We start from the raw sequence: 144,179 nt of genomic DNA on the forward strand, positions 1-144,179 counted from the left end.
TCCTAAACACGAACCCGTACCTGAACCTCTGGCAGCAAATGTGAAACTTGTGAGAATTTTGCAGAACAACATGAAGGAACAAAATAGCAGGGTTCCCATGCGTCCTGGAAAACCTGGAAGTTTTTCAGTCATGGAATATGAGGAAAAATGCCAAAATGTCCTGGAAAATATATCAATATAACAAACCTGCTTGAAGAACTATTTATTATTTAAGAAGGTTTTTGTTATATGTACAAAACATGGTAATGATCCAGACTCAGAATAGGTGTCAAATTCCCATCGTTTTGTCACTGCCAGCATCTTCACACTGTTAAACAACATCAATGCTTAATGTCATGAATGAAGCTTCTGCTCATTTGCTGTCATCTCTGCTTTACTCCGATGAAATAGTTTAACATCACTACAAATCTGAACCTTTTTGCCCACAGTAATTACAATAATGGGATGATGCAGCGCAAAATATAACATTTTTCATTCCAACATTGCTGTAATGTTTACTACAAACACATGAGTTGTTGGCCTACAGTACATTTTAAACAATGACAATGGTAGAATTATTTTTTTTTAAATAATTCAAAGATCAGAGTCTGTTACCCCGCCATTACCACCTGAAGTGCCTTTGATGAGATTTCCTTGATACTGAAAATATTGACAATTACTGATTCTAGTATAAATGTCAGCGCGTAACATCATGGAATATAACTTATTTGCGACGAAAAAGATTGATGTTTGAATGTACAATAAATTATATTAAAATCGCGATGTCCTATGATGATTATAAAACATCAAAAGGCTGTGATTGAAATCAGTAAATATACAATCTTCATGTGCTGCACGCTTCAACGTGAATATGTGAAGCTGAACGCTCATTCATCATGGGGAGTAACGGAATACATGTAACGGGATTACGTATTTAAAATGCAAAATATAAGTAACTGTATTCCACTACAGTTACAATTGAAATAATTGGTAATTAGAATATTGTTACATTCAAAAAGTATTTTGATTACTGAAGAGATTACTTTTAATTTGATTGTCATTTGTTTCATTTAATATTTAGTCCTTTCAGATGGAAAACATTTATACATATAAATGATGTGATCCAAAGTGCATTTGAACAGCGGTGAAACACTTTCTTATGATGTGTTACATTCATACGAGCAGACAGAGAAGTACGTAATCTAATGGAATACATTAAAATGACATTTTACAGCATGTATTCTGTAATCTGTAGTGGAATACATTTCAGAAGTAACCCTCTCAACCCTGAACCTGACTGTGTGTGTGTGTAGCTTTTGGAGTTGAATAATCACACTTGGCATGTAGCGAAATGCTTATCCGGAGGTGAAATACTACTGCCAAAAACACAGAAATGGCTAAATAAAAGCTTGATTTAAATGGACACGTGAAATGAGGAGAAGACAACAATATATTACGGTCACACAGTGTTCATGCTACTGTGTATTTAATAATTACAGAGTAATAATAATTAACTATATGTATTTACTGTGTATTTAATAATTACAGAGTAATAATAATTAACTATATGTATTTACTGTGTATTTATTAATTACAGAGTAATAATAATTAACTATATGTATTTACTGTGTATTTAATAATTACAGAGTAATAATAATTAACTATATGTATTTACTGTGTATTTAATAATTACAGAGTAATAATAATTAACTATATGTATTTACTGTGTATTTAATAATTACAGAGTAATAATAATTAACTATATGTATTTACTGTGTATTTAATAATTACAGAGTAATAATAATTAACTATATGTATTTACTGTGTATTTAATAATTACAGAGTAATAATAATTAACTATATGTATTTACTGTGTATTTAATAATTACAGAGTAATAATAATTAACTATATGTATTTACTGTGTATTTAATAATTACAGAGTAATAATAATTAACTATATGTATTTACTGTGTATTTAATAATTACAGAGTAATAATAATTAACTATATGTATTTACTGTGTATTTAATAATTACAGAGTAATAATAATTAACTATATGTATTTACTGTGTATTTAATAATTACAGAGTAATAATAATTAACTATATGTATTTACTGTGTATTTAATAATTACAGAGTAATAATAATTAACTATATGTATTTACTGTGTATTTAATAATTACAGAGTAATAATAATTAACTATATGTATTTACTGTGTATTTAATAATTACAGAGTAATAATAATTAACTATATGTATTTACTGTGTATTTAATAATTACAGAGTAATAATAATTAACTATATGTATTTACTGTGTATTTAATAATTACAGAGTAATAATAATTAACTATATGTATTTACTGTGTATTTAATAATTACAGAGTAATAATAATTAACTATATGTATTTACTGTGTATTTAATAATTACAGAGTAATAATAATTAACTATATGTATTTACTGTGTATTTAATAATTACAGAGTAATAATAATTAACTATATGTATTTACTGTGTATTTATTAATTACAGAGTAATAATAATTAACTATATGTATTTACTGTGTATTTAATAATTACAGAGTAATAATAATTAACTATATGTATTTACTGTGTATTTAATAATTACAGAGTAATAATAATTAACTATATGTATTTACTGTGTATTTAATAATTACAGAGTAATAATAATTAACTATATGTATTTACTGTGTATTTATTAATTACAGAGTAATAATAATTAACTATATGTATTTACTGTGTATTTAATAATTACAGAGTAATAATAATTAACTATATGTATTTACTGTGTATTTATTAATTACAGAGTAATAATAATTAACTATATGTATTTACTGTGTATTTAATAATTACAGAGTAATAATAATTAACTATATGTATTTACTGTGTATTTAATAATTACAGAGTAATAATAATTAACTATATGTATTTACTGTGTATTTAATAATTACAGAGTAATAATAATTAACTATATGTATTTACTGTGTATTTATTAATTACCGAGTAATAATTAACTATATGTATTTACTGTAAGCTAATTATTTTATATAGCTGCTTTTACTTACATATTGTTATTGTTATTACTATAGTAATTAATTTTAGTGACATGTAATATGAGTAACACAGACACTGTAAAATAAAGTTACGTACTGTATATTACTCCTGTATAGTATTATTAGTGTTTCAGATTGTGCTGTGAGGATTTAGTAAAAATAAATACACTTTATATAATAATGCAAAGTTATTTTGAAAATGTTTATTAACTGTATATAAATTATCAATATTCATTTGATTTAAGTTTTATTGAATTAAATTAATTAGACACCATTTTGATAATTACATTTGATTAAGCTCTCAAATACAAAATCCAGAAAAAATAACCATCCAATAACCAGAATGTACATCAGGACCATTTGTGTGATTTGGCTTAAATATTACACCCGTTGGGCACATAAAACGTCCTGGAAAATTGTGCCTTGAAAAGAGTGGGAATCCTGAATAAATACATTGTAATGTTTTGTATGTCATTTATTGTTTGTATATAGTAGTTGATACACCTAATATAAAAGTTGATACTCTACACAAAGAGTGAAATACACATAAAACATTTCAATATACAGAATGTGTGAAAACAATTTCTATTATTTATTTATTTAAAAGAAAATATGAATTATATGAGTAATTTCCACCACACAAAATGTTTTTACTCCTGATAAAAAGTATTTTGTATTTTTGTCAAAATTCGCAATTAATGAAAATATTATTTCATGATGTGTATTTAGAATACATAAAATGTTAGTTATAAAATTAGCCTTATCAAGACAAAGGAGTTGGACATTTTTTTTTGTTTTGTTTATTTTTCACCCAGGGCCTGGTATTTCAGCAAGTATTGACGCTGACTACCACACCTGGAGTCACAAGTTTGAATCCAGGGTGTGCTGAGTGACTCCAGATAGGTCTCCTAAGCAACCAAATTGGCTGGTTGCTAGGGAAGGTAGAGTCACATGGGGTAACCTCCTCGTGGTCGCTATAATGTGGTTCGCTCTTGGTGGGGTGTGTGGTGAGATGTGCGTGGATGCTGCAGAGAATAGCGTGAAGCCTCCACCCGCACTACGTCTCCGTGCTCAACAAGCCACGTGATGAGATGCGTGGATTGACGGTCTCTGATGCGGAGGCAACTGAGATTCGTCCTCCACCACCCAGATTGAGTCACTACACCACCACGAGGACTTAGAGCGCATTGGGAATTGGGCATTCCAAATTGAGGAGAAAAGGGGAGAGGAAAAAAGTCCTCCATTTCCACCAGCATCATTTCCAGAACAGAATTCTACTACACACAATACAGAATTTGAGATGTGCTGGAAATGACACTGTGCTGAGAATTTCATGGCCCACCATCTCTTAGCCTACACCGTCTCTGGTATGTACCTCTGAGGTTTGAAGGAACATTCATTTTATTGTTTGGACAACTGGCAGGAAAAAGGTCATTATCCAGAGCTCTCTGGATCATCTCAATAATGTTCTGTATTACTTGTGCAACAGTTATGGGATGCTGTTTTAAATCGTAGCAATGAACGGGCTAAACATTAAGCGATATAATCTTTATCTGCCTTGATTTAAACCAGATATATTTATATTTTGTGGTCTGTTTGTACTTGGAATGGATGTGCAGACTGACTCTCAAATCTCAACCACAATTGTGCATGTTCAAACCTGGTGCCTCACCCATTTCACATCACATTTGACATAAAGAGTATATGCTTCTCGTATGTCTTGTTGTAGGCTATACACAACTTTTATTGTGGTTATTTTGTCTTCGTAGCTTGACAGCCACTGTTCTCTGTCTACTAATGTTTTATGGAAAAGAGCAGTTTGAACATTCTGCAAAATATTTCCATCTATGTTCCACGGAAGACAGAAAATCATGTGTTTGAAATGGCATAAATAGGTGAATAAATGATGACAGAATACTATTTTTTTGGGGTGAAATGGTTGTCTACATACAGTATGATATACTGATTTATATATATAAAAAATGACTGAGACCATGAGATGACGCTATAAACGCAATACTGTTTATAAGCCGATAGATGGTGATGTGGATCTAATGTTGACTTTATAGTGAGCGAGCAACACGTGAGAACATTACAAGGATTTCCCCCTTAAAATTCAATTGCACATGCATCAGTACAAGAATGTTGAATCTAAATCAATCTAAAAAAAAGAGAACGTTCCCATAACGTTAGGAATTGGTTCCTAAAACAAATTAAAATAACCACCTCGAGAACCTTGTGCTTACGTCAGGGGAACGTTCTGTGTTTGCTGGTAATATAAGGAGGTACACAATGCTAAAATATGATAAAGTATCATTGAAGTAAAATACATGTATTTTTTTAAGCGACATAATTTTTACATGCTTTCCTAAAATAGTTATTTGATACTATAATAACACAGTATAATTAGGTTTCGTGTGATATTCATTTGAAAAGTGTAACAGTATTTTTATACACTTTACATTTTTTATTTATTTATTATTATTTTTTTAAACACAATATACTTACAAACTGAGGCAAATTTTCAGTGATGTGTAATTGATAATATATCTGTTTATCTTTCAATAGCAAATGACACGCGATTAAAACATCACTATAAAACTAAAAGATTGATCATTTCATAAAAGAAACCCTGCATTATCTTCCTCCCCCTCCACACACACACACACACACACACACACACACACACACACACACACACACACACTCGCCCTGTCCGCGCATCTGCAGCGTCGCGCTCGCTCTCTCTCTATCTCACCCGCGGCTGACGCGGGCCGCTCCTGGATATGTGCGCGTTATAGTCGCAAAGTCGCCACCGTATCGTCGCTGAAAGGCCGGGAGGAATGCCGGCGTGAAGGGGTATCGGATAATCGTATCTTCCGCGTTATCTCGCCTGAGCCCGGGCCCGCTGCTCTGCCGTACCGAGCGCCGGTGCTGCAGCGAGGGGCCTGTAAACACAAGATGTCGACCAGAACGCCATTGCCCACCGTGAACGAGCGCGACGCCGAGAATGTGAGTGAATGATTCAGTGTATCATTCCGCATGAATATTCATGATTACGATGCCTTTGAATCGCCGCGTATCTTGGCTTTACAGAAGCTGTTACTGATTTAATGTGTCCGATTGGTTATTTATAATCTTGTATTTTCTGTTTATAGGTTTGACAATCGTGTCTAGTGTTAATTTAAATCTATAAATCGAGTTTCTATGCTTGAATGTTGTAAATATTTATGAGGCTGTATGATATACATTGGTTCAGGTGCATATTTGCATCTCTGTCCTACATTATCCTATTCAACACACTGATCATCATCGTGTCAGACTGTTATCCCATCATCAGACTCACTGCAAGCTGTCCCACCACATGCTTCAATGGCCCGGCACTGGTCAATTTTAATACTGTTTACATGTAATTGCATTGTAATTGCTGTGTAATAAGCTCAACCTTTAGAGTTGAAATAGTGTAAAATAGTGGCCGAATGTTATGAGGTGTTCAATAACAAATACAGATATCTAGAGAAAGATTTAACTTGCCAAAATAATTCTGAATTACATAATGACATTTTTAGGACACTTTTTACCTCCCAATTCTCATACAGTAATGTGTCTGGATGTGTACTTTTATGATTTCCATTGTTTTCATTGATGATTTTCATTACCACTACACAGTTATGTTTTTACTGGATTATAGTAAAAATAATATGCTGTTGAACTATGATTTATCATAATGACCATCTTTTTTCACATTGTGGTAATGAGAATATCATAACAACCATCCTTTCTCACATTGCGGTAATGAAAATATCATACCTACCATCTTTTTTCACATTGCGGTAATGAGAATTTCATAATGACCATCTTTTTCACATTGTGGTAATAAGAATGTCATAATGATCATCTATTTCACATTATGGTAATAAGAATATTATATTGACCATCTTTTTCACACTATGGTAATGAGAATATCATAGTGATGACTTTTTTCACATTGCGGTAATAAGAATATCACAATGACCATCTTTTTGCATTGCTGTGATGAGAATATCATAATGACCATATATTTCACATTGTAGTTATGAGAATATCATAATGGCCATCTTTTTTGCATTGCGGTAATGAGAATATCATAATGACCATCTTTTTCACATTGCGGTAATGAGAATATCATGATGACCATAGTTTTTGCATTGCGGTAATGAGAATATCATAATGACCATCTTTTTCACATTGCGGTAATGAGAATATCATAATGATAACTTTTTTTCACATTGCGGTAATAAGAATATCACAATTACCATCTTTTTGCATTGCAGTTATGAGAATATCATAATGACCATATTTTTCACATTGCGGTAATGAGAATATCATAATGACCATCGTTTTTGCATTGCGGTAATGAGAATATCTTAATGACCACCTTTTTTGCATTGTGGTAATGAGAATATCATAATGGCCATCTTTTTTGCATTGCGGTAATGAGAATATCATAATGACCATCGTTTTTGCATTGCGGTAATGAGAATACCTTAATGACCACCTTTTTTGCATTGTGGTAATGAGAATATCATAATGACCATCTTTTTCACATTGCGGTAATGAGAATATCATAATGATTACTTTTTTCACATTGCGGTAATAAGAATATCACAATGACCATCTTTTTGCATTGCAGTTATGAGAATATCATAATGACCATATTTTTCACATTGTAGTAATGAGAATATCATAATGGCCATCTTTTTTGCATTGCGGTAATGAGAATATCATAATATACACAATACAGGATTTGAGATGTGCTGGAAATGACACTGTGCTGGGAATTTCATGGCCCACCATCTCTTAGCCTACACCGTCTCTGGTATGTACCTCTGAGGTTTGAAGGAACATTAATTTTATTGTTTGGACAACTGGCAGGAAAAAGGTCATTATCCAGAGCTCTCTGGTTCATCTCAATATCGTCGCTGAAAGGCCGGGAGGAATGCCGGCGTGAAGGGGTATCGGATAATCGTATCTTCCGCGTTATCTCGCCTGAGCCCGGGCCCGCTGCTCTGCCGTACCGAGCGCCGGTGCTGCAGCGAGGGGCCTGTAAACACAAGATGTCGACCAGAACGCCATTGCCCACCGTGAACGAGCGCGACGCCGAGAATGTGAGTGAATGATTCAGTGTATCATTCCGCATGAATATTCATGATTACAATGCCTTTGAATCGCCGCGATGGTCACCAAAAAAGGTGACCATCTTTTTCACATTGCGGGAATGAGAATATCATAATGACCATCGTTTTTGCATTGCAGCATACTGTACATTTCAGCTGACCTGTTGTCTAGATATCGGTATCGACCACAGAACAACTGAACAAACAGGCTGTACAAAAGTCAGTTACGTGTCTTCTGTTCGTTTGGGGTTAATGCCATCTCAGGTTATAGGCCTGAACAGCTCTGATATGAGATTATGTAAAGGATCCCTTCACTCGTATTGTGTTCAAATCCTGCAGTGATGCAGCGAGACTTATCAGTCAGTCTGAGGTCTGCGGCCTGTGTGAGAATCTTTATGACTGTCTGATAATGGTCACAGCGGGGCTGTTACCCCACGGGGATGATACAATCATATAATTACAGCTGTGATTAATAAAAAGCACAGAAATGCTCTGAGGCTCATTAATTTGCGCTTCAATGACAGCCATTTATTCTTAATCAGTGGAGGAAACATCTAGCGATTACTGTCATTTATTCTGTTTTTAACAGCTTCAACACATATTTCTGTTCATCTTATGTTGTTGACGCTGTAATGGATCAAAATGTAATAAAATATGTTAAAGATAAAAAACGTAAATGTGTCCACAGTACAGGAAGTAATAGTATTTACTTGCGTGGTAATTGATTGATTGGACAGTTTTAATGGCCGTTATTGTTGATTGACCAATACAGGATGTTCAGTTGCTGATGCTGATATATATGTATAGAGAGCAGGATGTCCAATGGCCGATATACATAATTCAGTTTAACAAAAGTGAATTAGATGCACACAAAATTTCTGAAGTGAAACAAACACTTTTTTTTATACAAATTAATAAAAAAAAATAACGAATATGTGAACAAAATGGATGAATTGAAACAAATGTCTATTTTAAACAAAATAATTTTAATTTACTCAAAAATATTTGAAAACAGAAATGATGCATTAGCTTAAAGGAACATTTCGGGGTTAAAAGATGTTAAGGGGAGTTAACAGCATTTGTGACGTTGATTTCCACAAAAAAAGAATTTCGATGCATCTCTCCTTTATTTAACAAAAAGCAAAAAATCACAGTTACAGTGAAGCACTTTCAATGGAAGTGAATGGGGCCAGTTTTTAAAAGCTAAAATTGCCAGTTTCAAACGTAGCGCCACAAGACCAGTGTAGACATTTTAGCATGAGCTCGCTGCCGCAGCAGCATCTGCTCTGACCATACTACAGCTCACTACGGCTGTATACAGCTTCTGTCCGAACAGACCCGAACTGAATTTGGCGCTGCAAGTGAACTCGTTCATAAATCATTCCGCAAACACCTTGCCACGCAGCTCTGATAACCATGAAGCAAGCGCTTCTACAAACATCTATTCAAATGTATAACTCTATATACTATTACATACTTTCTCTCCTCCCGCCCAGGACAAACCTTGAGCGAACATTCACGCACCGACAAAGCAAATCTTTTTTTATGGTGGGTGTGTACATTTTTTTTCTTCACCCAGCAATGAAATGCCCTAACCAATAAAATATGAGCTCTGGATCACGTGTCAGGAGCCGTTACAGTTACCAAAATCAATCCAACAGGTGACGACGCTAAAGCAGTGCTGGTCCTATACTTTTGGGGGCCCTAAACAAAACTTTTTGTGGGGGCCCCCGTCAGTGTGTCTGTAACCCCCAAAATTATCCCCCCAAGCCCATCTCAAAGAGCAGTTTCATGGTAAACAAACAACAAATGATTGACAGCTAAATGCTCACCAAAAATAACAATCTAGCACCATCTATCTTTCTGAAAATGATCAGTTGAATGCTTTACCGATCGCAAAATTTTCAATGCTTTCCAAGTCCTCGTGGTGGTGTAGTGACTCACCTCAATCCGGGTGCCGTAGGATGATTCTCAGTTGCCACCACGTCTGAGACAGGCAATCCGCTCATCTTATCACGTGGCTTGTTGAGCGTGTTACCACGGAGACCTAGTGCACATGGAGGCCCACACTATTCTCCGCGGCATCCACGCACAACTCACCAACTTCACATATAGAAACCAAAACTGTCAATTGTTGAACTCTGAATTTTTATGTCACACTAATAATTTTGCATATTGTTGGGCTGGTGACGTTCATGGTAACATTAAATGGATAGTTCATGCAAAAATGTATATCAATATCGATTTCCCAATTTGATTTGATTTTGATTCACAAGCTCTCAGTTTGATTCTGACATGTTTTTGATTGGATTATTTTTCATTTGTGTATATTTCATTTATGCAATTGAAGTTATCATACATATGAAAAAAATAAAACATCTCCCTGCTAATGCTGTAAATTATACAGGGAACCTAACTTGGTACATTAACAAGTCTATTTAAAAAAAATTACAACATGCACGGTCCAAAATATACAGTTCAGTTGCTTTTTATTTAAAATATATAATAATCTACACACCCAGAACTGAAGTAAAATTTATAGGAAAAGTAAAAGATCTGTTTTACGATGTTAAGAATCGATATCGGGATCAGGATTGATCAGAAAATGTACATTTTATCCCAGCTCTAGTAGCAGCCATTAAAATTAAACATTTTAAAAACTGCTATTTAAAACTGGAGTAAGTATTTAAGTAAAAGAACAATCAGAGATGAATTGGAAAATCTATATTTTTTTTTACATAGCCCTATTGTTTGATTTGAAAGGCTGTCGATTTAACAAGTTCATTCAGTGTGATTCATTTTGTAAAAATATAATGTGTTAAAAAAGAAGTAGCAATTGTTTTCAGCAGGGGGCAGTAAGTGAAACTCCAGCTATATAGGCAATATAGATGTGTTTTCTAAGTTTCAAAATATCTTTAACTAGACACAGCAACCTTAAGATTCTGTGTTTATGACTCAATGCAACCAAAGAGAGATGCTCCAAAAGTGTCCGTATGACGCATGTGTATATTGATGCATCCTTGGAAAATCCCTTGTAATAAATCTGCCTCGGAAGAATTCAATTTCAGAATGGATTGCTGTGAACTGTAGTCAATGATAGGCTGTTCAATAATATGAAAATAAATAATGTATTTTTGTCTTATCAGTGCTTTACTTGTCTGCCACAAGAATGTAATGCATTTGAATTATCTGAATTATTATATTTATGATATCATAATTAAAATGATTTAAATATAACTATTTATAATGTTTAATAATTATATGTTGAATTATTGTTATTTGAGGGTCTTTCTCAGCAAATGTTTATATATGTGATTAATTGCGATTAATTCGGTACATTTATTTGCATATCACGTAGTCAAATTCATTTGATTCATTTTTATCTTTTTATTGACTAACTTATTGACTAATTTACTTTTATACGAAAGACAATTTTGGTTCTGAGTTTGGTCACCACTTGATATCCAGTGTAAAATGTCAGTCCTGACGCAAAAGCAGTTGAGAACTATAGGTGTAGAGTATTTTTCAGGATTTAGATGTCCACACAGAGAGAGTGATTTAGAGAGCTCACAGATGCTCATTGGAAGACTTTAACTTTTACAACAGTTACATAACAGTGGAAAGGCTGCGAGGGAAGGAGTGTTTTTTAAGAGATCAGCGTGTGTGTGTGTGTGTGTGTGTGTGTGTGTGAGGAGAGGGGGATGTGTGTAAGGAGATTGTACTTTCTCGGAATGTCGTGTCCAGGCAGTGTGTTCATTGTCATGCTAACACTGAAATGCCAGCACTGTATCATGAAAGCCTGTTAAACTGCCGCTGGTGTGTTTCATCTATCTTGCTTTCAGTATTCACTCTTTCTGTGACTCTTGTTCAGACTTCAGTTCTGTTTCCAAACCTAGTGTACTGCCTTGCTTTCTATTGCCTATATAGGTAGCTGCCTTCTAAAGCCATATCGACAATAAGTTTTTGTTTGGACTTTGAAAATGCATTGATTTCCCTATATTTCCAGCTCTTAATCCACACTAGAACAGAGTTTTCCTCCAACGAAAATGGTGTTTCGACAACGCTCTCCATTACTGCATATTTTTGGAAATGATGCTGATAGGAATATGAAAATTGAGCTTCCAAATATGCATTAATTTCACTACATTTAGGAATCTCATTTACACTTGAATGTCATTTGTCTCCGAAAATAGAGCATTTAGAAAATGTTCTCTCTGTTCCCGCTTACTTTGGAAAACGATGACATTAACAAACTGAAAAGCTGAGATTTCAAACAAAAATGTATTAGTGTGGATGTGGCCTAATATATTTTCTGTTTGAAAACGCATTAATTTTGCTATATTTAGGCCATAGCTGGTTTCTCTCCATCACTGCAGACTTTGAAAAAACAGTTGCATTAGTAAACTGAAAACTAATTTTTCAACAAAAATGGATTAGTGTGGATGTGTGCGATTGGGAACACCTTACATGTGCAGCCATTCAGTTTATTGCATGTTTTATACAAAGCTAATAATGAAATAGTTTAAAAATAAAAATGCAGAGCAAACAAAAATAGTAAGTAAAATAAACAATTTGAATTAGATTAAGTTCATTTATATTTTTTGGTTTTAAATGGACATTTATAATCAACATTACTCCCAACTGGATTTTGTCACTGAACTTGTCACAATCTGTGCAACATGATGATCACATGGAAAATCGGCACGTTGCTTCCGAATGTAGCTTGGAATCAACCTCGTTGAGACTAATTATTGACAAGCGCCATCCCCCACTCACTCGATGTTGTGTCGATGTAGTGACACGAGGGGTCGCGCTTGGGAGCCCCAAACACCTCAGATCTTTGAGAAAAGGCCAATGAGATTTGGCGAGTGGAATTTGCATGCCACTCCCCCAGACATACGGGTATAAAAGGAGCTGGAATGCATCCACTCATTCAGACTGTTTCTTCGGAGGTGAGCGGTTGTGTGTCAGCGAGCTGAATTCCACTACCGGTCAATTCACCTCTTAACAAGAAGGGTATGCTGTTGGATATACGGCGCATTCCAGTGGCTTTCTCTCCTTCTGTAGGATCAGTGCAGAGTACACCCTGGGCGCTTCGACAGCACTGAAAGTGTAAATATTCTGAGCAAAAGAGTATATTTTCCTCTATTAGAGCAAAACACATTGACGTGAACGTCTATTTAAAGATGCCCTTCTGTCTTCTTGTTGTTTCTGGGTGCGGCCGTTACCTCTCCACCTCTGACGGTCACGATCGCTGCCTCGAATGCCTGGGCCATAAACACATTGAGGAAGTGTTTTGTATGTTTCAAATTGTCATTGTGAGAACATCACCATGGCAACGTTGGGTTCGCAACTTTCTTTCTTCCGGAGGAAAGCCACTTCAGCCTTCCCCTGAAGTTGACGCTGGAGGACATTTTGGGGCACCAATGGTTTCGGTTCCGCTGGGTAATCCCCCACGGACCGCTCATTCTCCAGCACGCTCGTTCGATTGGAAGTCCAGTTCTGGGATGAGACAGACAAATAGCCTCAGCCTAATGTCTCTTTCAGAGATTGCGAGATGGATGAGATTTCGATTACTGTATCGGTGAGCGCCTTGGTGATGTCGGACTCTATTGGGCTAGCTCCTTCGTGTGTGCTGGCCCAGTCTGAGGCCGACGCGGAGCTGACTGCCATGCTTGCCCGGGCCGCCGCGAGTGTCGGGCTGGAGTGGAACCCTCCACCCACCCCAGAGCACTTACGGCTTGACGATTGGTCCTGGGAGTTGGGGAATCACTTGATCATCAGGTTCCTGATAGGCGTGAGGAGGTTGAATCCTCCCAGATCTCATCTCATCCCCTCGTGAGACATCTCCGTGGTCCTTTGGGGCCTACGGGGAGCTCCATTTGAGCCCCTAGAGTCAGTTGAGCTAATGACACTCTCTTTGAAAACTGCCCTTTTGACTGCGCTCACTTCCATCAACAGGGTAGGGCGTTCTCTGTCAGCAAACCATGTCTGGAGTTCGGTCCACGTTACTCTGACGTGTTCCTGAGACCCCGACCAGGCTATGTGCCCAATGCGCTCACTTCCACGACCCACTTTGGGGACACAACATCTTGTTTCCTCCATCAGGGAATGACAGTAACCGAGACATTTTTTGCATTAATTAGTGCATTAAGTTTTAAAATGTTTTACTCTAGCACTACTAATAGTGTATTGTTTGAGTAACCTCCCAGACGTGGTCTCTGGTCACATGGAAACAATTAAAATAATTGTGTTCACTTGCATTTGGAGGTTGCATTTTCACTCAAAATTAAATTTTAGGGTTTTAGGTTAGGGGTGAAGGGTTAATAAAATAGGCATTCCTTACATTCCTAACATTACATAATTTACAACAAAAAATACAACTTTCGTTTGGTGCCACTCTGTGGACATTTCACCAGAAACCGGAGCTCACACATGCCCATACGGTCAGCAACACTTCCAGCTGTGGCCACTCGGGCAATGATTCGAATTTTAGCAAGCAAAGACTGAATTCAGCAGCAAAACTTTCAACCTGCTGATGCTTGCCTTAGCAAACACCACTGATAATTTAAGTGCAGTATTTTACAGTACTCAGTTAGGCCTGTATATTAGCTCTCTGAAAGTGCTGAATCTGCTCCTGGGCAGCATTTGGTATCATGTGTTTGAATCATTCGATACTTTGCTGAGTCACCAGTTACTCTAAATGCAGATGGTCAAAGCCTGGATTGGGTTTTTTGCCATTGTGCCCAAAACACAATATAATGTGGATACCAGTTTCATTTCTTGGGGCATGAGGAGTGACTTATTGAGGATACCTAACGGTCCAAATACTGGTGTGGTGATGAGGTGGAGAAATCCAGCCAAGTTTGCCTGAAATGCTGATTTTCAGTTCAGTTCAATGTTTATTGTCATATGTACAAGTACCATGTACAAGGTACAATGAAATTCTTGCTTGAATGCTTCTCCACAGACTATAGACAAGACAGGATACAATAAATAGTACTACTACAAAATATACATATATACAAATAAATAACAATAAACAACCAAAATAATTGTCAAAGAATATGGTGACAGTGCAAGTGATGATTTTGGAGAGATCAGTGCAAAATCAAGTTTTAAAAGTGACAGTGTAGAGTCCAGTATCATTATTGATAGTGCACGTCTGCGAACAGTGGACATGTCCCAAGATGAGGAATTTAACAACACGACTCTCTGCTGTGTTATTTTGGTTAATGAAAACTAAAATGAAATTAAACTATTATCGTTAACATAATAAATTAAATAAGTCATGAAAATGTATTGTAGTTTACTTTCAGTTTTTATTTTTATTTAAATGATTATTTTATTTAATATTTTATTTTTGATATACAGTAAATTGTCAAATATATTATCAAACTTATCAACCTACATGAAAATACCACTAGATTTCAGATGCTGCCAAAAAATGTAACTGTGTTAAATCTTTTTCAGTCATACGTGTTTGCCACGCATTAACTTTGTCTGCCCTAAAATAACAAAACTAAAATATGTCTGCCCTAAAATAACAAAACTAAAATATAAAATTACGTAAAACTAAACTGAAACTGAAAAACACTGAAAACAATAAACCTAAAGGAAAACTAACAAATACAGATTGAAAACTAATGAAAACCAAACTAAATTGGAAGGACAAATTGAAAATGAAATAGAAATAAAACCTAATGTAAATATTTTAGGGATGCACCGAAATTTCGGCCGCCGAAAATTTTCGGCCGAAAATGGCACTTTCGGTTTTCGGCCGAAAGAGAAAAAAGGCCGAAAATATGAGCCGAAAATACCTCATCGCCCCGCCCCTCAGTGCTCAGATTTCAATCTGGATCGATCTAGCCCTTATCACGGCGCTACCCAACAAAGGCCGATCATGTCAGCGGTGTGGAAATTCTTCAAAGTTTCTGATAAGGACATCACATTTGAGATCTGCAGTGTTTGTTCAGCAGAACTTTCAAGATATATGTATACAGAGTACAGCAAGAGATTCTACAGGAAAGCACCCCGATCCAGAGCACTGCCACAACTAGTGCAGCTACACCACAACTTGAGACGTATCTAGCTGAACTACGCCAGAAGCGACAATCCCCTTGACTACGGTCGCATAAACAAAGACCGCTTTCCTTTGCTTGCGCGGATTGCGCACAGGTATTTATCTGCCCAAGCACCAGAGAGAGACTGTTCAGTGCAGCATCTCATGTTCTTGATGAGCTAAGTTTAGCAACTTTTGTTCTTGAAGAGAAACCTGTCACTTGTAGTTAAATAGAAAGCGGTCCAATATGATGTGTATAGCAATTACATTACACTTGTTCTTCACTTGAGGATACATCAGTCGTTTACAGTTGAGGTTGGATTTAGTTCAATTACTGCTGTTTTGCACAATAATGTTCACTTAAAGTGTACATATGTTTACATAAACAGAATAGAGCACTGATCTATATATATAATTATATATTATAGTTATATATAGATCAGTGGAATAGAGGCCCTCTGCCATTCTGTGTTCTGCCTTTTTGTTTTAATTAAAATTACTGTTGCATATTTAAACTTTTTCAAAGATGCTAGCTAAGTTCATTACTTGACTGTTGTTGTGCATATAATAGTTTTCTAAAACTTTACATTATTTGGATAATTGTTAATAAAATCTGTAAAATTAGATTTTTACAGAACTGAATGAAGAATAATATTTAATAATGTTTTAATATATTTTTTGTCCAATATTGGTGTGTTACTTTCAATAAAAGTGTGATTTATTTTATTGGTTTGTAGTATTTCAATTCAGATTCATTAAATTCATGAAATTAATGAAAAAGTATAATGTTAATACAATTATACACAAAAAAATTTTTTTTTCTTGAATAGGTAAAAAAAAAAAAAAAAGTAAATTTCGGTTTCGGTTTTCAGCCAAGTGCATCCTGGATTTTCGGTTTCGGCCCAGAATTTTAATTTCGGTGCATCCCTAAAATATTTATTAACTTTGGCTTAAATCAGTCTAAGGTGGCATGCTGGTCTGGTTTAAGCTGGTCTCATAACTTGTCCAAGCTGGCATTTAATTAGTTTAGCTGGTCAACCATGTTGTCTTCCAGCCAGACCAGTTCAATCTTGCCCAAAACCCCTCTAAATCCATGAAAACAGACCAGCCTGACCAGGGTGGGAGACCAACTAACCACCTTAGGCTAGCGCAAGGTGTTTTTCCAGCATGGTGCTTTCTGTGAGTTCTGAGAAGTCATCATTGCAGACATTTTGGTTCGAGTGAAGCTGCCAAATTTGTCCCTGGTGTGGGCTTGTGTTTCTTCAAAGCTCTGCAAGCTCGTTCTAATAGGTTTCTTGCTCTGACTGAATGCCAGTATTTTGCTTGTGAGATTCTGTGTGCATTGATATCAAAATTAGTTAGCCTTCACTGGTCAGAACTTGCCAATTGTCCTTGTTTAAGTGATGCGTGACCTTAATTTATTAAACAAGATAATGAGCCAAATTATTCAACTAGACTTTATAGACTTACCTCTATAAAACAACATTGAATCTCACTGTGATAGAGTCTTATTTGTAACTAAGGTTTTTCTTAACTTAAGGGGTTTCTTAAGGAGTTCTGGCCCTCTCTGGCCTTGTAGATGTTCATTTTTTTTTCCGATGTTTCAATACAATGCAATGCAAATACTCTTAATGACTACTGAGTTGATGTCAATAACCTCAACTCGAGTGTCTTATGACTAAAGTGACGTCAGAGCTGCACCGTAGTCACCATATTTGATTTGAGAGATTTGATTAGATCCAATGCTTCTTTTTTCCTCCCTGCACTGTGAATGTTTGCATACTGGGTTTAATAAAGACATGAAAGTGTCATTGTTTGTGTGATGTTTGTTAAGGCAGACTGTGTTTATCTATTGCTGTTATTTAATTGAAGATCAGATACAATTTTATGACAAATTTATGCTGAAATGCAGTTAAATCCAAAGGGTTGGTGCATAATGAAGGTTGTCCGTAACATATAGTCTTTCACCTAGAAAAGTAGTCCCACCTCAAGGGCTATTTAGACAACTCAACATGAGACATCTAACGAGAACTACTGTTGCATAATCGTAAGATATCACAGGACTTGGCTCATATGAAAGGGTATGACCAACCAATAAACAAACAGAATTTTAAATTGATACAATACAGGCATATCATTTTATCTAGCCTCCTATCCAACTCTTTATTTTAAGAAAGGAAGTGTCTGTGAATTCTTGGTTACTCATTATTTCGTCATTATTTCTGCAATACAAATGTCAGATTATTTATTTATGAATGAATGAACATTACACTTACTGTATATAGCTCTTTTCTGACAATAAACTCATACGAAATTCATACGTGCATTGAAATTAGGCTGTTTTGCTATCAACATTTTGCCTCAAATTCTGTCAATAGCTTAACTTGTATTGAAACCAGAACACTTGGTCTAAACCGAACCTTTATTGTTATGCAGTAACGCCAGCATATTGACTGGGGTTGATGGATGAGATGTTTATTGGGTTACCTTAATCATGTGCCAGTAGAACAGTAGAGGAGCTGCAGTGAAAGCAAAGGCGGTGGAGCAGCTCTTTTCTCTAGTGTTACGTAGATTGGCATGACATATCAATGACAGAGACATTGTTCTAGTTGAGCTTTATTGTATTATAGTGCAGGTCATTCTCAGTTCAGGAAAATCGCAGCATGTTACTGTACAAGTGACTCAGCAGTGATTGACAATAATAAACTGTTCTATTCAATGAATTCTGGCTACAGCTTCTTTTATGTCTGTCCTTTGTTTAGTTTTGAATAGTTTTAAGATTGTGCTTTTTGTGAGGCATTAAAGACCCCATGAAATCACACGACACGCACAGTTTTCTTAAGTGATCGATGGATGTGGTTGTTAATTCACGATGTCGTACGTGGCCGGTATATTGCTGTATGAGGCCACACAATTTTATAGTTTAATAAAGGACTTGCACATAAAACTGCAAAAAATTACATTTACATTTATTTACTATTATATTTTCTCACACACAAAAAATTTACTTTCTAAAAAATAGAAAATGAATCTTAAAAAAGATGAACATTTTGAAAACGATGCACACCGTAGTAAAAATAGCGATATTGTGATTAACAGTTATCTTCATTTGAACAATCCGAATTTGATATCTGATATTTTATATTTTATTTAAAAAAAATGTCTCCCCAATTTGGAATGCCCAATTCCCAAGTCCTCGTGGTGGCATAGTGATTCGCCTCAATCTGGGTGGCGGAGGACGAATCTCAGATGCCTCCGCGTCTGAGACAGTCAATCCGCACATCTTATCATGTGGCTTGTTGAGCGGGTTACCTCGGAGACCTAGCCTGCATGGAGGCTTCATATGGGCTGAAATATGTGCCACCAGAAACTGAATTTGAACCATTTATATTTGAATTTGAATGGCTAAACTTGAATAATTGCATTGAAAAACTGAATTTGAATCACATCATTTGAAATTGTATTGTTTAATTAAAATTGAATTTATTCAAAAACTGAATCTGAATTGTATCATTTGAAATTGAATTTATTCGTTTGGAACTGAAGTCCAATAAAATTTGATCCTCACTGAAAATTAAACTCTCTATATATCTTCACATTCACTTCTCACAATTCAGATTCAGTTCTCAAATTCAATTTCAAGTTACTGAGACAGACATCCGGGTAGTTGGAGGATGAAGGAAGATCAATCGAGCGCAGATCGATAGATAGCGTTCATTGGCGCATAGGACTCCTCTTGGGCCAATCAGCACCAATGTTTTGGAGCACAGTACGTTACCTGCCATGAAACTATGGAATTACGATTGTGTCAATAATAATGAATGTAACTTTATAAAACTGAACGTAACTTTTTCAGAAACTATGAAAAATATTCCATTACAAAAGAAGAAAACACAATTAAAATGAAAAAATGAACTCAGTCGCACTAATTTAACAGGCTCTTCAAATATGCTTCATTTTTTGTTAATGTTTTTCAAAGATTCGTTTTCGTAAATCGTGGATTCTGAATACATTGCCACAGATTTCGCTTACGCTTCGCAGTTTTTCGTTTGCTGTTTTGAGACAAACCTCTCGTGGGGGTGGGCTTAACAGTGATCTACTCTGATTGGATAGTGAGCTTTTGATGGACAGGTGCTCTCTGACCCGGATGTACAGACGTCACTCAGTGGCGCGATATTAGAAAGCTCTCGCGGTGATTTGTAGTTATGCAATACGTCGTGCTTTGTTGTATTACTTACTAACAATATGTAAATAATATTTGACCTATAATTATATAATTTAATATTATATGAGACCTTCGATCGTCTAATAATCGTCTTCGATCAGTCTGTAAAGATGAGCTGTCAGGAGAGACACGGAGCGGCATCCAACTACCCGGATGTCTGTCTCAGTAACTTGAAATTGAATTTGAGAACTGAATCTGAATTGTGAGAAGTGAATGTGAAGATATATAGAGAGGATCAAATTTTATTGGACTTCAGTTCCAAACGAATAAATTCAATTTCAAATGATACAATTCAGATTCAGTTTTTGAATAAATTCAATTTTAATTAAACAATACAATTTCAAATGATGTGATTCAAATTCAGTTTTTCAATGCAATTATTCAAGTTTAGCCATTCAAATTCAAATATAATGGTTCAAATTCAGTTTCTGGTGGCACATATTTCAGCCCATAGCTTCATGCCATGCACCGCGGCATCCACGCACAACTCGCCACGTGCCCCACCGAGAGCAAGAACCACATTATAGCGATCACGAGGAGGTTACCCCATGTGACTCTAACCTCCCTAGCAACCGGGCCAGTTTGGTTGCTTAGGAGACCTGGCTGGAGTTACTCAGCACACCCTGGGATTCGAACTTGCGAACCATATAGATACCATAGATACCCAGACCCCCTGAATGTGATACTTAAAATATAATTTTTCAATGGATGTACAAAGAACTGTTAACATTATTGGTACTTGTACATTATTTGTGCATCTCCCAACCTTTTTTTCTTTTCGAATTCAGTGCACAATTTTTTTAAATCATATTTCAATGTACAAGGACATAACCCCCTACAGGATTGTCAAGGCTAAAACCTGTGCTATTTTAAGAGACACATTCGCAGCTTTCTGTACCATTTCATTGGAGTGAATTTTTAGTTACAATTTCTAAAAATAATTTTTTTTGAGAGGCTTGGGTTGTTTGCGTGTTTACACCCATAATTTAACCCCTGGCCATTAAATCAGCCATCTGTCACTACTCACTTAATATTGTGTTAAAAACAGCCAGGTCTAATTTTCTTCTAAATCCTTATTCATATTTTTCATTTTTTCATTTTTTTTTGTCTTGCTGAAAACCTTCATATTATTTTATGATGTTATGTCCAGAGGGATCTCTGTTTCAAAAAGAGCTTTTTGTGATGGCCGAAACATCTCAAATATCCACAGGCTCAGGGAAATGAAGCCTCAGTCTAGTGGTCCCAGCGCTCTGCTGTAATGCATTCTGCTGTAAGTGCTCTCTGTGGTTTAGACTGAAGGTCTCTCGGCTCTCTCACTCTCTCCTGTAGCTTCTGTACACCGACCACTGCAATAGCACTGCGGATGAGCCGAGGTTACTGGTGCCTGTGTTTATTACGCCACATTCATTTGATTGTCTGATTGAGCAAGAGTCGTAACGCAGGTTAGGGATGAGCAAAATCTTGTATATTCTTTCTTCCAGAAAAGGAAACGTTTAAAAAAATCTTCACACAGACTTTTGCCTTATAATGAAATTCAATAGTGACTCTGGGAAGTCAAGCTCCAAAAAAGACCATAAAACCGCAGTAAAAGTAGTCAATCGGACTCGTGCACAATTGTACAAATCTTCTGAAGCAAAACAATGACTTTGTATGATTAATAAAATTAAATTGATGTCGTTATTTTCTCTCAAATCAAATCATTGTTCAACTCCTATAAAGAGAGCACAAATCAAATATGGCGACAGGACAATAATGTCAAACCTCATCGGTTCTGATTCTGTTAATTTATGTTGTGCTTTATTTTGTATTTATTTGGGAATCAATAAAACATGTTAATCACAACAACAACAACAAAAAAACATTGTCTCTTGTATGTCTCATGACCAAACTTCATGACACAGTTAGTACTTTGACTGTGGTTATATGGAGGTTTTTGTCCTTTAGGGACCTTGACTACGGAGGGTTTTTTTTTTCTGCCAATATTTAATAAATGAATACAAAGATGCCTATTCATTTTAATATTTACAATTTAGCCTTGAGATTGCAGAGCAAATGGATTGTCAAATCATCAATTGCATGTTAGTTTTTAAAAGGGACAATGCAATGTTACTGTAGAAATCAAAATCAAAATGTAATCATCAGTTTTATCAATTTAATTAGCATTTTGGTACATATTTGACAGCCCAGAGTCATTATTCAATTTCATTTTATGTCAAAAAGACTTGTTGGAAGATAGAAAGTAAAACAGACTTGGTACGACAAGGAGATGAGTAAATATTGACAGAATAAAAATTTTTGGGTGGACTATCCCTTTAAGAAGGCCTTTTAATGCTGGTTTAGGTTCACGCCCACCAGACACCAGCCAACGATGTCCTTAAGGAGCGATGTTTTGCATCCATAAATAGGTGGATGAAGTGAAACATAATGGATCAGAATGCAGGGGTTCTTCAAGATGCGTTTGAAAAAGTTATAACTATATTTTACTAGGCATATCATTTTAAAAACTTAACACTCATGACGCGAGATGCTGACAAAACAGTAAGATGTGACGTAATGCAGACTAATCACACTGAATTCGGCAAAAGTTTTGCTGCTAAAATCGGCCTTTGCTTGCTGAAATTCAAATCACTGTCCCCAGTGGCCGAAGCTGGAAGTGTTGTTACACGTATGATCATGTGTGAGCTCAAGTCTTGGGGTGAAATGTTAACAGAGTGGCGCCAAAATTGACTGAATGAGGTCGATTTCATCATATTTTATTTGTTGTGATGAAGTGAAACTAATAATTTACAATATTGGTTGACGTAATTTCCATATACATTTGGAATACCCGCTCCCAAGTTCTCTGATTGTATGCAAAACTTCATTTTTAAAACCCTTTACTTTTGTTTTTCAGCACACATCTGTCGATGGCTACACGGACACACCAGCACCACCCACAAAATCAGCGAGTCGCCAGAGTCTCCCGCGCAGTCGAAACTCCGTGGCGTCCATCACAGAGGAACAGCCTCACATCGGCAACTACAGACTGCTCAAAACCATCGGCAAAGGCAACTTTGCAAAAGTCAAACTCGCTCGCCATGTCTTAACAGGACGAGAGGTGAAGGACCCTACTTAAAATATCTGACAAACTGTCTGTTTTGCTGGTCTGCTGATGTCAATAGTTTGCTTGTCCTGCACTTTACCGGAAATGTGCTTTTCCGGGATGTGGCTGTATCATTAAAAACTGGTGCAGTTAATTATGTCACATGTTGATGATCAGTAGAGTACAGTGGTTTCTTTCTTTCTAGCACAGTCAGTAGTCATATTTCAAGTTTAGGGTCAAAATAATGTCTGGCATAGTGAACCATGTTATATTTTAGTTTTATGTTGTTTTATGTATTTATGTATTCATGACTAATCTTTAGTTTTATACATCAGCTATTCATCCACATGTATGATCAATATTTTTAGGCCTGGATAAGTTTGCTTTCACATAAAACAACTCTTACTTGCAATGTAGAAAATAGCTCTTGACCTAAAAAAAGAGTGACTTTAAATAACTTCTTATCACTTTACTCTAGTACTTTCAGTATGAAAGGCTCCAAAGTAATCCATTGTTTCTGTTCAAATGTATCATTGCGCATCAAATTCGAGTTTAGTTGGAAAAGTTTTAAATGAGTAAAAAATCCACTGAGGTAACAAACTAGTTTTGAAAGTGAAATTTGTTATTTGTACCGTATACTCGATTGATTTTTCCCATCCAAACTCCTTGATTCACCTTGGATATCGAAAGATATTGCTTTGCCTCCAGATGTGTGTTTAGTATCCTGGTAATGTTTTCCTGTCAGATGAAGAAGGTTCATCCGGTTAACCCGATACAAACCTGAAAGCTTCGAGGATGTGTGAAAGCAGGCACTTACCTCGCACTTGAAACAGCCTGCATAATTTACGGCCTGAATGTCAGAACTCCCTCTCAGAACCACCAGAGATTCCACATTACATAAGATACAGAGCCGTTCTGCTGTGACGCTTGAGAGATGATGACATAGACACCCTGGAGCCTTGAGATAATCATAACATCTACAGGCCACAGGGATATTATATGAATCTATAAATATACACATTTAATAGTAACACTGTGTTTATGTTGCAGGTAGCAGTGAAGATCATTGATAAAACACAACTGAACCCCACAAGTCTACAGAAGGTGAGAAAAAAACACATCAGCTTTAAATTAAAAATAATATTGATAATCGCATAAGATGCTGTTTCAATAGAGGACTCAGGATACTCGATTGGAAAAAAACACCATACATTTGCATACAATTTAATCTCACCTCTACAAATTGAACTAATGTAAACATCACTTGATGTCTTTTTAGATTTTCTAGATTTCTAGATTAACCCTTGTGCATCCTTGTGGACATTTTTGGCTTTTTCAGTTTTGTTTTTTTGATAACTTTGTCTGTGTTAATGCTAACTGCATAAAATTTTCCACAGGTGTGAATTTTTATTGGAATTTTAATATTTCACCCTATTTTCTTTAAAAAAATATTTTTTGCACTAGTTACACAAAATACTCCCTCTTAGCGTCGTTTTGGACAAAAATGGCACATTGAAACCCATTAAAACTGCGATTTTTAATCCCAGTGCCATTTAACTATAAAATTATGCAATCTTGTTTAACATGCTTTCATTATGTTGGCAAGGCTTCAAAATTTACATTTTAAATATTTTTTACCAGATCGTGCCATTTTTTCAGGTTTGGCATATCATCGCTTTTGTTGTTGTTTTCTGCTGTTTTTGGCTTATGCATATTATAGAGCCAATTAGATACATTATGAATATATAATTATGTGAGTGTGTTGGTATGGATTTCAGAGTGTGGTTTGTATGTGTCTGAGGCTCTAATAATAAAAATTAAAAAAATTCTGTTTAGCATTTATTAAATTGAAAATAATTATAATTATTATATTTTTTATAAAAAACAACAGTGGCATTATGTAAACAAACCGGCGTTTAAAGTGTTACAATTCTGAAAATAAATGAATGTTTGGTAATTATGATTAGAGCTGATGCTGGTTAAAATATAAGTCAGTGAAAGTAGAAAAAATATTATTCTATAATATTTTTATGACACTTTTTTGACATGGCCATTTTTGTCCATTATGGACCTGAGTGGTAGCTTTTTTTTAAATCTGATGCTGCATAAAAAATATGAAAGCATCAAAATGAATGTCGTTGTTAATCATTGACATATCCGAGGCTCTAATAATCAAAGAAAAAAAATTCTGCTTAGCATCTATTAAATTGAAAATAATTACTATTTTTCATTTTTTCCTAAAAAAACAACAGTGGCATTATGTAAACAAACCAGCGTTTAAAGGGTTAAAATTCTAAAAATGAATGAATGTTTGGTCATTATGATTAGAGCTGATGCTGGTTAAAAAAACTATGTCAGTGAAAGTGGAAAAAAATATAAATCTATAATATTTTTATGACAGTTTTTGGACATGGACATTTTTGTCCATAATGAACCTATGTGTAACTTTTTTTAATTGATGCACAAGGGTTAAAAAGCCTGTTTTATTTCCTTGTATTGTGGTTAAATGTGTCAAATATTAATCATTCATAATTTCAGGTAGAATAAAACATAAGACAAAGCTGCACATCCCAGTGGCAGCACCGACTTACTATGGACTGAAATTACATGATAATAATGGTGAAAAAAGGGCTTCGCTTTTTGTCTTTGAGCAGAAAATGTCATCTCCACCATTTCATATCTTTTGTATGCAGAGATGACCTTAAAGAGCATGATGCAGCACTTCTGATGGTACAAACATTAGAACTCATGCAAATCAATCAGTTTGCAGAAGAGAAAACCTCAGCATCAGAGTCCTTTGAACATTTACATGCTATATTAATGTTCTTTTGTTTCTTATACTGCATATCAAAATGGGAATCGTAATGAATGTAAATATTCTGGTTCCGATTTTTTATTTCTATCAGGAAGACTCGCAGATTTAAGTAAAGTTTTAGATTACATTTATTTGATGAATATAACACAGGACTGTAATGTCTCTCTTTGGTGTAAGCCCCATCTGACAGTCCGAAGAAGTTGTACTCAGAACCATCAGATCCTGCCAGAGATAGGAGGCAGGCGAGGAGCTTAACCCTGTGCAGGACGGGACTCAACTGGTGGTGGTGGGATGGTGGAGGTTGCCATATTAGCACACTGAAACAGCAATGTGATAGATTGTGAGCAGAGCAAAGCAATGGCTTACATGTGATTGGCTAGGATTTACCTAGCTAATGGTTAGATGATGTACAGCTGCTAATTTTCCTGCTAGATCTACGCTGCGCTTACATTGAACGAAACGCTGTAAGATATTAGGCTTCCCGCTAGATCTACGCTGCGCTTACATTGAACGAAACGCTGTAAGATATTAGGCTTCAGATTTGCAAGCTATACGACATTGTTTGGGGATTTTCTTTTTTTGTTCCCCCATTGTATTGTGTTCTCAACTCTTGACACTGCCTCCTCACAGCAAGAAGGTCCCGGGTTCGAGTCAATAGTCCTTTCTATTTGGAGTTAACATGTTCTCCCTGTGTTCGTGTGGATTTCCTCCGGGTGCTCCGGTTTCCCCCACAGTCCAAAAACATGCAGGTTAAGTTAATTGGAGACCCTAAATTGCCCGTAGGTGTGAGTGAGTATGAATATGTATGACCGTGTGTGTTGCACTGTGATGGACTGGCCACTTTTCCAGGATGTTTCCCTGGCTTCGGTCTGAGACAGCTGGAATAGGCTCCAACACTACCTGCAACCCTACATAGGACAAGCGGCTATAGGAGATGGATGGATGGATGGATGAACAAAGGAACTGCAAACCATTTGTGCTATCAAGAGTAACTTAATTTTCTCATATAAAGATAAGATGCATGGGCTCAAACTCATTCTTTCCTTATGCATTAATTAATGTTAACAAATACAACATTATTATAAAGTTTTATGGAAATGTAAAACTTTAAACACTTCATTTGGAAAAAATTATCCAATTGATCTTGATCCAAACAAAATATCTATCTGATTGAAAGAGGTGGTGCTTGCATGCTGCTACTGCATAAGATGATCTAGAGATGTGATGCTGGGGAGGAGGTGGGTTTCAGTGCAAAGAAACTCTTGTAACATGCTGCAGTGAAACCAGCTTACCTGCAAACAATTGAAGCAATTTAAATGATACTCAAACATAGAGTTTGCTTGCTGATTGGCTAAGAGATTACATGTCAACTGACCTACCAGCTCCGTGAGTGAATTGGCTGAACATATTCCATGTTCAAAGAACTGATACGCTTTAGCCATGTACAGTTTAATGGCTGAACGTCATGGTTACTGTTGTAACCTCCATTCCCCGAGGGAAGGAACGAGACGTTGTGTTGAATGAAGTGACACAAGGGGTCTTCCTGGGACGCCAAACGTACCTCTGAACCTGAGAAAAGGCCAATGTCAAGTTGGCAGACAGAATTTGCATGCCCCGCCCCGGACATACGGGTATAAAGGGAAGTGGGGCAGCGAGTGCCAGTCAGGATTTTGCACTGAGGAGCCAAAAATAAGGTACGGTCGTTTACAGTGGTAGGTCTAGTGCTCTGGCAGGAGGGACACAACATCTCGTTCTGTCCCTCGGGGAACGGAGGTTACATCAGTAACCATGACGTTCTCCTTCTGTCACTCACTCGACTAAAAACCATCTAAACCATCTTAAAACACCACGCACCGACCGTGTTACGTGAACTGTCGAGACAGGTGCAAGCAGGCTACTGCGTGCTAGAGTACGTAGCCCTCCCCAACGCCCCCAAAGAGATGTCACATACAGACCTTAGGTTCCCCGCACACCTGAGGGGGGGAACAGGTGCTACATGACTGTCATTGGAGCAAGCCCGGCAGCCGCTGCCTTTTCTCTCACTATGTCTCTCACATAGGACGTGAAGCGGCTGGGGCCATCTTAACATTATGAAACGCATCGGGGAAGGTGGTCTTTCCCAGTCCTATTCTTTCAGGGGGAAAAGACCCTGCGGAAGCCACATCCTATCCAGTCTAGTGGGGGATAAAATGTGGCAAATACACAACGAGGGTTTTGAAGCTGTACGTGGAAAATAGCGTGGTGGTAGGTCCAGCCTAATGAGGGGGGACTCTACAGCATGGCGACCGGGGCAGCGGGGCTGCCCAAGGGAAACGTGGGTCCGCCGACAGGGGGACCATACCGCGGGAAATACATCACAGGGAGTTTGCCTGAGAAGGGAACTAAGCCCGTGGTGCCCGACCCCATTACAGAGCACCTGTGACTCGTATTGGTTCTGGCCGCCAATTGCTCCGCTGAATTCGCCGGCCAGAAGGCTAGGGAGGAGAACATCCAGGGACCGACGCTTAGTGACTAACCTGGGATAGAAGGCGCACAGGATGATCTTGGTGAAGGGCACTGTGTGCAAGCGGAATACCCGGTCGTTTGTGCTGCGTTACAGAGTTCTACCGGCTCGGACTTGATAAAACACGGGACGAGACCGACTCAACCCTGAGATTGTAAAATCTGGCAAAGGTATTGGGTGTTGAAGATGTCTGCTAATGAGGTGCCATGGGCCAGTGCCCACGAGGATGCCACACTTCTCGTAGAGTGTGCTCGAACCCGCAAGGGTGCGGGCATGGCCTGGGTGTGATCAGCTAAGGAAATAGCATCAACGACCCAGTGATCTAACCTCTGTTTGAAGATGGCGTTCCCTTTCCGCTGTCCGCCGAAGCAGACAAAGAGCTGCTCAGAACATCTAGAGCTCTGCGGTCCAAATAGATATGCAAAGCACATACCGGACACAGCAACGAGAAGGCTGGGTCTGCCTCCTCCCGGGCCAGCTTGCTTGCAGTTTCACAACCTGGTCTCTGAAGGGGGTTGTAGGAACCTTGGGCACGTAGCCCTGTCGCGGCCTCAGGATAACGTGAGTATGTGCCGGACCGAATTCCAGGCAGGTGTCGCTGACAGAGAACGCATGCAGGTCCCCAAAACTCTTGATGGAGGCTAACGCGATCAGGAGGGCCGTCGTCAGGTAGAGGGCCTTGAGCTCAACTGAATCAAGCGGTTCTAAGGGGGATCTCTGAAGGCCAGAGAGGACCACAGAGAGATCTCAGGAGGGGAACGGGCTAGGCCGGGGAGGTTTCAGTCTCCTGATAATCAAGTCATGCTTACCTAAGGACTTGCCATCTACTGCGTTGTGGTGGGCTACAATAGCAGCTATAAATACACCTTCAAGGTGGAGGGGGACAGCCTCCCCTCCAGCCTCTCCTGCAGGAATGAAAGCACTGACCGAACTGTGCACCTCTGTGATTCTGTGGCTCGAGAAGAACACCAATTTGCAAACAAGCGCCACTATAGTGCGTAAAGTTGCCTGGTGGATGGAGCTCTGGCTTGGTTGATCGTGTCTACGACTGCAGGTGGTAGATCCACTAGATCTTCCGCATCCCGTCCAGGGGCCAGACGTGGAGGTTCCAGAGGGTGCCCCGTCCCTGAGAAAGAAGGTCCTTCCTCAGGGGAATTTTCTAGGGAGGTCGCGAGGAGCGTAAGATCCGAGAACCAGGCCCTGGTGGGCCAGTAAGGGGCCACCAGGATGACCGCGGCAAGATATGCCATCTTGTTTCTTCACTGCCGAAAACTGCTGAGCGAAGGGAGACGGGGCATTGATGAAGCGTGCCTTGTCAACGTCGCACATCTCGACAATGTTCAGCCAGATGTGACACTCCTGGACCACAAGGGTTGACATCGCCCGCCCGAGTGCCTGCGCTGTGATCTTCGTGGCTCTGAGGGCGAGGTCGGTGGCAGAGCGCAGTTCCTGTAGCATGTCAGGGTTGGAACTACCTAAGTGCAGATCTTTGAATACCTTGGCTTGGTGAACTTGCAGGAGAGCCATGGCATGCTGGGCAGAGGCGGCCTGTCCGGTGGCGCTGTAGACTTTCGAGGTCAGTGATGACGTCATTCTACAGGCCATGGGGGTCCCGCCAGGTGGCGGCGTTCTCGGGACACAAGTGGATCACAACCGCTCTGTCCACCTGGGGTAACTCCGTGTACCCGTGGGCCGCCCCGCCATCCAGGGTAGTGAGAGCGGACAAGCGGAGGGGTCAGTTCCGGGCAGTGAAAGGTGCCCTCCACGACCGCGTCAGCTCGTCATACACTTCCGGGAAGAAAGGAACTGGGGGTGGCAAAGAGTGGCGCCCTGACCCGAGGAACCGATCGAGTAGCCGTGAGGGGGGGACGGAGGTTTCCAGTCCAGCCTCGCGCTCGTGGAAGCCCGGGAAAGCATAGTGGACATCTGCGCGTCAGCCTCAGACTGGGCGAGCAGACCCGAAGGTGGCAGCCCAGACGAGTCATCAGCATCAGACGCTGATGTGACGCTCTCATCATTAAATTCCGGGGGCTCAAGGGAGAATGCCGGCTGGCAGCGAGGTGAGCTGCACTCATCTCGAGCTCAGATGGAAGCAAGCAAGCGTGCCGGGGGGCTGGTAGTTAGTGGGGATTTACCCGGAGAAACAGAGCCCGTCGTCATCCCCAAACTGCCTTCATCGCCAGCCGGGTCGTCCTCAATCCTGTGGGAAGAAGGAACGACACAGGGTCGGCTGAAGTGGCTTTCTCCCGTGAGATGTTGCCATGGCTATGTTCTCGCACTGAGAACCTGAGCCATTCATAAAACGCTGCCTGCGTGTGATCGCAGCCCAGGCACGTGAGGCAGCTTTTATGACTGTCAGAAGTGGAGAGAAATCAACCGAATCCAGGAACTACACAGAGACGGAAAAACATCTTTAAAAAGACGCGTCCTGAAAAGGACGTTCAACGCCTGCTGTGTATTGCTCTTTTATGAGTGGGAACTCGAACTCTTTTAGAGGAAATAAACTCTTTGTAGGAGGAGAAACACTCTTTCAGGCAATGAAAGAGCTGTTGAAGCGCCCAGGGGCGTGGACTACACAGTGTGTAGAGAGAGAAAATGCCAGCTGGAAACGCGCTGTAGATCCAACAGCAGTGCTTCTTGCCAACAGCTTTGCTGTTGCACAACCGTTCGGCTCTGAAGAAAAATTCTGACTGGGACTCGCTGTCCCGCTTCCCTTTTCCCTTCCCGTATGTCTGGGGCGGGGCATGCAAATTCTGTCTGCCAACTTGACATTGGCCTTTTCTCAGGTTCACAGGTACGTTTGGCGTCCCAGGAAGACCCCGTCTGTCCCCTTAGTGAGTGAGTGACAGAAGGGGAACTTAGAACCATTTAGCAACATAAGAAGAACATTTCCGTGCCATAGTTTTAGGTATGTTTAAAAAGACAAACTGACAGGAGCACTGATAGGAGCATTTGTCAGCATTCTCAAGCTGGTTAATCAGTGCTATGCTAACATTTAAACTAAAAGCTGCTCTTTCCATAAGCAGAAGAGTTTAGGGTTCATATAAACAAACAATCAGAATCTGCCATTGTGTTGAATTGAAAATCTGTGAATGTAAACACTGTCAAGACCTAATAATAGACCAGTGTCATTAATGCACAACACATAATTTTTAAATCTTTTGAAGGCCAAAATGTTAAATTATTGTTTTATTAAAAAACAAAAACCCTCAAGGTAGTGCAAATAAAATATTATTCAAGTCAACTAAACTAAATAAACGAAATTCTTGAAAATATGCTTACAATGTTTACCCTCAACAACAGTCATTCAAAGCTAGCATTGATTGTGTATGTTGCCTAGTTAACAAATCTTAATATCACAATACAGAACATAAGACAGTGGTTGGATAAAATAGACCGATATGACTTTATAAAAGTGAAAAGCAATAAGAGCCTCTTTGCGAATGCATCATTGTTGAATGGTAGCAACGGCAAGGCCATGGGTTTGATTCCAATGGAGTGCACGATCTGATAAAATGTATGACTTTAATGTAATTATTGTATTCCCATACTGTCACCCTGATATATATGTATGTTTTATTGATGTGCATTTGCAGTGTTTGAACAGACAATGAGGTTGCTAGTGAAATCCACACTGATCTCTCCTACCTAACGTTTGACAGCAAGATTAATGACAGTGAAGTGCGCGCGCACACACACACACACACACATACACACACACAAGACACCAGTGTTTTCTGGAAATATGGTTGGTCAGTCCCCTCCCCCAACAGTTATCATCCAGTTACTTTTTCATATTCTTAAATGCCTTAGGTCATGAATGAATTCATATCCTCTCCCTATATTCAAGCAGAATCAATATTCAGCTATGAAAATTACAGCTATGATCGGCATGCTGGTTTAGCTGGAATGTTACTCAACACAGAGCGATCAGGGGTTTTACTTAGTTGTGGTAACCTCTGGAAGCAATTAATTCTTGCTGGTTAACCTCAGTGCATCTGAGAGCATTCCACCATATGTACATCATTCTGCATTTATGAGGCTGTGGGCCTGTACTCTCTCCACCAATGTTTTTGGTTTGTCTCAAATGGATGCTCATTTAATCTGCATTTTGACAGTTAAAAACCCAGACAGACTCTGCTCAGTGTCAGTGGACATAAACGCAAATATTATATTATTATTAATAATATTAATACATCAGTACTATAATATTACATAAAGAGTGCATCTTTAAACCTAATAGGAAATGTTCCTTATATACAGTATTTACATACTTTCATATTTGTCTTTACCAAGCAGCAAACAATGGAACTCATTCATAAAAACTTTGTAAATACACGTAAAAATTGGGAGTAATTTACACATAAAATGGAGCTTCCTGAAAACGTGCTGCCGTATTCCCCAGATTTGTTGGTAAAAAGTGTATATGTTAGTGAATTCCAAACATTTGTAAATAGAGCACTTGTGCATGTTCATTCACAATTATCATAATCCATGCCCATGAAAACGCCATGTAAGGAAGGCTTCAGACTTGCTAGTACATGAGAATAGGAAGCTTTTAATATCTATGTGAACTGTATATATATACAATTTTAATGGTGTGCATTTACTTCATAAAATATTGATTTAGTAAACACTTGCATGTTCGTTCTAAAAGTAAGAGAGGAACTTACATCTATCGCATGCTTTTGCTGTCACCAGAGGTTCTTTTATGAATTAAACAGTCCAAAAGGTACAAAACAAATGGTTTGACATGTAGCTTTAGTGTAAAAATTGTTCAGTTTAGATGTCAACCACCATTAACCTGGTTCAGTTGAGGGCATTGTTCTTAATTATATCCTCATTACCGTAATGTGGAAAAGATGGTCATTACAATATTCTCATTACTTCCCAGTGAAAAAGATGGTTTTGATATTCTCAATACAGCAATGTGAAAAAGATGGTCATTAGGATATTCTCGTTTGTTATGAAATTCTCATTACCGGAATGTGAAAAAAGATGGTCGGTACGATATTCTTATTACCACAATTTGAAAAAAGTCGGTTTTTGTGATATTCTCATTAATGCAATGAATGAAAGATGCTCATTATGATATTCTCTTTACCGCAATGTGAAAAATATGGTTATTATGTTATTCTTATTACCGCAATGCAGAAAAAAGATGTTTGTTATAATAGTCTGATTACCGCATTGTGAATAAAATGGTTCATTATAATATTCTCATTACCACTAAGTTAAAAAAGTCAGTTTTGTCTAACATAAAATTAACCTTCACATTCTTAAAATAAATCACATTGAGTAAAATAAGAACAAGAGATAAATAAATTAGTTAAAAACAACACAATATTTTACATACTTTTGCACAAAAACAAACAATAAATATTGAAAAATGGTGAGTAAACCAAGAGAAAAGTCCTTTAGACACATTAAAATCCCATGATGGAAACCGACTTATAGGCTCTCTATCACAACAGTAATGAGAATCATTATTGAAAACAATAGAAAAATAGAATAAAGAATAGTAAAAGTAAAACATCTGCATGCATTACAATTTGGAGTAAAATGTGCTTGAATATGCGGAAATAATGTCAAACTTTATTTTATGGCCCATTAATATTTTGCATTAATTTAAGGTTAAAAATAACCAGGATATTTTCTTGACAGGTTTCGTAAGAATCACCCATTGATTGCTCACTTAGCAATGACCTTCACTTCATGAGACAGCATTAGCAAAAGGAAAACACATATGTATGAATCAGGGGTACACACACACACACACTGCATTGTACAACCCACTACTGGAAGTGACATGCTCGTCAGAGTGGAATTTCGCTGTGGCTAATTTTAGAAATATTTCTCTGGAAATAGAAATCTTGGTTCCTCTGCTGATTATTTCACAAAACACACAAAAAACATTGTATTTCTTTGTTCCCCTGTGCTTGCATTCTCCACATGGAAATAGGACAGAGCTGTATAATGGCACTTAGCATGAAACAAGGGGATCTTCTGCCATAGCCAGTAAGATATTTCTGTTTGATCAGTTGCGATGAAGCATTCTTTCATGTGATGTCAATGATCGGAAAGAGCATGTTTCATATTAACTTTACACTTTGAAACTTCATCGATGTAAGGTTTTGTCATCCAGACCACAAGTTAAGCAAATGTGTTTAAGTGCATGGTCATGTTAACATGTCACTTTTCTCAGCATGTTCATCGATGTATGGATGGACCAATCATAGTTGATTGTGATTTAAGGATAGGTTATTTTACTCAATGTTATAGAGATTGCGGCAGTAGATGTCCATGTGTTTCTTAGGTACCAATCATCATGTTTGTGTACAAATGTCTCCAGTAAGACTAAAAATGCTGAATGCGACCCAGTGGAGGGTTCGGCTTGTCAGGTTGGTAAATGCTCCCTTGAGGAAGACACCTTTATTTCATTTGCCCTAATGTCACTAATGTTTCTCGCCCATCACTTTTTTCACTTATCTTCTCATTGGACAGGAAGGAAAGATTTCACAGTATATCTAGAGTTCTATCAGGAATACTTGAGTGAGATTTAAGATGGCATTTATTTGATGAATATAAAACAGATAAGTAATGTCTCTCTTTGGCGTAAGCCCCGTCTGGCGGTCTGAAGATGTTGTACTCGGAACCGTCATATCCTGCCAGAGATGGGAGGCAGGGGCGAGGAGCCTACCCCCGTGCTGGTCGGGACTCAACTGTTGGTGGTGGGGTGGTGGAGGTTGCCATGTTAGCACACTGAAACAGCAATGTGATATATTGTGAGCAGACTTATAAAGCAATGGCTTACATGTGATTGGCTAGGAGTTCCTAGCTAATTGTGCAATGATGTACAGCTGCTAGTCTTCCTGCTAGAAATGTAAGCGCAGCGTAGTTCTAGCGGGAAGACTAAGCTTTTTTTTTATTAAACATTTATTTGATATGAGGTTGGATATTGTTGCAATCCTGTTACCAATATTTAGGGCATGTCTGAATGCAGTTTAGAACCCTGATATGTGTGATTTCTTTTTATTTTTTAGCAATACATATTAAATAAGCATACGTTTTTTATAACATTTCATTATAAACTGGTAAAACAAAAAACTATAAAACAAAACGCCTTAATGGATTAACTTGGTTGCAGGTAACAGGGTCGAAAAGTTACCCTAAAATAAAATATCACTCTGTAGTTTGGGACCAAATGTTGGTTGTAGCTTTTGATAGACCTACGTATATTTGCCATAAATAAAAAATTATTTTATATTTTTTACAACAACTTTGGGAACCGGGTTAAATGGTTGCGCTTCATGAATGTAGTAAATACAATAATTTGTAAAAAAAAAAATAAAAATGGAATGGAATGGAATTATTTACTTGTCATCCCACCGTGCTGTAGAAAGGGATACAGACATTTGATTTGTTTAAAATTAACTACCTTTCATGATATGCTGATTGTAATGAATAATAGTGTATCCAATACTGTACAGTATGCAATTCTCACTAGAAAAAAAGAGAAGAAAAAATCTTGGATTTGTGCCTCTAATGCTTTTTAGAAAATTATGGGATTACAAAGTATACCCTATTCATGGAAGTGACAAATACTGATATTAAAATGCCGTCTTATCAAAAAAAAGAAAAGAAACTCTCGTTAATTTGATGAAAGCTATGTTTTATATCCCGCAGCTGTAAGAGTTTTAACTTGTGCAAATATTTGGCTACCAGAGATTTAAAAATGTTTGCTTGTTTTTTAAAAGTCAAGTGTTTATATTGAAGTTTTTTCAGTAATATTGAGTTGTTGCATTCGTGATGTAGTTCAAGAAAACATTGTCTGGAGTGACATTCCCACATAGATCTGTTTGTGATCCCAAAAAACTCCTCATTTCTGCAGAGGTGCAGCGTGGAACAAAGGCATTGTTGGACGTCTTTGTTGTGAGATAAATGGATCTGTCAGTGTGTATTGTTTGATCTTTCTGGGCCGTCGTTGATGCAGTTGACGAATCACTCCCCCTTTTTTCAGTTTTTCCTTGCTCTGCACTGTTGATTTGTGGAGGTTATCAGACAGCTGCTCATCACTTTCTCTCCCAATGTAACATTTTGACTGTTTACGACACAAGTTGTTTACAAACTTCAGTCTAATGCCGAGAAGATGTCAAATTTGTGTTGTTTTTTAATTATTGAATTGACATTTGACACTTTCTGTTAATACGGTCCAAAGGAAGTATCGCATTACTTTACTAATCTAGTATGAAAAGTAGCTAGTTTTCTAATTAAATCGAATTAAAATCATATAGCACAAGTCATAATTGTGGCATAGTCTTTTTAACTGATGTTAAATGAATTGTATAAAATTACAATTTAATCATTAACTTATTTACATTTTCTAAAAAGTTATATCGACTGTCCCACATTTTGTGTGCAACCCTGTTATCTAGTGCTACAACAAAAATAATCACTAATAATTGAAAATGAAAATAATGGACAAGGGATTTCATTATCAGTCAGATACTGTATATGTGACGTCTGTGGTGAAGTTCTGTCAGTGATGTCATTTTAAAGCAGTGCAACATGTGTTTGCATGATCAAAATAATTTGAAAAATAGTTTTGATGAGTTTTATCAGGGGAAAATAGGCACGACCCCAGTTGTCTAACACATGGGAACATTTATGTTTCAATTAACACTTCAAAGAAGATCATAAACATGAAGTTTCATTTGGGCCTGTTACTGCGTCAGTTATGTCCTTGTATATTTTATTGATATTTTCTCTGTTTTATCATGTAAAAATGTTATGAATGTAAAGTCATGCACGTATTTCCCTTAATAAATGGTAACATATTTGTTGTTGAAGAGCACATGTAGGTTCAAATAACTATAATTTGTTGATATACAGTGCAAGAAATGATGGTCTATTTTACAAGACCAGTAACTGTAATGAGATAAGCCTATAACAAAAAGTGTGTTACTATGTTCTGGAAGGAATGTTTTGTGTTCCTGCACAGCATAAACATAAAATGAATCGAATTGATTAATCGAAGAAATAATCGTAAATTAATCGACGATTAAAATAATCGCTAGTTACAGCACAACTGTTATCGCAGGTTTTAAAATCAAATTTGTTACAAAATTTATTGTAAGAAAAAATTATCAAACAATAATTTTCTTTAATTTATGGGAAATATGTTTATCAATAACTGTAAACAAGCATTTGGTCCCAAACCAGCTATGTTCATTTAGGTTACATCTGTAACCGTTATTACTTGCATACGTATGTTACCCATTCTGGTGCAGTTATTATTTTAAATGATTTTATTATTTAAATATTTGCGTTTATTAATGTTTTACTAGAAAATACTGAAATAATACAAACCAGGGTTTTAAAATGTATTCAGCCATATCTACATTTTGGGAACAGGCTTTTAACATTTCAAACTTTATGTAAAAAAATAATTAAAAACAGCACAAATAATATATAGTGTCCACCTGAGATCCTCTCCTTTCACTTGCCCTTTTAACAAGAGTTTAATCCAAATTAAACAAGCCCCGTTTTGTTCCCTCTCCTTGGAAATTGTATGGTGACATTTTATATTGTTACATTTTTTATCTAATTGTTGTTGTTTTCTCATTTGTATGTGTTAAGTGTATTTCAATAAATTCTTACTCAGACAGATAAGCGTTTGTGAGATCACTTATGCTGCCCATACTGAGCCAATCACGTGTCAGGGTTCTCAGCTCATCTGACGACGCGCTGCAGGGCTATACGCGCTCGTTCATTCATGCAGCACTCATTCACAAAAACGCTGCCTCCTGTTGTTTTGCCTTTAGAAAGAGAATCTGTGAATCTGTATGGCGGCTTTAGAGAGCAAGCAGAGAAGGATAAATAGACATTGGGGGAGGAACAGGAGATAGAATTTACCATTCAACCTCTTTTTTACCCTTCAGTCTGCTGTGACACAAAAAACAAAAACAAAACTTTAAAAATACATTTCATACAGACAACGCTTTGAGCATGCTTCTTAACATGTTTTCAATTTCTGAATTAAAATTCAATGATTATTTGAGCTTTTAATGACATGACAAGGTTTGACCAGGTTGATGAATAGTAAAATAGCTAGAAAATGTCAGTGAAGTCAGTGATTCAAGAAGTTGTTTATACTTCTAGTAGCAGAGAACACACACATAATAATATCTGATGTTCTCATTTCCTCTAACACAGATTTTTGACTCTTTTCTCTCTCAGCTCTTCCGTGAAGTGAGGATTATGAAGGTTTTAAATCATCCTAATATAGGTAAGTCATCTCCATCACTGAATATATGAACACACAGCCATTGCCATACATTTTTTCAAGAGTTCACTGATTCATATAGTCCTGGAGCGAATGAAGGAAAAACAGATTTGCTGTGTTGTCGATAATCAAGGGGCACAGGATTGGGCTTGATCTCTAAAACCACCAACTCTTTTTTTTTTTTTTTACACTTTTAGGTAATGTAATCAGATTATTTAGGATTAGTTTTGGTTTATTTATTGCATGTTTTGATAAATCTAAATGTAAGTGCATTAAGTACCAATTTGCACGTCTTTCGTATGCACTTAAATTAAGACTGACTTTATTTGATAATGTTATCCACATGTAATCCATAAAAAAGTAACTTTTTACACATTATTATTTTTCTCCCAAAACCAATGTAGAAAACATCTTGGTTAACCCTGGATCCCTGAGTGGGAACAAGATGCTACGTATTTGTTATGGGACACCATCCGAATGTCAGGTGGTCTTAAGCCCTTATACAATCACGACAGTTTATTGGCTGATGGCGCTCGGGGAACCAGGCTTACGTTCTACGTAACCAAGACGTTCCTTTTCGTAGGAACTTGAGCTGCATATTTGCTATGGGAACAATATACATTCATGCCACGCAAAGAGTAGTTGCCAACTATCTAAGCCTGTGTGGCAAGCATATAGCGGCGCACAAGCGAGCTAAAGTGTCTGGATAAAAAGAATTATGAATTTATTCCTGTTCCAACAGAGAAAATCTGGGAAGCAGGAGTCAAACCCTCGTCCAGATTATAAAATATAACAAATGTATGCGAAAAGGACCACCCTGCCGCCATTCAAATGTCCTACAAGGATACACCTCTAGCCAAAGACCATGAAGGTGCCATGCTCCTCGTAGAATGGGCTCGAATACCCAAAGGCGAAGGTAAACCGAGCGTTTCGTCAGCACTTGAAATTACATCAATAAGCCAATGAGACCGTCTTTACTTGGACACCGAAACAACACTGTTGTGGCCACCAAAGCACACAAACAACTCAGCATGGCATGAGAGCACACTCCTCCCTGGCGATTGATGTAGGACGCCACCTTCCTGTTGTCCAACTGGATGAGGACATGGCTGTCCTGAATCTCCGGAAAGAAAAACTTTAAATCAGCAGAATTAACAGAGTTTGGTAGCACCCAAGCGTGACGTTGAAGAGACTTTGCAGAGTTCATCCAGCAATGAAAATGTCTCGCATGCAACATGACTAAGGGACTGACAGCGGAAGCCACGATCATGAGCCCCAAAAGCCTGTGAAATGTTCTCTCAGGGAGAATGTGTCCCACTCTGAACATCACTAGGCACTGGTGTAATGACAAAAACGAGCTGGAGAAAGGCACACCTGCATTTCCTGTGAGTCCAGCTCCACACCTAGAAACAGAGTCTGTTGCCCTGGCAACAGAACACTCTTGTCTAGGTTTACATGCTGCCCTAAATTGCTCAAGTGGCTGAGAACGACATCTCAATGTTGGGCAGCCAATGGGGGTTCATCCTTCATTACACAGAAAGCCCGTCAGGCTCATGTGTAGACCTATTTTTATTGTATATTGAGTTATATCATGCATGCCCTGAAACCCATGGCCATGGAGGCTTAAATCAAAAATATCTTGCATCTCCTGATAGAATCCCGAAAGAATAATGGAACCAACGAAGCATTTCACACATTGGTTCACCATTACTCAATTTGGGAATATTCTCTTATTCCAGCTCCCTCGTTTTGTGGCCGGGCTCACCGGTCCATGCGTGATCCCCTCTGCCACAAGCAATTCAATGAACAGGGAGAGAGAAAGGCTGAGGCCGCTCCTCCATTACCCTATTCATGAGCATTCTCCCTGTACGACACACAAAAGACAATAGGGAAAAAGTGACTAATTTGTTTCCTTACATTCCTTCGACAAATTCTCTCATACAGTGTATTTTAATAGCGACAGTTCAAGGCATGCATGGTAACTGTTTCGGACACTTTGTTCTTTGGAAAATGGTCGGCGAGCAAGGACTGAGAACATGTCTGACGAGATTCGTGCATTCGCTTAAGGGCAGAGCGATAAACACGAGGCTCACACTCCAATCTTCTCAGACACATAGCCGAAATCTCAAATGGCTTCCGCACATGGAGCTCCAAATCTGGAGGCTGTGAAACAAGTGGGGATAACGCCTTGTGTTGAGACATTGCGAGCCTCGAACAGCGCCATTGCGCCCGTTGGACCCTTGTAATGGGGCTGTAACACAAGGGAACTGTCCAACTCTCTGTGCTTGCGCATGAGTTCATGTTGGTTTTGAGTGATTCACTCAGCCTGATCTCATGAAAATTAGGTGATTGTATCTGCATTTTCGCAAAAGGATATTGCATGGCTCATTACACATTTCAGGGCAATTCTGAATTGAAATGTCCACTGTGTGGTGCCAAAAGGGAGTTAAATGTTCTAAAGTTCTAATGTAAAAGGTTTTAAAGTTAATGCTATATCAAGTTTAAATCAACAAAACCAACCTCCACAACACTCTAGGCACACTTGTCGACTTGTGTTCTCTTCAGGACTCGTATTCCGGTCTTTTCCATCACAAGTGCAATGCTTTATTAGTTGAGCTGTCGCGCAGTTTGATCACACTCAATCGTGTTCTAGTGTTCATTTCACCTGGAAACTCTGATATACATACAACATGCCACTTAAAAATCAGTTTGCAAAAATATAGGTAGGCTATTGTAATATTTCTATGAGACCAGATTGGTTTTCATTTGTCATTTGCTGATGATTCAACTAAACTGGTGCTACTTATGCGAGTAGTCAGCTAAATTAATGTAATAGAAAGACATGTTTTCTTTTATTGTCTTCGTTCTATTGTGCAGAACCCTGACTTCAATTTTATCACTTTTAATTCAGACTGCAAATTCACACCTAGGATAAAACATTGTTTCTTCTGTCGTGGTGCATCATGTCGCTGCAGCTCTCTGTTTGGCCCCAAAATGACCCTCACAAACTATGATGAAGATCTGCCTGTTACCTCTGGGGCTATAAAGACCATGATCTGGAAATGCTGTCACGCTAACATCTCTCTATGCCTCTCTCTTTACTTACAGCTCAATTTCATCCATGACATGGCACTTTCTCTCTCTCTCTCTCTCTCTCTCTCTCTCTCTCTCTCTCTCTCACACACACACACACACACACTCACAGACACACACACACACTGCTAAAAACATTTTCTTACCAAGTATTTTTATTTTATTTAAACATAAATTTAATTGAGAAGCAAAATAAGATAATAAGTCTTGTTTTAATAATCTTTAATAAATATTTTTAATAATCTTGTTTTCTTGTGTAAAAATATTACTGAGGTTTATGGCTTCATATGAAAAAGTGTTTTCTAGGGCTGGGTATTTATACAGTATTGATACAGATTTCCCGATTCGATTCTGATTCAGAATCAGAAAGAGCATTGTTGCCAATTATGCTTACACACACAAGGAATTTGTATTAGTGACAAAAGCTTCCAGTGCATAGAGAATACAACAACAATACACAGATAATAACAATAATAAAATAAGTGAATAAAAATATATAGAGAAATACACAAAAAGACAAAAACACATATGCAATAATATTCTATATACAGCTTTACTGTTACTGTTATGTGGCTATTTTACTTCACATGGGTATATTTCAGATATAGGGCTTTATTTTTCCTATAACTTAAATATACCCATGTGAAGTGTAACATTGCACTAATTCTATGCGCAATTTTCGCGCCAGAGCAAGTGTGCGTGGGTGGAAGTGTTTGCGCTATCTGTGTATTCATATTATTTCACCTGTCGTAGAGTGATTTATGAGTAACTGCAAAATGGGCCAGCGGAAGAAATTGGAAAGGGTAAATTGTTTGGATTTGGTATGATTTTTTGACCCCTTCGTTATTTTGATTATATTTTTGTTAAATTTGAAGTTTTATTTGAATTAAGAAATATTTGTTGTTTATTTTATTAAAATTTTTACTCTCATTTCAATAAATGAATTACATTTTTCAAAATCGACCAGTAGAAGTCCGTGCCGATACAATCACTATTAATCCTGACCATGATGTGTCAGTTTATGAAAATTATTAATAATACTTACATTCTTTTTAATTTAATGGACCATACAAATCCTGAACCACATTTTCCATGCTTATAAAGGAGTGTGCCAGATATTCAACAAGGATGCAGTTAGTGCACAAAAGAACGTAAGTCCTTATTTCTATTCTTCTAATTCATTTGCATACAGTCCATTTATACTACCAACTTCTTATGCATGTGCTGTATTTATTTATTTAGATGGTGTTTGACAGGGAATAGACTATATAATAGGGTGCATAAGAACCTCTGAATTAATTTGCACTTGATCCAGCCCATTAGCGCTTTGCGCTTGCAATTTCGCCAAACCCACTTGCGCCTAGACTTTGCAAATTCTTGCATGAAAATACCAAAACTTCATGGCCATGCCCTTCAACTCTGCGCTAATGACTAATGTTGTCACGATACCAAAATTTCAGTAGTCGGTATCGATACCAGTGAAATTTCGATTGGTTCTCATTACCAATTTCGATACCACAGCAAAAATATGCTGAATAACACACTCCTTTAGTCTATTTAAAGTTACATTTCAATGTAGATAATAAATCAAATGAAATGCATGTTTTCTTCAAGCGTTTCTCAATTAAATATGCAATATTAAAAAGTTTTTTTTTAAGTAGGGCCCTACTGAAATCTGTTTTCAATATTTTTCCCCAGAATTCCATGTTTTAAAGTTTAATTTAATTTCATAATCAAAATGGTGCCTAATCAAATTAATTCCTAATTATTTTTAACAAGTGAGAATAGAACAATTACTTTTCAAAACTTTTAACAAGTTAAAAAAAAAATACTTTTCAACATACCATTGCTTTTTTAAACAAACTTTTATTCAGTACAACAGCACTCTTGCTTGTGATATAGCACTCAATAATAATTATTATTTATTAATCATTATTCATTATTATTAATATTAATACAGTGAATATTCTATTTAACCATACAGTTGTAATTTATTTCTGTTGCAATTTCTTCAATTTCAGGCATCTAGCTGAATGATTTGGAATCATGCTTTTATTTTGTTGAGTGTTTTTGGCAGAGGTCTCACGTCTCCGGATAAACAGTTCTCTATATGGACGAGTGTGATCAAGTCAAGCCATTTTTATTTATGTAGCACTTTTCACAACAGACATTGGTTCAAAGCAGCTTTACAGGAAGTTATGCTATAACAGAAAATAAAGCTGTAATGTCTTAGTCATCATTGCGCCATTGTGTGTAATAATTAAAGCGCTCACGCTGTGATTATAATTATACAAATATAAATGTAATTATATAAATATAAATGTAATTATATAAATATATAGTTTACATGGTCTGAGCGCTTCACAGTGGTTGTCATCTCATAAAATGCAAATGATTCTCAGTGTTTGGATTTTCCAGTGTATAAGCACATTCATGTAATGCACGCAGCTATGACAGACTTAGATTGCAGTCTTTCACAATTTGAATGTTATTAATTGTGCATTTCAGTGTAAAGGGAGTAACCGAGCATTTGAAAGCGGTTGTGTGTCAGACAGTGTCTGGATTGAGTTGGTGCTCGGTACTACCTGTACTACCGAGACACTGGTATCGTTACACCTTTTTTATTTCGTTTTCGACTTGGTACCAAAGTACCGGTACTTTTGACAACACTACTTATGACTTAAAGCATAGTGCTGCGCAAGCGCTCTTAAAATAGGGCCCTCCATGTCCATTTTGCTAACATGTGAAAAACATTCTCTCCCAGCGAATGCTGTTAATTCTTCAGTGGACCTTCTAGCTTGGAACAATACGAAAGTATTCATTTTATTAATTTTATTTTATCATTAGATGTCCTTCATTTTGATCACATTTTAGCTTTTTTTACCCGCGTTGTAGATAATTGAGCATAGAGTAAAACTATTTGGATTTAAGAATCAATATTGAGATTGTTCCAATGAAGATCGCAATTAATCTGAAAATCGATATTTTTACCCAGCCTTAATTTTTCTAATCTCATTGGTAAATAGTCTTGTTTGAAGCATAAACCTCACCTTTTTTTTCTCAATAATCCAATATTATATCATTTTGCTTCACAGGTAAATTTATAAGTAACACTTTATAATAAGATTACATTTGTTAACATTAATTAATGCGCTAGGTATCATGAACTAACAGCAATAGTTTTTATTACAACATTAATCAATGCTGATTAATGTAAATGTATACAAATACAATTGTTAATTGTTCATATGTTAGTTCATAATGCATTAACTCAAACAAAGTCAAAATTTACATTAAAAACGATTAATAACTGGGTGATTATCACAAAATCTGCCAAGGAATTGTCTTAGGAAAAAGGTCCTGTTTTACTCAAAAGACACAAATAAGTAAATATGCTATATTTATCATTTCATTCTAAATTAAAGAAGGCTTAAATAAGGCCAGGATTTTTTTCTCTCCCCATTTTGGTCCTCATGGTGAAGTCGTAGTGGCGGATGACAAATCTCAGTTGCCTCCACGTCTGAGACCATCAATCCGCGCATCTTATCATGTGGCTTGTTGAGCGCACTACCGCGGAGACCTAGTGCGTGTGGAGGCTTCACGCTATTCTCTGATGCACGACTCACCACACACTCCACTGAGAGCGAGAACCACATCATAGCAACCACAAGGAGGTTACCTCATGTGACTCTACCCTCCCTAGCAACCGGACCAATTTGGTTGCTTAGTAGACCTGGCTGGAGTCACTCAGCACACCCTGGATTCAATACTCGTCAATACTCGCTGAGATACACAGACCCCCACAGGCCAGAATATTTTCTTAACATGTTTCGTTAAAATCATCCAAGTGCTGTAAAATTACCATTTACCGAGTTCATGTTAACTAATATTAACCAATGTTAACAAGTACAAACTTACTGTAAAGAGTTAACAAATTATCTTTCAAAAGGAAAACAAGGCAAAAGTACGGAGTAAGAGAAAATGTTTTCTCTCTCTCTCTCTCTCTCTCTCTCTCTCTCTATAATTCTTCTCTCTCTCTCTCTCTCTCTCTCTCTCTCTCTCTCTCTCTCTCTCTCTCTCTCAGTTTTTATGGTATTGTAACAGGGTTATTTATATTGCTAATGGAAGGGAATCACAGGAGAGTCATTCAGACGGGCTGTTTTGCACAATTAGCTGTATAGACGTCTGCCCAGCTCAGCTCTTTCCTGCATCTCACTTACCTACAAAATACTCCCTTTTCACTTCTGTATCGATTAGCATGACAGGCTGTTTCTGACTGGCATACGGGTTCGCATGTTTGTCAGCGCTAGGTGCTGATTGGCCAAGGCTGAGATGGATTTTAAATGAATCAGACCAAAAACTACTATTACCCACCCATCCTGTCAACTTACTCTCTGCCTGCAGATTCCCTTTGTACAACACACATATACATGCCAAAGTTGCTGTGGAGTTGCTGCCTATGTAGTGTTTCAGATCTGTATCTCATGAGGTTCCATGTCAGTTAGCATGCATGCTTAGAAGGATGCTGACTATGTAGACAGTAGACAGCTAGACAGCTCACTAGGGTTTGACATGAGAAGAGCCTCTGTTAGCAGCTTATATCAAGATCATTTATTAGTTAAACATACTATTCATTTAAAAATATATATTTAGAGAAAAGCAAAATGTAAAATTGTTCCACGTGAAACTTTTGTGTAAAAAAATAGAAATCGAAATTCAGTTCATTGTCAAACTTGTACATGTTTGTAGATACACTGTGATCTGTGAAAAAACTAAATGTGTACTGCAAATGTGTTGTCAATACAAAAGCTATCACTAATGTCTCTCTCTCTTGCTCTCTCTCTCCTTCAGTTAAGTTATTTGAAGTCATAGAAACAGAAAAGACACTTTATTTAATAATGGAGTATGCAAGTGGAGGTGAGTTTGATAGATGCTCTCAGGGTGAAATGCATATTTAATATCAATATTAGTGCATGTCATGTTCTGTTACAGATCTCTGAATGTCTGTGTGTTTGTGTGTGTCAGGTGAGGTGTTTGACTACTTAGTTGCACATGGGAGAATGAAGGAGAAAGAAGCTAGGGCCAAGTTTCGCCAGGTGAGATACACTCCTCATACCAGGAACCAGAATTAATGACAATTTTAGTAAATCTTTTTTTATATAGTTACATTTTATAAATGATGCACTTTAACTAGTAGAAATAGTGAGTAAAAGCAATTGTAACTGTCTAATACATAGGCACTTCTGTCTAATAATTACAAATGAAAATGAAATAGATACTTACAAACTATTGGATGAGTAACTACAGTAGTAGCTACAAAGTAAGTACTAGTAACTAACAAATAGTCATTAATATAACTGGAATAAGTACTACAAACTATTGGAATACATAGTCTGAATTAAATTGTTGAACAACAAGATACCAATAGATTTAAATAGCAAACATTGTAGTAAAACAAGTCTCTAGTGAAATAGTTGGGACAATATTTTTATAGTACTGATAAAACTGTTTATAGTAACTATTGGAATAGTCATTAAAAATAAGTAAATCTAATTACTACTATTACTTGTGGAATAGTAACTAGTTGCCAAACAGTACTACTGTGTAATATATGTAAGTACTAGTAACTGATTGAACAGATACTAGTTACCTATGAATATGTGCACCTAATTAATAGTTAGTAAAAGCTGGAATACTTACTGTACTAAGTCAGAATTAAATATCTGTACTCTGGATCCTAATGGAATTCAGAAGCAAACAATGTGCAATTTATTACCAGTAAAAATGTAATAATTACTAGTCACTTTTGGAATAGTGACAAGTTGCAAAGACAATACTAATTAGTTCTGTGGATGGGAACTGAGAACTGATTCTTGTTCAGATCTGGTTCCAGTCTTTAAAAAAATACCGGGATCGTTTGATCTTTGTAACTTTCGGTTCTGTTAACGGTTCTGCGTGCAATTTTCTGTCGATGCGACGGAAACACCGTCCTGATAAATTCTTAACAGTGTTTACATCAGCACATCTCTGCCGCAGTGCTGCCCGCTACTGACTCTACAGCGTAAAACACACAGCTCTACCAGTGTATTTGATTCCCAATTGAACAAGTCTCGAGCTGGCTCTTTTGAATCTACAGCGGGAAACATATGTGCTTATAGTTCCAGTCCCGAAATAATTATTCGAAGGAGCCGGTTCTTTTGAATCTACAGCGCCAAACAAACATCGCTTTCAGTATAGTCCGGTATACATGTGATCATATACTGATGTGCAAGTTACGAATGCCCAACTCGAAATTAAATAAGAACTGTTGAAATCTCACAAGCCTGAAGTATAACATTAGGCTACAAAACACAGTCTAAACGGTTTCTGTTTATTTAACGATAACCTGTGTCTCTTATTTAGCAGCGTATATCTAGCAAACTTTTCAAACCCAGAGTGTGAAAAAGGTCTATTGCCTTTTCTGTGTCGAAATAAAAGCTCTTTGTGAAGTTGAAGTAAATACAACAGCACTTTCAGTGTCAAAATAAAAGCCCTATAATAAAAGATACTTGTCACTATTGGAATAGTACCTACAAGTAAGTGCACCTAATTAATAGTTAGTAAAACTGCAATGGGTACTAGTAAAAATCTGAATACATACTAGTCAGAAGTAAATGTCCATATCCTGGATCCCAATGAAATTCAATAGCAAAAAATTGCTTTTTGTTGTTTCCAGTAACCGTGGAATAATTACTAGTCACTTTAGGAATACATGCAAAAAATGAATAGTAACGAATGAATAGTAACTAGTAATTCATTAAAAAGACACTACTCCGTATTGAAATAGTAAATACAAATAAGTGTACACAATTAATAGTTACTAGTAAAACTGGAATGGTATGTGCAAAAATTTGAATAATTGTCAGAATGAAATATTTGTATCCTGGATCCTAATGGATCCTGCAAAAATTAGCAATTTGTTACTAGTAACAATTGAAATTTTACTAGTATATTTTTGGAATGGTGAAAAGTTGCAACAGTACTATTATACTGAAGAAGCATAAAAAATGTAACAGATAATAGTCACTATTGGAATTGGTGCTAGATTCTAATAAATCATAACTATAATCTAATGAATAGATATTAGCAGCTTAAATATAAAAATTAAGTTCTAGAAATTATAAATAGTAAAACTTCAGCGTTTTAATGATTAAATGATAATACGGCTTGCCATAGGTTTACTCGCAGTGCACATGTGCGCCCCCTAGTGGGTATGGTGTAAATGCAGTGTTTTCAGTGTTTGAAAGCGGTAATTGAATAGATATTAGTGTGATATCATTGGGGTGTGTGTAACTAAACTCCTGGTGTTGTTCAATAATTAATTTGTCATTTTTCGTTGTGCTTTGCTAATGAAGGTAAATAACACATCCGGGCTTCAGTCACTGTTTATTTATTTTTTACGCTGCAGTGGAGCTCATTTAGTCTGATGCTGCGGGAGGTGATTAGTACGAACATTACACCATAGTCTCTTGCTTGTTCTGTCTCTCTCTCTTTGCTATTGTGACATAAAGGCCTGTTCTCTTTCTGTACTTGCCAATGCCATACATGTGTCTCTCTTAGAGGCCGTTCACACCAGATTTATATGATTGAATCTAAGCACCACTAAATAGTACAGATTGAATGCAAGAACATGTCCTGTGTGAACAGCCCCTGACAGTCTGTAATGTGGTATCCTTCTCAGCTTTTCTTGCAGTTATTGTGAAAGGCCTGCTCCTTGGAATAAGCTATACATTGTCATGTAAATGTGATTTGTGTGTGTGTCTGTGTGTGTGTGTGACCTCTAGATTGTGTCTGCAGTGCAATATTGCCATCAGAAGAGAATAGTCCACAGGGATCTCAAGGTGAGACACACACTGAGGTCATGTCAGGTTTGCACACAGTCTAAGCCTGTAGCATTGATCTGATCATTGATCTGATTAAAATAATAGATTACCCAAAAATGAACATTATGTCTCACATTTCTCTCTATGTCTCTTTAAGGCTGAGAACTTGCTGCTAGATGCAGACATGAATATAAAGATTGCAGACTTTGGCTTCAGTAATGAGTTCACTATCGGCAGTAAGTTGGACACGTTCTGTGGCAGTCCTCCATATGCTGCTCCCGAACTCTTCCAGGGAAAGAAGTATGATGGGCCGGAGGTGGACGTCTGGAGTCTGGGGGTCATACTCTACACACTCGTCAGTGGGTCACTTCCCTTTGATGGACAGAATTTGAAGGTAATTTCCTGTAATAACATAAAATAGGCCCTAAATGTAATAAAAATTTGGTATTTAGAGTAACAAAGGCCCTACATTTCATAACAGTGTTGTCCAATATGTAATAAAGTCCTTAAATGTTATTCAATTTGGCCCTAATGTAGGAAAACTTGGTTCTAAATGTAATAAAAATTGGTCATTAAGTAAGCAAAGGCCCTAAATGTAATCAAATGTGCTTATAATTGTAGCAAAGTCTCTAAATGTAATTAAATTGGGCCCTAAATATAATAAAATGTGCTCTTAAATATAATAAAGATCCTAAATGTAATAAAATATGTGGTCCTAAATACAACAGAGGCCCAAAATGTAATAAAATTGGGTCCTAAATGTAATAATATTTTGTCATAAATGTAATAAAAATGTGGTCCCAAATGTAACAAAGACACTAAATATCATAACAATTTGGTCTTAAATGTTATGAAGGCCCTAAATGTAATAACATTGTAGGCCTAAATGTTATGAAGGCCCTAAATGTAATAAACATGTGGTCCTAAATGTTATGCAGGCCCTAAATGTAATAACAATGTAGTCCTAAAAGTTATGAAGGCCCTAAATGTTATAAAAATGTAGTCCTAAATGTTATGAAGGCCCTAAATGTAATAACAATGTAGTCCTAAACGTTATGAAAGCCCTAAATGTTATAAAAATGTAGTCCTAAATGTTATGAAGGCCCTAAATGTAATAGAAATGTGGTCCTAAATGTTATGAAGGCCCTAAATGTAATAAAAACATTTAGTCCTAAATGATATGAAGGCCCTAAATGTAATAACAATATAGTCCTAAAAGTTATGAAGGCCCTAAATGTAGTAAAAATGTAGTCCTAAATGTTATGAAGGCCCTAAATGTAATTAAAAATGTGGTCCTAAAGGTTATGAAGGCCCTAAATGTAATAAAAATGTGGTCCTAAATGTTATGAAGGCCCTAAATGTAATAAAAATGTGGTCCTAAATGTTATGAAGGCCCTAAATGTAATAAAAATGTGGTCCTAAATGTTATGAAGTCCCGAAATGTAATAAAAATGTGGTCCTAAATGTTATGAAGGCCCTAAATGTAATAAAAATGTGGTCCTACATGTTATGAAGACCCTAAATGTAATAAAAATGTGGTCCTACATGTTATGAAGACCCTAAATGTAATAAAAATGTGGTCCTAAAGGTTATGAAGGCCCTAAATGTAATAAAAATGTGGTCCTAAATGTTATGAAGGCCCTAAATGTAATAAAAATGTGGTCCTAAATGTTATGAAGTCCCTAAATGTAATAAAAATGTGGTCCTACATGTTATGAAGACCCTAAATGTAATAAAAATGTGGTCCTAAATGTTATGAAGGCCCTAAATGTAATAAAAATGTGGTCCTAAATGTTATGAAGTCCCTAAATGTAATAAAAATGTGGTCCTACATGTTATGAAGACCCTAAATGTAATACAAATGTGGTCCTAAATGTTATGAAGGCCCTAAATGTAATTACATTTGGCCCTAAGTATAAACTTGGTTCTAAATGTAATACAAAATTGGTCATAAATGAAGCAAAGGCCCTAAATGTAATATTTTACATTTCCCTTTTATTATACTTAGGGGCATATTTAATTACATTTAGGGCCTTCATAACTTTAGGACCACATTTTATTATTACATTTAGGGTCTTTATAACATGTAGGACCAAATGTTTTTATTACATTTAAGTCCCTTAAATACCAGATTTATACCAAACACACTTCAGGTGCATTTGTAATACACATACAAATTATATATATAAAGTTTGTCCTATGTGTATTACAAATGCACCAGAAGTGTGTTTGGTATAAATCTGGTATTTAAGGGACTGTGAGAGTTGAACGTTTTTTTAACTTGACATGCTGACAAAAAATGCGCCACTCATGTTGCGAGATGCTGGAAGAAAACCATGACAAATGCAGAAAATTGTTTCATGTGAATGCGTCTTGAGGCTTCTCATATACACATTGTTTATCAGGTTTCCTTGATTGAAAAATTGTTGTGTTTTAACACTGAACAATGCTGTGGTTGTTCACACAGGAGCTAAGAGAGAGAGTGTTACGAGGGAAGTACCGAATTCCATTCTACATGTCCACAGACTGTGAAAACCTGCTGAAGAAACTGCTGGTGCTGAATCCAGGCAAACGCAGCAGTCTAGAGGTCAGACACACTTCACACACTCATCTCACTGTAGTGTTAGAGTATGTGCTACACCATCATGACTGAATTCATGGGCATGTGACTAATGAATGGGGAGGGAAGCCCTCATGAATGTACAGGGATTGTTTGGCCAAAAAGGAACATTCTGTCATTTTACACACTCTCATGTTGTTCTAAACCACACGTTATTTGTTGTTTCGTTCGTAAAACACAAAAGGAAATGTTATGCAGAATGTTCACTCTGCCCTCTTACATACAGTGAAAGCATATAGTGACCAGCGGCTGTCAAGCTTCAAACATGACAAAAAGCACCATTCAAATAGTCCATAAGTCTTGTATGCTTCATTGCAAGTCTTTTAAAGTTATAAGATAGCTTTGTATGAGATACAGACCGAAATGCAAGTCGTCTCCACTGCCGCAGCTGTCAAATAATTTGTGCTTGTGTATGTTCAAGCCTGGCAAGTCACAAATGGACATTTTTGGGTATTCCTTTAAGTATTGTAACTAATATGTCTGATTTTAGTAGCTTGATTTAACTACATGAACAACATACAGAGATAAAATCCATAATTGAAATTATTTGTCAAATAGACGTTTGGTATTGTTTATTGCGTACTCTTCTGACGTTAGCATTACTTTACCAAATATGTCAGTGGTAAGTGTTCTGATCTAAATTAAAATGGTTTAAATATGATGTGAATGTGCCATTAATATCTGATTCTCTCCATCAGCAAATCATGAAGGATCGCTGGATAAACGTGGCACATGAGGAGGAGGAACTCCAACCCTACACAGAACCAGAACCGGACTTCAATGACACTAAACGCATCGGTCTGTATCCTGCTTTATCTGTGTCTCTATCCTTGCTTTATTTCATGAGCTTTTTGATTTCATACTGAGCTGAATCTCATAAAAGCATGATAAAAGACTAAAAATAACAAAATAAAAATATTTTGCTTAAAAAATATGAAGCCTATTTAAAACAAAATGTTTAATAAACCCACATAAGAAATGTGCACAAATGTGTTTCTACAATGCATGCATATGGAAAATATATGGAGATTAGTATATGCCGATATATCGCTAGACTGATGTATTTGTTATACCAATTAATCAGTGCCGAAAGTTGCTTTTTGGAACAGTCGGTTATGTCTTCATTAACTTCATATCTTGTGAATAATAAATATGAAGAAAAGTATCTGGTAAAATATATTGTATATATACTGCATACGAAACCCTTCATCTGATAATTATATATAGGCTAGAAAAGGCTTAATTTGGTTAATACTTAATATAGAGCATTGGAAGGGAGCCATATCTATGTAATTTCAAAATAAGAGTCCCCAGTGTGTTTTGGGCACGTTTACCGTTAAAAGCCCCACATTATGCACCAAAATCTTATTTGGGTTGGACATTAAACAGCATCTGGACTCTTGTTGTCTGTAAGGAGTAAGGAAAGAATCTAATTTTTTTAACATGCTATAAATCGATTATAAAACTTGCTTTACTGCCTTTTCCATCACCTTAGTTATCGGTATCGCAAAATCCACTATCGGTCGACCTCTAGTTGTTAGCTTCAGGGAGTTTGTGCATGCATGCAAAACCTTCCACTCTTCCAGATTTATTAAGATAACTCAGGATCTGACATACTTGCGGTTGAACAAATCTGAAAACGTTTGTACATATGCAAAATCCAACATTTGTGCATACTTTTAAGATGAAACATGTGGAAAGTTTTGACATGAGGCGCCTTGAAATGTTTTTGACATGTTTCATGAGATTGTGACTTGCACCCGTCCGCATTGTTTTTTTTAATGTAATTTTCTACGTAAACATGCGATAGATAAACATCTTTGACCATTGCAACACATCTTGCTGGTGTTTTTAGTGTCTCACGCCATGAGCAACAAATATTTAGTGCATTCATGTGAAAGTTAAACAAGCAAAATCATACAAGCAAGACTGCTGTTGTTAGATATAACCTATAATACACAATATATAATGCTGTTACTGAATCTGCATGGCTGTGATTCAGCTGTAGTCCGGCTGTTTGTGCATTTCTTCTCTGAAAGCATAAATAGTTCCATAAGAAGTCAAAGAATCAACCATAATTTTGCTCTCACATTTTAGTTTTGAACTAGTGGTGTTCCGTTTGTAAACGAATCAGTGTTTTTAAGTGAACAAATCATTCTCTCAGTTCCATTGTTTCAGTGGTGAACAATGTGTTTTTTATAAATCAGTTGAATGACTCACTCATAACATAAAAGACGCTCATTTGTCGACACCTACTGGAGTTATATGCAATTTCCAACAATGGTCACTGAACGAATTAGCTAAAGGAACCAAAATGAACAATGAATTGAAATTCCCACCACTATTTGGAAAGCCCCGAACACAAGTGGAGTAGTAAAAAAAGAAAAGTGTCCCAGTGCAGTTGGACTGTGAATCAGCAATCCACTGCTCCGCCGTCGCTCGTCCAATCAGATTTGAGGACCAGAATTAACTGTTGTATTAAAGAAGTTAAAGTCAACTTATTTTAGCTCTGTCTATTTCTCACCCGATCTCTCAAATATGAATTTTTAATAAAGAAAAACCCTTGATGCATTTTAAGAAGACTATAAAAGAGTTCCGTATGTATTATCAGACATCTCTGGTCCTCTTTCAGAGTTGATGATCACTATGGGTTTCCCTAAAGATGAGATCATAGAAGCATTAAAGGGGCAGAAGTATGATGAGGTCATGGCCACGTATCTGCTGCTGGGCAGGAAACCCGCTGAGGCAAGTAATCATGAGCATTAGACAGTATCTACTGGAACATTACTTCACACCCACTTTATATTCACCCTGTGTCATTGTTTGCTCATTGCAGTTTGAAGGGAGCGAATCGCTGTCCAGCACAAACCTGTGTCAAAGGTCACGACCCAGTAGCGACCTGAACAACAGTTCCACACAGTCACCTGCACACTCCAAAGTCCAACGCAGCATCTCAGCCACGCAGAAACAGCGACGATTCAGCGATCATGGTGAACACAGACAGAATAACATGAACATTTACTGAATTTTGTAAACATGTAATTCAGGATAACCATGATTTTATGTGGCTAAATGATCAGATTCAAAATATAAACTACACTGAAATACTACTTATATCAAAAAATATCAAACTGACCATATATGTTTGAAGCGGTGAGGACAGCTTTTGTCTCTAAATACTATGAAAATGGGATTATATTAAAGGAATACTTCACCCAAAAATGTAAATCTAAATTTTAGCCGTGATTTTCGGCCTATTTTCTCTTTTAACAAAAAAAAATATATATATTTTACCAAAATTTCAGTGCATCCCAATAACATTCCATAATTGCTATTTTCATTCAAGACTGTCATCATTTATTCACCCTTATGTTATTTCAAAGCTGTATGACTTTGTCTTCCCTGCAACAGAAAAAGGATACGTTAGGCATAATGTTAACCTCAGTTACCAGAAATGTTACTGTAACAGAAACAACACAATATTTGCTGTAAATAGAAGCTCTAGTGTGGAAAAAACCAAAAGCAAAGTGACATTAAATAATACAGGGGTGATACACGGCTAAGTGGAAATGCTAAAGAACACCACGTAACTGTGGTAAAACCAAACTAATTAAACCTGCAGTTATGAAATAATAAAACAACTTTTCCCTCACTTTATGGATGCAATCATTTGTAAAGATGCCGCTGACCTTTACAAAGTCCTTTGCTTGAGTTCAATGACACATTAATTTCACCAGCTCTATTAAAAGTAATTAAAAAAACTTTTAATTTTAAAATCATTTATATTACTACACCAAAAAAAAACTTTTCAAGCCAGTGTGTTCTGACTTTCATTTGAGTTCATTTGGCAAAAATTACTTTTTAAAAATATTTTTTTTGTACAGTTGAAGTCAGAAGTTTACATACAGCTTAGCCAAATATATTTAAACTCAGTTTTTCACAATTCCTGACATTTAATCATAGAAAACGTTCCCTGTCTTAGGTCAGTTAGGATCACTACTTTATTTTAAGGATATGAAAATTATTTATTTCAGCTTTTATTTATTTCATCACATTCCCAGTGGGTCAGAAGTTTACATACACTTTGTTATTATTTGGCAGCATTGCCTTTAAATTGTTTAACTTGGGTCAAACATTTTGGGTAGCCTTCCACAAGCATCTCACAATATGTTGCTGGAATTTTGGCTCGTTCCTCCAGACAGAACTGGTGGAACTGAATCAGGTTTGTAGGCCTCCTTGCTCACACACACTTTTTCAGTTCTGCCCACAAATTTTCTATTGGACTGAGGTCAGGACTTTGAGATGTCCACTCCAATACCTTGAATTTGTTGTGCTTAAGCCATTTTGCCACAACTTTGGAGTTATGTTTGGGGTCATTGTCCATCTGGAAGACCCATTTCAACACAGCTTTAACTTCCTGGCTGATGTCGAGATGTTGCTTCAATGTATCCACATCATTTTCCTTCCTCATGATGGCATCTATTTTGTGAAGTGCACCAGTCCCTTCTGCAGTAAAGCACTCCCACAACATGATGCTGCCACCCCCATGCTTCACGGTTGGGATGGTGTTCTTTGGATCACAAGCCTCACCCTTTTTCCTCCAGACATAATCTTTCCAGGAGCACAGTAGAATTAAATAGCTCTGGTCATGTGACTATTTGCACCACTCATGCAAAAAAGGCTGCACTGCCATTTACAATTGACAACTCTATAATCCTCAAAAATGATTTTAGACCGTTTAATGACTGGCAGGTTCCAGCAATTTCTCCAACTTCTGCACTGGCTAGTGCACTATCAAACAGAGACACTGTGACATAACCTTGGAGACAGCAGCAGGGTTTCCGTTAGCTGGCAATCAGTACTGGCGCTCCCTATATGCATATTTCGCAGTCTGCGTAGGGCACCAGTCCCTTAGGGGGGCACCAGAAACTCCACCTTTACTGGCATGTTATACATTATTCAAGGACCCGGTAGCAGTCACAGAACACAGATGATCACATCACGCTCACACTTTCACTTTGCACCGCACCTCGCAACATTTGTCCCGCCGCGCCTCTTGTTGCTGCAATTATGTTACAAAGTTCCGAGCTCCATCTGTGCTTTGCGGGCATGTTCTACTGCTGTGCTACATTTATCAAATGCTTGGCGCAGGTATCAGCATAATGTCTCCCACCATCTGTTTTCCCTACAGTCAATGCATGTGACATTAGCGGTGCTTGCGTTTTTGAGTCCTGTCGTTCTTTTTAACTTGACACAGTGTCAAAAATGTGCCGGTCCTGTGTGAGACACTGAAGAAATAGTGAGATGTGGTGCAGCAGGTATGGACGTTCGTCCAGTGCGTGTTTACAAAGGAAAACAATGGAAAAACAGAGAAGACGCACACAAAAACATATTTGGTGTGAACACATCCGTTCGCGTATATGTGAATTTCGTGGTTTGCGTGGTGGTTAAAACCACTACTGTATATTATGACACCAAAAAAAGAGTTTTCGAGACAATGTGTTCAGCATTCCATTTTCAGCCATGAATTTAAATGTTGGCATGTTACTACAATTGTAAAGATCAATTTATCCAGGCTCTTTGTTTCTAATCTGACACAGTTTGACTAGGGTTCCCATAAACATGGAAAACCTGTAAAGATCAGGGAAATTGTAAAATTGTGTTTTCCATGCCTAGAAAACTAATAAAAAATTTGTTTTATTTAAATCTCAAAAGTCATGGAAGTCTTGAGTGAAAATATATTTTTCTGCTTTTCTCTGCTCTAAAATATTTTATGAGCTTGATTAGATATTGCTCTTGTGTAGAGAAAAAATTGCATGCCATAGTGATATATGATTTGAATCATTCTTGTTAGTTCTTTTTAATCAATGAATCCCTACCATTTTTTTTTTAATATAAAAATGTATTCAATAACAGAGTTGAACGCAGTGTAACAGGGTTGCATGGACACATTTATTTTGCTGGTCGACCTTACAGATGTGCAAAGCACAAAATAGTAAAGAAATAATTTATTTGTCCACAAAACGTCTAGGTTACGGATGTAACCTCTGTTCCCTAATGGAGGGAACGAGACGTTGTGTCGAAGAAGCGACTCTAGGGGTCTCTCTTGAGTGCCGAATATGCCTCTGATCTATGAAAAAAAGCCAATGGGAATTAGGCAGACAGTATTTGCATACCCCACCCTGGACATACGGGTATAAAAGTGGGCAAATACGTTGAGTTCATTCAGGAATTTTCTGAGGAGCCGGAATGGTCCGGCCACTACAGTGGCTCGGCTAAGCGTTTTCAGGGAATGGAGGTTACATCTGTAACATAGACGTTCCCCGTCTGTCGCTCAATTCGAAGTTGTGGCGAAGAAGCGACACTAGGCGACCGTGTACGTGTACTGCTGACACAAGAGCGGGCAGGTATATTTACGTGCAAAGGCGACCAGTTGTGTCAGACTGCACGCACCCTTCCCCAATGCCCCATAAAAGATGTCGGAACCCTTTTGGTTACCCTAAACAGGGGAACAAGCCTAGCCGGGCCTCTTTTCTCTCTATGTTTCTCACATAGAGCCAAAGCAGCTGGGGCCCTTACACGCATCGTGGGAAGGGGGTCTTACCCAGTTTCCTATTCTTTCAGGGGGAAAAGACCCTGTGGAGACCACACCTGCCCAGGAACGGGAAGGTAAGTGGCAAAATACATCACATGGGCTCCTCAGGTCACATGTGGAAAAATGGCGCAGTGGTAGATCCAGCCTCAATGGAGGGGGAGTTGCTACAGCACGGCAACCGGAGGGCAGCTGGAACTGCCTAAGGGAAACGCGGGTCCACTCGCAAGGGGACCGTACCGCAGAATATACACACAGGAGGAGTCCGCGCAGGAGTCCGGACCTGTGGAGCACCTATTCCAGTACGGGTAGATTAATACCCGTAGTGGACTGGGTCAGCGAATTCCTCTGCCGAATTGCAGACCAATAGGGCTAGGGAGGAAAGTGCGCAAGGTGCAAGCGATCCACCCGGTCAGTTCTACCGGCTCGGACCTGAGAAGACACGGGACGATACTAACTCAACCCTGAGATTGTAAAATCTCGCAAAGGTATTAGGTATTGCCCAACCCGCTGCTCTACATATGTATGCCAGGGAGGTGCCCCTGGCCAGTGCCCACAAGAATGCAACACTCCACCCAGTGGGAGAGCCTCTGTTTGGAGACAGCGTTCCCTTTCCGCTGTCGGCCAAAGCAGACAAAGAGCTGCTCAGAACGTCTAAAGCTCTGTGTGTGGTCCAAGTAGGTACGCAAAGCACGTACCGGACATAGCAACGAAGGGGCTAGGTCTGCCTCCTCCTTGGGCAGCGCTTGCAGGTTCACCACCTGGTCTCTGAATGGCATGGTAGGAACCTTGGGCACATAGCCCGGTCGCAGTCTTAGGATCACATGGGTGTCTGCCGGACCGAACTCCAGGCAGGCGTCGCTAACAGAGAATGCTCGCAGGTCCCCGACCCTCTTGATGGAGGCGCAAGGTCTGTCCAGGGTTTGAACATTTGGCGGCAGGCGGGGGTGTTTGTTACCCGGCGCGTGCCGTGGCGCCATGCTCATCTCGGGACTCGAGTCTGAAGACAGTGCTGAAGCGGTCTCATATGCATCAACCACAGCGGCGCGACCGCCGCGGAGGATGCCATATGCCCCAAGAGCCTCTGGAAAAGTTTTAAAGGGACCGTTGCGCCTGACCTGAAGGTGGCGAGGCAGTCCAGCACATCCAGACTGAGTCTAACTCCATGCCGAGAAAAGAGAAACTCTGAACCAGGGTGAGTTTTGCAGACGTCAGCTCATCATGCTCCACATCAGGCTGTGAGCGGCGCGGAGCCCCCTGGAACCAGTCATCCAACCGCGATGGCTGTGGGGAGGTTGGAGGGTTTCAGTCCAGCCCCACGCTGGCGGCGTCCCGGGCAAGCATATCGGACATCTGCGCGTCGGCCTCTGTCTGGGCATGCAGCCCCGAGGGCGGCAGCCCAGGGGAGTCCTCAGCAGCAAGCTCATCCACCTTGAGCTCTAGAGGATAGGCAGACTGGCTGTAATGCGAGCCGCTGTTGCCTGAGCACGGAGGGGAGTCAACGAGTGTGCCGGGGGGCGGGTGGTCCGAGGGGGCGTACCCAGCGGAGCTGCACCCACTGCCGTCCCCAGATCGCCTCCATCGCCAGCCACACCGTCCTCAATCCCGTGGGAAGAAGGAGCAATGCAGCGACCGCAACGTTGCCATGGTCATGCTCTCGCAGTGAGAACATCAACCATCCACAAACGCTGCCTCGGTGTGATCGCAACCCAGACACACGAGACAACGTTGCCATGGTCATGCTCTCGCAGTGAGAACATCAACCATCCACAAACGCTGCCTCGGTGTGATCGCAACCCAGACACACGAGACAACGCCTGTGGCCGTCTGAAGCGGAGAGCACTCTACCGCATCCAGGAACTACGCAGGGGCGGAAGGGTATCTTTATAAAGACGCGTCCTGAAAAGGACGTTCAACACCAGCTGCGTATTTGCTCTTTTAGAGGAAATAACTCTTTCAGAGAAAATCACTCTTTTATAACTCTTTGAGTTTCTTGTGCAGTCGAAGCGCCCAGGGGCAAACTGCACTGCCCTGCAGAGAAGGAGAAAGCCGCTGTAATGCGCCGTCGAATCCAACAGGCAAGCGTCAGAGGAAAATAGGAACAGGTGTGTGACACGAAGCTGACTGTAACACGACCATCGGCTCCGAATAAGATTTCTGAATGAACTCGACGTATTTGCCCGCTTTTATACCCGTATGTCCAGGGCGGGGTATGCAAATACTGTCTGCCTAATTCCCATTGGCCTTTTTTCATAGATCAGAGGCATATTCAGCGCTCAAGAGAGACCCCTAGTGTCGCTTCTTCGACATAACGTCGAAGTGAGCGACAGACGGGGAATGGGAAGTCATATTTCATTTTCATGCCTTAAATAATGGCCCTTACATTCTCTCTCTCACTCAGATCCTTTGTTCTCATCTTTCCTGTTTCTACATATCACCTCCACTTTTTTAGATAGGGTAGGCCGAGTGAATTTGTATCACTGTGAATAATTCCCTTTTCATGCAAGTAGGAACTGAGTCTGAGACTGAGACTTTAATAATTCCAACATTCATTGTGTTCCCACCAGCTGCTCTATTACCTGTTACTTTAAAATGTGTATTGCACTTAAATACTGGTATAATATTGATAATATAAAACATTTATTTATATAAACATCTCATTTAAATGTCTCTAAATATCTAAAGGAAATTGAAGAGGGTGCAACCCTGTTACTCAAAAAAATGGTAACAGGGTTGCACACTCATATTAGCAAATAATTAAAAAGTAATTAATTAATTTAAAAAAATGATTAGCAATTTTTATAAATGCTAATTTAGGAATTTAATGTCACTGTCAAGATCATTACTGTCACATTTATGAAATAAACAAAGAAAACATAAATTAATACCCATTTACACTGATTATGTTAGTATCAGGGTTGAGTGTTAAAATGGATAAAAGGCAACTAATGCTGAAAAGATGATGAGCATCCCATTAGCAAATGTCTTGATGATGTAATTTCCTGTGACCTATGGTTTTTCTATTTCCTTTATCACGCTAGATATGTTTCTGTAACAGGGTTTAGGGCAAAATATCTAAATGCAAAAGTGCTAATTACATAAATTGATTAAAATGTTATTGTTTTTTACACCAGACATAAAGACACTTATATTAACCACAATGTACAAAAAGCAAGATTTGCTTCAATTTGAATTACATTTTGAAAAAATATGTTTTTTTATCTATATTTGTATTTTGTTTTAAGACAACTTAATTATAAACAACAAATACATTTTTCAGTTTTCTTAGCATTTTGAAGATCTATTCTTTGAAAATGTATGGGTGGGACAGAAAATATCCTCCAATTTTGGAATGTATTAGCTGGCCTATAAACGAACCCAAATCTTTACGATCATTCACGTAGAGAAAATGTATGTCATGCCATTTTTTTTTTAAATAGTCTACAAAAGGAATCAAATCTACTCAAATACTCTGTAGTGCCCATTCACGCTGTTGTTTGATATGCTGCTTCACTCATGTGCCTTCTGCAGTGAAAGCCATTCACGCATCTGCCCAAAGTAAGATATGCCAGGGTTCCTGCAGATCCTTAAAAGTCTTAAAATGTCTTAAATTCAGATTTCTAAATTTTAAGGTCATAAAAAGTCTTAAATATCTTAAATGATACAAACAAGTCTTAATTATCATCATGTCTTTAAATGATTTAATTATCATTTAAAGACAATTTTTATGTGTTCAGGTCTTGAAAAAAGTCTTAAAACTTCTTAGCAACCTTGTATGCCTATCATCATTGTTTTGTCTGTATTCCACCCATTAACACTCTTTTATACACCCGCCTTTGCAGTAGTATCAGTGTCATCATAAATCACAATAACAGAGTGTACTTCTTTTTGGCTTTGAATGTAGAAAGAAGAAGAATTTCGCTGTGAGTGTGCTGGGGGCATTTAGTCTAAGCAGGTCACAAATTGGTCTAAATGATTAGCTAACTAATCGATTGTCTGAATCAAATTTATTTTTAAACTCTGTATCCAGTAATCCCAAAGCCTGGAAGGGTCATGGAAAGTCTTGGAAATGAATTTGTCTCAAAGGGTTGGAAACCCTGCTTTAGGTAAGAAAAGCATTAATGTAAAAATTGTGTCTTGTACATTTGATCTCAGTTGCGCCGTCGATTCCTCCTGCCGTATCTTACACAAAACGTGCTCAGGCCAACAGTGTGGAGGGAGAGAAGAAGGAAGAGTGGGATGTGTCCCGTAAGTTGCCCTCTTCCAGCTCTAAAGGTGACATGGCCGCTTCGCCGCTCGTTGCGCAGGAACGCAGGAAGCCCTCCACAGCTTCAGGGGTGAGAAGTCAATACATCATGTGCCACAGCTGCAGGACTGAATTGAGATATGACTAAATATAGACAGTGTGTGAACTAGTGTTGTTTATGTGTGTGTGCATTGGTATAAACAGAGTAGTTCTACTGGTGGCATGACGAGGAGAAATACATACGTATGTGAGAGCTCCAGTACAGACCGATACTCAGCAATACCCAACGGCAAAGACAGCAGGTGACCACACTCACAAACCTACAGGCCTATATACTCACTAAGTGTAGATTTTCAAAACAAAACTACAATATGCATCCCTCTAGACCCTTTTACACAGAGTATAAAAATAAGATATGAGCCTTCAAGTCAAGTCATTGAGCAGTTGAGATTGATGGTTTCTGCGTACAAGGAACATATAACAAGGTCAATGACACGATGCTCATTTTTAGGGCCCAAGCACTGAAAATGCAGAGACCCTATTGTTCTTCTAAGGATTATTATTATTATTAAATGTATTCCTCATTTTCAATGATGTCAAGATTACAATTAAAACAATAACTACACAATTTGTTTAAAAATGAACAAACAGACAACAACATAACACAGTTAAAAACAATTACATTCAAGAATGGAGTAGTTTGTTATCATGGATTTCAATTGACCTATAGGTAAGCTTTAATGTGTGTTGTAAAATGTTCCAAGAATGTGCACCACAAGTTTTCCCAAGTTTACTGTTTGTGTGTGGGAATTTGAGCAATAGCCAATCACTTGAATAAGTCAAGTAATGATTATGTATGTTTGGTAATGGGGGCTGATCACATTAATGTGGCTATTATGAGTCATGGTCATGGCACCACCAACTGGCAGCAGGAAGTATGGCACTTTTAACAGACTTTGAAATAGACCTCTTGTGTTTACATGAATTGCTTCAAAATTCTTTAGAATAATGTCAAGACACTGCTGATGTAAAATTGTAAAGGGATATTTGATATCTTAAATACTGTTGCCAGGGCAATGTATTAATTGTTATTATTCCTTTCTTCCTATATTTGGGTGTTTTTTAGGCACTTGGCATGCTTAAAATGTCATAAAATTTTGCACACATATATGAGTTGTTGGCCGTTAGGTCTGTGCACATGTTCACGCATGGGCATGTAGGGGGGCTCTGTAGTGCCCCCTTTAAAATGGTTGTGTAAGACGACCTCTCTAGCACCCCCATTTTCAGCTACAGTCACCAAAATTGGTACATATATAGTTCTCATCAAGCCGGACAACTTTTATAATTATAGTCATTAGGTCCACCCAACAGGAACTTGGCCATTTTGTATTTGTTATATATTGCAGTCTCTGAACTTTTAAATGCTCCTCCTGGGTTATTCATGAGACTGTCACCACATTTAGACAACATTATGCCAAGACATTGAATATGCTAAACTGGCGACACATTAAATTAATGCCGAAAAATGGGAAACAGGAAGTGTCGCATATCTTCTGTGTGCAAAGTGTTATATAGGTCGAAATTGAGATGTATATTTAGTCACATGGATTTGACTATTTTGGGTCACTGTCATATGTATGCCACCACCTAGCAGCAGGAAATGTGGCTCTTACAACAGACTTTAAAATAGTCCTCTTATATTTACTCAAATTTCTCAAAAATTGTTTAGAATAATGACAAATGCATGTGTCCATCTTGCACTGTTTTCTGAAAGCCACCAGGTGGAAATGGACCAGTTGTGCTTAGGCCCTTTATTGCTGCTTGGAGCTATATTTTTGTCTGGATCTATTAAGTTATTCAAATGCAATTCACACAAAACAATGACTTGAATAAATATCTTCTATGATGAACTTATTTAAAATTTCTTATTTTAAAGTCATTTTATATTTTTTGTGGGGGTTAATGTCAAAAGTATCATGTGGTGTAACCGTTCATTGATAGTAAAAAGTTTGAGTCTTACTGAAAGCTGAAGTTCATAAAAAAGAGATGTTATTTAACATATGTAACATACTGTATTTGACATTCTTTTGTTCACTAATGGAAAAAAATTACAAAGCTTTTTGGAAATTAATTTTGTATTGATGATTATGTGTACACTCACGTGTTAAATATGCAACTACAGTATTCTAATATCTAGTTCACTCCAAAATGAAAATTCTCTCATAATTTACTCACCCTCATGCCATTCCAGATGTGTATGACTTTCTTTCTTCTGCAGAACACAAATTAAGATTTTTAGAATATCTCAACTCTGTAGGTCCATACAATGCAAGTGAATGGTGACCAGAACTTTGAATGTCCAAAAGGACATAAAGGTAGCATAAAAGTAATCCATAATACTCCAGTTTTTAAATCATCCATATCTTCAGAAGAGATACAAATCAATATTTAAGTCCTTTTTAACTAGAAATTATCCTCCTTGCTTTGGAGCTGGCGATATGCATGAAGAATGCAAATCGCCAAAAACAAAAAAAAGGAAAGTGAAAGTGAATATGGATATTTATAGTAAATATTGATCTGTTTCTCACCCATAGCTATCATATTGCTTCAGAAGACATGGATTTAACCACTTAAGTAAATTAGATTACATTTATGCTGATTTAATGGAATTTTTGTAGCTTCAAAGATCCAGTCACCATTTACTTGCATTGTGAGGACCAACAGAGCTGAAATATTCTTCTAAAAATATAAATTTGTGTTCTGCAGTAGAAAGAAAGTAATTCACATCTGGAATGGTATGAGGGTAAGAGTAAATGATGAGAGAATTTTCATTTTACTAACACATTAAAGTATCAACGTTAGGCAGTATAACCAACTTGCATGTAGCCATTTTGATGCAATGTGACCACAAAACACCATAAAAAACAGGAGGATCCCTTTAGATCCTCATGACTGTATGTGACTTTTTTAAGAAATCTGATATTTTAACATTTTTGGAGAAAAGGAACATTTTGTTCTTGCCAATTGGAGTAACCTCAAGAAAACATACCTTGAGAAATACTGTACATTTGAAAACTTTTTTAAATGAATTTTGTTTGTGATTTGCATTGTTTTATTTATTCTCTTGGTGTAAACCAAGAAGACTGATGTCTTCTCTATTGTTTTTGCATTTTCTGTCTATATTGTGTAATTTATGTCTCATCTCTGTCAGTTTCTTACATTCTGTCTTTCTCTTGGTCAGTTTGACTGAGATGTCGGGATCTGCAAGCGGTTCATCCTCAGTGTCTCCAGGAGCGTCGTCCGCACTGGCGTCCACTCGACCACGTCAAGTCAAGTCCATGTCTGCCTCAGGACACCCCACCAAATCTCCACTACCGCCCATTGAAGACAACACTGAATACAAGGGGTGAAGAAACTGATCTCTATTTTTTGAAAGGGAACACTAATCAGGATGTTAAAATAAGTTTAATTCGATTCACAGGGAATCACAAGGAATTGAATGGCTCTTGTTCTGATTGTGATTCAGCTTAAAAGTTTGGTTTCCTTAACAATACTATTAATAGAAACAATCAGTCAGTAATTACACTGATCTCAGGATCCTATAGGATACAAAACATAAGTATTGACTTGTGGTTCAGCAAGTGAATCAAGAATCGCTTTGACAAATTCAGTCAGTGAGGGACTGGATTCCAATTTAGAATCAATTTAAACTGGTAACTCATGAGTTTGAGTTTGTGAGTCTTTATTTGTCAGCATCCAGTCTTTCTCTATTGACAGTTAGCTTACATGAGGGTGTCAACTTAAAGCTAAATTATATATTTATTTATTTAATTTTCATTCAAATTTGTATATCATACCAATTTCTGTAATTTTATCAGACTATATGGATTGTTTATAAGCAAGAAGAACCAATTAATACCTCAAAAAATAATACATGAAATGTGATTAAATAAAAAATATTACAAAAGAGTTACTGGATGGAAAGTGAAACTGAGGACATAGTAGAAACATATAGACTGTTTACCATTTAAAACAATATTCCCTTGAAAACATGTTGAAAATTTGATCAAGAAGAAGAAAAAAAAACCTAAAGAAATACTTTTTTATAATTATTATTATAATTTTACAAGTGCACTACATTTATTTATGCAACAAAAAAAAATCCATCAAATTCAATTAAGTCATCTTAAACTAAATATATTTTAAGTTTTATTAATTAAATTTTGTTATTAAATTAAAATAACACAATTCAATTTGATGTAATTTGTTTAACACTTTTTGTGTTAATACAAAAAATTGGCTATTTGAATGTACATAGTTCCCAGGGATATGACAAAAATTAAAACAATATGCTCAAACCAAAGTACCGTTGTGAAATTATTTAAATTCACCCCTTTGTTTACTTACATTACTTGTGATATTGTGAACAAAGAAAACAAACTTATATGATTTCCAGCTGCCATCCACAACAATCCATTTAGCAACTGAATTTATTATTATTATAAGGACTTTTCTGAGGACTCTTTTTAGTGGGATCATTCAATGAATCACTCAACAAATCCGTCTGAATCATCAACAGTGTTGGGTGTAATCTGATTACAAAGTAATTAGTTACAGCAATCAAATTACTTTTTGAAAAAAATGTAGAGAAATATAAGGAGCCCCCTAACGAGTCATTGTGAGGGAAAATTGAGTGTATGACTTACGTGTGACAATGGACAAGGAGGAAATAAAGTAATTAGTAATGTGATTACTTTTTCGGTGAAGCAATCTGTAAAGAAATTACAATTTTAGAGAAGAAATAAGTAATTTGTTGTGGATTGCTTACTTTAAGTAATGTACCAAACAATGATCCGGGTATCAGTCTGAATCTAAATAATAATAAAATAAATTTATTTGTATCCAGTAATTACGACTGAAAAAGTTATGGAAATGTATCGGGCAATAAGGGTCGTGGGAATGACCCATATATTCAAGAACTGTTAACGGAACCAAACGTGATGAAAATCATGCGGTTCCTTTGTCCAATTCTGAATAAGAACTGGTTCCTAGTCTTATTTTCTGTCTCTCTCTCCATCTGTCTGTCTCTGTCTGTGTGTAGCTCAAGCTCCAGGGCTCCATCCACATCTCCGTCAGCTCACAGTATCAGCAGTATGACGCCGGATCGAACCCGTTTTCCTCGCGGAACCTCCAGCCGCAGCACCTTTCACGGGGCGCAGTTCAGAGACCGCCGCAGCGCCACCTACAACGGCCCGCCCGCCTCGCCAACACTCTCCCATGACACGGGCGCGCTCGCTCAAGCCCGCAGAGGCACCTCCTCTGGATTTATAAGCAAGCTCACCTCCAAGTTTGTGCGGAGGTCAGTCTGTAGATCTATCATGTAAAATCACCTCTCTGCACGGCCGCCCATGTGTGCCGTTTGTACTGAGGATTGTATGGAAGTCCTTTAAGGTCACAAATCAACTTAATGGCTGAGCAGATCTGCACTGCAGTAAAAGGTCAAACCGTTAACAAAAGTCCAAACAAGTAATAACATAATTGTAATTACATAAATTGTAATAACAAACATGTAATAATATAATTTATGTCAGTTTACAGGCCGAACAAATGACTCGTATGAACTGGTTCTTTTGAATCTACAGTGCGAAACATACAGCATGACCAGTGTATTCCGAATCCCGATCAAAATACTTTTATGAGCCGGTTCTTTTGCCGTGTCCTACTCAAAATGAGCCAAGACCTGTTATGTGTAGAGAATAATTACTGAAGGGTTGTTGATATGAAAATGTGTAGTTAATTGTGTATATTTTATGAATTACTAATATATCTTCATCTTTTGCAAGAATCTGTTCTGTTTCAAAAGTCATCTCATAATTTTGTAACAGACTGCTAAAAGGGCAGTAAATCCAATAAGAACTGCATTTCTTATTTCCTAATATTTCCTCCTCAGAAGTACTTCAGTAAAGATTTTGTGGTGACATACAGTATGGGGCATTGGGGGGGCTACCCAGTGTATCACTACAGTAATTGAAACCAAGCAACCAACAAAGCGTCTTGTGATGGTCATGGCTGGTTAGGACAAAAACCTTGACTAATATGAAAGAAATTGCTTTTATTGCTTGTTTCTTTATCACAATGGCATCACGCTTGGTTAGGACAGTGTAAAGCAGTGGTGGGTAACTATTTTTGTACAGGGGCCACATTGGGCTCTAAGTAGTGCATATGGGGCCACATTGTACTCATTTTATGAAACAATGTTCCGCATTGATTTGGTTCTTGGTATCTTTTAATCCCAGAAATAGTTGTGTACTCCAAAAAAGTGTATATTTGATTATTCTGCAATTGCCTAAAGTATTGTATTGCTCTATAAAGGTACGAGCAATACCAAATGATGCCAAGATCTATGTTTATATTTTGTTCAATTTCATCACTAGCACCAAACAGCGCATGCAGCCTCAAGAATGGACACGGAGTGGACGTATAACACTTTTCCTTGAGCAGAAGACTATCGTACTAGAGACATTTAGATACATTTCTAATTGAGGGGTTTCTCTTATCTGACAACACCTGAGCACGTTAATCTCTTGTGGAGACGCGTTTGGTCCCAATGCAAGACAACTGAAATTGACCAAAAAAAACGGCCACGGGCCAGATTAAACCATGTGGAGGGCCTGATCCGGCCCACGAGCCTTTCATTACCCATGTCTGGTGTACTGTAAAAGTGTTTACAGTTGACCATGACCGTAAGAAATCTATATTTAACACCTAGATCTCACACTGCAGTGTGTGTATGTGTGAGAGAGAGTGCCAGGTGGCCTTACACACACACCGTGCTGAGTATGCAGTGTCTGTGAGTGTGCTGCAGTCAGTGAAGGACACAGTAAAGTGAGCTTGATCTTTTCCAGCTAGCAGACTGTGTGTCTCATTGATTAGCATCACTCTCATACCTGCCCACTACTGTCTTAAAACACAACTTAAAGTTCTTGTAACAACAATCTGGGTTTTTAGTAACTTAATGTCAATGAACAGCATTTGTGGCATGCTGTTAGTTACCACAGAAAATAATTGGGAATAATCCCTCAGTTTAAATACTTTTACAGGAAACACTTTTACAGTAATCACCTTTACTATAAACAACTTTATAACACTTACATAATTACTGAGTACAAATGTGTCTTAAGCTGTGAAGTTCACATCATCCTTTTGTGGTAGGACGACCTTTCTAGGAACTTCTTATGTGTTACCAAAGTAGCTTCCTGTGAGTGGAATTTGTAACTAGATTTATTTTTCTAGCTGGTCATGACACGAGTTGAAAGATTGGATGTAACTTAACACAGACAGGATTGATAAATAATAGAGGTGCACAATATATTGGCGGCCAATATATATTTAGCAAATAACTGGGAAAATCTAAATATCATTATCGCACCGATAGTGGAATTATTTCCAATATTTTCACAGATAATGTGTTATGGTTTATTTGCTTGTGCCAGAAAACTCTCAGACTGCTTGTGCCTTTTCTCCTTCAGACAGGCAGTCTCAGGCATCAGTGTACGTGTACAAACTAGGGCTCTCAACTGGCCTGAGAGACTAAATTCAAATGTTTACCATAACTATTGCCAACATTCTAATTAAATTAAAATTTTAAATTCAGCAGGTTTTTATATCAACATTGTTTCCGTAGGCCACAAGAGGGCACGTTGAATACATGTAAACCATACAGCACCATGTTCAATTATTGCAAAGAACATTCCATGCTGTTAAAAAAAGAACATAGAATTTAAAATAAATAAGTAAATATGTTTTTAGATGCAGTTAAAAAGAACTTAATCAACCTTTAAAACGCATCTCGAGACACCTACTTTCTGTAGGTGTTGTGCTGCATCTAGCCTTTTCAATTCAAATGAACAGTTTTAGCATTCTAATATGCGTTTTTCTTAAATTCAATGTATATTCAATTTTATTTGACAGCACTAGTACACACACATACTTGGTGTGGCACCAGGAAAAATAGTGTTTAAAACTAAGCTAGTATGACATGTCGCTCTGTCAATCTCTGATGATTATTTCAAGATCTCGGCACTGTTTCATTGTTTTGGGATTTGTTTTATTTGGGATCATCTGCTGTGAATAACGATATTCCATTTCCCATATACTGTGTGTGTTTCATGAAGTCATAAGCGAAAAGTGACAAAAACATAAAAAATTGCTAAATATTGTTGCTTACAGCAGATGATCCCATTTAAAATGTGTCCTCACAGAGCAACTTGAAGTGTTAACTAATAGTTTTTGAGCGAAACTAATGTGCTTGTTGTATAGAACGGTCAAAGATGAGCCCTGAAATGAGCGTCTGTGAATGATACGGAGTACATGCATGTATACACATTATTAAATCAGCATACATCTGTAATATTGTCACACTTCTGATTCACATTGCATCCACCAAACTTTCAATAGAAGCAGTAAAGAGTTGCTCAGATTGTGAAGTCTGGATTCCAAACTTGGAAACAACACCTTTTTTTTTCAATTGATAATTTTTGTAATTAATTAGCCGGCAACTCCAGTTTAATGTGTTAAAACTCAAAAAGATATTTTGTTGGCTGCAATGAGCTTTGAATTAATGTTATCTGTATCATATCAGCCACAATAAGCAGTGCTGTCAAAATAAGAGTTGTGAATTATCGGTTAATTATTAGGTATTGGTCATACCCAGTGAGCTGTGAATTATCGGTTATTATTGGTTTTGGCCACAATAAGCTGTAAATTATCGGTTATTTGTATCTGCATCAGCCACAATAAGCAGTGAATTATTGGACATTGTTCACAATGAGCTGTGAATTATCTGTTATCTGTATCGGTATCAGCCACAATAAGCAGTGAATTATTGGACATTGTTCACAATGAGCTTTGAATTATCGGTATCAGCCACAATAAGCAGTGAATTATTGGACATTGTTCACAATGAGCTGTGAATTATCGGTTATCTGTATCGGTATCAGCCACAATAAGCAGTGAATTATTGGACATTGTTCACAATGAGCTGTGAATTATCTGTTATCTGTATCGGTATCAGCCACAATAAGCAGTGAATTATTGGACATTGTTCACAATGAGCTTTGAATTATCGGTATCAGCCACAATAAGCAGTGAATTATTGGACATTGTTCACAATGAGCTGTGAATTATTGGTTATCTGTATCAGTATCAGCCACAATAAGCAGTGAATTATTGGACATTGTTCACAATGAGCTGTGAATTATCGGTTATCTGTATCGGTGTCAGCCACAATAAGCAGTGAATTATTGGACATTGTTCACAATGAGCTTTGAATTATCGGTATCAGCCACAATAAGCAGTGAATTATTGGACATTGTTCACAATGAGCTTTGAATTATCGGTATCAGCCACAATAAGCAGTGAATTATTGGACATTGTTCACAATGAGCTTTGAATTATCGGTATCAGCCACAATAAGCAGTGAATTATTGGACATTGTTCACAATGAGCTTTGAATTATCGGTATCAGCCACAATAAGCAGTGAATTATTGGACATTGTTCACAATGAGCTGTGAATTATCGGTTATCTGTATCGGTATCAGCCACAACAAGCAGTGAATTATTGGACATTGTTCACAATGAGCTGTGAATTATCGGTTATCTGTATCGGTATCAGCCACAATAAGCAGTGAATTATTGGACATTGTTCACAATGAGCTGTGAATTATCGGTTATCTGTATCGGTATCAGCCACAATAAGCAGTGAATTATTGGATATTGTTCACAATGAGCTTTGAATTATCAGTTATCTGTATCGGCATCAGCCACGATAAGATGTGAATTATTGGATATTGGTCACAGTGAGCTGTGAATTATCAGTTATTATTGGTGTTGGCCACAATAAACTGTAAATTATCAGTTATATGTATCGGCATCAGCCACAATAAGGTGTAAATTAATGGACATTGGTCACAATAAGCTGTGAATTATCGATTATTATTGTATCAGTCACAATGAGCTGTGAAATATCAGTTATCACTGCATCCCTGGCACTTACACTAGTCTCATGTTAACACTTATAAGACATGTTTGTGTTACAGTTATCATTTTAATATGGGGTAAATTTCCTATTCTTTTTTTACACACTGTCGGATAAGTCAACAAAAAAAGTATGTAAACCCATTTTTATGTGAACTGTTGCATTCAGTTAAATGCATTAATATACATAAGAAAGGTTTTGTTAATTATTTACACAGACACTTGTTCTGCTCATCGCTTTTGAATGAGGCTCAATATGGATAAATGACACTTCCGTAGTACATGAATGTGGTTGATGATTTTCTCTGTAAACATCAACAGAGAGTTTTAGATGTCTTTGGGCATTGGATCAGGACCATGTTCATCCAGATTTTGAGCATATTCTTTGTTTGTGTTGTAGAACTCTGTCTGTCAGAGCATCAGGTTAGGAGAATAGTTTGACCCTTTCCCCCTCAGATTTCCATATAAAAATGTGTCTCCTCACACACAGAGTTCTCAGAGATTGACTTGTCAAGGGCCCCTGTGTGTATTAAACAAATGATGTCACCGTCACTGTACGTCTGTCACCTCTGTAAATGCTTGCACGGTCTGCAGACTGATGCAGACTCTTGATGATATGATCACTTTCTCTAGGTGTAGTCAGAGTTGACCTGTTATTTAAAACTGAATGACTCCAAGTGTAGTTGTGTTGACTGTGTGAATGCTGATGGACTGTAGTGGTCCTGCACCCGTACCCTTCATTCATCTTTCAAGTCAAACGAAAGTTTCCCTGTTCCCACCTTTGTCTATCAAAATCACATTAAAGAGGGAGGCAATGCAAATTTGTTCACTTCTTTAATACAGGAAGAATGTCAAGCATAATTATTGGGGCTGCCAAAGTTACGGTCATATTAACTTTTGAGAAATTAAATATGTTTTATGTTGTTAACTTTATTTAACATATTTAAACAATTTGGCAAAAAAGGTAACACAGGTAAAGCATGTCCTTAGGCACATCTCAAAGCAGGCCACCCACTTAACGGTGGTAAAATCACTTTAACTTACAACCTTGAATGGCTTGTTGCTTTTATACAATGATGGCAACCGCAATATGACAAAAACACCAATCTTCAATGAACAGTTACATTTATTAATAATAATAATCTGAAATATACCTGCAAGCAGCAATAACCTGGCCAAGCATGAACTGCAACAATGGCAATATTATTTGATTGCCTAAAATGATACCCAGCTATGGTATAATCAATGTGGATTAAAAGCCAGTAGAATGACTGTGGACTAGTGCTGTAGATTTAACAAGTTGCAATTGATTATATAAAAAATAAAGCGTTATGAAAATTAATCAATTAATCATGTCCCCGAATTGCAATATTTAAATAAAGTTACCATCGGAACAATTCAGGCTTAAAGTAACTCCTGTTTTCAGCAGGGGGCAGTAAACTCCAGCTGTATTGGCAATGCGCAGCTGTACAGAGATCAAGCGGCACTCATGTTTGCTTTACTCTTGCCACAATAATGTAATGCATTTAATTTGTCTAAATTAATTATGTAAAAAATACATTATAATTATTTAAATATAATTATGTATAATTGTTTGATAATTATATATTGAAATATTGTTATTTGGGGGCCCTTCTTGGCAAATATTTATATATGCTATTAATTTAGATTAATTTGATTAATGTATTATGTAATTCATTCGATTAAAAATTAGAATCGACTGACAGCCCTGCTTAAAATGTAAATAAGACTGCTTATAAATTTTAAACAATTGGTGGAGCTATCACCAAATGTTAGGGTAAACCCTTAAGGCATGATGACTATGATATATACCAAGTTTTGTTTCAATACACCAAAGCATTGACAAGATATACAGTAGATTTGCAACCTTTTTGGCGTGCTCGCTGTCAAATTCGCTGAAGCATTATATGAGAACGGTTTGAACTATCTTAAAGCTTTTGATAGCTTTTTGTCCTGATTGTACATAGATGATACCTGACAAATATTGTGCCATTCAAATATACAACCAAGCAAAATGTTTTCAAAATGGAGAAAAATCTTGTTTTCGAGGCCTTGTGGTTAAAAAGGTCTTTCCATAAACAAATGCAAATTTGAACTCTTGGTGGCGCTAGAGGGTTAGAGACAGAGACCCCAATTTTGTCATGGTATAAGTTCAGACTGTCCTCTGTAAGTGTGCACAATTTGATAACTTTTCTCCAAACTGTTCCATGGACCACCATAGACTTTAGTGGGGGAAGAAGAAAATGAAAATACCTTCGATGCTTGGTCGCAAATAAACAATTATTTTGCCAATGGTCGCAAATAAACAATTCTTTTGCCAAGTAATATAGTGCAATTTACTAACTGTAAGCTAGATTCGGTTGCAAAGCAATGTAACAACTTGGCGCATAAATATAGTATGTATAGGGCTGTTTATTGGCATTTTACAACTTCAAACACAGCTTATCCAATCAAAATATAGTCAGAACTATTCCATTTCTGTTACCAAAAATATTTCCAAAATGCATTAACGAATAGAAGTTTTTAAAAGTTTATAAAGTCAAATTTCAGGAAATAAAGGTTTTTTTGATCGTGTAAACGACAAAAACGTCTAGGTTGCATATGTAACCTCCGTTCCCTGATGGAGGGAACGAGACGTTATGTCGAAGAAGCAACACTAGGCATCTCTGTTGAGCACCGAATATGCCTCGGATCTATGAAAAAAGGCCAATGAGAATTAGGTAGACAGTATTTGCATACCCCGCCCCCGGACATATGGGTATAAAAGCGGAGAAATACGTGGAGTTCATTCAGGAGTTTTCTGAGGAGCCAGAAATGGTCCGGTCATCACAGTGTCTCGGCTCAGCGACGTAGCCGGGAGGACACAACATCAGGGAACGGAGGTTACATACCTAGATGTTCCCCGTCTGTCGCTCACTTCGAAGTTGTGTTGAAGAAGGGACACTGGGGGTCCAATTTAAATCACGCCATGTGCTGAGCTGTGTACGTGTACTGCTGACAAAAGAGCGGGAGAGAGAAATACATCACATGGGCCCCTCAGGTCACATGTGGAAAAATGGCACGGTGGTAGATCCAACCTCAAGGAGGGGGGAGTTGCTACAGCACGGCGACCGGGGGGCAGCTGGAACTGCCTAAGGGAGATGCAGGTCTACTCGTAAGGGGACCGTACCACGGAAAATACACATAGGAGGAGTCCACGCAGGAGTCCCGACCTGTGGAGCACCTATTCCAGTACAGGGTAGATTAGAGTGCCCGCAGTGGATTGGGTCGGCGAATTCCTCTCCTGAATTGTGGACCCACAGGGCTAGGGAGGAGTCCGTATATTCGGAGTCATCCGAATATACGGAATCTCCTGGGAGAGAAAGCGCACAGTTTTACCTCTGCCGAGGGAAAGGGCGCTAGGTGCAAGCGATCCACCCGGCCAGACCGTCAGCTAGTTACCGAGTTCTACCGGCTCGGACCTGAGAAAACACGGGACGATACTGACTGAACCCTGAAATTGTAAAATCTCGCAAAGGTATTAGATGTTTCCCAACCCACTGCTCCACATATGTATGCCAGGGAGGTGCCTCTGGCCAGTGCCCACGAGGACGCAACACTCCTTGTTGAGTTTCCTCCCGGGGTAGCGCTTGCAGGTTCACTACCTGGTCTCTAAAGGGCGTGGTAGGAACCTTGGGCACGTAGCCCGGTCGCGGTCTTAGGATCACATGTGTGTCTGCCGGACCGAACTCCAGGCAAGTGTCGCTGACAGAGAACACTTGCAGGGCCCTGATCCTCTTGATGGAGGCGAGTGCAATCAGCAGGGCAGTCTTTAGAGAGAGGGCCCTGAGTTAAACTGATTCTAGCGGCTCGAAGGGGGGTCTCTGAAGGACCGTGAGGACCACTGAGAGATCCCAGGAGGGGAACAGGCTTGGCCGGGAAGGATTTAACCTCCGGGCGCCTCTTAGGAACCTGCTGATTAAGTCGTGCTTGCCCAAAGACTTGCTGTCTACTGCGTCGTGGTGGGCCGCGATAGCAGCAACATACACCTTCAAGGTGGAAGGGGACAGCCTCCCCTCCAGCCTCTCCTGCAGGAATAAGAGCACTGACCTCACTGCGCACCTCTGTGGGTCTTCAGCCCGGGAAGAACACCAATTCCCGAACAAGCGCCACTTCACGGCGTAAGGTTGCCTGGTAGAGAGGGGCTCTGGCTTGGCAGATCGTGTCTACGACGACAGGTGGTAGACCAGCTAAATCTTCCACGTCCTGTCCAGGGGCCAGACGTGGAGGTTCCAGAGGTCTGGGTGCGGGTGCCAGAGTGTGCCCCGTCCCTGAAAAAGAAGGTCTTTCCTCAGGGGAATTCGCCAGGGAGGGGCTGTCGCGAGGAGTACGAGGTCCGAGAAACAGGCCCGGGTGGGCCAGTAGGGAGCCACAAGGCTGACCTGTTCCTCGTCCTCCCTGACCTTGCACAGCACCTGTGCAAGAAGGCTCACTGGGGGAAATGCGAACTTGTGCAGCCCTGAGGGCCAGCGCATCTGCCCCGAGGGGAGCCTCTGTTCGGGCATACCAGAGCGGGCAGTGGGAGGTCTCTCTCAGGTCTACCTGGGCCTTGCCGAATCGTTCCCAAATCAGCTGGACCGACTGGGGTGAAGCCTCCACTCCACCGGGCCAGCGTTGTCATGATAGCACGTCCGCTACCGCATTGAGGTCGCCGGGGACTTGAGTCGCTGCTGGCTCCAAAGGATGGACGACGGGCGAGTCGTGACATGTGGCGGGAGCGTACGCCACCTTGGCGATTTATATATGCTACCGCGGTGGTGCTGTCTGACCTGACTAGGACATGTTTGTCTTGAACTAACGGCAGAAACTTCCGCAGGGCAAAGAAAACAGTCAGCAACAATTGATGTTCCAGCGCATGTTCCAACGGCCCGCGGACGAAAACTCGCAAGTCCAAAATCGGTCGTAAGCCGCCGCCTTTCGTGGGTACGATGAAGTAAGGGCTGTAGAAACCCTTCTTCATCTCAGTTGGAGGGACAGGCTCTATCGTGTCTTTGAGTAAAAGAGTAGCGATTTCCACGTGCAGGGATTTGGCATGTTCGCCATGTATTACATGTGGGAACAGTCGTGGGGCTGGGTTGAGGTGGAGCAGGGCGTCTCTTCGCCGAAGGAGGATGCCCTCGGCGAGCAGACGGTGCATGGCCCATGGCGACAGGTTTGCGGCGGGGCAGGATATGTGAGATGGCCTCCGTCTGTTTCTTCACCACGGAGAACTGCTGGGTAAAGTCCTCGACAGTGTTGCCGAAGAGGCTGAACTGGGAGACAGGGGCGTTGAGGAAGCGCACTTTGTCGGTCTCACGCATCTCGACCAAGTTCAGCTACAGATGACATTCCTGGACCACGAGTGTGGCCATCGCCTGCCCTGAGTGACTGTGCTGTGACCTTCGTGGCTCTGAGATTGAGGTTGGTCGCTGAGCGCAGTTCCTGCAGCATGTCGGGATCAGGGCTACCCCCCCAGCAGATCTTTCAGTACCTTGGCCTGGTGGACTTGCAGGAGTGCCATGGCATGCAGGGCGGAAGCAGCCTGTCCAGTGGCGCTGTAGGGTGGTCCGAGGGGGCGTTCCCGGCAAAGCTGCACCCGCTGTCGTCCCCAGATCGCCTCCATCGTCAGCCGCATTGTCCTCAATCCCGTTGGAAGAAGGAGCAATGCGGGGGGCGGCTGGAGTGGCATGCTTTCTATTGAAAGCGAGCCGCTACCGCAACGTTGCCATGGTCATGCTCTCGCAGTGAGAACATCAACCATCCACAAACGCTGCCTCGGTGTGATCGCAACCCAGACGGGAGTTTGTGCAAGGCCCGGTTGTAGCGGAGTGCACTCTACCACATCCTGGAACTACACAGGGCGTCTTTATAAAGACGCGTCCTGAAAAGGACATTCAAAGCCAACTGTGTATTTGCTCTTTTAGAGGAAAATTCTCTTTCAGAGAAAATCACTCTGCATAAATAAACTGTTTTAGTTTTGCGCTGTTGAAGCGCCCAGGGGCAAACTGCACTGCCGTGCAGAGAAGGAGAAAGCCACTGAAGTGCGCTGTAGATCCATCAGCAGGCAAGCGTCAGAGGAACAGGAACGGGTGTGTAACTCGCAGCTGACTGCATACACGACCATCGGCTCCGAAGAAAATTTCTGAATGAACTCAACGTATTTCTCCACATTTATACCTGTATGTCCAGGGCGGGGTATGCAAATACTGTCTGCCTAATTCTCATTGGCCTTTTTTCATAGATCAGAGGCATATTCGGCGCTCAAGAGAGACCCCTAGTGTCGCTTCTTCGACACAACGTCGAAGTGAGCATGAGATTAATCCTGATTATTTGGAACCACTGACAGCCCTAGTAATTATATACTTTGCACATTTTCTTTTTGGTAATGCTGAGTTGTATTTAGCTGTGGTTTAAGTGTTTGTTTGATTTTGTTTCTGAATATGAACTCTGATATTTTCCAAGGTTACCCAGTGAAGGAGAGGCCCGTGGTCGGGCGTACAGCTTGAGGTGAGGTTTAAGTAGATCCTCTGTGATTTGTTTAGTTTGTCTTATGTCAAATTGTTGCTTTGGAGTGATTTGTTACCCCTGCCACCCAGTCGAGTCATGTGTTGTTTAAAATGATTCAGATGACAACTGTACAGTATATGACTGCAGTGAAGTCTATATGTGTGTGATGTCATTTTTATCATTGTTTAATATTCTGTAGACTGTTTTTGCATGCTTTTAAGTGAGAGCTGTGTTTTTATAACCAGATCTGCTCTTTCTGTCCTCCTAATTGGAATGTAACATCTCCAAACATCAAAGGGTTTGGTATCAGAGATTTAGCCTTGCATAGCCAAGTCTTTGAATATCAGCATAAAGTCTGGTCCACATTGCAGCTCATTCTGGACTGCGAACTTAGACATGAAGAGATCATCTGAACGACATGTAAAGTGATCAACAGATTTTGTTTTTACTTGTTGTTAAGGGGGAATTGGTACTCCTTCCAAGCGGTTATACAAAAACAACAGCAGAAAATGTATGTATACTATTAGAATCAGATGTTAAAATCAATCTGATGTTTTGACGTTGTTGTGTTTGTTGTCAGGAGCGGATCTGGTGAACCGAGGGAAGAGGGTCGCGACTCTAAGCCAAGATCGCTTCGTTTCACGTGGAGTATGAAAACTACCTCGTCCATGGAGCCCGGTGACATGATGAGAGAAATCCGCAAGGTGCTGGACGCCAACAACTGCGACTATGAGCAGCGTGAGCGATTCCTGCTGTTCTGTGTTCACGGCGACGCCCGTCAGGATAGCCTCGTCCAATGGGAGATGGAGGTGTGCAAACTGCCCCGCCTCTCGCTCAACGGTGTACGCTTCAAACGCATCTCGGGGACGTCCATCGCATTCAAAAACATTGCTTCGAAAATTGCCAACGAGCTCAAGCTATAAGCAAAATATTTGAAACGAGATCCTAAACTATAGGGAACAAGTTCACCGGGAAGTTCACCATTCTATGTTACTGCTTATATAAGCTACTGCTGTAATGTTTTGTGGAGGAAAAAATAACAAATGCTAAAGATGAAACAAGATAAAACGGCCTCGCCCAGCCTTCATGACCTCTTGCATATACGCCTGGTTTAAACGACCATCTTGCAATAATAGCTAACTCTTTCAGGGTCGGCAGGACAAAGTTGAATGAAATTTCGACTTCAAACCGACTTTTTCCACATGTACATTTCAAATATGGAATGTTTTTTTGTTGTATTAAACTGATCATAGAGTTGTATAATAAAAGACTTTACAGCCTACACATGTGGAGGTGTTGTATAGTCACTTTTGAGCTGTGTACAGAACAAATTATGTTAAATGTGTCATACTGTAATTTTTTAGTTTTAATTTGTTTAGTTTCTTCCCATATTTTTTTAGATTGTTTTGCAGAAACTGTTTTAACTGTTCTTTTGTAACCCCACAATCGCCTCTTGTTTTAAAGGGACAGTTCACCCAAAAATTTTAATCTGACCGAAATGTACATTTTTCACTTATAATCCCCAAATTCTTTGACCAGCCTCCAAAAGTGGAACACAAATATCATTGAAGGCAAAGTGGCATTGGTTCTCGTGTGTGTGTAGTAATGTAATGTGAAGTGGACACAAATGTGGGCTAGATGCAAGCTTTGGCAAAAAACAATGACTTCAATTTCAGTCTGTTCCTCAAATGAAGCTACAGTGTCACTTAAAATGACAAATCTTAGAAAAAAATAACATCATAGATTAGAAACGGCCTAGTAAATATTGACAGAATTTTCCTTTTTGGTTTATTGCTTTTTTTTTTCAGAGTGAGAATTAGAACATAACATTGAAGAATTAAGTGTTTTGTAACACAGGCAGTGTATATTCCAAAGTCAGATGGTCTGGATGGTCAAATCAGATTGTTGGATTGTAGGCATTAGTTCAAGAGGATCTGGATTATCGGTCATTCCATACTACAGACTACACACTTAGACTAACATTATTATAGGTGATGTTTCATGCTGTAATTTGGAGCAAGAATGGATCAGTTCAGAGCCGTACTTTCCTTTCAAATCGATAATCGGCTTGAACTGCAAGTCTAAGAAATGTATTTATTTAGCCATGTTATGCCTTTAACTTGTTTTATTAACTGTAGAAGGTCACCCAGAGAATGCATGACTTTATTTGTTGTTGTTCAAATGTAACTTGTTTTGTAATTAGTGGTTATGATGATGATGATGATGGATTAAGACCACTCAAACTGGGACATTTCTACTTGTCCTTTTGTACTGAGGTTAAATGTGCAATGCTGTCTATGTTGTATTACTGTAATGCTGATAAAAGAGGTCGCAACTGCACACTTTTAAGGGAAGACGAGTTTCCTTGGTTGAAGAGAAAGAATTGTGGCAAAAAAAATGTAAGGGCAAAGCTGTGACAAATACATAGAGGCGTCGAATGCTGACTGTGATGTTCCATTTTTTGACTACATTTCTAGGACAGATTTCTTTTTGATTTTATTTTATTTAAGGCTGTACAGATAAAACTGTTCAGTTGGAAAGCAAAAGATGGCGGAGGTTCTCCAAAAAATGCAATTGACTCTTCAACACATTTCATCCTTTACACCCTTCCCGTTTATTCCCTTGACATAGTACTGTACATTTCTGCAGTAAAATCCCTTGGGTCACTGTGGTTCAGTCCCACTGGAGCACATTAAAGCTTACTTGAAATGAGTCTTTTATCTATGTTTTGTGTCCTTTTTTTTTATTATATTAAATATTGAATCGTAATATTTAGTCCTTTTTCTTTTTTCTTTATTTATTTATTTATTTTCTTCAATACATTTACATTACATTTTGTTTGTAGTAACTGGTGGTACATATTACTGGCTGTAATATAAGCATGTAAATTCAAATGCAACAAAAATGCCAAAATTTGTTGAAGCTTTGTGGGTGAATCTCACAAAAAATATCAAGAGCATCGATGTCTGGCTTCGTCAGTCAGAGATCACTAAAGATAATGTTGAGGAGGTGTGTGAACTTGCAAAAATGATGTCAGACACTGTAATATGCTCTGGCCCCCTCCCTGCTTGTCATGGTGACAAGGTTTATAGTAGATTAGTGTCACTGAATGGCTGGATGTCTGAGTGGTGTCCGGAGAAGAGCAAAGGATTTAAAGACAATTGGAAGAGTTTTTGGGGTAGACCTACTAAAGAGAAACGGTCTCAATCCCTCCAGGGAAGGTGCTGCTCTCCTCTCTAGTAATTTGGCCAATAGTCTTAATAGTGATAGTATTTGACTAACTGGGGCCCAGGTCAGGAAACAGCAAACTGGTTAATCCGAACATTTGCTAGCTGCCTTGAGATGTCACGCAGGTCACATAAACTACAACACATAGAGACTGTATCCCCTAGATATAATATAGAGACTGTGTCTGTTCCCTGAACTACCAAACACAAACCCCTCACTAAATCATTAAAAAGGTCAAACTTGAGAAAAAAACAAAAAACTATTGATGATATACATCATATAGTGTAAAGTTGGGGCTACTAAACATGAAATCCCTTTCAAACAAAGCACTAATTGTAACTTAAATCATTACAGATCACAGGATGCGCCCTGTTTGACTGAAACCTGGCTTAAACCGAATGAATATATTTGTTTAAATGAATCTACTACCCCAGGTTATTGTTATAAACATTAGCCTTGTCTAAAGAGTCGAGGAGGAGGTGTTGCTACAATTTACAGTGAAGTTTTTGATGTTACTCAGAGGACACGATATAAGTTTAAGTCTTATGAACTAATAATGCTTAATGTGAAACCGTCAGAAATGCATACAAAATCTGTCGTCTTTTGCCCTTGCTACTGTATATAGATGTATACCTGGGCTGTATTCTGATTTCCTTGGTGAATTTACAAATTTTCTATCTGATCTAGTAGTTACTGTAGATAGAGGTTTTATTGTTGGTGAATTTAACATTCGCATAGACAATGAAAAGGACACATTAGGATTAGCATTTATCGATATTCTCAACTCTCTTGGAGTCAAAATGTGACAAGACCAACTCATTGCCATAATCATATGCTAGATTTAATTCTTTCATATGGAGTTGATGTTGATGCTATAGAAATTCTACCGCAGAGAGATGACATTTCAGATCATTGCCTTGTCTCTTGTTTGCTGCGATCAGCTAATGTCACTCAATCTACATCATGCTATCGTTCAGGTAGAACTATTCTTCCGACCACTAAAGATAGCTTCACTAATAATTTTCCAGATCTATCTCATACACTCAATAAACCCCAAAGCCCAAAAGAACTTGATGAAATAACAAAAAATATAAATGCAGTCTTCTCTAGCACTCTTGATAGTGTTGCCCCACTTCGATTAAAGAAAATGAAAGAAATAAGCCCTGCACCATGGTACAATGATCACACTCATGCTCTCAAGAGAGCAGCTCGGAAAATGGAGCGCAAAATTAGAAGTATTTCGTGGTGCATGGAAGGATAGTGTCTGTAGCATATTTTTAGCAAACTCAGAAAATAACCACAACAATCCTAGGTGTTTATTCAGTACTGTGGCTAAATTGGTTAGGAATAAAGCCTCAACAGATTACGTTGTTATTATTATGTCACAGCACAAGAGTAATTACTTCATGAATTTCTTTACAGATAAAATTGAAATAATCAGAAATAAAATTGGAATTATGCAATCATCTGTCATAGCACCTCAGAAAAGAGTGTCTAATAATTTTCCTCATGTTCAACTTCAATCCTTCACTGTCATAGGTCATGAAGAGCTAACAAAACTTATCGAAACATCAAAAGCCACAACATGTCTGTTAGATCCAGTACCAACTAAGCTCTTCAAAGAGGTATTTCCTGTAATTTCAGAACCTCTTCTTAATATTATTAACTCTTCGCTATGTTTAGGTCATGTCCCAAGAAACTTTAAAATGGCACTTATTAAGAACTTATTAAGAAGCCACAACTTGATCCTGGAGAACTGGCTACTTACAGACCGATTTCAAATATACTGTTTATGTCAAAAATACTACAAAATGTAGTATCCTCCCAAATATGTTCATTTCTACAGAGATATAGTATATATACAAAGAATTTCAGTCAGGATTTAGGCCACATCACAGTACAGAGACTGCACTTAACAGAGTTACAAATGACTTGCTCTTATCATCTGATCGCGGCTGCATTTCTCTTCTAGTGCTTTTAGATCTTAGTGCTGCATTCGACACGATAGATCACGACATTCTCTTGAATAGGTTAGAGAATTATGCATTTATGGAGTTGCATTAGCATGGTTTAGGTCCTATTTAGCAGATGTAAATGAGGTGTAATTGTTTGTCAAAACAAACAAAAGTAAAGTATGGAGTGCCACAGGGATAAGTTTTAGGGCCTCTCCTTTTCTCCTTGTATATGCTTCCCCTGGGAGATAATATCAGGAATCGTGAAATAAGTTTCCACTGTTATGTCGACGATACACAACTTTATATTTCTTCAAAACCTGATGAGATTTCTAATTAGCAGAGTGTATCAATGAAATAAAAGATTGGATGGCCAGAAATTTCTTTCTACTCAATTCTGACAAAACAGAGGTACTAATTATTGGATCGAACAATTCTAAAAATAAGCCACTAAAATATTATTTGACTCTCAATGGATGTACTGTTACATCATCTTCAACAGAGAAGAACTTAGGAGTTATATTTGATAGCAATATGTCCTTTGAAAATCAAATTACAAGTGTTTGTAGAACAGCATTCTTCCATTTATGAAATATTGTTAAATTTCGGCACATGCTCTCTGTTGCTGATGCCAAAAACGAATTCATGCATTCATGACCTCAAGACTTGATTATTGTAATGCATTACCGGGAGAATGTCAAGCAAGTTCAGTAAATAAACTTCAATTGGTTCAAAATTCAGCAGCCAGAGTGCTAACAAGAACCAAGAAATATGATCATATTAGCCCCATTTTATCATTGTTACATTGGCTACCTGTTAAATTTCGTATTAATTTTAAAATTCTGCTAACTACGTACAAAGCTTTGAATGGTCTAGCTCTGCACTACTTAAGTGACCTTCTACCTCGCTATATTCCATCATGTTCATTATGATCGCAAAATTCTGGTCTGTTAATAGTTCCTAGAATATCAAAATCCACAAAAGGAGGAAGATCCTTTTCATATTTGGCTCCTAAACTATGGAAAAGTCTCCCTAACACTGATCGAGACGCAGACACACTCCCTCAGTTTAATTCTTGACTAAAGACTCATCTATTTAGCCAGACATACACCTAATTTATTCAGCTCACAATTAGGCTGCTTTAGTTTAGTCTGCCGGAACCAGAAACCAGAAACATTGATCATGATCTATAACTCTGCAATACATTTAATGGCATCTATGCTTATATTATTTAATTTGTTTCCCTGTCTCAACCTTGTGACTCCTATCCTGAGGTCACCAGAACTGGCTGGATCAGCTCCGTTCCTGCTTGGTGTCAGACTCCACTGCTATGTGATGATGACTAAATGCAGCCGGTGCCAGCCAAACATCACTTCAGTCTATTATGTTGGACTTCAGAGGATGAACTGATGCCAACTCCAACCATAAGACATGGGATACTTCATATGCCACTGTCTGAACCTTGGACTTAGGATGGACCTCACCGAACCTCACCGAAATTACCGGCCAGTTTGAACTGCGATGCACCTCACTGTAGGCCTTAGTTGCCAGTGATGACATGAACCTACAGGCCCTGGACAGGAGTCTCGGACGGTTTCGCCAGGCGGCGGCGCTATTGATGGACTACACTCTTATAATGAAATACATAGGCTATCAAATGCCAACAAAAGCCTTCATCAGCCAATTAACAAGGACAATTGCATCTATGTGAACTCCTGCAGTTAATCCAGGATGGACTTCAAAGACACATTAGTCATTAATCTTACATTTCATACAAAATCTATAAACACAGACCCTTAACACTTACTTAATAAGTAACTAATTAAATAATTTTAAACCATGACTTGAACTATACATAATTAATATATACATTATATTCATGATGTTAGCCAGAGTGGAACTGGTCCCCACAGTGAGTCTGGTTTCTCCCAAGGTTATTTTTCTCCATTAATCAACATCTTATGGAGTTTTGTGTTCCTTGCCACAGTCACTTTCAGCTTGCTCACTGGGGTTATTAATAGAATGATTATTTAATTACTTATATTTAAACACGATTAATAATCTTATTTTATCTAATTACACAATGATGATTCATTGACATTATAGATATTACAGTTTTATCTTCTGTTAATGCCTGATCTTCTGTGAAGCTGCTTTGAAATTGGCACTATACAGATAAAATTGACTTTACTTGACTTGACCTGGGGAATTGCCGAGTACCCCCTGGCAGCCCCACCATCAAGGGTAGTGAGAGCAGAGGAGATCAGAGATCGGGTCTGGGCAGTAAAAGGTGCCCTCCATGACTCCATGAGCTCCTCATCCACCTCCGGAAAGAAAGTGACCGGTGTGAGGCGCGGCCATGGGTGACGCTCCAAGCCCAGGAATCAATCATCAAGCCACAAGGGTTCAGGGTGGGGCAGAGGGTTCCACTCCAGCCTGATGCTCGCAGCCATCTGGGCAAGCATGGTCATCAGCTCCACAATGGCCAGCGACTGGGCGACCGTACCCGGAGGTGGGAGCCCAGCCGAGTCCTCGGTGTCAGACTGAACCAGCCCGCTCTCCTATGCTGCTATCGAGAGCTCATCCACTTCACGGGCCCCGAATGAGACCGCAAACTCACCCTGAGATGGGCTGGCGGTCTCATCTCAGAACTCGACCGCTGCGGGGGGGCGCTATGGAGCAATGTAGGAGGTAGACGTGTTTGCCATCTCCTCCACAACCAAGTTGATAAAACTGCAATCTAAATGTCTCTAATCTACTTTTAAATTGGCTGAAAGTCTAGCTTGACAACCATAGCACTTCACTTGAATCTTAAACTTTGTCGATGCCGTCAAAAAAGCAACCTCAGGGCATTAAACCCTCTCAGCCGCAACCGGAGGCTTCTGACAATATGGTGATGGCTGACCAAACGGCAGGCCTCGCGCTGGAAGAAAAAGACATGTCACAAATGATGGAGAAGATTTCGGAAAAGATCATCAGTGCCTTTGATGAGAGATTCGATAAACTAGAAGCGACTCTTCGAACCATACAAACGACACAACGAGAGTTAAGTGAGAGAGTCGAGATGGTAGAGGAACAGGCCAGTGATCATGAAACTCGTATCCTCTCTTTGGAAACTTCCCTGGATACCTTAAGTAAAGAGAACAAGATGCTTAAGTCCAAGCTTAACGATCTTGAGGGCCGATCGCGCCGTAATAACATCCGGATTGTCGGTATCCCAGATGGAGCTGAAAAAGGAAGACCAACTGAGTTTGTGACGGAGCTGATCAAGCAACTTTTCGAAGACTTTTCCGACCCCCCCAATCATTGATCGTGCACACCGAGTACCACAGCCAAAGCCTCCGGAAGGAGCCAAGTCGCGTGCAATAATCGCACGAATCCATTACTTTCAAGACAAAGAGCGCATCCTACGCCTTCGTCAGGGCCGTCAGCTTGAATACCAGGGGCGTAAGGTGCTGTTTTTCCAGGATTACACGGATGAGGTAATGGAACAACGCCGGAACTTCAGCGAGGCGATGCAAAAGTTAAGAGAGCTTAATGTGCGTCATACTCTGCGCTTCCCTGCCAAGCTTTGCATCACCTATAATGGAAATACTGGAATGTTTATGTCTCCCACGGACACAAAGCTATACATAGACAAAGAACTGAGGCAAGTCGCTGGGACGGATTAAGAATAAATTCTGATGTGTAGTGCTATGGAGTTTATAGAGACTGCAAGTGCTTATTATATTTTTTAGATAAGATTTGGTTGTGGAGTTGCATTTTTTGTTTTGTTTTACATTTCGTTCCTTTCTACTAGCCCGTTTTACTTAGCTTAGTTGTGAGTGTTAGTGTAATTTAATACTTTGCTTCAAGCTTCGCGTTCTCTAGTCACTAGGGGGAGCCATAATGCTTCGTTTGGAGAAGTCATTTGAGGCATTGGGAGGGATTGGGATGGGGGGGCCTAAAGTTCGAGGCTTTTGTTTTTGTTTTTTTTTTTTGTTTTTTTGGAGGTGGAATATTATTGTGGTTTTACTTTGTGTAAATGAAAGGGAACGATGAAACTAATAGAGGAAATGCTACCTTAACCTTGGTATCTTGGAACGTTAAAGGGCTTGGCCACCCCATTAAAAGAGGCAAAGTGTTTACCTATCTCAAGTCCTTGAAAGCAGACATCTTATTTCTACAGGAAACGCATATAGCTGTCGGACAAGAACATAAACTTAGAGCGAATTGGATATCTCAGGTGTATCAGGCACCTTTCAACAGTAAGGCCAGGGGGGTAGCAATTTTACTTCGTAAGGGTGTCTCATTTCAGCTTGACTCGATGACTACTGACTCTCATGGCAGATATGTCATGATTTCAGGAAAACTTAGTTCCTTGCACATCACAATGTTAAATATATATGGTCCTAATATTAATGACCCTCAATTTTTTAAAAGGGTTTTTGATCTAATACCATCTGGGTGTGTAAATGTCATTATCGGCAGGTGACTTCAATTGTTATTTAGATTCGATTTTAGACCGATCATCCTCAAAGCCACCTCCTAGTATAACCTCAGTACAGATCCTCAATAGGTTGATTGAGGAAAGGAACATGGTAGATATTTGGAGGTTGCAACACCCAACAGAAAGGGAATACTCATTTTACTCGCAGGTTCATAAATCTTATACTAGGATTGACCGTTTTTTGGTTACCTCTGAACTGATACACAGAATAACTGATACATGGTACCATAACATGCTGATATCAGACCATAGTCCTGTCTCACTTCAGATTAATAAAATCCTGCCACGTCAAGGTTATCATTGGCGATTCAACCCTTACCTACTTAAAGACCCAGCTTTTGAAAGCTACATTAACGCTAAACTGGACGATTTCTTTATGAATAATGACAATGGCCAAGTCACTGATTCAATCTTATGGGATACTCTTAAGGCAGTCATAAGGGGTCATATTATTGCTTTTGAATCTGCTAGCAAGAGAAATAGCAATAACAGGCTTCTGAGAATTGAAAATTTACTCACAACATTAGAACAGGCATACAGAATCTCCGGATTACAACAAGATTATAATAAGATACTGAATTTAAAATATGAATATAATTCGATCTTGGGCAAAATAATTGAGACTCTCTTACTTAAACTGAAACAAAAACACTTTGAATTAGGTGATAAGCCAGAAACTTTATTAGCGAGACAGTTAAGGGGTGTGCAAGCAAAGCAAACAATTCATCAAATAAAGTCAAACACAGCTGAGATTGTAACCAACCCAGAAGAAATTAATGAATCCTTTAGGGATTTTTACTCTGATCTGTATTCCTCAAAATGCAATGTCAGTCAATCTTTTTTTGATAGTCTTAATCTCCCCCAGTTAGATAAAATTGCAAAAGAAGATCTAGAACGCGCATTTTCTGAAGCGGATATATTGGAGGCCATCAAGTCTTTCCCGTCGGGCAAAGCACCAGGCCCAGACGGCTTTGGATGTGAATTTTATAAAACCTTCTCTTTAAAACTAGCCCCTTACTTATTGAGAATGATTAATGACTCATTTGAAAATGGCAGACTCCCCAATTCATTATATGAGTCCAATATCTGTGTTCTATTAAAGAAAGGCAAAGACGACACGGATCCGGCCAATTATAGACCTATATCGCTTCTTAACTTTGATCAGAAGGTGATAACAAAAGTGTTAGCAAACAGACTTGGAAAGCATATCTCAACAATAATACACCCAGACCAAACTGGGTTTATACCAGGTCGTTTCTCCTTCTGCAATGTTCGTCTCCTTCTTAATATTCTTTATAAGGACCGTGATAAGGAAGCCTCAGGAGCGATCATCTCACTAGATGCCCAAAAGGCGTTTGATCAAATAGAGTGGCCTTTTATGCTAAAAGCGCTTGAGCACTTTGGGTCTGGGAGTCGTTTTATCAAGTGGGTAAAAATTCTATATTTATGTCCTCGTTCATCCATCCTGACAAACTCTAACAAATCTAACCCCTTTGAGTTGCATCGAGGAGTCAGGCAAGGAGATCCTCTTTCCCCTCTTCTTTTTGATATTGCGTTGGAACCGCTAGCAGTAGGGATTAGAAGTCACCCACATATACATGGAATAAAGATGGGAAAGGATGAAGCTTTGGTTAGTCTATATGCTGATGACCTATTAATATATCTTTCTGACCCAGCCAAATCAGTTCCCTATTTGCTTGATTATATTAATCTTTCGGTAAAATCTCCGGATATACTATTAACTGGTCCAAAAGTGAGTTTATGTCACTTGCTAGACACACAAATTCCAGCCAGGTTGGTCCCTCGGCCTCGCCTTTCAAAATAGTCGAAGACCACCTTACATATCTTGGCATTGTGATACCAAAGAACCCCAAGCAATTATTTAAATTAAACTTTTTGGCTAAGATTGACAAATTAAAAGATAATATTGAGCGATGGAGGCTCCTTCCACTATCTATGATTGGCAAAATTAATGCAATTAAAATGGTCACTCTACCACAGTTCCTTTACCTCTTTCAAAATGTGCCCACTTGTATACCTGCATCTTTTTTCAAGCTTTTGGATTCGGTTATCATACCGTTTATTTGGGCTTACAGGACTCCCCGAATAGCAAAAGCGCACTTACAGAAACCCACTCGGACAGGAGGCCTAAGGCTCCCAGTGTTTAAATATTACGATTGGGCAGCGAATGCCAGGACTTTATCTTATTGGCAGAGGGGTATTAGTGAAACTTTCTCTATGGCTGACCCTCTATGGCTTAAGATAGAGACATTTTCTCTTTCAAAATCTTGTCTCCCTGTTTTACTTTTCTCAAAAGCCTCTCCCTCAACAAAACTAATTGGTACTAATTTAATAGTTAAAAATTAATTACGAATATTAAATCAGATAAGGAAACATCTTAAATCACCTGACGTCTCCGTCCTCACACCCATCGCTAACAATCACACGTTTAAACCCTCTCAGCTAGACCAAGGTTTTATTGAATGGAAAAGTAAAGGTCTGATTTCTATTGGGGATCTTTATATAGATGGTACATTTGCATCTTTTAACCAATTGCAATCTGTATTTAATCTCCCAAGGTCTGACTTTTTTCGATACTTGAAGTGAGACATTATGTTCAAACGGTTATTCCACAATTTATTGACAAACCAGAGGTTAAATCATTTGAGAAAACCTTTTTGTTAAATCCAAGCTCTAGACATCTGGTCTCACGATGGGTTAATTCTTTCCAACTGCCTGTGAACACCAATCATATAAAAGAAGCCTGGGCTAGGGATTTTGATGAAGAAGTGTCCGATGAAACCTGGAATAACAGTCTCAGTAACATCCAGGATTGCTCAATAAATGTGAGACACAGGTTGATTCAGTTCAAAGTGATACATAGATTGCATTATTCTAAAACGAAATTGAGTAAAATATACAATTCTATTTCTCCAATTTGTGACAGATGTAAAACTGAGGAAGGGTCTTTGTCACACATGTTTTGGTTTTGTCACAAACTGTTTAATTTTTGGACTGCTATATTTGATTTTTTTTTTAAAGTTTTTCAAAAAGAGGTTAAGCCAGACCATGGTCTTGCAATTCTCGGATCCTCTGAGGCATTGAATGCTCTCCCAAGATCTCAGCAATGACCTCTATCGATGGGCATGACTCTTGCGAAGGTGAAGCTTCCATATAAACGGATGCCTCAGTTTCTTATAGCACCTCCATCTAAAATGTCAAGTATTAAATTGGCTTAGATTTGGTGAGGTCAGTGTAGACTTTAATCAAATATATTTACGGCATGCCACAAGGTTCAGTATTAGGACCTTTTTATTTTAATTTATGCTGAATAAATAGTCAGTCAGAGCTCTGTTCCAAATGCTAGTGAGCTCCCTGTCTACTATGTAAATGGGCAGCTGCCTATTAATGTATCATCTTAACTGAAATGATAACACATTAAAGCATTAATGCTCCTTAAAGCACACAAGACTCAACTCCAATAAGATTCATAACATGACACATAACACACATATACATAACACATACATTTACTGCGTAAAATGTTTTATTAGATTGAACTAGTTTTATATCTATTTTTCAGTATTTAATAAAATGTGTTATTTAGTTGATATTTCTCTCGACTCATCCACCATCATTGGTGAATTTTTTTTCATTGAGCCAAAAGATGTACAGTGTCTTAAAAAGCTGCATAATGTTGCTGATGTCACATCTGAAGTGTGTCTACGACACCTAAAATCCTGACTAGATAGGCAGGACACTAAGTTTTAGAACAGAGCCAGAAAGTTATCATGGCATGAGGTAGTTAATTGAAGGAAACATTTAGCAGAATAATACAAATAGTTTTAAATGCCTCCTGTAGGTTAGAACACTTCTGAAGGATGCCAGTTTAAGATGGTCTTCCATGTTCACCCAGGCGGCCAGGGTCCCATCCTTACCCTAACATTTAGACAAATAAATACAGTATATTAGGCAAAATCAAAATGGCACAGTCATTAGATATAAGACCACAACTGACACCAACGGGTTTTGCTTCTCAACCTGCTAGTCACATTTTACTCCTGTGTGTTTGTTTCTGAGTTGGTTTATTTTGGAAAATAAATGTCTTTATAGATACATAAATTAAACATTTAAACTATTTTCAACTCTAAACCATTGCTGAGAAATAATCATTTAAATAAAGGATGAGACTTTCCTTTTTTCCACAGACTTTTTTTAATCAACATTTTAGAAATATATGTTTAAAGCAAAGTCAAAAGTTTAGGTTCTGCAACTGGTTACCATTTTAATCATCTTTCTGCCTTCACTGGTTCATTATAAATGGTCCTGTGGTGTGACAAAGTGATTTTTAAAAGTAAAAAAGTGCCATGTAGTCTCTCGATTATTATGAGCTCATAAAAGTGGCTTGAATTATACTACTACTACTACTAATAATAATTGCAATAATAATAATAATAACAATATTTGTTTTCAAAATTATCAAAATGCTTTTGAAAATATTATTAGATGAGTAAAGTATTTCACACTATAAACAACTTCCCAAAATTATTTTACGTCAACTATCTATTTATTTTAGTTTATGATGAACAATTTTTGTAGTAGTGTTATTTACTTTTTATATATGTATTATTATAAATATAACTGCAAAATGTATTGTTCTCAATTTAATATTTAATTATTTCATGTAGTGAATTACACAGATTATTTTACAACAGTTTTTTGTTTTATAGATAGTTATAATAATGATAATAATAATAATAAAATAGTTATCAAAATACTTTTAAAAATATAATTAGATGCGTATAGTATTTCACACAGTAGGAAAACTTCCCAAAATTATTTCATGTCAACTACACATTTTTTTATTATAAAAAACTACATTTCTTTATTATTATCAATTTGTATATATTTATTTTTATAAATATAACAATAAAATATATTATTATACATTTTATATTTATATATTATAATTGATACTATTAAAACTATTTGATATAGTTATGTATGCATATTATTATTATTATTATTAATGGACTCATAGTAATGTAATTTTGTGAGTACAGTACCGGTTTTGGCCTGTGTGTGGCGCTGTCTGCGCTCTCCTCAGCTGCAGTGTGTGGGGAAACAGTATTCGTCAATGCTGCAGCCTGCAGTCACCTCACACTCAAAACATATGCTCGGTCAATGTCATTACCTCCCTAAAAACACATCAAGTCAACATTCACAGCATGCCAGTCTACACCTCCCATGGCTATATGCTGATTCATTTACCCAGAGGAACAATTTTGCTGCTAGGTCGTGCTTTCACAACACATGGCTTTTCCTATGACTCTTATTTTCAGGTTGTCGTAATTGAAGTCGCTCTCTTGAACAGTGTTACTAGTGATTTTGTAGCCTTGCTGAAACTCAATAATCTGGTCAAAGAAGTCACAGAAGAGGATGTAGGATTGAACATCTCCTGCTAAACAGACCACTGCTTTTGGTCCAGTTGGCTGCCCTGAGTCACAAAAATAAATGAAACCAATATTACATCAATAGTGTCCTTAACAGACAGAGTTTAAAAATGCTAAATATTGTCAGGCGTATCTTAACTCTCCTGATGGTCCTCAGATACTAATGTGTCAAATGTTGCTATCAAGCCAATGGCATAGCCAGGGGTGGGCCGGGGCCACCCACACTGAACCCAGCCCCACCCAGAGTATTACAAGTTACTTTATTCTCTGACCGCAAATATATATTTATTTAATGTAGAGGAAACGTAAATCGATTCTTGAAAGTCTGTTCTCAAACAATTAGAAACAAATTTGTGAAACTAAAATAAATGTATAAATAAATAGCAATGTGATCTAATTGTCTTTTTCGCTGTGAGTCAACTGCTCTAGAGATGTCATCAGCGCACCAGTATGGTAGTCTGGTGGTAAGTGACAGTGCGAGCATAGCAAACAGACAAAGTAAACGATAGTTTTGAGTTATTTTATTTATTTTTTAAAAACACGATTGGATAACAGAATAAGTCAGATTGGTACTGGACATTGTCATGATGTGCACAAAACATGAGGTCTTTAGTCTGTTTTTAATGCTTGGGTCATATCTTGCAGTGAGTCTGAAGGTTAAGGTATACATCTTTTCTGTAAAGCTTTGGAATGATGTGTATATCCCGTTTTGTCGGCTGCGGTACCCAAATTCTCAATAAAAGAGCTATTTCCTTTGTCTCTGGGGCACATGGCCCGCAAATGCCGTTCTCACGGCACTCTGCTTTCAGGCCTCAACAGTCCCGGCTCCATGGACGTGGTGTCCCCGCCTTCAGCGCCACGACTGTTCCCCGGCCGGCCGGTTCAGACGAGTCCAGAGGACGCCAGCATCAGACCTCCTCCTCAGTCACGAACCCGCCCCCTGCCGGATGCGCGGAGCAAGGTAAGTGCTTTGAGTTTATTCTCAGCACCAGAGCCTCGGGACGCCACGTTGCCTCCCGACGCCGCGTTACCTGTTCCGCACCGCTGCGAAGCCCCGCCGGGTACGTCCAAAAAACCCGTCCCCTTGGTGCCCCTAGCACGGAGTTTAGAGGCGTGGCTTTCACTGCCCAACCCGTCACGCTGACTGCACCGGACCATTCGACTCGGTTACGCAATTCGCAGTTTGCCAGGTCTCCGCCCCCCTTCGTGGGCGTACATTTTTCCGCAGTACACGGCCAACATGCCCACTCCCTGTGCGAAGAAATCGCCTCCCTTCTATTAAAGGACACGATAGAGCCTGTCCCTCAACCGAAACGAAGAAGGGTTTCTACAGCCCTTACTTCGCTGTACCCAAGAAAGGCGGCGGCTTACGACCGATCTTGGACCTGCGAGTTTTCAATCGGACCTTGTCCAAACTCCTGTTTAAAATGCTTACCCAGAAACAAATTCTATCTGGCGTCCGGCATCTAGATTGGTTCGCAGCGGTAGACCTGAAGGACGCGTACTTCCACGTCTCAATTCGCCCTCGACATCGACCCTTCCTAAGGTTCGCGTTCGACGGCCAGGAGTATCAGTACAAAGTCCTCCCCTTCAGCCAGTCTCTGTCCCCTCGCGTCTTCACGAAAGTCGCAGAGGCAGCTCTTGCCCCGCTCCGAGAAGCCGGCATACGCATACTCAATTACCTTGACGACTGGCTCATACTGGCCCACTCCCGAGAGTTACTATGCGCACACAGAGACCAGGTGCTCAGCCACCTCAGCCGTTTGGGGTTTCAGGTCAACTGGGAAAAGAGCAAGCTCTCCCCGGTCCAGAGCATCTCTTTTCTCGGTCTGGAGTTAGACTCAGTCCCAATGACAGCACGTCTCTCCAACGAGCGTACTCAGTCAGTGCTGAAATGCCTCGCTTCCTTCAAGCCAGGCGCCATGGTCCCGCTAAAACGTTTCCAACAGCTCCTGGGGCATATGGCATCCTCCGCGGCGGCGGCCATATGCACAACATAAAAGTTACCTCTGCCTGCCGCCAAACCTTCAAACCCTGGACAGACCTCTGCTTTCTAAGGGCAGGAGTACCCTTGCAGCAGGTGTCCCGACGCGTTCTGGTCACAACCGACGCCTCAAATTGGGTTGGGCGCCGTATGCAACGGGCACGCAGCCGCAGGCCGGTGGAACCGAGGCCGCTGCGCTGGCACATCAACTGCCTAGAGCTGCTGGCTGTTTTTCTGGCCCTGCAGAAGTTTCTCCCGTTAATTCGGAACAAACACGTCCTAGTCAGGACAGACAGCACCACGGTCGTAGCCTACATAAACTGCCAAGGCGGAGTACACTCCCTCCACATGTCACAGCTCGCCCGTCGTCTCCTCCTTTGGAGTCAGCAGCGACTCAAGTCACTGCGCGCCACTCACATCCCCGGCAACCTCAATGTGATAGCGGACGCGCTGTCAAGACAAAGCTTGCCTGGCGGAGAGTGGAGGCTCCACCCCCAGTCGGTCCTGCTGATTTGGGACCGGTTCGGCAAGGCACAGGTAGACCTGTTTGCCTCCCAAGAAACCTCCCACTGCCCGCTCTGGTATGCCCGGACAGAGGCTCCCCTCGGGGCAGACGCATTGGCACACAGCTGGCCGGCGGGGCTGCGCAAGTACGCATTCCCCCCAGTGAGCCTTCTTGCACAGGTGCTATGCAAGGTCAGGGAGGACGAGGAGCAAGTCATTCTGGTAGCCCCTTACTGGCCCACCCGGACTTGGTTTTCGGACCTCACGCTCCTCACGACAGCCCCTCCCTGGCGAATTCCCCTGAGGAAGGACCTTCTTTCTCAGGGACGGGGCATGCTCTGGCACCCGCACCCAGACCTCTGGAACCTCCACGTCTGGCCCTTGGACGGGATGCGGAAGATCTAGCCGGCCTACCACCGACCGTCATAGATACAATCAACCAAGCCAGAGCCCCCTCTACCAGGCATCTCTACGCTCTAAAGTGGCGTCTGTTCGCGGACTGGTGTTCTTCCCGAGCCGAAGACCCGCAGAAGTGCGCAGTTAGGTCAGTGCTCGTGTTTATTCAGGAGAGGCTGGAGAGGAGGCTGTCCCCCTCCACCCTCAAGGTGTATGTCACCGCGATCGCAGCCCACCACGACACGGTAGACGGCAAGTCTCTTGGTAAGCATGACTTAATCGTCAGGTTCCTAAAAGATGCCCGGAGGATAACTCCCTCCCGGCCTAACCTGTTCCCCTCCTGGGATCTCTCGGTCGTCCTTATGGGACTCCAGAGACCCCCCTTAGATCCGCTTGACTCAGCTGGACTCAGGGCCCTCTCTCTCAAGACTGCCCTGCTGATCACGCTCGCTTCCATCAAGAGGGTCGGGGACCTGCATGCGTTCTCTGTTAGCGACGCTTGCCTGGAGTTCGGTCCGGCAGATACTTTTGTGATCCTAAGACCGCGACCGGGCTATGTGCCCAAGGTTCCTACCACGCCCTTCAGGGATCAGGTGGTGAACCTGCAAGCGCTTCCCCGGGAGGAGGCAGACCCAGCCCTTTCACTGCTGTGTCCAGTACGTGCCTTACATATTTATCTGGACCGCACACAGAGCACCAGACGCTCTGAGCAGCTCTTCGTCTGCTTTGGGGGACAGCAGAAAGGGAACGCTGTCTCCAAGCAGAGACTCGCCCACTGGGTTGTCGACGCCATTTCCCTGGCTTATCGCACCCAGGCCGTGCCCCCCACCCTTGCGGGTCCGAGCTCACTCCACCAGGAATGTTGCGTTCTCATGGGCACTGGCTAGGGGCACTGCCCTCGCAGACATTTGTAGAGCAGCGGGCTGGGCAACACCTAACACTTTTGCGAGATTCTACAATCTCCGAGTTGAGTCAGTACCGTCCCGTGTTTTCTCAGGTACCGAGCCCGTAGAACTCAGTAGCACGCCCACGATCTGACCGGGTGAATCGCTTGCACCTAGCGCCCTTCCCCCTAACCAGGGGAAACAATGCGCCTTCATTCCCAGGAGATCTCAGGTTTGGGACACTGGTCGATTCCTCCCTAGCCCTCGTGGGTCGCAGTTCAGCGGAGGAACTCGCTGACCCAAGCCACTGCGGGTACCACAAGCTACCCTGTACTGGTATAGGTGCTCCACAGGTAAGGCCTCCTTCGGACTCCCCCTGTGTGTAACACCACGGTTCTGTCCCCTCTGGCGAGCGGACTCCCGTGTTTCCCTTAGGCAGTCATGGCTGCCTTGGTTGCCGTGCTGTATGTTGCCCCCTCTATGAGGTTGGATCCACCACCGCACCAACTTTTCCACACAGGCCCTAAGCAGGCCTCTGATGGTTTTGCCACTTAAACTTGCCTCCCCTCTCGGGTAGGCATGGCCTCCGCAGGGTCTTGTCCACCCTGAATAAGGGCTAAGACCCCCTTCCCTCAATGTGTGTAAGGGCCCCGGCCTTAGTTGCTCTATGCGAGAAACATAGAGAGAAAAGAGGCCCGGCCAGGCTTGGCCCGTTCCCAGGTTGGCGGCCAGCACCTTGTTCCCCCCTCCAGGGTAACGATAAGGAATCCTGATGGCTTAAATGGGGCATTGGGGAAGGGTACGTGCAGCCTGATACAGTTGGTCGTCCTGCACGTAAGAATACCTGCTCGCTCCTGTATCAGCAGTTCACGTACACGGCTCAGCGCATGGCACTTTTATAAGTGGACCCCTAGTGTCGCTTCTCTGACACAACGTGGAGAGAGCAACAGAAGGGGAACGTCTGGGTTATGTATGTAACCCCCGTTCCCCGATGGAGGGAACGAGACGTTGTGTCTCCCCTGCCACGTCGCGTCACTGTTGTGGCCGGACCATTTCCGGCTCCTCAAAAAAATCCTGAATGAACTCCCGTATTTGCGCCGCTTAAATACCCGTATGTCCGGGGGCGGGACATGCAAATACTGGTTGCCAACTCTCATTGGCCTTTTTTCATAGTCCAGAGGTGAATATCGGCGCTCAAGAGAGACCCCTAGTGTCGCTTCTCTGACACAACGTCTCGTTCCCTCCATCGGGGAACGGGGGTTACATACGTAACCCAGACAGTTAGATTTGGCTATCATTGTGGGAACCAAAGTTTGTGGGAGAAACAGTAAATTAATTCTTCATTAAAAGCTAAAAAATCCCAAAAGGTGTTTGTAAGGGTTAGGTTTATGGTCAGGGTGTGGGGTTAGGGCAGAGCACATATAATGAGCTTAATTTAAACAGAAGTCAATGGAACGATTTGTGGCCACTGTATGCATGTCTTTATAAAGGTGTTCATTAAGTCTATTTTTACCCCCATTGTTTGATTCATGCCAACTTAAGTTTGATTTGAGTCAGAGGTCGCATGAGAAAAATAAATGCTTCTAGTTTCATTTCTCTGTAATATGTGTCTGTTTAACAGTTCAATGGAGATTGTGACTCATACTATGAATTGACAGTTATAGTTTGGTGTGATACATGTAACTTTGACATGTCATGCTGCCAAATCCTGAGTGATTAAAAACGTCAGGCAGCACCTGATCTCTGACATTTCAATACAGTCTCTTTCAACTGAAGATATTCATACAACTTCTAATCTCTCACCCGGATCCTCAAGGCCAGGACATATGATGTCATCAAAAATGACCCCGCTCTCAGTGGCCCTGTTGAACTGACAAGTGTACATGTTCAGGTTGAGGGTTTGGCCCATGACCATGTAGATCCTGTCTAGGTTTGGGAACTAATCATTAGGGGATTATCTCTTCAGACTGAAACTGCTCATGGGGTCACGAGGGAGCAAACTCTTGAGGAGAAAACTACATGAGACTTTGTCACTACTTCTGTTGTTTTAAAGCCGAATGACTTGCTTCATGAAATATACATGTTCACTTGTTCATATAGTCCTGAAATGCTTAGGGTACATAGATTTGGTGCGCTGTCCATGACGGAGGGGCTCGAGCATGGGACAGGGCTTGAGGTCTGAGATCCCCCCTGGACAATCTGACTAGAGCAAGGAATAGAAAGACGATTTTGAAATAATAATGGTAGCACTTTATTTTACAGTACTGTTCTACATTTATGTACCATATAATTACAACAACTACAGTAATTATTAGGTACTAACCCTAAACCTAACACCAACCCTAACCCTAAACTTAACCCATATTAAGTACATGTAGTTACCTGATATTACTCTGTATGCAGGGCTGGACTGGTAATCTGGCATACCGGCATTTTCCCGGTGGGCCGACGCACTTTGGGGCCGATCAGGGGTGGACTGACTGGCCATCGGGAGAACCGAGCGGTCCGGTGGGTCGGCCGTGAAACATGCAAAATGGGCCACGATAACCTAAAATGAGCCGCCTCATTATGCCGAACGGACCACAAAATGGCGCTGCGATATGCAGAAAAGGACAGCGAACAATCACTCACTTTTGGCTCACCCCCCTCCCCTCCAACAAGTTTTAGGCTAGTTGCCATGTAAAATCCTGGGCCAATTTCTCTTCCCAGTCCAGCCCTGACTATAGGTATAATGAAAGTACACATACAGTAAAATAAACTGCAACCATAATAATTAGTATGCAGTAGGAGTTATTAAATATGGAAAATGTGAAGATGGGGAAGTGGAGGGATGCTGGAAGAGTCGTCACTAGTGGGGGAAGCAGTTGCTTATGTATCCCGGGAATATGGTTGTCAAATGAACAAGCTCCTCCCGAACCTACATTTGCAACTTCATTTAGAAAAATACTAATACTGCACTGGTGTCAAAAAACACCATAAAGGTTACATAAAAGTATCATAAAAGTAGTCCAAATGACTCATTTGAAGTCATTCGATAGTTGTGTTTGAGGAGCAGACTGAAATATATGTAGTTATTCGATCTCTCAAATCTCAATCTTGCTTCTGCATTTCGACTTTAGTTACTAGTACTGTTTGTTGATTGTCTAAAAGTCATAACTTTTTGTTCAAGCCAAGTTGTACGATGTCTTACAATTTCACCATACAAATTATTACGAGCTGTCATGAGACTATGTTGGAGAGGACATGGTGATCTAGTCAAGATCACTGAAACATGAACATTGCAACTGCCTGGTGGCACAGTTTTTTCTTTTCTTTTTTTTCTTCCTCAACCAGATGAAAGTACGGGACTTTCCGCTCTTGCTGGGTGTACATGGGTTTGGTGTGTTGTAAAGGGGAATACCTCTAGCACTGGCCTGTATTTTGACTCCTTTGGGTGCTCAGAAGGGGCTGAAAGAAAATACCCAAAGGAAAGAAAAATCACGAACGAGGTCTCATTAATATCTAAGTTGCTTTTCAATGAAATTGAATGGAGAACAAATAGAGAATTTTTTATAATGTCTCAAACTGGGCTCAGATTTGCCAAGATAACAAAGTCAGCAATCAAAAGAGTTACAATATGAAAATTCCTCATCAAAGTCTGCCAAAACCAAATGATCTAGAGCTATGTTGTCCACATTAAGGAAATAACTCTATGTCTACAGTTGTCTAAATTGTGTTTATTTTTACTTCTGCAGAACTTTTGTAGAGAAACATCTGAAACAATCTTGACTTTCCCTGCCATTTTTCTTATTTCATTATAGGGGTTAATGGGGACCAACTCAACACTTGCTTTTGTAGTTCTGTGATCAGTACTTCTCCAACATGTGCAATACCTTCGCAACATGCATGCAAGCTGCAACACTTACGCTTGATCAGCCACATTTTCTCTCTCTTCCACATCTTCGCAGCTTCACTTATGTGTGTATTTGCCTGAAACGCCCTATGCACAAATGCAGAGACACTCCAGCTAGACGTAACTGTGGAGAAATGCTCTATGAATAGCCATATAGTCATATGATCAGCTATTGTTCCATCACCACACCACACAAAGGACGAGCGGCTGTGCCAGTATCAAGTTGTCTGTAATAATGAGTCTGTTTATATGGTTGTGTCAATGTCATTCTTCGTGTGAAGCTCATAGGTGCGAACATTATCTGTTGGTCTGCCATTTTTATTTTGGTACAAGTAGAGAGGAAAATGGTGGGATACTGCAAATGAAATAAATCTGTAGGAATAAATCGCTGGATGTTCTTTGTGTGAAAATAATAGGACAACAGTGCATTTCAATAAGTGTTGGAGAAGCTACTTTGAAACTGAAGCTTCCTAATCTACAAGCTACTCAAACAGTACTTACTCAAAAAGTAGTTAAACTACAGTCAAGTTACTGTTTTAAAAACTAACTTTCTACCACAATGTGGTTACAATGAAGCTATATTGAAGCTATTTAAAAACAAACAAAAATCAGTTTTGATGGTAGACTTCAATAATCTCACCAGATTTAATATTTAATTAGGGTGACATTCCCCTAACAGAAATGAACCAAAGTAATCAGAGTTTAATTGTGATGTTTTTGGTAAAACCATAGTAACTTCAACAATAACCAACGTTACTTCAATATTACTATAATAACACCATGCTTCATATTTGTGAGATGTTAAACAAATAGGGTGATAACATTAAATTGAAAATAAATGTATTCTAGTATACACTAACAAACTAGAAAACCCTATTTTCTATAACTGAATCGATATATAGTGATAAACAGCAGCAATGAACTAGCCTAAATATTTCGCTTCAAAAAGAAGACAGTCTCCGCAGAGCTTAAGTGAATCAGTGAATCACTTATTTGAGCTAGTTCATTTACATGAACCGTATGAAAAATGGTTAGTGTAAAAGTCAATTATCTTTCATGTTAATGAATGGCTCTTGACCTTTTCAATATGGCAGACACAGCAGTGTATTGTGGCCTATGGCAGCTGATAAAGTTGTATCTACTTGTGTATGCAGTATCTATGTCAGATCATGACAACTTTTGAACTTTACTCCTCTCAAATAATGTCACTTTCCCTTCATAATGTCTTTTAAAATTAAAGTAATTTTTTTTTTCTGTTAATAAATGGTGTGGGGAAATCAAACCTCACACACACAGAAAAGTGACCTGTTATATAAAATTATATTTTTTACTTGTGTTTTGGTCATGTTTATCTCTGTGTGTGTGTGTGTGTGTGTGTGTGTGTGTGTGTGTGTGTGTGTGTGCGCGTGTGTGGTCTAGTTGTGAATGCAGGGGCTTCCGGGATTGAGACTTTTCATTTTCAGACACATACACGTGTAAAATCACTTTGCTCTTTATTACAAAAGCTTCTTTGATCATTTGATCACCAAAACGGCAGCATTGTACAGAGTTCTCTTTATAGAAAAATAGAAATGTGAATTGAAATAGAAATGTGTGAACAATAACATTCATTCTATGATAAAAGGAAGTTAATTTAATATTCTATTGTTTGAGACTAAAAAGATCAGTGCACACAAACACACAGTAACTTTTATTTAAGGAAAGTCTTTTGCATGTTAAAGATGTCCATGTTTTCTACCACTAGAGAAAAAGTGATAACAGTGAACCAGATTTTTACATTGCCAGGGTGTTGATTTGGGGTTGCTAAGGTGTTCTAAGTGTTTCAGCACATTTCTAAGTGGTTGCTAGCATTTATATGGTTGCTCAGGTGTTACAAGTAGTTTTTAGCACATTTCTATGCAGTTGCACAGGTTTTCTGGGTGGTTGCTTATTGGCTCTACACTTACAAAAATCTGTCAGAACAGAAAAAGTTCTGGCAATCCCGTGGCAAATTTGCCACTCATCATTTTCAAATGCAAATGAGCTTTGTGGCAAACTCTTCATTTTTGCCACAGGTGTGCCATAGAAGTGTTCGCTATTAGTGGCGAACTGGGCAGTAGTAGTAGTTGTGATTCTGGGTCCAGCACCAGTGCCGGGGATTGCTGGTTTTTCAATCCCGCTCTGGGCGGGTTGAGTAGGACCGGTGGCACTATGGCATGCAAAGGTGTTTTAAGAGGATTTTAACACATGTATATGCAGTTGCTAGGGTGTTCTAGGTAGTTGCTAGGGTGTTCTGGTGTTGCTAGGGTGTTGCTTGTGTGTTCTACCTCCAAGTCTCTGTGATCCTCTTATAAATCTGTGAATTCTTTGGCCCGTTTTATGGTCCGCTAGGTAAAAATTGTATGTCCAATTGCTTATAAAATTAGCAGCACACCTTTCATCAACAAACCACCTAAAATTATTTTGTAAAAAAAAAAACTACGATTTTCCATTTGTTAGATTCCCCTGCATTTATAACCCAACCATCAAGCCAACTGTATAACAACTTTAAACATTAAGCAATCCCCATCATCAGACAACTGATGAGGACTTTACGATGAGTGGCAAGATGTCGTCTAAACTCTACCAGACATACAGTACAGTACTTATGACCTAAATGGTCTTCTGAATGATATTTCATACATAAACTGTTGCTAAAAAACAACTCATTAACGGGCTTAAATGTAATCAGCTTTGTTATACGTTCCTCATTTAGCATGTCTTTGATTCAGCTTTTGTCTTTACTTGCAAAACATTTTCACAAGACCACCTAAGCATCTTGCAAGCAAATAATCCAACTGACAGCTCGGAATAAAATACCTTCATATAATACCTCAATAAAAAATAAAAAAGTCTAAAAATGTATTCGAATGAAATTTATAGTTAACTGTTTATTTAAGATCTGCACCACTTTTTGCTATCAAAATATAAGAATTCATTTAAATCTTTCAATCCAGCTACCTTCACAAACTGATTCAAAGATACCTTGTAACTTTAACTAACTTGAGATAAAGATTATCTCAATGAACAAGACTGATAAAACTGACCATAGAATAAGACATGCAAATCTCCGCTATAGTGCCCTTTGTGGCAATGCAGAGATTGCCGCGCATACTTGCATTGCGTTACACATAGACACGTTTCAGAAATGAAATGATGCACAAAATCGAGCTTGGACGGCTAGCAGCGTTCGCAATCATGTACTTGCGCTGAGTACGTTTCGAGTCTTTCAATGCACAGAAATGCTTTTCGGAATATATATGGTACATTTTAAAATGGATTTTCTCATCGCATTGCAGAATTTAGGGTACAAATTACATTCAGAAATACATTTACAAAATTGAACTGAATTGGCTTGATGAAAATCTGTGCATGTAAACAGCCATTGTTACTATAAAAAATATATTCAGCCCTCTTTGGATCATTCCTGTTATGCAATACAATTTCATATCCCCATATTACTGTAGTCTTAATGTATTCAATAAAATATTAAACTCACAATTTTTAAAAATGGAAGTTATATTAGTTACTTGGGTGATTCTCACGAAACCTGTCAAGAAAATGTCCTTGACATATTTTTTCCCAAATCAATATATAGAAAAATTTAATTATTTTTTGTATAAATAAAATGAAGCCTACATTTAGGAACATTAAGATTTTTAGCATTGTGACATCATTTTCAGGACATTTTATCACATTTTACCTCTAAATTCTCATTACCGTAACACGTCCAGATGTTTTACTTTTACTATTTGTTTTCAATAATGATTATCATTACCGTAACAGGATTTTTTTTACCGTATTACACAAAAAAACATAATGTTTTACAATGTTTAGAATGAAAAAGTTAAAAGGCAATACCAATGAAGTACTATTATGATGTAAGATGTAAATAATATAAAAAATGTCACATTGCGGTAATGAGAATATCATAATGATTAACTTTTTCCTTGTTACGGTAATGAGAATGTCATAATGACATCTTTTTTGGGAATACTGTTTTTCTTGTGTATATGGTTGATGATATTTTTTAATGACATCATCCTTCAGGAATGAAATTTCCCCACATTTACATCAATAAATATTAGCAATGATTCTATGATATTATGTGATGTTTTGTGGTATTAGTTGGCTTGTCTCACTCTAAAATATTTCATCCTGTTAGACAAAATTAAAGAAATAAGTATATAAAAATTTCAAAAGATGGTAAACACCCACATGTAAGCTAACTGTTTACCCATTACTGAGCAATGGCTAACTTTAGCTCATTATTTTTATCCGGTTATGTTCCATCCTGTTAATCTATTTCCATCCAGTTAGGCATCTTGGAAATTATCTTGCAATTGTGTAAATAATCAATTTATAATTAATAAAATGTAAATGCCTGAGCTTGACCTGGGCATGTTTCTGGAAGTTTGCCTTATATTTATATATATATCCTTAAATTAAAACATAAGAACTTAAGTTACTTTGCTAAAAAGTTACTGCATAATATGAATGACTTCTATAATGTTTGAAAAATCTTCAGCCATTACAAATATGACACTAAATGGAGCCCCAAGTTTACAAATCAAATGCGGACTCATGACTCTATCATTTCAAGCATTCAGATTTTAGGATTTTTCCTAATGTGAAAATTCAGTGCGCGTAAAACTACAAGTCATCCAATCCTGTTGTGTCCACCTTCACTTTGATGAACAGTGTGTCGTCTCTCACATAAACAGAATTCCGAGGTGTCTCCAAGTCACTGTGAGAGATGAATCGTGGGAAACCAGTGGCCACATTAGTATCAGACGTTGGGCGGCGAAAGCTATCACTGCCGGTGTCAGGGGAGAAAGCACTGGTCACATGGTTCCGTGATCCGCTCTGATCCAGCAATGTTAGCGTGATGTTCTGACGGAATGGCCACGGTAAGAGGGAGTCAAAGTCTCCACGCATTATTGTGACATAAAGAGACAGATGGGTGCCTCTCCCAGAGCTGTCGCCACCGAGGTACGCCCGTACACTGAGCTTGTAGCCGCTGCGGCTGGTGTAGAAGGGGGTAGAGTTGAGTGGAGCGGCGGCTTCTTTACGCCGCCAGTAGTCGCGCACTTTCCAGATAAGCTTGCCGTTGTAGGAGGTGGATTCGAGATGGTGAAAACGCTGCTCGTTACATTGCAGCTGTTCCACGTGGATGTCCAACAAACGTGTATGCCGCTGACACGTTTGTTCTAGCACACCTGAGAGACACAAACACACAAACACTGTTTCAGAAGTGTTTCTACAAGGAACATTTTTGTATGTTATTGTGTGGGTCTAGTAGTAATTCTAAGACCTGAAACATACTCTTTTCAAGTAGACATAAATTCCAGTGTCTAGGAGTCCTACAGATGTCAAATTTGGCAGAATGGTCCCAAATCCCCTCCTCTATCCAGGTGTACACCCCCCCCCCCCCCATCTGACACTGGGTGGCGCTATAATGCGCACTTTAAAAATATTTGTGCAAATTGGACCAATGGTCTAGGAGTTTGAAAATATCTTGTAAGTGGCACGTTAAAATCACAATGAGCAATGTAATGAGAACACCCCAAACCTAATCTGGGAGCTATCCATACCAACCCATATCAATGTGCCAAATATTAACATTTTCCTAAGTATGCTTCCTGGTGCTGCCATAAACTCCCATTGGGGAGAAAGAGGAAGAAGAACAATAAGAATACCTGCAAATAGAAATATTTAGGTTTGAATTGATTTTAAGGTACTATTACTAGTTTATAAGTCACTCAATGGCCTAGGACCTAAATACATTGCAGATATGCTTGTTATATAAACCTAAAGATCTCTCAGATGATAAGGATCAAGTAAGTTAGAAATACAAAGGGTTCATTTGAAAACAAGGTGAAACAGCGTTTAGCTATTATGGCACCCGCAGTTGGAACCAAATTCCAGAAGAGGTCAGATATGAAACTGAAAACTGAAAACACAACTGTTTAGCTGTGCATTTACTGACTGAGCACTGTGCTGCACGATTGCACTGTAGCGTTTTATTTCTGTATTTCTCATTCTTAATTGGTTTTAAAATAGATTTTTGGACTCAATTGTGTTTAAATTAAATATAAATGCAAAGGTCATTAGCATCTACTTGCAGTATATGTTTTTAAGCAGCTGGAAATTGTATTTCCTTTTCAATTTTGTTATGTTACACTATTCCTAACAGAAAGTTTGAGGAAAATGTAAGATGTGGGAGTAATGAGTATATTGCCAAAAACAGATTTGGCAGATGGGGTGGAATGTGGTATGTATTTAAAGAACCCAGAATATCAAAATGAAAGCTTTGCTGGTTTTAGTCCATATCTACTAGCTTAATGGACTAATTAATTGTCAGAAAATATAAAGAAATAAGGAAATTATTAAGAAAAAAAAAATATGTTAGTAAATCAGGAGAATTCTGAAATGTTTCATATTTGTTAGTAAAAAGAGAAGGTGAAGAGCATGGTGGGAGAAGAGCAGAGAGGGGATTCAAGGTAATGATTGTGGCAAGACAACTATAACTCCTTGAGAAAGTGGTCTGAACTTATATAGCACCTTTTTAACCTTAACGGTATTCAAAGCAGTTTACACTGTGATTCATTCACCCATTCACACACATTCATACACCAATGGTGGCAGAGCTGCCATGCAAGGCATGTCGGCCCACCTGGAAAATGCCCGGTATGCCAGATTTCCAGTCCAGCCCTGCTGGGAGTACTAAATGAGCTTTCATGTGTTCAATAAGGAGTGACTCACCCAGGTGTTCCCTGAGGCTTTCAGTGACCGCCACCTGTTGTCTGAGTGAGTCAAGTGATGCTCGGAGACTTGGGAGCTCTTCGTTCAGCTCAGACCCTAAAACATCCCGGAGATCACGCAGTTCACGCTGCACACTGCTGATCTGCACTCTCTGCTCCTCCACAGACCTCTGACACACAAACACAGACCATACACCAAACAATAAGATGCGATAAGACACATTTACCAAAAACACCAATGGAGTCTCTGCATAGGGGCCGGTTGGGCTGGTCCACACCACCAGATGTGTTGGAAATTGCATTTTTTTGTGGCCATTGTCTTAAAGAATTGAGTCCCCCCATATAATACTGTGCCATTAGGGTGGTTGCTTGTAATGCCTGTTCAACAGTGTCCTTTTTTCTGTAGTAATGTCCCAATACCTGTTGCAGTTGATAACGTAAAAACAATCTGTTAGTACAGTGTTAACATATCCATTTACCATATAAAACTAAATTGAAGTTTTCAATCTACTAAGTTTTACAATCTTCTATTTTTCTTCAAATGTGTTCTGGTGAAGAAAGAAAGTCATACATGCCTGGGGTATCATGAGGGTGAGTAAATAATGAACAATTTTTCATTTTTGGGTGAACTGTCCCTTTAATTTGGCTTAAATTAAATGTTTAGATACAAATATGTGAAGTGTTAGCACTGAATAAGTTAGCTTAGTAGGATAATCGAACTGTAGGACTGCATGATGGAATGTTAGTGTAACAGACTATTCGTTAGCATGTTAGCATGCTAACTGGAAACAGAAAGAGAAACATTTCATTTTGAAACATTAATTTGTCTTTCTGTGGTTATACCTGACAATTGTGCTACTGATATCTGAGTGGTATGGAGGAGGGGGAAATTATCAGAAGACTTGGAAAAAAGTCATAGTCATATAGACTACTTTTATGGTACTTTTTGTAATATGCTTTCATTGTATGGATTAATGCATGGAGTCTGCTGAAGCAAGATGCAGATCCAAGTGTAATAAATAAGGCCAAATAAACACAAGAAACTAGAAACCACAAATACAGAACACTTCAACATAACAGCCTTAAAAGGACAAGAACTGACCAAGATACAGAGAATATTTTCACAAAAACTAACAAGGTTAATAAGAATAGTAAAAAGACTAGAGTTAGATTAAAACTTCAAAATAAAAGACACACAATAGGAGAGAGTCGCATGGCACCATGCGGGGGTTGGACATGTGAACTGTGATCTCTGCACACTTTGTTAGTTTTTAATTATTTTTGTGTCATAAACCAGTGAGATTTGATACACTCTGTTTCATAACTGTTCTATGAAGACAATATGTCAAAGAATTCAAAATCCTCAGGCTCTGGAGATATTAAAAGACATTTACATTCTCAAGCTGATACCTCTGACAGGGCCGCAGACCAGGGACTCAATTTGGACGTTGCAGCAGGAGAAATTCAGCATCAACTGTCCAGCATGTCGGTGATGCTAACGAAGGTTGTGGTGGACTTGGAGGATCTTGCGGTATTATGTTGATTGATCACTTCCATGGAGACTAAATTCTCTGAGTTGGTTACAAGAATTGGGGACGTTGAGAAACAGATTGATTATCTGGAGTCATCGGAGATAGAATTAGCTGCTAACCCGCTAGTGACCAAAGTAGATTTGGAATGCATTTGGTAAAAGTTGGAAGACCTTGAGAATCGTAATCAACGAAACAACTTCAGAATTGTTGGAGTTCCTGAGCATGGTGAAATTCCAAGAAAAGCTCTTCCCGAGTATGCCCCTCATAACATGCCACAAGTTGGAAATCGAGCAAGCTCAAAGAGTTCCGGCTTGAATATCCACGGAAGGAGACAGGCCCCGATCAATTCTGGCCACATTTCTGAGATCATCCAATAAAGATCTTGTGTTACACAAGATAAGGAGTAAAGGAAGGCTTTCTTGTAAGAACCACAACATTTACTTTTTCCCAGATTTTCAGGAATTCAAGAAACCCTTACATCAATGGAAGGTTGCTTTTGCGCCGATGTTTCAGGCTAAATTTAGAATAGATATTAAGGATGGTCATAAAATATTTACATGCCCAAAGCAAGCATTGTCCTTCATAGAGACAATGGGGTGAGTAAGCCATTTTATGATTTTCATGTTGCTTCCAAGTGAGCTTGACTCACTTAACATAAGGAAGCTAGGTGCCTTTTTTTAATTTATTTTTTTGGTTCCGCCTAGAGACTGGAAATTGTTTTGTAGAATAACACCCCTTCAAGAAACTCTTACATCAATGGAAGGTTGCTTTCACACTGGTGTTCCCAGCCAAATTGAGAACAGATCCTAAGGATGGTCACAAAATATTTACATGCCCACAACAAGCGATGTCTTTCATAACATCAATGGACTGAGGAAGTCATGGTGTGTTTCTCACATTGCTTTCAAGTGAGCTTGACTCACTGAAAATTCACTTGACCATCCGATGAAATGGGGGTGCCTGTTTTGTTTCTTTTTGTGCTGGTTCCACCGAGCGGGTGGAGTTTACAATTTTTCATCAGTCCATAAGATTTATTCTAGAATAGATTTTTGTTTTGATACCTAAGTCCCTCATTTCATCTGTTGTTGATTGTTCAATTGGAAACATATTAGTCCCAGATCATGACCTGGTAAGTTTAGAGGTTTTGCCACATATAGAGAAAAATAAATCATAGAGTTGGCACTTTAATGTATCCCTTTTGCAAAATCCTGGTTTCCAACAAATGTTAAAGGCTGAGATCAATGTTTATATGGAGACCAACTGGTCCTCAGTATCCACTGTGGGCGTGGCTTGGGAGGCACTGAAGGCGGGTCTTAGGGCACAGATCATACAGTTTGCCTCATTCATCCACAGTACAAGAACTTGTGGAGTTGGAAGGGAAAATTAAAAGTCCAGAGGCAAAGCTGAAGCACCTAATGTCATCTGAAGGCCTCAGAGAATTGACTCAACTGAAATACAGATATAATACGATATGGAAGGTGGAGTTTTGGTTATTCAGAGCAAGACAGCCATACTTTGAGTTGGGGGACAAAGCAGGGAAGCTTTTGGCTCGATATATAAAGCAGAGAGAGTCTATTTCTACCATTCCCTCAGTTAAATCTGCTAGTGGTGAAATTTTTACCTCGGCCATTGATATTAATAATGCCTTTAAAGAATTCTATCTTGAGCTCTATAGTTCCACGTATTTGTCTACTGATTAAGATATTAGAAACTTTGTGGGACCATTAGAACTCCCTAAACTGATGGGAAAACTATTTTCTTGATTCAGAGATAACATTGGAGGAGCTTGGCAAGGTAATTAAGGCCTTGCCTACAGGCAAGGCTCCGGGGCCAGATGGCTTTGTCGCTGAGTTTTTTTTAGATCTTATGCTACAGAATAATTAAAGAATGGAAAGCTTCTGCCAACCATGCCACAAGCCTGGATCAGTCTGATTCTTAAAAAAGACAAAGATCCAAGTGAGTGTAAGAGTTATCATCCAATTTCCCTGATCCAGCTAGACATTAAAATATTGTCAAGTTATGACATCCCTTATACATGTAGATCAGGTGGGGTTTATTCGGGCCCGCAGCTCTTCTGAAAACATTAGGCGTTTCATCAATATCATGTGGTCAGTGGCAAATAATTAGAATTTGATCGTGGCCATCTCACTTGAAACCGAAAAGGTATCTGATATGGTATAATGGGATTATCTTTTTAAGATTTTGGAAATATACAGGAATACTTTTATTGGATGGATAAATTTACTTTATAGACACCAGGTAGGGGGTGGTATAAAAAAAATATTAATTTCAGATTATTTTACTCTGGATAGAGGCACTTGGCAGGGTTGCCCTCTTTCTCCATTATTGTTCTATCTTTCCCTGGAACCATTAGCAGCCTCAATAAGGAGGGAAGATGATTTTCCAGGCATGGTGGCGGGAGGTATGGCGCATAAGCTTTTGCTTTACGTAGATTATATTTTCTATAATAGATGAGTTCATTTTGATCACATAATAAAAAGGTTTTGGAGCGATGTGGGCAGGTGGGCTTCATAACATTTATCTATGATTGGGAAGGCTGATGTTATTAAAATGTATTGTATTCCAAAATTCAAATATCCTCTCTTATTTTTAGCAATTTGTTAACGGAGTAAAGTCCTTCATTTGGAATGGAAAGCATCCTAGATTACATTTTAATAAGTTACATAGGCCGATTGACAAAGGTGGGCTAGGCCTACACAAGATTTTGTTTTATTATCATGCATTCGGTCTCAGACATCTGGCTCATTGGTTTTCTTCCACCAGAGAGAGCCCCTCCCTGGTTTTGTATTGAACAGGATGCTCTTGCCCCTATTTTGCCATTGCAAAGCTTTTCTATTAAACTAACCGGAGAAGTTAAGTCACACCCTGTTATCTCGCATTTGCACTCTGTATGGACAAAAGTGTACAAGACAAGAGTGTTTAATTCGGACATTTATTTAAATATTTCCACAAGCATATGGCTGAACCCTAAATTATTTATTAATAAGTCCCCTTTCTGCTGGTCAGAGGGGATTGTGAGGGGGGTTACTACACACGATGACCTGTATGAGAGCGGAGTGTTGAGATCTTTTGAGAATTTGGTTAAACATTTTTTGATTCCCAGATCTCAGTTTTATAGGTATTTACAGAACCCCCACCCCCCACCCCCCCAAAAAAACCAGCAGATACTCTGGGAGTATCTAGTGATTACTGATTTTGGAAAAGGTCATGAGGCATCAGTGTATTAGTCCCTGTTAATTCTGAGTCTGGGGGATGGAGCTTCAACTTCTCACAAGAGATTATGGGAGAAAGATTTAAATTTGGTATTGGACACTCCGAGTGTGGGCTAGGATTCTAAATAATGTCAAGTCTGCATCTAGATATGCAAGGGTTTGCCTTATGCAATTTAAGATTTTACATAGATTCTATTGGACCTCCTATTGATTGTATAGGCTTGGTCTTAAAGTCACACCCTCCTGCTGGCGATGCCAGTCAGAAGTTGGAGACTCAACACATGTCTTTTTGGGGTTTGTTAAGATCCAAGAATTTTGGTTAAAGGTTCAGAGTTGTTTGTGAGACGTTTTGACTTTGTATTTTGGGCGATGGGGCAGTAATAAATTTAGGGGATAAACATATAAATAATTGTATTCTGACCAGTATCATGATTGGCAGACAAATTATTTTAAGGGGTTGGACGTCGGACGGAGCGCCATCATTTTCAGAGTGGTGTGTAGAGATGGGAAGGTTGGCAGCTTTCAAGGAGGTGGAAAATAGAACCCTCTATTGGATGCCAGGGAATGTCCCAAATATCAGTGGTTCTCAACATTTTTGACTCCAAGGCCCCCCACTGTCCAAGACAATATTTGACGACCCCCTCGCATGAAACTAGACGTGTCTGATTGAAATAATTAATCATGGATAATGTTTTATTCTAGAAGTTTCAGAAAGAGTCTTGAAGAATTTGTAGGCATACATCTTAAAGTGTTTTTTATCATTTTAATTAAGGTAAATTATTTTAATATTTCTTATTTTAAATTCATTTTAAGTTAACTTGAGGCTCCCTTGGAAGTGTATTGAGGCCCCCTTGTGGAACCTGGCCCCCTGGTTGAGAATCACTGCCATATATGTCAATGGAAATGAGAACTGTCAAAAACATTTTAAGCAACCTCCTTTTGTGTTCAGTACTTTTTAGAAATGACAGGGGCTAAATTCACCTGTAAGGAAGTCAGTGTGCTGTCACACAAGGTGATGTCTCTGTCCAAACTGTTGACCAAAAGACTCTTGTCCTTCAGTGCTCCCTGCTGGAACAGCATGTCCTGCTGCAACTGCTCCACCTACAAAAAAATAAGACGTTTAAATTACACAGAATGCTTTTTAATTGACATAATTTTATTTCATTTACATAGTGTCACTGATTTAAACAGCTTTATACCTGTTTCTCAAGTTTGGAGTTACTTTCCAGAACGAGCCTTACGTGGGAACTGAACTCTGTGTTTTCATGATCTAGAACCTTCCATCTTTTGTCCTGGAGAAAGAGTTCAAAGAGTGAAATCTCCAAAACATGCACATTTATTCAGCATGCTTAATTTTAACAGCAAGCTTGTAAAACTTCTTACTCTGACAGTGCAGCCATAGTTTTTATAAATGCAGTCTGTCTCCACTTCAGAACACTCGTCAGCATGCACCTGCAGCTGTAGGGGAACAACATGCATGTAATGAGCACATGACAGTATCTTAAGACTGATCGTCAGCTTTTAATGCATGAACATTATTGTAATAGAGTATGAAATAATCAAAGAAGGAAAGCAGGGGGTGTAGGAATAATCTGAAAACTTCAAATTGGCTCATGAATATTAATTAGGAAATAATTAGTTATTAATTAGGTAATAATATATATTTTGATTTACTGATCAATTATACCAAGGCTTCTTCTGGTAACCAACATTCTGCAAAACGTCTTGTGAGATTTACATGCAACAATTTTTCTATTTTTTTTTGGAGTAGAGGTCTGCTGGGTTTCAGTCCGGATTTGGTATGACTTTGGGTTCGTGTCAGGTTTGGGTTTGTAATTAGTAAAAAAATAAATGGGACAGAACACCCATATTGTTTAGACAGAGTGTTAAGTTAAAAAGAACTTTAATTCACCTCCTTTCTGTTTCATTCATTGTGCTGCATCTAGTTCTCTTACGAGAGGTTCTCTCGTATTGCGTAAGCTAGCTTACGCTACGGGAAAGATTCATCTTTTCTGAGATATTGAAGCCAAAAAATTATCCTTAATTTTTGTATCCATTGTCAACGCAGTGCGGCAGCTGCAGACCTTGAGCGGGCTAGCTAGCGAGCTCATAGGTTGCTCTGCGGCAACTGCTGCAGCCTATAGACGAGCTTGGGCGAACTCAAGCATCCAATGAGAGGCGTCCGCCACACTGCAACAAAGCCCGCCAAAATGGGCGTGACTAGAGTGCATATAAGCGTAGTTCGTGAGGCTGGAACCCTGATTTTCATCTCTTCAGCGAAGCTCTTCGCATCTCTGAACTGGAAGCCGCGTCGCTCGAGGGGCATCAAGCAAGCGTGGACAGCGCCGAAGAAGCCGGCCGTCTTCGCCACCTTCAGCCGTCCTGCGAAGCTACGCCATCCGGCGACGTATCCTTTTAAAGCAAGCTAGTTCTTATGAACTTCACAAAAGAGTACGAAGCGTCTTTTTAAAGATGCCTCGCTCCACTTGCGCCTCATTACGCCCCTCTCAGCACCGGAGACTGCCACGCCATCTGGCGCTCTCTGCCTGGGACTGGGGCATGCAGAGCTCGCCTCGCTGAAGGCGGATGCGATCTCTGCGAGGAGCTTCGATGTCGACCCTGCGGGCTCGACTCAGCGCTCAGGACCGAGCCGCCGCGCGCCTTCCATTCAGCCGCGCGAGTAAAAGCGCCGCCTCAAAGGCTGCCGGAACCAGTGGTAGAAGCGATTGCCTCGCCGGAGCCCCTCCTCGAGCATCGCCTTCACCCTCCCGCCCACTCGGACGCCAGCGAGTTGCCGCCAGCCGTCTGCTCTGCTGCCATCTCGGACTAAGAAGCGGAGGATAAGGGCTGTTCCATCATGGCTTCGGACAGCCAGGAGTGGTCAGGCTCACACGCCTCCTCCTCGCCCGGAATCCAGCAGGACCCGCGCCGAGTCGAGGGGAACTAACGCCTCCTCACACAGGTTGTCGACCGCCTCGGGCTCGAGTGGTCACCGCCCCTGAACAGGCTCCCAACAGACTCCACGCCGCACCTTTGCCCGCCCTCGCGAGATGGCGGTCTAGCTGGTGCTCCCGCCTAAGGCCTGCAGAACTACTTCCGCCTGTGTTGGCCGCGCCTATACCGCCGCCGCCAAGCCGCATCTGCTCTGCATTCCATGGCCGCCTTACAGACAGAGGCTGTTTCAGATCTGACTAGCCGACTTGGGAGAAGCTGAACGCACTACGCCGCTCTCTCTGTCCGGTCTCTTCGGTTCCGCGGTGAGTGGCATTGTTGACCGCTTCTCAAAGCCCAAGCCATGAATCTCTTTCTGCCTCGTCCGCTAGCTCCTCTGCAGGCCGCCCACGTGACCAGCCTCCTGCACGAGCCTCTTCACAGCGCTCAGCTCAACAAGCCAGACTTCTCAGCGTCGACAGGGCGGCTCGATCGCGCTCAGACAGCCGCCTCCTGCGGGCCTCGGCCTAAGATTGTACTGAAACCTGAGCAACCGAAGTCCTCCTAGCGTTGTTGAGAAAACGACGGCTCAGTCCCGCCACGGCCGGACCACCGTCAAAGCTTCGCCCCCTGTCAGTCCCCTTCTCTCAGGCTACTGCAGTGGTGGATTCAGCAGCCAACAAGCCGGTGATACTACCCGTTTGCCTGCAATCAAACGCCATTTTCACGGCGACCCAAAGAAATCTTGTAAAGAGTAAACATGCCTTATGTGTAGAAATTGTGCCCACAATCCAGTGCTCACCCCTACACACAAGCATTACACATCCCGTGTCCCTATCAGAGCACACTCACATAAGCGGTTACGACCGCTCGAGTGTTAGAGTTAATAAACGCCCCACAAGCCCGCACGCCGCCTCTCCTCTGCCCGCTCTGTCACACGGCCAGCTGTATGTAAGTCCCGTACGCCCCTGTCAGTCCCCTTCTCTCAGGCTACTGCAGTGGTGGATTCAGCAGCCAACAAGCCGGTGATATTACCCGCTTGCCTGCACTCAAACGGCGCTTCCACGGCGACTCAAAATAAAGCCTTATGTGTAGAAAATGTGCCCACGATTCAGTGCTCACCCCTACACACAAGCATTACACGCCCCGTGTCCCTATCAGAGCACACTCACATAAAGCGGTTACGACCCGCCGAGTGTTAGGGTTAATAAACGCACCCACTAATCCGCGCGCGCTCCATTCTCTGGCCGCTCTGTCACACGACCAGCCTTATGTGTAGAAAAGGTGCCCACAATCTAGTGTTCAGCTCTACACACAAGCATTACACGCTCCGTGTCCCCATCAGAGCACACTCAAAAGCCGTTACTGAACCACTCGAGTGTTAGAGTCAATAAATGCGCCACGAATACGCGCGCGTGCCCATTCTCTGCCCGCTCTGTCACACGGCCAGCAAACACTTCTCTGTATGTAAGTCCTGTGCCCGTGGCTATGCTTGCGCATCACTTAACAGACGTGACTCTTTCCCCATTCACCTCAATCGGAAGTCACTCACAGAACAGCCTGTCCATGCTGTCTGCGAGCAGTCCAGCATAAGCACAGTAAGCGCTCACACATTCTGTTCAGCGCTGTGTGCGGCAATCAGAGCGATTTGGCCATTCACCCTCTAACATTACGCTTCAAAGCGTGGGAAGATATTCCAGGGATATCCGAATGGGTGTTAAGCACAATAAAACAGGGCTATTTGCTACAGTTCGATCGCCGTCCTCCTTGCTTCAGAGCTGGCTCGAAACTACTTTGAACACGGAAGCAGCGTGCATGCTTCATTCAGAAATAGCAAACCTTCTGTGCAAAAGGGCCATAGAGAGAGTGCCGCCTCCCTGAGCGAAGTCGGGGTTTTACAGCCGTTATTTTCTTGTCCCCAAGAAAGACGGCGGCCTCAGACCAATATTAGATCTCAGGGTTTTGAACAAAGCGCTTGCAAAAAGACCGTTCAAAATGCTTACAACCAGCAAACTCCTCGCGCATGATGCGCCAGGGGACTGGTTTATTTCTCTCGATCTGAAAAATGCATACTTTCAGATTCAGATAAATCCCCGTCACAGGCCATTCTTGAGATTCGCCTTCGACGGCCAGGTTTATCAATACACCGTCCTTCCGTTCAGCCTGTCCTTAGCACCCCGTACTTTCACGAAGTGCATGGACGCGGCGCTCGCACCCCTGCGGAGTCAGGGTTTGCGAATTCTGAACTATTGCGCCGGGTTGGGGCGCGGTCTGCGAGGGCTCTCCGGTTTTCGGCCTATGGTCAGTTCAGGAAAAGCTCCTTCACATAAATTGTCTGGAAATGATAGCGGTCGAGTACGCGCTCATGCGCTTTCTCCCGGTCATTCAGGGTCACCACATCCTGGTCCGTTCGGACAACAGATCTGTGGAATCCTACCTAAACCATCAGGGCGGTGTCAGATCCAGGAACCTCTTCCATCTGACGAAACGCATACTGAGTTGGTCCCAGTGCCACCTGCGCCGCTGAGGGCGACGCGACGTGCCAGACCACCTGAACGACGGCCCGGACAGACTGTCCAGAGACAATATTCCCCAGGGGAATGGTCCCTGCACGCTCAAACAGTCCAGACGTTATGGCACCTATTCGGCAGAGCGGAGATAGACCTCTTTGCGTCCAAAGAGAACTCTCACTGCCCAATATTTTTCTCAAAGCGAGGACGCCGCTGGCCCAGGACTGGCCCAGGCGCTCGCTTACGCCTTCCCTCCCATCTCGCTATTGCCACAGGTAATGCAGAGGATCAGGGAAACGCGTCACTCGGTGCTCCTCATAGCCCCGCGTTGGGAGAATCAGACATGGTTCCCGGAGCTTACGCAGCTGTCACTGACAGCGCGTGGCCCATCCCAGTGAGAGCAGATTTCCTCTCTCAAGCTCGCGGCACAATTTGGCATCCCCACCCAGAGCTGGCGCTGCATGCGTAGGTGATCAACGACTACCCGTCGCTCTGCCAGAAGGAGTAATAAACACCATCATACACGCTAGAGCCCCTTCCACGAGAAGACTCTATGCGTCAAAATGGTCTGTGTTCTCAAAATGGTGCACCGACCGAGACCTGGACCCGCGGACATGTGGGGTGTCGTCGCTGCTCGTATTTCTACAAGAGCTGCTGGATAAGGGCAGATCCCCATCCACGCTCAAAGTGTATGTGGCGGCCGTTGCCGTTCCAGCCTACGAACTACGCTTATATGCACTCTAGTCACGCCCATTTTGGCGGGCTTTGTTGCAGTAAGCGCGCGGACGCCTCTCATTGGATGCGAGTTCGCCCAAGCTCGTCTACAGGCTGCAGCAGTTGCCGCAGAGCAACCTATGAGCTCGCTAGCTAGCCCGCTCAAGGTCTGCAGCTGCCGCACTGCGTTGACAATGGATACAAAAATTAAGGATCATTTTTTGGTTTCAATATCTCAGAAAAGATGAATCTTTCCCGTAGCGTAAGCTAGCTTACGCAATACTCGTTCCCTCATCTAGAGAGAACCGAGGTTATGTTAGGTAACTGATACGTTTTATTTAGTGCAGGTACCACAGAGATTTTCATATTTGAGGAAGTTTTGAAGATGTAACTGCTACACATGATTCCAGATTGTTCTGCACCCAGCCATTTCTTTAGCGCCTGATAAACCATAACCAATGTTTTTTCTTCTCTGGTGCGCCGTGCCTTGTTAAAATTCTCTCATTAGTTACTCACCCTCGTGATATCCCAGGTGTGTATGACTTTCTTTTTTCACTAGAACAATAGAAAAATGTCCTAGCTCACTAGCATTGGATTATAGTTAAGAAGTACTTAAATATTTATCTTTATCACAACAAAACAATCGTATCACTTTAGAAGACACATTTAACAGCTGGAGTTGCATCGATGATGTTTATGCTGACTGTCTGTGATTTTTGGACCTTAAAAAGAGAAATCACCATCCACTTGCATTTTAAGGACCTACTGAGCTAAGACATTTTTCTTCTATGAGTTCTGGTGAAGAGTCATACAAAGTTATACACACCTGGGATATCTTGAGGGTCTATGGATTGTAAATTCATGACTAATGTCTTTGAAGCATAAAAGCATGTTGAATTGCTCTAATCGAAGCATTGAATATGTATTTTGGAACTGATTTAATTATTAAAAATTCAACAATAAATATTCAACTTCCAAATTAGTTAATTTCCAAATTATTCCATTTATTTGAAAATACCATCTAGAGGGGGGGCCTGTGTAGCACAGCAAGTGACTCCAGTCAGGCTTCCTATGAAACCAATTTGCCCGATTGCTAAAGTGGGTAGAGCCATGTTAGGTTTTTCAATTTGAAAAGAAATGAGCAGAAACAATAAAATAAAATATTACAATAAAAATAATAAATGAATGAAAAATGAATAAGGCCTAAATCAATAAACAATAGGCCTATCTTTGTGCATTAGTTGGTACAAAGTGGCCGCATGATACAGTATTAAATTCAGAAGGAATGTAGTCGATGTTATACTGTATCTATGGGGAAATTGTCTATATTGGCGCGTCTTCCCACATTCTTTTCCTTTACAAATTCCTTCTCTATGCGCACATTGTTATGCATTGATGATCAGTTTGGGCGCAAAGCATAGATCTCCGCTTAATCAGTTAATGTTTGTACATTTACTCTATGTTAGTGCATCCACCGCAATATTGTTCACATGAAATAGAGAGAGCGCCCTTGGGTGTCAGAAAGGAAGAGGAGACAATGAGAAAAAACATTGACATTTTTCTGCTCTCTCTGATTTTATTTTGTCTATTCATCCATTTATATATGCATTTTATGCATTATTATTATTATTATTATTATTATTATTATTATTAACCTTGGTTGTCTTTCCCGAAGCACTAAGCAGGACATTAGCAGAAATGAAGTAGTACTTAATCTCTAAGGTTTGTATCCCAAAAGCATCGCTATCTAAGCAGTTCGTAAAAACGATCATAAATTAACACTCTTGAACTGCTCTTAAGTCCCTTAAGTGCATATTAAACGTATCTTTCTGGCATCTTTCACAGTTTATCAAAGACAAAGGGGCATTTAATAAGTTGTATTAATATATTTCGATAATCGGAAAGCCCTTGTAATCTATTTCAGAAGATAAAAAAGTGCTGAAAAATCACTATGAAATCTATAGGCAGTCTCCGCATTCTGCACATGCCACTTGATAGGTCTAAATTTACAAGACATGTAACACAGTATAATGTTATATTAGCCTTCTTTGATAAGCATCATTGTAATGGCAATAGAAAGATGACATGTTCTTATTAAACAGATTATTTAAGAAGACATGTAAGTAATGTGACCACACAGTATTCAATTGAATAAATATGCCTTAATAAATAATTAAAATAGGGAGAGTCACGTGGCGCCATGCAAGGGTCAGATGTGTGAACGACAAGCTCTGCGCACTTTGCTAGTCTTTAATACTTTTTGTATCATATTGATACACCCTGCTACATAACTGTTCTAAGAAGTCAAATTTCTTGGGCTCTGGAGATATTATAAGACACTTATGTGCTCAAGCTTATACCTCAGACAAAGCCGCAGATCAGGGACTCGGTTTGGACGGTGCGATGGGAGAAATTCAGCAGCAACTGTCCAGGATGTCGGTGATGCTGAAGAAGGTCGTAGTGGACCTGGAGGATCTTGCTGTTTAAATCGATCCATTACGGCGATGGAGGTAAAATTCTCTTGTTGGTTACAAGAATTGGGGGCGTCGAGATACGGATCGATTATCTGGAGTCATCAGAGAGGGAATTAGGTGCTAATCCACTAGTGACCAAAGTAGATTTGGCACACATTTGGGAAATATTGAAAGACTTTGAGAACTGTAATCGGTGAAAAGTTGAATTGTTGGAAATCCTGAGAATGTGGAAGGCCAAGATATGGTGAAATTCTTAGACGAGCTCTTCCCGAGTCTGCTTGACATAACTGGCCATAAAATGGAAATCGAGCGAGCTCACAGGGTCCCGGAGAACAGATCCACTGAGGGAGACAGACCCCGATCAATTCTGGCCAAATTTCTGAGATGATTTGATAAAGATCTTGTGTTACGCAAGGTGAGGAGTAAAGGGAATGCTTTCTTGGAAAACCACAGCATTTTCTTGATCCCAGACTTCCCAGAGAGAGACGTGATTGATTCAAGGAATGTAAGAAACTCTTACATCTATGGAAGGTCGCTTTTGCACTGATGTTTCCGGCCAAACAGAATAGATACTAAGGAGGACTCAAAATATTTACATGCCCACAGCAAGCATTGTCTTTCATAGAGACAATAGGTGAGTAAGCTATTTGAAGTTTCTCACGTTGCTCCCAAGTGAGCTTGTCTCAATAAACATACACTTGACTGTATGAGGAAGCTGGGCGCCTTTCTTATTTCTTTTTGTGCTGCTTCAGCCTAGAAGCTGGAGTTTGGAATAACACTCCATCTGCACAGTTGTGGATGAATCTGCTCATTCTTTGTGGTTATGCCTCCTATTGGCTGGAGTTTGTTTTGTGAAGTATTTTTTGCAGGACAATTGAAAGATTAGGTAATCTGCTGCACTCATGAACAGCCGGCTCGCTGAACATTCGCTTGACTGTCCGAAGAAATGGAAAGATTTTTTTTTATGCTGTTCCGCTAGCGGCTGGAGTTGTTTTTGCAGAGGAACACACCTTCGAAACAATTTTGTGTTCTTTGTGTTTATTCTGCCTATTGGCTGTAGTTTGTTTTATAGATAATTCTCTGTTTTGTAATTCTGTCTCACAAAATTTGTACAGAAACACTAGACTTGAGCAATCCAATGGCAAAGTTGTCGCAGTGATAACTATTTTAGTTTAGAGGGATGGATGCCGGTTAGTGCTGTTGTGCGTGGGATTAATGCGCATGTTTTTGTTTTTTCTGTTTGTTCGGTTTGGGGGAAAGTTCGGGGTTTGATTGTTGCACTAATGTGGAATGTGGTCTTTATAATTTTATTTTTGACACACAATACATTTTTTCTAACATGTCAAAATGTAAAATGTAAATATGAGTGGATTGTCTCCCTCCACATGGATAGTGAAGGGAAAAGAGGGAAAGTTATTTATTTTCTTAAACATAAGAAATATGATGTAGTGTCTCTTCAAGAAATTAATCTTTCCCCTCAGGAAGCTGAAAAATTTGGGAAGATATGGGGTGAGCATGTTTTCTTTAGTGCTGGCTCAATTAAGAGCAGGGGAGCCATTACACTGATAAATAAACATCTACAATTCAAATGTCTCAAACAGATTAATGATAAATTAGGAAGAGTCATTATAGTTTTAGCCGAAATTCAGGGGCAAAGGTTGATTTTTGGCTAATATTTACACACCTAACGCTGATGATCAGGCCTTTTTTATAGATCTTGAAGGGATGTTGCAAGCTGCTGGCACCCCTAATGATATAATATTGGGAGGAGACTTTAATCTTTTGATGAACTCAGTCCTTGATCATAGTGATGCAAAAGTGTGTAAGCCCCCTAGAGCAACATTGATTCACAGGATGTGTAAAAATCTTGGTATTACAGATATTTGAAAACTTTTAAACCCATCTGGGAGGGACTATACATTTTTTCATCAGTCCATATGATTTATTGTAGAATAGATTTTTTTTTATATATATATGTAAGTCCCTCATTTCATCTGTTGTTGATTGCTCAATTGGAAACATATTAGCCTCAGATCACGCCCTGGTGAGTTTATAGATGTTGCCACATACGGAGAAAAATAAATCATATAGTTGTTGCATTACTGCATCCCTTTTGCCAAATACTGATTTACAACAAATGTTAAAGGTTGAAATCAATGTTTATATGGAGACCAACTGGTCCTCAGTATCCTCTGTGGGCATGGCTTATGAGGCACTTTAGGCAGTTCTTAGGGCTTCAGATCATACAGTATGCCTCATTCATCAAAAAATCCAAAGCACGATTTGAACTCATGGAGTTGGAAGGGAATATTGAAAGTACAGAGGCAGAGCTGAAGTGCCGAATGTTGTCTGATGGCCTCAGAGAAATTACCTGACTGAAATACAGATATAATTTTTTGTCTATTCAGGGCAAGACAGTCATACTTTGAGTTAGCGGATAAAGCAGTGAATCTTTTGGCTAGATATATAAAACAGGGAGAGTCTTTTTCTACCATTACCTCAGTGAAATCTGCTGGTGGTGAAATATTTATTCAATCCATTGATATTAATAATGTTTTTAAAGAATTCTATCTTGATCTTTATAGTTCCACATCTTTGTCAACCGATGAAGATATTAGAAACTTTGTGGAATCATTAGAACTCCCTAAGCTGACGACTGAGCAAAAACATTCTCTTGATTCAGAGATAACCTTAATTACGGCCTTGTCTCCAGGCTCCAGGGCCAGATGGCTTTGCCGCTGAAATTTTAAGATCTTATGCAAAAGAACTGGCCCCCCTTTGTTAGAAGTTTATACGGAATCATTAAAGAATGGAAAGCATTCGCCAACCATGACACAAGCCCGGATTAGTCTGATTCTTAAAAAGAACAAAGATCCAAGCGAGTATAACAGTTAGCGTCCAATTTCCCTGATCCAGCTAGACATAAAAATATTTTCAAAAATTCTGTCTAGCCGCTTAAGTAAAGTTATGACATCTCTTATAGAGCCCTGCACGGGCCAAAAACTCCAGCCCTAGCCCGGCCCGCAGTGTTCAAGCCCTAGCCCGGCCCCAACATGACAACATCTGCAATTATTCAGCCCAAGCCCGATGCCAATATTTAAGCTCTCTGATGCGCGCTCTCTCTAATGCATGCTCTCTCTGATACACACAAACACAAATGCTAAGGGGTAAAGTTTTATAGGCCTCAAATATAAAGTGCCACCGGCAATCATGCCCACAAATATTATTACCGACTATCCATTACAGAGAAGCATAAGCATGCAGTAGATTATAGCCAAGCTACATGATCCAGCAGCAAATAAGTAAATAAAGATGTACGGCCTACCTTTATTTTATGTGAAGTAACTTTACAGAAACTGGAGAACAATGTTTCAAAGAACTCTTCGCCAACTGGCTAACGTAAAAAATAAACAATAATCTGTTGAACATTGTACAGGCTGAACTGTCACTGTTTATTGACGGTGTTGTGAAGAAAAAGAATTGCTTCCACCTTAAAGGCTTCAGAGCTGTTCTCCTCTCCTTCAGCGTCCTCCCTACTGTGCTGAAAACGCGTTCGCTGCTACTGCTGCTTGCTGGTATGCTCAACACATGACGGGCGAGTCTTGACAACAAAGGAAGGGTCTTCTCATGTTCACTCCACCAACCCAGCAAATCTCGGTCATGATATTCCGTGCTGGAGTTAAGGTTGAGGTATATGTGAACCTCATCCACAGCTGTGTCATCACCCTGGGCGACATTCCCCACTCCAGTTCTAAGTCTGACAGTGTTCTTTTTTATGCTGCCGGTGGCGGCGGGCAGCTAGCTGGCTCCTCAGTCCCATTTCCACCGGTTGCTTGATAGATTAAGATCCAACTCTTTGCATCTTGCAGGATGGTATCTCTCTCAGTAGCACAGAACATCCGCAACTGGTTGAATTTTGGCCACAGCAATATTGCCAGTTTATGGAGTGACCTTCTAGCCAATCCACTCCAAGTGGCGCTGTCGGATGGTGACTTGATAAGGCATGTCAGTGCTTATGAACAATTTTGAAAAACAATCTATCAAAATGTACATGGCTGTTCTCTCTACCTGTAGCTTTGGTCTTCAGGAGTAAACACCTGATTGCATTGCACCATCAACTGGTGAGAATAAATAGCATCAGATGGAGATTGTGCATCGGTACTTTGCTACTTTTCCTGCAGTTGCCTGATGTGGAAGGTTGAATTTCCAACTGAAATTGAACCACTGAATTTGAGGAACTGAATTTATGGTAAATGGTCTGCACTTATATAGAGCCTTTTTAACCTTAGCCGTATTTAAATCGCTTTGCACAAGCATCACATTCACCCATTCACACACATTCACACACCAATGATGGCAGATCTGCTATGCAAGTTGCTAGCCTGCCATTGGAAGCAACTTGGGATTCAGTGTCTTGCCCAAGGACACTTTGGTATGTGGAGTCATGTGGGCCGGAAATCAAACCACCAACCCAGCGATTAGTGGATAACCCACTCTACCACCTGAGCCACAGCCGCCCACAATGTGCCCAAATGTGTGGGGCCTCATACCGTCGGACCTCACCCCTTATCCTAACCCACAACTACCCCTGCCCAACAATACCCCTAAACTTATCCCAGCCCTATTACAATCTTACCCCAGCCCTAACCCTAACCCTGCCCCAACCCTATTCCTAATCTTGATTTGAGGGAGGGGTGGGTCATTCTGCCACAATACCATTAACCATAACACAACCCTACCACTAAACCTAACCCAATCCAAACCCTACACCAACTATACCAATAACGTTATCCCAGCCCAACGCCAATTCTTTCCCTAACCCTACCCTTAAACCCAACAATACCCCTAACCCTACCTCAACCCTAGTATTATGCCAATCCTACACATAAACCTGTCCCAACCCTACTCCTAAACCTTACCTAATACAAACCCTACACCAACAATACCCCTAACGTTATCCCAGCCCTATGCCAATCCTTCCCTTAACCCTACCCCAACATTAACCCTAACCATACCTCAATGCTACTAGTAACACTACACCAATCCAATCCTAACCTACCCTACCCTGATCCTTATCTTGATAATAGTAATTGTGGATTTTGAGAGAGTTTTGCAGAACAAGGTTTACCATCTAGACACAACAGGTGCCAGAAGCCTCTGAAATTCAAAGTTTCTGGAAGTGCAGAGGATATAATGGCTGCTACACCCCTGGAGAAAAGTATTTAGACATGCAATACCTTGTGCCTTTTGATCATCTGCTGACACTTGTTTGAACATGGGACTTCAACTTCTGGGCATGAGGTCTTCTGATGGTCCTGTTACAGTTTACAAGTAATATTTAAGGTAAATACACTTCAGATTACTTGATGCGCTATTGAGAATATCACGGAAAGTTTCTGACCAGCAGTTGAGATATGGTATAGGACTGCCTGCAGTGTTGGCAAGATTCCAATCTGAATGAACAGATATTCCTCTGATGTTCTGAAAGGTTTTTGCGTAATAACGTCTCAATACACCCTGGGTTAGAACATATAAGTTGTTCATACTGACAAGCTTTGAGATGATCCTGAGAAAAACAGAGTGAGAGAGAGAGTGCTGATATTACCCAGCTCTAAAAGAAATTGACATAGACTGCTAGTATATTTTTTCATCATCACTGTTCTCTAATACTTGGATTCAGTTTACAGCATATTGCGTACAATCTTTCTCCTTACCTGCAGATTGCATAGAGTAAACTTCTGTGTGCAGTCTGGGGCATTGGTGCAGTAGACTTCTAAGTTTAGCAGTTCCCTTTTACAGCATTTGTCTTGAAATATCTGCAAGCAGTAGAACATAATGGAAAATATTATACATATTCATGTCAAGTAAACATACAAATTTTTTGGCAAAACTTAATTTAATATTTACTTATTTTGATTTAGGGTTAAATATGACCAAGGCATTTTCTTGACAGGTTTCGTAAGAATCACCTGAATACTAATGAGATCACATTGAAAATAGAGCTAACAACTGCAGATAGTCATTTCAAATATGTTTATCTCACCTCCTCAGGTTTTATAGAAATGTTGTCTAAAGGACATTTTGAATTTCCCCCCTTGTCACTGAAATGATATACAAAGAGGTATATGTTTACATGTAATGCACTTTCTCATGACCTCCGAAAAACATGCTGATCTCTGCTGATGTTGTTTGAGAATTGTTTAATAAATTGAATTACTGAATTTATCATTTTTCTTACATGTATGTTCTGATGCAGTGGGCACAGAAGATGTGCCCGCAGCCAGTCTGGTGTGGGTTTAGGACAATCCCACTGCATGACGGACAAACAAACTGTTGCTCTAACTTCGCCACAAAGCGCAGCATACGATTGGTCAAAACTGACTCCAACTCCCATGACCTCTCAGGCTCAGAGTTCTGACGAATGAACCGAGGACACTCATTCTCCACTGCGGCCATGAAAACCTGGCAAGATGACTGCAAGGTAAGATTGAATGAAACATAATTTCAAAGAAAATTACATTGACAAATTGAATGCTGTTTGATTTGCCCACAACATAGTTTCTTTAGTTTTTTGCATTTAGCAGATGCTTTTATCCAAAATTACTTACAGTGCATTCAAGGAATACATTTAATCTGTATGTGTGATCCTGGGAATAGAACCCATGACCTTGGTGTTGCTAGTGCTTTACAAGTTGAGCTACAGGAACATCGTTACTAACCAGGGCTGCGTTTCCCAAAAGCATTGCAAGCTTAAGTTGATCATAGATACCATTGGTGCCAATGGTTTCTTCAATCTACTTAGGCTTACGATGCTTTTGGGAAATTAATTTGAGGGCTTTGTGAACTTCCTGAATATAATTTGCTTTAAGTCTGAGTTGCGTTCACTTACAACATGCATTCTGAAAGTGCTCCAGTTTCACTTTATCACATTTCCATATTTGGATGTAGAAAGACAACCACACAGAAACACAAAGGTTTTCCTTAATTTTATGTCAGGATTCAGGGATTAATCATACAGCATAAATACATTATTTGATGTAATAATTAGGGCTGTTGATTTAACGTGATAATTTAGTCCAATTACATAAAAATAATGTATTAATAACGTTAAAACAATTAATCATGTCTCCTGACCTGTACGTCACTTCAGTGATATAAGTAACAGGGGCAGTCAGCATGCCCTTAAACAAACTCACAAGCTGCACAGCCAAAAAATGAGTACCAGTCACACAGGACACATTCGTGACAGCTGGATGAAGCACAATAGAATGCAGGGATCTCAAGACACGATTTTCAGAACTTCAACTTTAAACTTGACATAGTGTCCAAAAAATATGCCATTTACGATGCTGAATATATCTGACTAATGGATATGTACACAGACCAAATAGTGCAGAAGAAACACAAGAACGCATGCTGTGAGAACAGGACAGATTGACCAGTATGATGCTAAATGTATTGCTGTCAACTATAGGCTTTATGTTCAATGATATGGGAATAAACAAACAATATATTTACTTCTAAAGCCCCCTGTTGTATTGTCTGGTAAATTCTTTACTGGTCTGTCACAATAACGCAAAATATTTTTTTATCTGATATATTACATATTGCAATGTTAGATTACAATCGACAGTCCTAATAATAATATATTTTATATATAATTTTTTGTAGCTATTTTAAATTAATATTAGTCAATATACAGTGCATCCGGATTCACAGCGCTTCACTTTTTCCACATTTTGTTATGTTACAGCCTTATTCAAAAATGTATTAAATTCATTATTTTCCTAAAAATTCTACAAACAATACCCCATAATGACAATGTGAAAGAAGTTTGTTTGAAATCTTTGCAAATTTATTAAAAATAAAAAACGAATAAGTATTCACAGCCTTTGCTCAATACTTTGTTGAAGCACTTTTGGCCCCTATTACAGCCTCAAATCATTTTGTGTATGATGCTACAAGCTTGGCACACCTATTTTTGGGCAGTTTCTCCCATTCTTTTTTGCAGGACCTCTCAAACTCCATCAGGTTGGATGAGGAGCGTCGGTGCACAGACATTTTCAGATCTCTCCAGAGATGTTCAAACATGTTCAAGTCTGGGCTCTGGCTGGACCACTCAAGGACATTCACAGATTTGTCTCGTAGACACTCCTTTGTTACCTTGGCTGTGTGCTTAGGGTCGTTGTCCTGTTGGAAGATGAACCTTCGCCCCAGTCTGAGGTCCAGAGTGCTCTGGAGCAGGTTTTCATCAAGGATGTCTCTGTACATTGCTGCATTCATCTTTCCTTCATTCCTGACTAGTCTCCCAGTTCCTGCCACTGAAAAACATCCCCACAGCATGATGCTGCCACCACCATGCTTCACTGTAGGTATGGTATTGGCCAGGTGATGAGTGGTGCCTGCTTTCCTCCAGACATGACACTTGCCATTCAGGCCAAAGAGTTCAATATTTGTTTCCTCAGGCCAGATAATTTTCAGGTGCCTTTTGGCAAACTCCATGTGCCTTTTACTGAGGATTGGCTTCTGTCTGGCCACTCTACCATACAGGTCTGATTGGTGGAGAGCTGCAGAGAAGTTTGTTCTTCTGGAAGGTTCTCCTCTCTCCACTGAGAAACACTGGAGCTCTGTCAGAGTGACCATCGGGTTCTTAGTCACCTCCCTGACTAAGGCCCTTCTCCCCCGATCGCTCAGTTTGGTAGGGAAGCCAGCTCTAGGAAGAGTCCTGGTGGTTCCAAACTTCTTCCATTTACGGATGATGGAGGCCACTGTGCTCTTTGGGACCTTCAATGCTGCAGAAATTGTTCTGTACTCTTCCTCAGATCTGTGCCTCGATACAATCCTGTCTTGCAGGTCTACAGACAATTCCTTGGTTTGTGCTCTGACATGTACTGTTAACTGGGGGACCTTATATAGACAGGTGTTTGTCTTTCCAAATCATGTGCAATCAACTGAATGTACCACAGGTGGACTCCAATCAAGTTTGTAGAAACATCTCAAGGATTATCAGTGGAAACAGGATGCACCTGAGCTCAATTTTGAGTGTCATGGCAAAGGCTGTGAATACTTATGTACATGTGATTTTTTTGGTTTTTATTTTTAATAAATTTGCAAAGATTTCAAACAAACTTTATTCAAGTTGTCATTATGGGGTATTGTTTGTAAAAGGTTGAGGAAAATAATTCATGTAATCAATTTTGGAATAAGGCTGTAACATAACAAAATGTGGAAAAAGTGAAGTGCTGTGAATACTTTCTGGATGCACTATATATTCAACAACTGCAATAATAAATCAATGTTAAATACAATATAATGTTCAAGTTGACCAGGTTCCAAATAACAGTGTTAAAGAAAAGTGGATTGAGTTTCCTCCACCCATTTCTCAGGTTGTCCCAAGTGCTATATGTTTCTCTCTCTGCCATGTGTTTCTCACAGGTGCGTCATCTCACAGGTGCGTTTTCAGTTTTATTGTTGTCTTGTTATACTTATTTTCCCTCTTGTGATTGTATTTGTTTGTATTTTGTTTTATTTGTTTTTGTTATTTCAATAAAACAGTTTTCATTGCTTTCCTGCATCTTGGGCCCTTCCTCTAAAACCTCCAGTCGCTAAGGAATTGGTCTCTCAGAACCTCATCCGTTTGCCTAACCCCCGGGTCTGCTTTCAGCACGGTCGACCCATCAACAATTATGCTGAGATGTTGGTCGTAGGTGGCAGTGGTTCCCTCTGCCGACCGCCAGAAGGCAGTGGCCGTTCATGCTGCCAACCGCAAGGAGATGGTGCCCGTTCTCGCTGCATTTTCCTTGCCCCTGTCAGCGCTTACTGCCACGGAGGCCATTCCCCTATGTCTGTCAGCTCTCACAGCCATAGAGGTTGTTTCCCCAGTTGCCAGTGCTCTCAACCACAGTGGTTGCCATACAGCCTGGCCAGTTCCCTTTGGCTGTTGAAAAGTCTGTCCAGTTCCCTGTGATCATCAAGTCTGTCCTCGATCTAATCCTGGAGCCGCCTGTCCATTTACCTGGGGCTGTCAATGAGTCCGCCCAGTTCCCTGAGTCTGTTCAGTTCCCTGAGACTGTCGACGAGCCTGTCCAGCTCCATGTGGCTGTCGACGAGTCTCCAGTTCCTTGAGTCTGTCCAGTTCTCTGTGGCTATCGACGAGTCTGTCCAGTTCCCTGAGGCCATTGATGAGCCTGTTCTGTTCCCTGTGGCCATCACTGAGCCTTTTCAAGCCCCTATTTCCAGTCAAGTCCTCTTGTCAAGTCAAGCTGGCCTGTCAAGTCATCATGTCCAGTCAAGCCATCCCTTCCAGTCAAGATGTCACTTCAAACCATCACACCTAATCAAGCCAACAAACAAAGTCAAGCAGCCAAGTTTAATCATGCCATTAAGCCAAGCCATTACATCAAGCCAAATCAAACCACCACTTTAAGTCAAACCGACACGTCAAGTCATGCCACCAAGTCATAATTTCAAGTCAAGTTGTCACTGTCACGCCAAGTCAAGTCATCTCACCTACACAGCCCCATCACCATTAATGGAGCACCGGTGGAGAGAGTCAGCAGTTTCATGTTCCTCTGTGTCCACATCACTGAGGAACTCACATGGTCCGTCCACACTGAGGCCGTTGTGAAGAAGGCTCACCAGCACCTCTTCTTCCTGAGACGGCTGAGAAAGTTTGGAATGAACCACCACATCCTCACATGGTTCTACACCAGTACTGTAGAGAGCATCCTGACTGGCTGCATCACCGCCTGGTACGGCAATAGCACCGCCCACAACCGCAAAGCACTGCAAAGGGTGGTGCGAACTGCCAGACACATCATCGGAGGTGAGCTTCCCTCCCTCCAGGATATATATAACAGGCGGTGTGTGAAAAAAGCTCGGAGGATCATCAGAGACTCCAGCCACCCGAGTCATGGTCTGTTCCCACTGCTTCCATCAGGCAGGCGGTATCGCAGCATCAGGATCCGCACCAGCCAACTACATGACAGCTTCTTCCCCCAAGCAATCAGACTTTTGAACATTTGATCTCTCAAGATCAATAATCAGGACTGCACTTTATTAATCTATTATCTCACACTGGACTGTCAAATATATTCTCCTCAATACTGTATATATATTTTTTATATGCTCTTTATTTTTATTGTATGTGTATTCTATATTGTGTGTATTGTTTACTGTACATTGTATATAATTATTGTGTTGTGTAAGTATGTGTACTTTTGATATGTAAATTGTGTTGTGTAAATATGTTGTTTATTGTAAATGGTATATGTCTCGTCACTGTCATGACTAAATGTTGTTGACACACAAGAATTTCACCTACTTTTGCACTTGTGTACATGGTAGTGTATCTCATCTCCCTTTACTATATGTATTCTCTCCTTTGTCTCGTCTTTCCTGTCAGATCATTGTGTTATGTTTCCAGTTCAGTCGTGTTGTTCCTGTCATTTCCAGTCATCCCCACTCGGTTTGTTTTTAGTTTTATAGTTGTTTTGTTATCCTTGTTTTTTGCTTGTGAGAGTTTTTTTATTTTATTTATTTATATATTTAATTATTTCAATAAAAACCTTTTCATTGCCTTCCTGCATCCTAGGCCATCTTGGCGTTATCCGTTATAAGCGTTGAACGGGGGGATGTTGGAGAGGTCGAGGAGACTGTTTGCACCACCTTTAGTGAGCCGCTGGCACCCCCCTTTACATGGCGCATTGCATACCTTGCATATATTGTTTTTGCACCTCTGGTAAGACACCTCTGACCATCTTCTCATGTCATTCACCCATGGGGTTATAGTTAAGGTAAGCAGATTTTTTTTAACTTAAAAAAGGGGGGAGGGGTGAAACAAAATTCACACACACACACGTGAAAGTGTAATTTTTTATTTTATATTCCGCTTACAAATATTTTAATCAGATTTAAACATCTAAAAATGTAGGGTGACAAATTAATTGTAAAAAGTACAATTGTAATTTTCTTTAATGTTGAACTTGCATGTGTAATATTATGAGCTATCACTGTTGGAAATTTCAGATCATCTACACATTTTAACACAAATTATTATCAAGTTGAAACCTAAAAATTAAACAGAATTAGACGAATAACAATTAAATGCTTTTATTATGAAAAAGTGATTTGTATCTGTATGTATGTGATCTGTCAGGTCCAATTTACCTCCGCGGTTGTTGAAAAATCGAACGTTTAAGAGTGACAGACAAAACACCTCACTAGCATTTGTCGAAAAGGGGTGCTGTTGACTCACACCATCAACTCTTGTTGAAAAAAACTTTCTATGCTCACGCACATAATCCATCTTGATCGACTGTGCTCGGTAGCGTCAATACAAACAGTAAATTAAATGACATAATTCGGAAGAGCATAGCGCGTAAAAGAGGCGTGGCTGAATAAGGTGAATAAAAGCATGAATAAAAATGTGATTGAATTACAACTAGCGAAACTGCTAATTTTTTACTTTTCAACATATTAGATTAGGCTATTTCAAATGTCCGGAAATTGATTTTAGATATCAATAAATTGAAGAATAATCAAAGATATCTTAAAAGGCTTTCTCGGTACTTAACATATGAAATTAACATCGCCACTATTGACAACCAAAACACATCTATGTCAAAAATGAGCAATACTTGTTGTATGAGCATTGTACATGTAATTCAGTGGTTGATATCAGGAACGGACATTTGTACACGTGTGTTTTTATTGTATTTATTTATTTTAGTAACATTTTAATGTAAACTATTAGAACAGATTATCCTGTATAGCGTTTTGAACAGGATTAAAATACAAATATTTGTGAAATTCTACTAGTAACATTTCAGTTACAGATATATACAGTAGTTTTATCATTCAGTTGGATTTCGATTTTTAATCCTTGATATCTAGTAATCAACTAACAATATTTTCTAAAATAATAGATATGTGATTTTTTACAAACTATTGCAAATTATGCAGCGCTATTTGAATGAATGTAAATAAACAAATAAATGAATTTAGAAGAACAATAATACTGTCGTTTGAAGCAGGATTGTAAAGACAAAACCTGTATATTGAGCTGTTCCTGTGTGTGTGTGTGTGTGTGTGTGTGTGTGTGTGTGTGAGCGTGTATTTATCACTTTGTGGGGACCAAATGTCCCCATAAGGATAGTAAAACCCGAAATGTTTGACCTTGTGGGGACATTTTGTCGGTCCCCATGAGGAAAACAGCTTATAAATCATACTAAATTATGTTTTTTGAAAAGGTAAAAATGCAGAAAGTTTTCTGTGAGGGTTAGGTTTAGGGGTAGGGTTAGGTTTAGGGGATAGAATATAAAGTTTGTACAGTATAAAAACCATTATGTCTATGGAAAGTCCCCATAAAACATGGAAACACTACATGTGTATGTGTGTGTGCAGAACATGGGGATTCCCCGGTTCAAGAAGATATGACACTTTATATCTAAACTTGTGTACTATTACATGCTTCTAGTCTATACAGTGCATTCGTGACGCCTGCGCCACACTTACGTTGTTATAATTACAAGTGTATTATGCTATAAATGTGGTTTATGAGGACATTTCTATAGTGTCCCCATAATTCAAATTGCTTAAAAACATACTAAACGATGATTTTTGAAAATGTAAAAAAGCAGAAAGTTTTTTTTTTTTTTTGTGAGGATTAGGGGATAGGCTATAATCTATAGTATAAAAGTCATTATATATAGAGAGAGTCCTCACAAGGATAGCCGCACCAACACGTGTGTGTGTGTGTGTGTGTGTGTGTGCGTGCAGAACATGGGGATTCCCGAGTTCAAGAACGTACGACACTTTATACTTAAACTAGTGTACTATTACATGCTTCAATTCTATTTTACTATTACAGTGCTTTCGTGACGCCTGCGCCATGCTTACGTGGAATTATCATGTAAACAGTTCATAACCCAATTATCTATGCATTTCATCCTAAAATTTGCTTTCGTTTTACACTGTGAACAATAATATCTACAAATATTATTTTCAAATGCATGGAGCTGCATACCTGATTGGTGGCGGCGCGAATGGTTTATTTCATGTGCTTCAATCCAAGTGGTTCAGTGATAAATGCATTTAATCCAGAGAAACATGATTTGACAGCTCTGTAACACTCTTATTAAATGCGCACTACTGATGCACTCCCTACGTCACTCTCATTTTGAGAACGGAAAACCACATGACCAATCATACAACGGCTAAGACTACGCTCATCAATATTAACGAATAATTTGAAAGGAAAGACGCCCCTAATACATATTCTTGAGCACAGCCTTCGCTGTAGTACGTTTGGTCCTTTTGCAAACGGAAAGTGAACAGAAGGAAGTTTCTAATAACTTAACAAGTGAAACAAATCGGAAACATGGTACGCTTAAAAGAGGTCGAGACACATTTTACTGCATCTTAAAGTTTCTAAATTTGAAACGTTAATGAAATGCAGAATTAAGCAAAACTAGAGTCTGTGATCAAAGTGGAAGTGTTTAATACTTTTATCAGCAAGACCAACAGACTTGAGTGAAATTTAAGATGACATTTATTTGATGAATATAAAACAGAAAAGTAATGTCTCTCTTTGGCATCGAAAGAAGAACCATCATATCCTGCCGGAGATAGGAGGCAAGGGCGAGGGCCTACCCCCGTTCAGGACGGGACTCAACTGGTGGTGGTGGGGTGGTGGAGGTTGCCGCGGTCGCACACTGAAACAACAATTTGATAGATTGTGAGCAGACTTATAAAACAACGGCTTACATGTGAATGACTGGGAATTACCTAGCTAATGGTGCGATGATGTAAAGCAGCTAGTCTCCCCGCTAGAACTACGCTGCGCTTACATTTCCTATGACGAGCACATGACAGAACATTACACTTTACATATGATCATGCTTTAGACAACTTCAGAGACTTTTCATTACTGTACACATAGACTATAATGCTGCCACACCTCTTATAGCTTATACTGTTTAAATAAAATCTAAACTTTAAGTGGTATACAACAGAAGCAGGAATATCAATCATAAGATAAACCAATAATACGTAACATTGTCAAACTGAATGGTTTCATATTGAGACATTTCAAGCACTTTCCAATCTGCATTCAAACAGCTCACAGTAAAAACAGCAGTTCTGAGCAGAAATCTTTATTTTTTTTGCCTTAAAATTGTTTTTAAGAGACAATATTTACAGACAAGCAAAAAAGACATTAGAAACATATGCACATTTACACAAAAACTGACAAATTATAAAGAAATATCACAAATAATCAGGTCATTAAACACTTTAAAAAACTGTACAAGATGACACTGAACAAGTTCACACAGTGAATTCTCCAACTCAAATGTCCATCTTCAGATGAGTTTCTCCTCATGCTGAAATTGCAGAATTCCACAATTCAGTGGAAACACACCAACAGCTTAATATCTGGCTGAAAAATCTGGACCTTTTAAACTTCAAAAAGATTCTTAAATGGACCAAACAAATAATACATTAAAATGGGGATGAAAGCGTTTTATATGTGAAAGGGACCAAATATATTTTGTCTGTAACCAATCAGAAAAAAATACAAATAATGACAATCATTTGTTTTTAATGTTTTTTTTTTACATAACTTGTGAGTGGACAAATAATTGATGAAATGAGTTTAACAACCCATGAGCATGTATGACACCAAACCAAGATTTGTTCTATGATTTTCAGAATTAATTGTGACATTTGAGATCACTTTCTCTTATTTGTTAAGAGCACTTTGATTGCAAGAGAATTTGGACAGGCATTTGTTTACCTGTCAGTTCATAGCACCAAGATTCAAAATATGAAAGTACAGAAACTCATTTAATCACACGTAGAATATGAAATTTAATGGAATTAAATTTGTCATAGCTTTAGTTACATTTTCACTAGCAAAATTTTATCTGTGATAAAATGATCACTCATCCATTCCTGTTCAAAACGTAATTAAAGAAATCTATAATTAATCTCTTAAAATTCCAAATACAGATTTCAACAAGTATTTGGTAAAAATGATCATTTTCAATATCTGTAATGTGGTTTTCACCCATGGAAATATTCATTTCAGATATCAGTAAATCAAAGAGTAATTTAAGACAACGTAACAGGCTCTCTTACTAGTAGCAACAAAATTAAAATCAAAAGTGAAAACAAAATTAGATTTAAAACATTTACATTTTTACAAGTATGTAAAAATGTATCACACTTCTCAGCCTCCCTGGTAAAGTTTACTCCAAGGTGCTGGAGAGGAGGGTTCGGCCGATTGTCGAACCTCGGATTGAAGAGGAACAATGCGGTTTTCGTCCTGGCCGTGGAACGACGGACCAGATCTTTACTCTCGCAAGGATCCTGGAGGGGGGCCTGGGAGTATGCCCATCCGGTCTACATGTGTTTTGTGGATCTGGAGAAGGCGTATGACCGGGTCCCCCGGGAGATACTGTGGGAGGTGCTGCGGGAGTACGGGGTGGGGGGATCCCTTCTTAGGGCGATCCAATCCCTGTACATCCAAAGCGAGAGCTGTGTCCGGGTCCTCGGCACGAAGTCGAGTTCATTCCATGTGGGGGTTGGTCTCCGCCAAGGCTGCGCTTTGTCACCAATCCTGTTTGTGATATTCATGGACAGGATATCGAGGCGTAGTCGGGGTGGGGAAGGTGTGCTGTTCGGTGAGCTGGGGATCTCATCACTGCTTTTTGCAGATGATGTTGTCTTCATGTCATCATCGGTCCGTGACCTTCAGCTCTCACTGGATCGCTTGACAGTCGAGTGTGAAGCAACTGGGATGAGGATTAGCACCTCTAAATCTGAGGCCATGGTTCTCAGCAGGAAACCGATGGAGTGCGTACTCCAGGTAGGGAATGAGGTTTTGCCCCAAGTGAAGGAGTTCAAGTACCTCGGGGTCTTGTTCACGAGTGAGGGGACAATGGAGCGGGAGGTTGGCCGGAGAATCGGGGCAGCGGGGCGGTATTGCACTCGCTCTATCGCGACCGTTGTCACGAAAAGAGAGCTGAGCCGAAAGGCAAAGCTCTCGATCTACCGGTCAATTTTTGTTCCTACCCTCACCTATGGTCATGAAGGTTGGGTCATGACCGAAAGAACTAGGTCGCGAGTACAAGCGGCCGAAATGGGCTTCCTCAGAAGGGTGGCGGGCTTCTCCCTTAGAGATAGGGTGAGGAGCTCAGTCATCCGTGAGGAGCTCGGAGTAGAGCCGCTGCTCCTTTGCGTTGAAAGGAGTCAGTTGAGGTGGTTTGGGCATCTAGTAAGGATGCCCCCTGGCCGCCTCCCTAGGGAGGTGTTTCAGGCACGTCCAGCTGGGAGGAGGCCTCGGGGAAGACCCAGGACTAGGTGGAGAGATTACATCTCCACACTGGCCTGGGAATGCCTCGGGGTCCCCCAGTCAGAGTTGGTTAATGTGGCTCGGGATAGGGAAGTTTGGGGCCCCCTGCTGGAGCAGCTGCCCCCGCGACCCGACTTCGGATAAGCGGTTGAAGATGGATGGATGGACATTTTTACAAGTACAATTGTTGAAATCAGTAACATTTGCATTAGTAAAAATTAAATTATTGATATAAATAAATTTACTAGTAAGAAGTGCATATATGTGTAATTGGAATATCAACTAGTAAGAAATTATAGAAGTCGGTTTTTGAATTTTGAACAGGAGGAAATGACAGATCACTGTGAAATTCTACTAGTGAAAATGCTGTTACATATATCTCAAAATACTTTAGCATTTTTTATATGAAGAATGGGTATTTACACGAGAAGTGGCACCATTGCAGATTAGTAAATTACATTTGCACTAGTAAAAAGTTAATTCTTTAAAAATAAATGGGCATTTTCACTAGCAGTAATACCATCGCTTATATCAAGAATAAACATTTTAACAAGTGAAAATGTAATTACTATCTGCAATTCATAACCTGCACATGATTAAATGTCAAAAGGGCTTGTGATAAGTACAGAGTAACCAAGACACGTGAACAACCACAGATAACACACAAGATCAACAAAACAACAAGCAAGCCCTTTTTCAGAGGTATAACGTTACACTGTACTTTAAATGCATTGGAGTCAAACAACAACCAGGTAAAAGTGCAGAAATACAGCACATTATTTTTCAGTTTTTCAAGACTTAAGTTACAACATGATTACAAATTCTAAAGTTAAACAAATCTGTTATAAGTATTTCAAATAAATAGAAACAGTTACATACCTAATATGTACAGTTTAAAACATAACAATAGATTTTAGTATGACCGAACTGATTTCAAATATAAAGCCGTCAGTGCAGAGAAGACGAGGACGCAGTTTCAGACTGGATGCCCACAAGAGTGGGTGGCTGCTGGGCCGGGGCTGTGGGGCCGGAGCTGGCAACAAGCGCCGTGGGTCTTGGGTTGAGGCGCGGAGGGAGGGGGTTAGAGGGTCGAATGAGCGGCGGCGGCTGGTTTAGGGTGGGACGTGGCTGGAGGAAGCGGGCTTGTTGCTGCAGTGGTGGCGGTTGGCGGTGTAGGGCTGGGGTGGCAGGCAGGGAGGGGCGCAGAAGAGGAGGGGGCTGGTTGAAAGACGTGGAGCTGGTGGCGGGCGTTAAAGCTGATGATGTGGCTACAGGAGATGGTCCAGACGCTGGAGTCACCTGACCCTTTATGAGATAAAATTAGAAATAAATGCAAGTCAGAGGTAGGTAGAGCTACTAAAAAATTACTTATAAGTAGAAGTAAAAGTAATAATATTGAAAATTACTAGTAAGAAATTATCCAATAAAAGAATACTCAAGTAGTAACTAGTTACATTCATACACAACTTAATGGATGTTTACTCTCCTATATTTCAGTACATGATACACATTTAACATGCATTACAGAATGATTTATAATAATGGAAATTGTTGAGTAACGTGGCGCCATGCGAGGGTCGGACGTGGGAATGAGAGCTCCAAGCACTTTGCTAGATTTAAACATTTGTATTTCATAAACCGGTAAGATTCAATACACTCTAATTCTTAACTGTTCTAAGAAGACAATAAGTCAAAGAATTCACAATCCTCGGGCTCTGGAGGCATTAAAAGACACTTATGTGCTCAAGCTGAAGCCCCTAAGCAACAGGCCGAAAGCCTGGGACTCAATTTGGCCAGTGCGGTGAAAGAGATTCAGGGTCAACGATCGAGCATGTCGGTGATGCTGACGAAGATCATTGCTGACTTGGAGGATCTTGCTGTATTATGTTTATCGATCACTGCCATGGAGACGAAATTCACTAAATGGTTACAAGAGCTTCAGATGTTGAGAAACAGATAGATTATCTGGAGTTATCGGAGAGGGAATTAGCTGCTATTCTGCTAGCGCTCCAAACAGACTTTGTGCGCATTTGGGACAAGTCGGAAGTCCTTGAGAATTGTAACCGGCGAAACAACATCCGAATTGTTGAAATTCCTGAGGACGAAGAAGGCCGAGATATGGTGAAATACGCATTTTGTTTTGAGAAGGAAGACGCCTTCGTAACAGTTATGTGGATAAATCTACACAAACTTTTTGCTTATGCCTCCTATCAGCTGGAGTTTGTTTTATAGATTATTTTCTGTTGTGTAATTCTGTCTCACAAAATTTGTATAGAAGCACTGGACTTCAGCAATACAACGGCAAAGTTGTCATGGGGGCTCTCGTAGGCGTACATGGACTGTTTGAGTTTAGAGGGATGGACGGCGGTTGGCGCTCTAGTGTGCGGGGTTAATGCGCACGTTCTTTTTTCTGTGTTTTTTGTTTGGGGGGAAGTTCGAAGTTGCAATAATGTTGGAATGTGGTCGTTATAATTTTATTTTTGACACACAATCTATTTTTTCTAATATGTCAAAATGTGAAATGTTAATATGAGTGGATTGTCTCACTCCATGTGGAATGTGAATGGGTTGGGGCACCGCATAAAAAGGAAGGTTATTTCTTAAACATAAGCAATATGATATATTGTTTATTCAAGAAAAGCATTTTTCCCCACAGGAAGCTGAAAATTTCAGGAAGATATGGGGTGGACGTGTTTTCTTTAGTGCCGGCTCAATTAAGATCAGGGGAGTCATTGCATTAAGCAAGCAACTACAATTCAAATGTCTAAAACAGATTAAAGATAAATTAGGAAGAGAGTCATTATTGTTTTAGCAGAAATTCTGGGGCAAAGGTTGATTTTTGGCTAATATTTACGCACCTATCCCTGATGATCATGGCTTTTTTTTATAGATCTTTAAGGGATGTTGCAAGCTGCTGGCACCCCTCATGATATAATATTGGGAGGAGATAGTAATCATTTTATGAACTCAGTCCTTGATCATAGTGATGCAAAAGTGTGTAAGCCCCCTAGAGCAACACTGACGCTTAACAGGATGTGTAAAAATCTTGGTCTTACAGATATTTGGAGACTTTAAACACATCTGGTAGGGACTATAAAAATAATTTATCAGTCCATAAGATTTATTCTAGAATATATATATTTATTTTTATATATCTTATTCACTTATTTAATCTGTTGTTGGTTGCTCAATTGGAAACATATTAAGTCTCAGATCACGCCCTGGTGGGTTTAGAGATGTTGCCACATACGAAGAAAAAGAAATAATGTAGATGGCGCTTTAATGTATCCCTTTTGCAAAATCCTGAATTACAACAAATGTAAAACAAAAATTTACATTGCTGAAATCAATGTTTATATGGAAACCAACGGGTCCTCAGTATCCTCTCTGGGTGTTGCTTGGGATGCACTCAAGGCAGTTCTAAGGGGTTGGATTATACAGTATGCCTCATTCACCAAATAAATCAAAGCACGAAAACTCGTGGAACTGGAAGGGAATATTAAAGGTGCAGAGGCAAAACTGAAGCGCCAAATGTTCTCATGACCTCAGGGAATTGACCCGACTGAAATACAGATATAATACTATTTTGTCATGGAAGGTGGAGTTTTGGCTATTCAGGGAAAGACAGTCATACTTTGATTCAGGGGACAAGGCAGGGAAGCTTTTGGCTAGACATATAAAGCAGAGAGTATTT

At 39.5% G+C, this 144,179-nt stretch overlaps 3 protein-coding genes across 8 annotated transcripts in view; 1 reads left to right on the forward strand and 2 right to left on the reverse strand.

Moving 5' to 3' along the window:
* The first annotated feature begins 5,768 nt into the window (after positions 1 to 5,768).
* LOC127639841 (serine/threonine-protein kinase MARK1-like) lies at positions 5,769 to 82,884 on the forward strand. Of its 4 annotated transcripts, none has more exons than XM_052122120.1 (18): positions 5,769 to 6,060; positions 23,385 to 23,588; positions 24,624 to 24,677; positions 39,131 to 39,179; positions 47,121 to 47,186; positions 47,295 to 47,365; positions 50,093 to 50,149; positions 50,289 to 50,525; positions 52,599 to 52,718; positions 53,450 to 53,549; positions 55,384 to 55,496; positions 55,588 to 55,741; positions 63,499 to 63,680; positions 63,794 to 63,891; positions 66,831 to 66,995; positions 68,691 to 68,948; positions 80,127 to 80,171; positions 80,752 to 82,884. In XM_052122120.1, exons 1-18 carry the CDS (start codon positions 6,010 to 6,012, stop codon positions 81,092 to 81,094), a joined length of 2,367 nt encoding a protein of 788 aa, XP_051978080.1. In that variant the 5' UTR covers positions 5,769 to 6,009; the 3' UTR covers positions 81,095 to 82,884. The 4 variants fall into 4 exon arrangements, with proteins under 4 accessions (XP_051978080.1, XP_051978082.1, XP_051978081.1 ...); XM_052122121.1 differs by lacking the exon at positions 5,769 to 6,060 and adding an exon at positions 8,009 to 8,195; XM_052122122.1 differs by lacking the exon at positions 80,127 to 80,171.
* Positions 82,885 to 104,450: 21,566 nt separating this feature from the next.
* On the reverse strand, positions 104,451 to 137,294 carry LOC127639843 (TNF receptor-associated factor 5-like). Of its 2 annotated transcripts, none has more exons than XM_052122127.1 (11): positions 137,156 to 137,294; positions 129,368 to 129,591; positions 129,173 to 129,230; positions 128,844 to 128,945; positions 128,531 to 128,695; positions 128,367 to 128,444; positions 115,884 to 115,958; positions 115,700 to 115,792; positions 115,482 to 115,601; positions 109,737 to 109,905; positions 104,451 to 108,190 (listed from the first exon to the last, which is right to left on the reverse strand). In XM_052122127.1, exons 2-11 carry the CDS (start codon positions 129,583 to 129,585, stop codon positions 107,625 to 107,627), a joined length of 1,644 nt encoding a protein of 547 aa, XP_051978087.1. In that variant the 5' UTR covers positions 129,586 to 129,591; positions 137,156 to 137,294; the 3' UTR covers positions 104,451 to 107,624. The 2 variants fall into 2 exon arrangements, with proteins under 2 accessions (XP_051978087.1, XP_051978086.1); XM_052122126.1 differs by having other exon boundaries at positions 129,368 to 129,603.
* Positions 137,295 to 137,726: 432 nt separating this feature from the next.
* Positions 137,727 to 144,179, reverse strand: part of rcor3 (REST corepressor 3) — a 32,132-nt gene continuing 25,679 nt past the window's right edge. The window contains exon 12 of one of the 2 annotated variants that reach the window (XM_052122129.1): positions 137,727 to 137,843. In XM_052122129.1, coding sequence (XP_051978089.1) covers positions 137,778 to 137,843 — 66 coding nt within the window. In that variant the 3' untranslated portion in view covers positions 137,727 to 137,777. Of the gene's footprint in view, positions 137,844 to 140,162; positions 141,791 to 144,179 lie in introns of those variants that run through there. The other variant, XM_052122128.1, reaches the window with a different exon arrangement.

The sequence above is a fragment of the Xyrauchen texanus genome, chromosome 48, assembly GCF_025860055.1.
Source record: "Xyrauchen texanus isolate HMW12.3.18 chromosome 48, RBS_HiC_50CHRs, whole genome shotgun sequence".
NCBI classification, from domain to species: domain Eukaryota; kingdom Metazoa; phylum Chordata; class Actinopteri; order Cypriniformes; family Catostomidae; genus Xyrauchen; species Xyrauchen texanus.

Excerpts from the sequence above, each read along its gene's own strand:
- LOC127639841 (XM_052122120.1), top strand. The coding sequence starts at position 6,010 with ATGTCGACCAGAACGCCATTGCCCACCGTGAACGAGCGCGACGCCGAG. Across the intron at positions 55,742-63,498 it reads GCGACGATTCAGCGATCATG|TTGCGCCGTCGATTCCTCCT; the intron begins GTGAACACAGAC and ends ATTTGATCTCAG. Across the intron at positions 63,892-66,830 it reads CCCAACGGCAAAGACAGCAG|TTTGACTGAGATGTCGGGAT; the intron begins GTGACCACACTC and ends TCTCTTGGTCAG.
- LOC127639843 (XM_052122127.1), bottom strand. The coding sequence starts at position 129,585 with ATGGCCGCAGTGGAGAATGAGTGTCCTCGGTTCATTCGTCAGAACTCT. Across the intron at positions 115,959-128,366 it reads AGATGATCAAAAGGCACAAG|CTGCAGGTGCATGCTGACGA; the intron begins GTATTGCATGTC and ends GTTCCCCTACAG. Across the intron at positions 109,906-115,481 it reads GCACACTGACTTCCTTACAG|AGGTCTGTGGAGGAGCAGAG; the intron begins GTGAATTTAGCC and ends TTTGTGTGTCAG.